Here is a 125,000-nt window from a genome sequence, read left to right on the forward strand (position 1 = left end):
TATACTAACCTTGCTCTCTCCTTGCAGGGTGATTCTGGTGGTCCCTTGGTGTGTGAGGCTGCGGGTCGTATGTTCCTGTTCGGGGTGGTCAGCTGGGGTGAAGGCTGTGCAAGGCAGGACAAACCAGGTGTTTACACACGCGTCACCAACTACAACCACTGGATCGCTGAGAAGACTGGGCTCTCAACCTTCACAGCTGGTGTCATGTACCCCGAAAAATGATCTGCAGAAAAAAATACAAAAAAGGACAATTTGGCAGCTATTTGTTTTTTAAAGATTGCACATCAGTACATTATTACGTACACATACAATCCTGAGTATTCGTTTAACCCACTCAGGAAGGCCTGAGTCCGATTCTTAAAATGTTTTCTAAACAGTTTTTTGAAAAAATAAATATATTTTTAAAAAATCACGCTTTTTCAAAAATAGCAGATCTACAAGCTCATAGAGCGGCACTCGCCGCGCTATGAGCTTGTATATCTGCTATTTTTGAATAGCCAAAGAAATCTCAAATGACACAGATGCGTTCCCGGTCTTAAAGTCTTGAGTGTTCAAATGGAATCACATTTTTGACACACTTAAGCCCTATACAACAATTACTGACAATAGCCGATCTTCAAGCTCACAGTGCAGTGCATTGTGAGCTTGTTGATCTGCTATTTTTCTGTTGATTGTAGTTTATAAAAAAGGAAATTGATTCATTTAGATTTTATTTATTTATTTTTGATTGATTTTCCAGTGTACATAGAGTACTGGCTGTCGCTTTGGCTTCAGTATACAACCAATTTGTAATGTATGGTTTCAAATATTTTTATCAGGCTGTACAGGTACAGTATATATTAAAATGTTTAATTGTGCATCAAATGTGCATAATGCTTTCATGCACCTTTAAATTGTTAATCCCTTTGTTCACGATTGTATTATTAACTTGGAAAACAAGTTATAGCACACAGAATATTTATTCTTTTTTACAGCTAAATTATTTTATTTAATTATTTTATTTATTTTAACCTGCTGTTAAATGTTTTTGATGTAATGATCTCATGCTAATAAATATTAAGCTACCATATTGAGTTAAGTTGTTTCTGTATTTTATTCTGTTTATCTCTCTCTCTCTTTCTATCTCTCTCTCTCACACGCACGCACGCACGCACACACACACACACGCACACGCACACGCACACGCACACACACACACACACACACACACACACACACACACACACACACACACACACACACACACACACACACCTCGCTGTCAGAGGGAGAGTGATGTGAAATCCTTAGTGCTAATCTAACTCAGAGTGTATACAAATCTAACCAATTATGATAACCAATAATACATCTGTACACTTTCTGAGTTAAATGAACAGAGGATTTTAATGTGTACTCAAGAAGACCTTCCTGTCCTTGTTTTATGTCTCATTTGTTCTCTCATATCAGAGATGAAGAGCAACTATACAATGACAATATCCATTCTCGGGAAGGTTGGAGCCATGACAGGTTATATTATATGTACTACATGGCATGTAAAAAAAAACATAGATAGATACATCATTAGATGAAATGACAGATAGCTTCATACAGACAGTAAAGATTCAGACAGATGAGGTTTGCTGTTATTAGACGTGGCAGTGATGAGCATTAGTTTCTCTGCAAAACACTAGAGGGTGCTGTTGAGTATTTGGCAGCAGCCCAGTAGTGCCTCAACATACCGGTGGATTATTTAGAAATCATTTATTTAGGCTGTAAATTATAGATTTTTTAAATTGGTTAGGAGCTCATAGAATAGAATATATTATCTTTTTTAGCATGTCACACAGAAATGTAAAAATGTCACATTTCTGTGTGACATTCTTAGTAGGCCTATATTAATAACAACAAATTCCAGAGTTATATCAACTTGCAGAGTTAAATGAATACTTTGATTTACACAAGCATGCACAGATGTATACATGTACAAATGAGGTCAAATGACCTACTGTCTCCCTTGTTTCATGCATTCATGTAAAATAGCAATTAACACATTTTCATTTTACATGAATTTTATGTAATACATAAAAAACTGTGTTCCAACAGTGAGGATTTTGACTATGTATTCTGAGTCCCTGTGGGTCTGTTTTAAACTGAAACAACTATTTAGATCACCGTTATAAGATGGATGTTATGTTACAATTGTCTGGTTCTAATTATCTTATCTACAAAGGTTTGATTTAATAAAACTTGCTTTGAGTTACTAGTGTTTACTAATAGGTTAACTTACGAATGACCATAAACTTGGAAAAGGCTCATTTGTAGTTTCGGTGGTTGCTTGCTGTCACTTTACATCACAGGTAATGCGTCTGAGAATGTAATGAGTGTGTGTGTGTGTGGGGAGAGTTTTTATGTGTCTGAATCTGCCCGGAACTAATACAATGTGGTGTCAGGCATTTAGGGGGACACTTTGGTGGTTGCACTCCTTCATTTGAAGTAGATTTTGACGAAATAACAGATCATGTGGTAGATGAGGTTTGTTTGTTTGTCATAAATTTGTTTGTGTTAAAGAGAATATTGTATCGTTATGGACATTTGATTTACTAAGTCGTTTCTTTACAGTTTGTAGGTGGTTGTTTTGTACATGAACACATTGGACTCATTCCCTCTTCAGTTGTATGCAGCCAGTGAGGTATGTGTTTGTTTGAAGTGTATTTTATATTTATCATTACAGCCTTGGATCAAGACTATCATAGATTAATTTTTATCGAGTCTTGACTTTTACTTTCGTATCTATGATAGTCTTGGTCTCAACCCCCCTAATAGTCACTGGACATCCGCGCGAAAAGTCCGTACTTCTCCTCACATGTTCAAAACAATCATATTAAGTATCTAACCTGTAGCCACGGATGTTAACTAGACATTCGGAACATTTGTTGTTCACTGTATTTGTCTGTATTTTGCAATAGATCTGTTGTAATCCCGTCTGTGACGGATTCTGTCTGTTCCCTGTATTCCTCAATGGGTGGTGGTGACGGGGCGCATCAGGTGGAAGTCGGTATTACACTCAATGTAAACAGGATGTAAACGAGGGGGAAAATGGCGTTCAGACACAGACGGGATTAAAACACATGTCTATTGAAAAATAGGGATTAATAGAGTGCACAAAGACTCCGAATGCTGAGTTAACATCCGTATCTACAGGGTAAGCACCTTGTATTTTGCATTTGTACAAAGACCAACACTATTATAGATGTGCAAATGTCGAAATATATAAAATACATCTGATACTCTTGATCCAAGGTTAGGTTTACCATGTATTTCTGTTTGAGGTTCATGTTTAGTGTGAGTGTTTGTTTGTTTAATGTTGTATTTGGGCTAAAAGAATGAAAAATCCACTTTTGTCATGTTATGGCTTTCTGACAGTAATGTATGTGAATCTGCAGCATTGCATTTTTATATACAGTGTTCTTGTTTTGTTGTTTTACACAAGGGTGGAATTAATGCTCTGTGTGTGTGTGTGTGTGTGTGTGTGTGTGTGTGTGTGTGTGTGTGTGTGTGTGTGTGTGTGTGTGTGTGTACTTTGTAACAGGTTTGTGGTGGTGTATCAAAGCTCGGCCTTCCTGCCAGGCCCATCTGAGACGATACGATTGACCTCCAGATCAAACCCACAACTTCCAGTGAGGAGAACAGACTGTCTTTCCACAGCTACAGGAGGGAATACTGACCCAGACCACTGGAACCTGCTGTTCGTAGCTTCACTCAGAGACAAAATGGCTTCCAACACGTCTCCTCCAGAAGAGGATTATTCCTGTCCTGTGTGTCGTGACATCTTTAAAGATCCTGTTCTCCTGTCATGTAGCCACAGCTTCTGTAAAGAATGTCTGCAGAATTGGTGGAGAGAGAAGAGAATAAATGAATGTCCAGTTTGTAAGGAAATACATTCAACAGATAATCCACCCCGTAACCTGGCTCTGAAGAACCTGTGTGAGGCCTTCATACAGGAGAGACATCAGAGAGCTTCAAAACGTCAGAGAACTTCATCAGGGTCTGAGGATCTCTGCAGTCTGCATGCTGAGAAACTCAAACTCTTCTGTCAGGAATGTCAACAGCCAGTGTGTGTTGTGTGTCTTCATTCAGAAAAACACACCAACCACAGTTTCAGACCCATCGATGAAGTTGCTCTGGATCACAAGGAGGAAGTCCTGAAATCACTGAAGCCTTTACAGGAGAAACTGAAGGTATTTAATAAAGTTAAAGCAACCTGTGACCAAACAGCAGAACACATTAAGGCTCAGACCCGGTACACAGAGAGGCAGATTAAAGACAAGATTAAAAAGCTTCATCAGTTTCTACAAGAGGAAGAGGAGGCCAGCATCACTGCACTGAGGGAGGAAGAGCAGCAGAAGAGTCAAATGATGAAGGAGAAGACTGAGGGTCTGAACAGAGACATATTAACCCTTTCAAACAACATCAGAGCCACAAAGGAGGAGCTGAGAGCTGGACACATCCCATTCCTGCAGAACTACAAGACCACAATGGAAAGAGTCCAATTCACACTGCAGGATCCACAGCTGGTCTCAGGACCACTGATGAACGTGGCCAAACACCTGAACAACCTGACCTTCAGAGTCTGGAACAAGATGAAGGACATTGTCTCCTACACTCCTATCATTCTGGACCCCAACACTGCCCATCCAAGACTCATCCTGTCTGATGATCTGACCAGTGTGAGACGTGGAGAAAGACAGAAGCTTCCTGACAACGCAGAGAGGTTTGACTATCTGGGCTTTGTCCTGGGTTCTGAGGGCTTTAACTCAGGGACCCACAGCTGGGATGTTGAGGTTGGAGACAATCCATTCTGGGTACTGGGTGTGTTAGCAGAGTCTTTTCAGAGAAAGGGAAAAGATCTGGGTCAAATAGTGTGGTGTATAAGGTTAATTGAAGGTAAATACAAAGCAAGCAAAATGTCATCAAAGTCATTCACACTTCTCTCAGTGGAGCAGAAACCTCAGAGGATCAGAGTGCAGCTGGACTGGAATGAAGGAAAGCTGTCATTCTCTGATCCTGATACTAAAACACACATACACACCTTCACACACACTTTCACTGACACGCTCTATCCATACTTTTGCACCACTCAGTCGCTCCCTCTGAAGATTTCACCAAGGAAGGTCAGTGTAACTCTGGAACAACATAGTTAGACATGATGATGATGATGATGATGAGACATGACTTAATTTTGAGAATCTAAATGATTGTCTTGTGGTCTAATAATAATTGCAGATTATTTTATGCTCATAATGGCATGATAATGTTAATGATAGTTAGCTATGATGGTTATTTGGAGAAAGAGGGGAGTGTTGCACTAGGTTAGGGGTGTAACGGTTAAACTGATCGATTTAATTGATTATAAATTATCATCTTTTTTAATACATTAATTGACTTTAAAAAAATGCAGAAAAGGCAGATATACCAACTCACAATTATATATGACACAAGAACCTCTAGATCGGCTATATGTGTGACACTGTTTTGGGACAAAATACGGCGTAAGTCATTAATCAGCCTTTTTCGATCATACATTTAAAAAAAATGATACTTGTGTTTATTCATTGATATACTGTAATTACAATTAAAGAAATCTGTGCTTTACTATTTTGCTAAATATAAAATGTTATCAATAGAATAATCGCTAAGAAGATAAGTGATAGTTACAGCCCTACACTGGGTGTTAATACTGTTCAATAAACCCATGGGTGATCTTCAAGAATGATACATGTAATCAATTATTAAAAGACATATAATCACATTTATATTTTCTATCACTGTGATACAGTCAGAACTGTGTGGTGTCATGAATGCAGTTTATGTTTCCATCTATATAAACTCTCAATGTGAAATCCACTTGTTATTTATATATATATTATACATTCATAATTTCTTCCACTTTGGTGCTAAAATGTTTTTGCATTGCTGTTGCATTATTTTAGCTACTTCCTTGATGGGTATTCGTGGTGGTTCTCTACTGTTGTTTGGATCACTGTTTCTAAACAAATGGATACATTACACTCTGAGTTAAAATAAACACTAAGGATTTTACAGTGTAGATTGGGTGGCCTGTTGCCTAATGCACATTAAACTGGTGGTGTTTAAAGTGAAAAGGGTTTATTATCATAGATCATTTTAGACATGGAAAAGTTGTTTCCGCTGAACACTACTCTACCTCTACTCACTGCCCGACATTTGAAATGGTCGGTGAGTGAACAGGTCGTTAAGCATTTCACATTGCACGAGTTTCTCTCTTGAAATCGGGCTAAATATATCGTTGTGATTCTCGCACGATTGATAGGTCGGCGACAGGGGTTAACTGATTGCAAGATATTACACCACGATGTGATCCCGACCCAATACATACATTTGTTTTTATTCCAAACGTCTCACGAAAACGTGAAAGGCTCCCGTGATACATGCGCGAGACCGAGACAGGACGCTAATGATTGACATTAAATAATTCTCAATTTCTCTGTATTTCTCTCTCTCTCCCTCTCTGAAACAGACGTTTCAAAAGTCAACCAGGGAGCAATTCAGATCAACAGCAGTGTTGCCGTGTCCGCTTGTTATAAGCGAGTTGCTTGTAAAAAATATTGGCGGTTGCGTTTCTTTTTAGCTTATTTCCAAAGTGTAGTTGCTTATTTGGCTTTATTTCTTAATGTTGTTTTTTTTTTTGAAAATAGCTGCGACGCGTTGTGAGCTTGTAGATCGGCTATTTTATTTGTATATAGGTTTAAAGTGCTCATGCAGCCTATAGTCGCTTTTGTTGGGCTTGTTTTCATAGACCTGGTTGCTTAATTCTGTCGCAAAACCTGGCAATACTGTTCAGAGATACACACACACACACACACACACACACGCACACGCACACGCGCGCACGCGCGCTCTCTCTCTCTCTGTCTGCAAGCCCTCGCTTGCTGGTACTGTGCTTTGATTGGCTGTAGCACGGCTCTCATCGGATCCGACAAGCCCAAATATCCAACAAGCTAGAAAAGTAAAAATTATCGGGGACCGCTCGCCGAGCGCAATTTATCGGGGTGTTTCTTCTCGAAGTACCTTACACACTGCACGATCAACACCTCGCCGAGGAACGCCCGATCTGGACTGAGATCGGTGGTTTTCTCGGCGATCACCAAAAAATATCCCGAGAGCCAAATCGGGTCAAATATCGTACAGTGTGTAGAGGCCATTACTGATGTTGGCCATTTATGTTTAAGTGAATACTCAGATTTATTGTTTTCCTCTGTTACCAGTTCAAGTATGATGTTACATTTACATTTGTTTGTACCTGTGTATTGATTCTACTGTCAGTTTAGAGTTCTATAAGTGGACAGTTGCTAGTATTTCATGTGACCTTAAATAGTTTTAAATACTGCACACGTGCCTTTAGTTTTATACACTCTGACACTCTTTTAGTCAAAATGTGTCAATGTTCCTGACTGTTTAAATAAAGAGTTGATCACAGTGCCTTGGATGTGTTTTTTTTATAACACTCTACTTTGAATTTCCTGAGTGAGTGAGTTGTACATTCACTGCTTTTATAGTTAGTGTTACTATAAAATGTAGCAGATGAATAAACTAATATGGTTTGTTAAATTAAAATCAAGCGTACATGTTTCTGCCTAACATAGAGCTTCTACAGAGCAAGCAGAAAAAACAACACCACAAGTCAGATAACTCAAGAATAGATTGAATCAATATTATAGACCAAATATTTTTAAGCAATATAATAGAATACAAGTGTGGATGTAATATTTTATCTTGGCGCTCAGGCTCTGCTATATTTTTCTCCCTGCTCAGCACAATCATACAGCCGTCATTAACCATTAAGAGCAGGGAGGGAGATAGATATACATAACAACCCCCCATGGGGAACAGACCAATAGCAGAGCCTACTGGTGGCGCTAGGGTGGTGGTGGGAGCAAACGCCGCATGACAACAAGCTAGAACACACAAGCGGATGGAATGCCCGATTCAAGAGAACTTAAATACCCGCCCAATTGGACAGCTGATTGCCACGTCAGTGTATGACGTATGGATCTTGCATGACGCTGTAAACAGCCACATAGAATGAGCAATGCATGTAACCTCTCGAGTGTATGCTGCCAGAACTAACTCGCAGGCTACGTATAATTGTTTTTTGGATTCATGTTAATATATATTTTTCTGACATTTTACCACTTAAACCATCAATACTTCCCTCTACACTACACCTCTTTGCCGAACATAGCCGATCTACCAGCTCATAACGCCTGGTGTTGTGAACTTGTAGATCTGCTATTTTTGGCTAAGGTTGTCAGTTTATTAAACAACACAAAAGTGATAAGCTATTAAAATATGATATCACTTTTACCCCTGAAACCACTGACTAAATAATTGTGTATATCCAGCAGCAGCAAAGAAGCATGAAACTTATTGGACAAGTTAGACCTGACTCATTTTATTTTATTTCTAGATTTGTTTGACTCTTTATATGATTTATTTCTTGGAAAGTGTTTTTGTTTCATTACCACTGTGTGTCAGGGCTGGACTGGGACAAACATTTGGCCCTGGACTTTTTGGCCCAGACCGGCCCACCACAACCGGCAAGCAGATACTCTACCGCCCGCCCTGTCGATGCACATACAAACACACAAGCCCTTAATACCACCACTTTTACTGAAAAACATCCCTCCATGTTCTGCAGCCTTGAGTAAAATAAATGACATGACCCATACACAACTACACATACGAACTAGAAAAAGTGCTCCTCGGGTCTCCGCCAGGTCAGGTACGTTATTCTGGCCTCCTGGTGGCGCTATAATAGGCCAATGTGAAAAGGGTGCCAACCGTGCCATTTATTCTTAGGCCTTTCACGGCAATCAGACACTGCATTCATGATTTGAGGCTTTTTGTTCCAAAAATGTTTTGCTAAATTAGACCTGCTGGTGGCGCTATAACAGGCCAATATGAAAAGGGTGGCATTTCTTCCTTGGCCTAGTGGGAATGTGTGTGTGAAATTTCACGGAAATCGCAAGCTGCGTTCACGATTTGAGGCATTTTGTTCAAAACGGACCAATCCTGCAAATTTTGGAAGCGAACCTTAGACAATGAGGATGGAATATGGGAAATCGGACAGATCCGTGTTGATCACATGACTATAGAGATACTGTGTACCGATTTGCATGATGTTTGGATACAATCTGTAGGAGTAATGTAAAAAAAATGGGTTTTGCACAAATCGCCTCCAGGTGGAGCTATAACAGGCCCATGGCAGAGGTTCTGAATTGGCATCCAGGGAGTGTGTGTGCACATTTTCACAGCGACCGGGCCGGGAGGCATGCGTTAATCCGACAGACCTTTTCTCCGACTATGTGGCATCCGCGTGCGGTTAGGGTTAGGGTGCGGGTTTGGTTCGGGTTTAGTGTTGGAAACGTCGGAGCGCTGCGCTGTCGGAGGAATGCGCTGTCGGACTAACGTACTGCACCCACCGGGCCAACGGTGCCGGAGATTAGCTGCTAACACACGGACGGACGGACACACGGACGGACGGACAGAGGGTAAAACATACTCTCTCGCCATGCCTTTCGGCCTGGCGGAGACAATAAATAAATATGATAGTTAGCCTACAGTACTCACTAACAAAGGGAGTGTGTTGCTCTTATAAGGAGGATGCACGCTAAAGCACATGGCACTGGCAGCAAGAAAGCCTACTTTGGGGAGATCATCTCCACTGGAGATGATGTATTGGACCTATTACAAGCCTGGATATGAGAAATAGAAGACTATCATGAATGTGTGAATTATGGACATGATTACATGCAAAAAATTGTCTGCATGCAATGGGCTCTATGCACAGCAGCCATATTATCACTTCCTTCACAGGTGTTACCAATGATACTAATGAAGGCTCTGTTCCATTTAGTGTAGCACAGTGGTTTCCACGACCCCCATAACTCTGAGTGTACAAATGAAATACGAACGTTTAAGCATGGAGACTGGGTTGCATGAAACCATGGTTCCATTTGTACACTCTCAGAGTACCCATAAGGGTTCATTTGGAAGCCCATGAGGGTCCCTGGACCCCAACTTTAGACCCACTGGTGTAGCAGAGTGTTTCCAGTGAGCCAACATGCACACAATTATCAGCAACCCTGACTCTGTTTGACCAGAATGGAACAGAGCCTTCATTAGTATCATTGGTAACACCTGTGAATGTCTTCATAATATGGCTGCTGTGAATAGAGCCTATTGTCAATCTTCAGGATATTATCGGTTATCAAACTGGCCCCGACAGTCATCTGTACACAGAATATAAATGAGTTATGAGTAATTACAGAACACACCCATGGGGTGAAGCAGTAGATGAATAGAGCTCACCCGACATTCTCACCGTCTTATATTGGAGACGATCCAATCAACAAAACTAGAGTCAACACCAAAGTAGTTTACAGAGTTCATCCACAAACAGGCGGGGTTGAATAGTGTTAAAAGACGATGAAAAATCAACACACAGCTTGGCATAATTGTGAATAATAGATCATGCAAGGTGACAGTAGCGTCCTGTACACCCTGCCAAGACCTACAGCATATGCAAACTACACAAATGTCACGGTACAATACACGATATTGGGCTCACGATATCGATATCTTTTTATTTTATTATCAACCTTGGCCATAATGACCTGTATTGCACATTCTGTGACCCGGGAACCTTGGGTTCTTTTGTCCATATGGTATGGCAATGTCTGGGGATTATGGAGTTCTGTGGAAATGAATAGCACGGCACCGAGTGCCGCGATATGAGCTTGTAGATCTGGTATTTTTGAAAAAATCTTGAAAACAATTTGTTTCGATTTTTTTCAAAAAACTGTTAGGATTGAGAAAACATTTTTAAGAATCGCTACAGGTCTTTATGCTGTTCTCGCACTTCCTGTCTTCGCACAGAAGACAGGAAACTGAATGTGAATGTGCACGGTCATGTGTCGTGTGTAAGTGGGCCTGTGTACAGTAGGTACAGTATGTGCAGGTGAGAATATGTTACTTGGTATAATCAGTAAAAGAGTGATGAAACAACACGTCAAAACAGCTATGAGGCTGGAGGCTATGATATTTTGTTTCATCATAGAATATGATTCATAACATCCTCATTGTTTTCCAGATTGATGTCAACATTTCCAACGAAGCCCCACTGTCTCTACAAGTATGATTTTAATCAGTATAATTAGTTATCTTGAACTTGATGTGTTGGTGTGTGGTGTGTGGTGTGTGGTGTGTGTGGTGTGTGTGTGTGTGTGTGTGTGTGTGTGTGTGTGTGTGTGTGTGTGTGCATACGTACGTGCAAGTATGTGTGTGTGTGTGTGTGTGCATACGTACGTGCAAGTCTGTGTGTGTGCATACGTACGTGCAAGTCTGTGTGTGTGCATACGTACGTGCAAGTGTGTGTGTGTGTGTGTGTGTGTGTGTGTGTGTGTGTGTGTGTGTGTGTGTGTGTGTGTGTGTGTGTGTGTGTGTGTGTGTGTATGTGTGTGTGTGTTTGTGTGTACTGTATGTTACACATACTCTGGAATGTCTTGCAGTGCCCTTCATCATCAACTTTGATGAGATACCAGATAAACAGCGATATATTATGTCATATTCCTCCGTCACAACTACCATAGAAAATGATATTGAAGGTACGTGTCAGGACCATTCAAAAATAGCAGATATACAAGCTCATAGCGCGGCACAGAGTGCCTCTATGAATAAAATATTCATAGAGGCTATATTAACCACTGGAACCCTAGCATTCCTATTCTGGGGCAAACATTTGGCAAAAATTGCAGATCTACAAGCTCACGTTTAGTTTCTACGAAAAGATCTGATGTAGAAGGAAAATGGAGGGGGCCTAGTATGGACCCCTGGTGAACACTGCTCACTGACATATTTAGCAGGGGTCTTCAAAGGTTTTCAGGCCAAGGGACCCCTTAGCTGAGAATGAGACAAAGTAGGGACCCCCACTATGTATACAATAGGCTCTATGCACAGCAGCCATATTGGAAAGAAATTGGGCCCCTTCCTTACTTCCTTCACAGGTGTTGCCAATGATGCTAATGAAGGCTCTGTTCCATTTAGTGTAGCACAGTGGTTCTCAAACTTTTTAATTTCAAGGACCCCCATAACTCTGAGAGGGTACAAATGGAACCAAATGGGCCCGGGAGGGTCCATTTGGTTCCATTTGGTTCTCTCAGAGTTACACCCTCTCAAGGAACCATGAGGGTCCCTGGACCACACTTTGAGACCCACTAGTGTTTCTAGTGAGCCAACATGCACAATATCAGCACCCTGACTCTGTTTGACCAGAATGGAACAGAGCCTTCATTAGTATCATTGGTAACACTTGTGAAGGAAGTAAGAAGAGGCCCAATTTTTCTCCAAAATGGCTGCTCTGCATAGAGCCTATTGTGTTGAATATTGAACTTTTTCATGTTCCTCCCAGAATAGGGGTGATAGCTATAGGGTTCAAGTGCACGGTTAAATGTAATACCATGCACCCCCCCTATTGAAGACCAATGAGTAAATGCGGTTTAAGTGCGTAGTTTCTATCAAACTTTCCAGTGAATAAATGCAACCACCAAATTTTGAATATGGTAATGTAGAGCGTGGGTACGTACGGGTGCTTGTATATCAGAGGATATGACATACTCTGTGGTTTATGATTTGGTATAGAGAATAATCTATCATGACTGATTTCTCGTCATGATAGATTAGATCTATCATTAGATCGGCCCCTCCTCCAACCAACAGTCTTTATAGGAGCGCCAACAGAGGACAGCCAGCCAGACAGAGAGAATCACAGCTACCAAGCCAGAGTTGTTTATTGCTCGTGAGGGACCTACTCCATAGACTGCTTCCGGTGATTATACAGACATATCCTGAAAACAGGCAGATATTCCAGAGACTAATAGAACCATAATAAGAGCTGACTCACAGAGAATCACAGAGAAGAGGTCTGGGTGATAAGGTAAGCAGATTGCAATGCTATATGGGATTCTGTTGCATGCTTAGTGGTTAAACTTTTAAGTTGTATGTCATTTAATGGATAGTAGTGATGATTTAAAAAGTGTGTTTTTTTTATCAGTTTGGTGAATGACGACAGAAGAATGTGAGTGATTGACTGTGAATGTGGAATATATTAAGTGACTATCAAACTCCAGCATCCAGAAAAGTGTGCTGTTAAAGTCTAAACAAATTGCTTTCAATTCTTAATATTCTCCTGATAATGTAGCCTGCAGTGTGTGAAAAACCCAAATACACAGCATTCCAAAACATGCAGTGATGTACAGTATATACATACACTGCATTCAACAACCATAATTGATAGCGCAATCACAGATAATGACTGTAGAATGTTATCAGTACAGTACAGTACAAAATGTGAAAATGACCATGCTCTAATTGTCTGGGAAACACAGCCACAAGCGTATTTTAGTTTAGATGGACATCAACCTCCCATTCTCAGCACAAAACATGCAATGGGGTATGCATACTAAATGGTCATACAACTTAAAATGTGACGTAGCTAGGCAAGTGCACATGTCTGTCTATGTTGAGGAAAATGCCATATAAGGGAAGGGTGTGTTTTCAATGTACTTGCTGAGGATTACAGATTTCATATTTCTACTTTTTGTCTCATATATGTCTCATATAGGAAAAAGGAACCTGAAGTGATGATCATTTTAGTACTTATAGCTAGCAGCCTCTTCTGTACTGATGCGGTAAGCACCAATAAAAGGAAATTAAATACAGATTGCTTGCTCCTTCTTCTTCTGCTTCTCTCAGAGCTTGAGAACACAATGTTGACAAAAATAACACATGTTGTTTGTCTTCCTCAGGTTTCTACAAGGAGGTGGTCATACCGAAACACTGAAAGAGGTAAGGCCCTCTTCAATTATGAATCAATGTCTTCATTTTTGGAGTAATCCATAGCATAAATGATTTGCTTTGCAATGTAGACAGAGTCTGTATGTAATCAATGTTTATGATAAACAGTGATGGAAGCAGTACTAATTATTAATTTGTTTTAAGTAATAGTATCAATACCCTATTGTAGAAATAGACTGTTACAAGTACAAGTTTGGTATTGAACATTTACTTGAGTAAAAGTACAACAGTATTGGCATCAACATATACTTAAGGTACCAAAAGTAAAAGTACTCGTTATGCAGATGGTCCAATTTCACAAGTTTTCAAATGTATAATTGAAAATTGCAGATATACAAGCTCACAATGCGTCGCTTTGCAACGCATTGTGAGCTTGTAGATCGGCTATTTTCAAATTGCCAAAGTATAGGTTATAAATTGTTGAAATTGGGAAATACTCCAGTAAAGTAAAAAAATACCTCAAAATTGTACGCCGTACTTAGTACTTAGTACGGTACTTGTGTACTGTAAATGTGCTTAGTTACTTTCTTCCAATAATAATAAAACAAAATAATAATAAAAACACCATCCCACTCATATGTTTCCTGTGTGATCAACAGAGTGTCTGTCTGACGATGGGACAAGTTACAGGGGTTCTATTGCTAGATCTGCAAAAGGCGGCATGTGTCTCTTTTGGAACAGGTTTGTCCCCTCACTGGGACTTGGTTTTAACAATTACTGCAGGTATGTTGACAGAACCACTCACTTTTACATACCTGGTACTTTGAAATATGCATTTGTGAAAATTCCGATTCTAAATGATTGCTTTTGATTGTTAGAAATCCTGATAAGAGCCTGATGCCATGGTGTCGTGTCATGAGAGGAGAAACCGTGAAAGAGTTCTGTGAAATTCCTAAATGTGGAACTGAGACTGGTGAGAGGAAGGTTAAATTACTTAAGCCCTATATACTTTGTCGTACGATGAATGGCAAAAATAAATTGTAAAATTGTAAATCTGCTATTGTAGCTAATTTTGCCTATAAAGACATGCCTAGAATAGGCATGACATGGGTAAAATAATAGACAAATGGTTGGACATTTTACCCATAAAATTAATATTGTTGTAATTATCTCCTATCACTACAGCTACTACTACAACAGCTGCTACTACAACAGCTACTACTATAACAACAGCTACTACTACAACAGCAGCAACATCTACAGTAACTCCTGTTTCAGTGGACACAGGTTTGTTTAACTATATTCCAAACTATACTACCATGATAATGGTGTTTGTAAGGGGTGTACCCTGGTTCGGCATTTTACCCGTAGTAGGCTATAATTAATAATAATATATATATTTGTATGGGGTGTAGGACAGAGGTGTCATTTCATTAAAAAAGGGGGTTGGCCAAAAAAAGTGGCATAATGAATTAATGTTTGTGCACACACACACACACACACACACACACACACACACACACACACACACACACACACACACACACACACACACACACACACACACACACACACACACACACACACAATAAATACATACATAAATAACATACACACACACACACACACACAATAAATATATACATAAATAACATACATAAAACATAATTACATCATTTTTTAAAAATGTATTCATTACCCCCCCCCCCCCCCCCCCCCCCTTTCTGAATATGTTGTGTCAGGGACCCCAAGAAGAGAAGATTTGTGTAAAAAAAAATCTAAATTATTCAAAAAACTTCAAAACTAGTAGATGTACAAGCTTGCAGCGTGGCACGAAGTGACGGGCTGTGAGCTTGTTTTTGGGCCACATTGTACAGTGCACATTGTGTCAGTGTCCGAAAACACATCCTATAGGGCCTGTAAATGAGACTGAATTTGCTGTCATTGACTTTCTGTTTGTGTAGAGCTGACGTGTGGAGAGAGGACAGAATGGAGGCAGAGAAAGATAGTGGGTGGATCCATCACACCCATAGAGTCCCAGCCATGGACGGCAGCCATCTTTAAGGGTTCACGGTTTGTGGGTGGAGGCACTCTCATCTCGCCTTGTTGGGTCCTCACTGCTGCACATTCCTTTCCTGATGGGTGAGAGTCACACGCACACACGCACACACACACGCGCACACACACACACACACACACACACACACACACACACACACACACACACACACCACTATTGGTCAGATTCTGTAATGTAATATTTGAGTTGGGAGTGTAACGTGATAAATGTGAATGTATTGGGTCTCGCAGAGAAGGCACCTGGACTCGACGTTATTCCGTACATCTGGGCAGGAATTCCATCGCTACTGACGCTACTGATGCTGACAGGGAGCAGAAGTTCACTATTGGACAACTCATCATACACCAGCAATACGATCATATGAGCTACAATAATGACATAGGTGAGCGTGTGTGTCTGTGTCTGTGTCTGTGTCTGTGTCTGTGTCTTTGTGTGTCTGTGTGTGTGTGTGTGTGTGTGTGTGTGTGTGTGTGTGTGTGTGTGTGTGTGTGTGTGTGTGTGTGTGTGTGTGTGTGTGTGTGTGTGTGTGTGTGTGTGTCAGGGGCATAGCCACGGGTGGGCATAGGTAGGCTTGGGCCCACCCACCTGGCTGTTGTGCCGACCCCAATTTTTTATTTTTATTTTTTATTTTTAAATATATTCAGTCATATATTCATATATTCAGGCGCGCGTGCCTCCTCTGGGTCTTGTAGCCTACTAGTCATTATGATTAACTGAACGAGTGGTTTGATTTTATTTTTGTGCTTGTGAACTGTGCCTGTGCACTGGGTTTTGATTAAAAAAAAACAAAAAAAACAATGGGACTCAAAACTGTGTACTTGTGTGTCTTTCAGCATTGGTAAAGATCGAGCGCAAAGACGGTGAATGTGCATCTCAGACACCATCTGCACGCACAGTTTGTCTCCCCCCACCTCTCACTATGCTGCCCCCAGGAGCTGTGTGCAACGTCGCTGGATACGGCAAGGAGAGCGATAGTATGTATAACATTTAACGTTTGAACCTCTATCATGATGGACTCTCTCCGTCTCTCTGTCTCTCTCTGTCTCTCTCTGTCTCTCTCTCTCTCTCTCTCTCTCTCTCTCTCTCTCTCTCTCTCTCTCTCTCTCTCTCTCTCTCTCTCTCTCTCTCTCTCTCTCTCTCTCTCTCTCTCTCACACACACACAAAGTTCACTTTCACGAATATGAAAGGAATCACACTTGATTAGGTAATAGGTAGCAATCATATCTGATCATAAAAAAGTGAGCAAGGGAAGTATATTGTGGGAAAATAATAGACTATCTAATAGTAAATAAAATAAAAGTAAAATGAATAAATCTGATGAAGTTTACATCCATTCCTGTTGTGTAAACCTTTTAATCACCATTTTCACTGCTCTATTAGTGTCATTTGTGTCAAACCTCTAACAAACTGATTATTTGATCTCTACAGGACCACTTGCACACTACTCACAGGTCTTGAAGCAGACAAAGGTGTCTCTGATGTCCCAGGACAACTGTAGAGGCTTTGAAAACTATGAAAATGTCACCCAGAACATGTTCTGTGCTGCTAGTCCTGACTGGAGCACTGACGCATGCAAGGTGAGTGAAGTCTAAAGTGAATGAGTGTGTGTGCGTGCGTGTGTGCGTCAGTGGTGGAAAAAGTACTCAAATGTTTTACTTAAGTAAAAGTATCAATAATGGAATGTAGAAAGTACAAAAGTATTGGTATCAAAATGTACTTAAAGTACCAAAAGTAGAAAGTACTCATTGTGCAGAATGTCCCATTTCACAAAGTTTTCAAATGTATAAAATGCATACAAATCTTTTGAAAATAGCAGACCTACAAGCTCACAATGCATCGCATCGTGACGCATTGTGAGCTTGTAGATCGGCTATTTTCAAATGGCAGAAATGTATATAGGGCTGAAGTGGTTTTGTAATAATAATCTAAATCTACAAATGAACTAGTAACTAAAGTTTTCAAATAATTGCAGTGGAGTAAAAGTACAATATTTGCACCTGAGATGTAGTGGAGTAGAAGTAAAAGTGCTAAAACTTGGAAAGTAAAAAATACCTCAAAATTGTACTTAAAGGAGAATTTTGGACTACGTTTTTCTTACCTTTTCTATGATGTTATGATATCTTAGGATGAATGGTACTGTAGAAAAATGTCATAACTCCATCCTGGGTCCACCACAGCTTAAAACGTGCGCAGATAGGCCTTGCGCTAGATCGCATATTTTAATAGCTTTTTTTGTGAGATCTGACATTCATAGTGACAGAACACTATGCAACCAAAAAAAAAAAAAACTAAGTCTCGCTAGACGAGATTGAAATCTTCTGTTTTTTTTTTGTTTTTTTTTTACAGTGTTCTGTCACTATGAACGTCAGATCTCAAAAAAAATAAAAAATAAAAAAAGCTATTAAAATATGCGATCCAGCGCAAGGCCTATCCGCGCACGTTTAAGCTGTGGCGGACCCAGGATGGAGTTATGACATTTTTCTACTGTAGGCTACCATTCATCCTAAGATATGATAACATCATAGAAAAGGTAAGAAAAACTTAGTCCAAAATTCTCCTTTAAGTACAGTACTTGAGTACTTTGCAACACTGGTGTGTGTGCGCGTCCGTGTGTGTGTGTGTGTGTGTGTGTGTGTGTGTGTGTGTGTGTGTGTGTGTGTGTGTGTGTGTGTGTGTGTGTGTGTGTGTGTGTGTGTGTGTGTGTGTGTGTGTGTGTGTGTGTGTGTGTGTGTGTGTACGTTCATACGTTCATATAATATGCATTTCAGTTAACCAACATTTCTTTTAGTTTTAGTTTACTATACTAACCTTGCTCTCTCCTTGCAGGGTGATTCTGGTGGTCCCTTGGTGTGTGAGGCTGCGGGTCGTATGTTCCTGTTCGGGGTGGTCAGCTGGGGTGAAGGCTGTGCAAGGCAGGACAAACCAGGTGTTTACACACGCGTCACCAACTACAACCACTGGATCGCTGAGAAGACTGGGCTCTCAACCTTCACAGCTGGTGTCATGTACCCCGAAAAATGATCTGCAGAAAAAAATACAAAAAAGGACAATTTGGCAGCTATTTGTTTTTTAAAGATTGCACATACAGTACATCATTACGTACACATACAATCCTGAGTATTCGTTTAACCCACTCAGGAAGGCCTGAGTCCGATTCTTAAAATGCTTTCTAAACAGTTTTTTGAAAAAATATATATATTTAAAAAAAATCATGCTTTTTCAAAAATAGCAGATCTACAAGCTCATAGCGTGGCACTCGCCGCGCTATGAGCTTGTATATCTGCTATTTTTGAATAGCCAAAGAAATCTCAAATGACACAGATGCGTTCCCGGTCTTAAAGTCTTGAGAATGGAATCACATTTTTGACACACTTAAGCCCTATACAACAATTACTGACAATAGCCGATCTTCAAGCTTAGTAGTCCGGTGCATTGTGAGCTTGTTGATCTGCTATTTTGCTGTTGATTGTAGTTTATAAAAAAGGAAATTGATTCATTTAGATTGTATTTATTTATTTTTGATTGATTATCCAGTGTACATAGAGTACTGGCTGTCGCTTTGGCTTCAGTAGACAACCAATTTGTAATGTATGGTTTCAAATATTTTTATCAGGCTGTACAGGTACAGTATATATTAAAATGTTTAATTGTGCATCAAATGTGCATAATGCTTTCATGCACCTTTAAATTGTTAATCCTTTTGTTCACGATTGTATTATTAACTTGGAAAACAAGTTATAGCACACAGAATATTTATTCTTTTTTACAGATAAATTATTTTATTTTATTATTTTATTTATTTTAACCTGCTGTTAAATGTTTTTGATGTAATGATCTCATGCTAATAAATATTAAGCTACCATATTGAGTTAAATTGTTTCTGTATTTTATTCTGTTTATCTCTCTCTCTCACTCTCTCTCTTTCTCTCTCTCTCTCACGCACGCACGCACACACACGCGCACGCACACACACACACACACACACACACACACACACACACACACACACACACACACACACACACACACACACACACACACACACACACACACACACCTCGCTGTCAGAGGGAGAGTGATGTGAAATCCTTAGTGCTAATCTACCTCAGAGTGTATACAAATCTAACCATGATAACCAATAATACATCTGTACACTTTCTGAGTTAAATGAACAGAGGATTTTAATGTGTACTCAAGAAGACCTTCCTGTCCTTGTTTCATGTCTCATTTGTGCTCTCATATCAGAAATGAAGAGCAACTATACAATGACAATATCCATTCTCGGGAAGGTTGGAGCCATGACAGGTTATATTATATGTACTACATGGCATGTAAAAAAAACATAGATAGATACATCATTAGATGAAATGACAGATAGCTTCATACAGACAGTAAATATTCAGACAGATGAGGTTTGCTGTTATTAGACGTGGCAGTGATGAGCATTAGTTTCTCTGCAAAACACTAGAGGGTGCTGTTGAGTATTTGGCAGCAGCCCAGTAGTGCCTCAACATACCGGTGGATTATTTAGAAATCATTTATTTAGGCTGTAAATTATAGATTTTTTAAATTGGTTAGGAGAGATAGAGTAGAATCTATTATCTTTTTTAGCATGTCACACAGAAATGTAAAAATGTCACATTTCTGTGTGACATTCTTAGTAGGCCTATATTAATAACAACAAATTCCAGAGTTATATCAACTTGCAGAGTTAAATGAATACTTTGATTTACACAAGCATGCACAGATCTATACATGTACAAATGAGATCAAATGACCTACTGTCTCCCTTGTTTCATGCATTCATGTAAAATAGCAATTAACACATTTTCATTTTACATGAATTTTATGTAATACATAAAAAACTGTGTTCCAACAGTGAGGATTTTGACTATGTATTCTGAGTCCCTGTGGGTCTGTTTTAAACTGAAACAACTATTTAGATCACCGTTATAAGATGGATGTTATGTTACAATTGTCTGGTTCTAATTATCTTATCTACAAAGGTTTGATTTAATAAAACTTGCTTTGAGTTACTAGTGGTTACTAATAGGTTAACTTACGAATGACCATAAACTTGGAAAAGGCTCATTTGTAGTTTCGGTGGTTGCTTGCTGTCACTTTACATCACAGGTAATGCGTCTGAGAATGTAATGAGTGTGTGTGTGTGTGTGTGTGTGTGTGTGTGTGTGTGTGTGTGTGTGTGTGTGTGTGTGTGTGTGTGTGTGTGTGTGTGTGTGTGTGTGTGTGTGTGTGTGTGTGTGTGTGTGTGTGTGTGGGGGGGGGGGGAGAGTTTTTATGTGTCTGAATCTGCCCGGAACTAATACAATGTGGTGTCAGGCATTTAGGGGGACACTTTGGTGGTTGCACTCCTTCATTTGAAGTAGATTTTGACGAAACAACAGATCATGTGGTAGATGAGGTTTGTTTGTTTGTCATAAGTTTGTTTGTGTTAAAGAGAATATTGTATCGTTATGGACATTTGATTTACTAAGTCGTTTCTTTACAGTTTGTAGGTGGTTGTTTTGTACATGAACACATTGGACTCATTCCCTCTTCAGTTGTATGCAGCCAGTGAGGTATGTGTTTGTTTGAAGTGTATTTTATATTTATCATTACAGCCTTGGATCAAGACTATCATGGATTAATTTTATCAGTCTTGACTCTTGACTTTTACTTTCGTATCTATGATAGTCTTGGTCTCAACCCCCCTAATAGTCACTGGACATCCATGATCCGCGCGAAAAGTCCGTACTTCCAGCGGTGGACTGGCAAATATATTTTTAAAAATGTTTTAGGGTTATTACGGTCATATCCGAGTCGCGCGACCCAATTATTAGTTACGTTAATGTTTGGGCTGTGATGCTTTCCAGCAGGCGCCTCAGTGCGGCCGCAGAGTTCATGTGCAGGGCTGGGCTGGCTCAGTGAAACGCCCCCCCCCCCCCCCCCCCCGTTGACAAAATGGGGGGGTGTGGGCCGGTCCGGACCAAAATGCCAGGGCTGAATTTTGGTCCCAGTCCGGCCCTGCGTACTTCTCCTCACATGTTCAAAACAATCATATTAAGTATCTAACCTGTAGCCACGGATGTTAACTAGACATTCGGAACATTTGTTGTTCACTGTATTAGTCTGTATTTTGCAATAGATATGTTTTAATCCCGTCTGTGACGGATTCTGTCTGTTCCCTGTATTCCTCAATGGGTGGTGGTGACGGGGCGCATCAGGTGGAAGTCGGTATTACACTCAATGTAAACAGGATGTAAACGAGGGGGGCAATGGTGTTCAGACACAGACGGGATTAAAACACATGTCTATTGACAAATAGGGATTAATAGAGTGCACAAAGACTCCGAATGCTGAGTTAACATCCGTATCTACAGGGTAAGCACCTTGTATTTTGCATTTGTACAAAGACCAACACTATTATAGATGTGCAAATGTCGAAATATATAAAATACATCTGATACTCTTGATCCAAGGTTAGGTTTACCATATATTTCTGTTTAAGGTTCATGTTTAGTGTGAGTGTTTGTTTGTTTAATGTTGTATTTGGGCTAAAAGAATGATGTAAATGAGCTATCACAATGTAAACACAATGTTTGTCTGTCAGTAGAAAAATCCACTTTTGTCATGTTATGGCTTTCTGACAGTAATGTATGTGAATCTGCAGCATTGCATTTTTATATACAGTGTTCTTGTTTTGTTGTTTTACACAAGGGTGGAATTAATGCTGTGTGTGTGTGTGTGTGTGTGTGTGTGTGTGTGTGTGTGTGTGTGTGTGTGTGTGTGTGTGTGTGTGTGTGTGTGTGTGTGTGTGTGTGTGTGTACATAGCAAAAAAGACCTGGCAAAGTTATGGCCCGGATCATGCTGTTTGTCATGGCCCACTCGGAGCAATGGTCTATACCCCCTGGTCTGGCGCCAGATCGGTTTGCCAGAAGCTCAGACATACATGAACCGTATATGGGCCAGCTGTAAAGGGCCACACTGTGCTGACCCAGTGATGAGCCAGAACATAGCAAAAAAGACCTGGCAAAGTTATGGCCCGGATCATGCTCTTTGTCATGGCCCACTCGGAGCAATGGTCTATACCCCCTGGTCTGGCGCCAGATCGGTTTGCCAGAAGCTCAGACATACATGAACCGTGCATGGGCCAGCTGTAAAGGGCCACACTGTGCTGACCCAGTGATGAGCCAGAACAGTGTTTCCACTGCTGGCCCAAACATGGGTCGCCAGAACAGGGCCTGAACAGTGTTTCCACAGCTGGCCCAGACATGGGTCACCAGCACAGGGCCTGAATAGTGTTTCCACAGCTGGCCCAGACATGGTTGGCCAGCACAGGGCCAGAGCACTGTGTCCATACTTGGCCTAGGCATGGTTGGCCAGAACTAGCCCAGAACAATGTGTCCATAATTGGCCCAGATATGGGTCACCAGCATAGGGCCAGAACACTGTGCCCACAGCTGGCCCATACATTTGCCAGGACAGGGCCAGCTGTGGACATAATGTTCTGGCCCAAAGCTAGCAAAGTTATGGCCCAGATCATGCAGTTTGTCATGGCTCGCTCGGAGCAATGGTCTATACCCCCTGGTCTGGCGCCAGATCGGTTTGCCAGAAGCTCAGACATACATGAACCGTGCATGGGCCAGCTGTAAAGGGCCACACTGTGCTGACCCAGTGATGAGCCAGAACAGTGTTTCCACTATGGAAACAGGAGCACCTATGAAAAAAGTCAACTGTAGAAGTTAAGATGGGGTGTGACAAAGGTCTTATTTAGGGGGGGTTGTGCTTTAGTCAGGCTCTCTCCTTTAATCAAGCCATACTAAATGCCATACACAGGCTATAATTGACTAAGATAAAATAAAAACAAGCATAAAGTTTTCTGCTTTTTTATTATTAAACTGCAAACCATGTGAGGCAAATGCGTGTATGAACAATGCAGTCAACATTTGGAATATGTGAACAATGCAGTTAACAAGAAACTGTAAACTGAAAAAAAAAGTAGTGCTTTTTTGCTGAAGTGACGGTCCTCCCTCGCCAAAATTTAACTCACAGAATTTGACGTTCCGAGTCAACAAATCTCATCATGTCCATTATACATTTCCGATGTGACAACTGTGAGTCACAAAGAACTGTACCAGGAGACCCTCATCCACGTAGCTCGCACCTCCCTCAGAACCAAGGTTCACGCAGAGATGGCAGACCTCCTCCACGAGGCTGTTGTAGATGCTGTTCTGGCCATTGTCAGAACAGAACTGATGAGATCCGAGTCCTGAAATCAAAGCAAACATAAGAATGTTGTTCTTTAGTCAAGTGGCTTAATTATTGGTAAAATAGTAAATAAATAAAAACCTGTGTAAGAAAAGAGGGGGGAAAACGCAGCATCAAAGTAAATTTATTATTTAGGCTTGTATACCCAAGGGATGCGGTGACCTAGTGGTTAAGAGGGTCAGGCTTGTTACCGAGAGGTTCCCAGTTCGACTCCCCAACACGACACTAGGTATGAAAATCACCGGGTGATTAACAATCCTGCAGGGTCTGGCAAGAAATAAGTTACTGCAACTTAGTCCAAACCCTGGGTAAATAACGATTTCTTCCTCTTCCTCTTCCCAGGAGTATTTATTTTTCTATGTAAAAAGAACTTTGTATGTACTTTATAAATAAAGCACTTAAAAACTTAAGCTAGTGATGGTACACCATATTATCAATATTGGCAGACATCTTAAGTAGTATATTAAAACACAATTCCTACATACTGTAGGCTATATGGGGGGGGGGGGGTAAGTAATTTTTGGTGGTGCTACCTACTGAAAAGTTAAGTGGCACCAGTGAAAAAGTTACGTCTGGAGCCGTGACCCCATCCCAGAACTAACTGTATCTACGTAAACACACCATGTCTTTCTAGACAAGACTCACTCTGCATTGGAGCTCCTTCACATGCGCCTGTCTCTGTCTCTTCTGCCCCCACCTCCACCTGACGCTGAAGCCCTGAAATCAAAGCAATCATGAGAATGTTTCTTCAGTAATGTGTCTTAATTATCAGTGCAACGGTAAATAAAACCGCAGTAAGGAAAAATAAATCCATTTTGTTTAGAACAAGAATTTGGAACTAAAGATGAGATGTGGTCATGACCAAAAGCACAAGGTCACAGGTACAAGCATAGATATAAATACCTAGATGCCTCATCCGGCAATGGCCGATGGACATTCTCAGTAATTAGCATACATGGTCGGCATTTTTGTTTCTTGGAGAAACTGGCCAATCACCGCGGGTCTTTCCCGTCACATGACAGAATCTACGGTGCGCTTGATGTGCTGCAGCACCATGCCCTGAGTGCACTGAAGAAACAACCCCAGAAGTCCCTGGAAAAACAAGGCTTTGATTGGCCTGTAGTGTCGCGGCCCATTGTAAAACAATAATGGATACTTCCGTGTTACTTCCTTGTAGCCGTCAAGGAAAATCTCACAAGGAAGTGTCATACATCACGTGGTTGCGTCCATAGAGATGCGCCATGACACTTTCGGTGGCATAACATCTACCAGAAGTTCAGTGAATACATTGCAGTGGATGAGAGCCTTCTGGACAGCTCGTATCAAACATTATTTTCTGAACGAATGCAACCTTTGTGTTTTGTCATGAGCTCAAAGACTGGAGTCCTCATGCACGCGCAGTCATTATCATACCTTCAGTGTAGAGTAGGCTATTATTTTAGAACACACCCCTCTAATTCCTCTTATTCTGATCAATCTGATTTTCTCATTTTCGTTGCAAGTTCAATATATTTCGCCTTCACATCTGCACAACTTGATGTAAAATTGTTTCTAAAACAGCCTGTTTGAAACAATTTGTCTATAGCGCCGCTGATACTGTACAGTATCAATTAGACTATCTTAGATTTATTCAATCATTTGACATTATATCTTAAAATCTATAGCCTAGTTTGACTATCGACCCAACACTAATACTGATGAGCTCAGCCACTTATCATTATTCTACTGATGCTCTGCGAAGAGATCAAACGTGACATGTTTAGCCTAGATGTTGGTCCGATCGTTAAAGTTGATATTTGAATTAAAACGTTACTTTGTTTAGCTGAACATAAGCTGGCATATATTGCAGCTGTTCTGCAAAAAGGAATGGTCAAAACTACCCAAAAATATGTGAGCCAAACTTGTGGAAACATATTCAAAAATACTTTTTTCAATAGGGCTGTAACATAAGAAAATGTAGGAAAAGTGAAGCATTCTGAATACTTTCCGGACTGACTGTACGTAAACACCCCATCTTTCTAGACAAGACTCACTCTGCATTGGAGCTGTTTGAGAACCCCCTGTCTCGGTCTCTTCTGCCCCCACCTCCACCTGACGCTGGAGACCTGAAATCAAAGCAAACATCAGAATGTTTCTTTAGTCATGGGGCTTGATTCTCGGTGCAACGGTAAAAAAATAAATAAATAAAATAAAATGCAGTAAGGAAAACTGGAGGGAAAAAAAAGAAAAAACAAATCCATATTGTTTAGAAGAAGAACTTGGAATTTAAGATAATTTAAGCTCAGTTATTAATGGCCAGACAAGACCCCTATTCCAGAATGAACTGTATCAATGTAAACACACCATCTTTCTAGACAAGACTCACTCTGCATTGGAGCTGTTTGAGAACCCCCTGTCTCGGCCTCTTCTGCCCCCACCTCCACCTGACGCTGGAGACCTGAAATCAAAGCAATCATGAGAATGTTTCTTTAGTAATGTGTCTTAATTCTCAGTGCAACGGTAAATAAAACAGTAAGGGAAAATAAATCAATTTTGTTTAGAACAAGAATTTGGAACTAAGGATGATGTGCTCTGTGCTGAAGTGTGGGTCATGACCAAAAGCATAAGGTCACAGGTACAAGCAGCCGAAATGAGTTCAGTCACCCGAAAGACTTGGAGTACTGCTACTGCTCACTTCTTTGTGTCATCATTTCCAATTTCACTTGTTTATCCTGTATGAGTCATCTCTGATTGGATAACATTGGTATCTGACCATAACATGCATGTTCTGTTTACTAAACACCTGGAGAGACAGGGAGACCCCTGTTACTGAACACTTCATAGTAATTATCCGAATATAGATATGTTTATCTTTTAATAAACAAAATCACTTACTGCACAATTCTTTAAAAAATAGCAGTAGCTATAGAATAGCAGTGTTCCTTCATGATTGACTAAATTAGCTTCTCAATTCTATATTGTATGTCCCAGCAAAGTTGTTAGAAGCCAATTTAAGATAAGGGTTAGCATTAAACAACAAACAAAAAGGGTTTTGTGTGTGTGTCTTCCCCGAGTAGAACTGAAATTCTTACCAGTTGGATTTTGAGGTCGGGGCTATTTTGTAGCCGCTCCTCCAGGTTTTCTAGGGATTGGGTATCAGCTAATGGCAGCAGATTTGGTTCAACACCTATGAGAATGAGAAAAGCTTTATCACATCACAGGTTTGCAGGTGTAAAACAGTGGGTGTATTTCCATAAAGAAAGGGAAGAAGATGGAGCAAGGGGAAGAGAGAGAAGATACATTTTAAAAAACAACAATGCATCTACATATTTACACAAGAATAAAGTAACTTTATTCTTTTAAGCCTTAGTCAATTTAAGACATTTAATGAATAGAGTAACATCCTCGCCTTTATTCCAACAGTCAATTCATTTGTGGATTATACAGTGAGCTGCACGTTTTAATTTTTTTCCTCCTTTTTAAAAAGGCAGTGAGCTTGTAGATCGGCGGTAGTGACGTGGCGCATCTAGTGAAAGCCGGAATTACACAATTTACATGTAAATAGGAAGTAAACGAGGGGGGGGAATGGCGTTCGGCCACAGATGGGATTAAAGCACTTCTTTATTGAAAAATATGAACTAATACATTGCACAAATACTCTGGACACCTACTTAACATTTGGGGCAAGCACCTTATGTTTTGCATTTCTACATGTTTGGAGACATACAGCTCCAGGTTTTACCGGTGACATTTCAGGGCAAACTGGGGGTGTGGTCACTAAGACTCTCGTAGATACGAAAGTAAAAGTCAGATTTGATAAAATACATATACGATAGTCTTGATCTAAGGCTTTAGTGAAGCCACACTTTAGAGCGTTTGTCACCACGGTCCATATTTCAGTGACAGCATGCCTGTTGCTCACTCGCATCTAAATGCGGTGTGTGTGCGGTGCAGCGTAAATGAGTCACGCAGTCAAGTTAGATAAGTCCTGACAGATAGTCAAATACGTCTTTGATGATATATATGCCTTGTTTGAACGATTATTAGCACTCCAAGGAAAAAGATAGCGCAGAGATGCAACAGAATCAACCAGATTGAACTTACTTGCTGTGAAAATAACAGCTGCTGATCAGACAGTAATGAACTTCTCCCATGCGCTGGAGTCATACAACCAATGACAATCACAGCCCTGCAAGGAAAGAAATGTTTGATTAACTAACAATACAGTATATTCAAACTCTAATTTTGTTTACAGTTGTCATATTACAATTCACCTTAAAATAAGTTATAAGTAGCTATATCATATCAGTGGTTCTCAAAGATTTCCATGTAAATTGTATTTGGCTTCAGATTTGAAAAGGTTGTGCGCCAAGGAACCCCACAAGAGAAGTGTATTTAAACCTGGAGGAACCATCTCTAGAAACCCACTTTAAGAACCAACACATTAAATGTACAGTGGTTCTCAGGTGGGGTTCAGCAGGGACCCTCAAGATTCCAAATGGACCCTTACAGGCCTTTAACTCTGAGAGTACCAATTGAACCAAATGGACCCTTACATATCTGTAACTGTGAGTGTACACATGTAACCAAATGGACCCTTACATATCTGTAACTGTGTACACATGTAACCAAATGGACCCTTACATATCTTTAACTGTGAGTGTACAAATGGAACCAAATGGACCCGTACAGGTCTGTAACTCTTACAGATCTGTAAGGGTCCATTTGGTTCCATGTATACTGTCAGTTACAGACCTGTCAGGGTCCATTTGGTTACATGTGTACACTCACAGTGTACAAATGGAACCAAATGGACCCTTACGTGTCAGTAACTCAAGAGTGTACCAATGGAACCTTACCTTTGACTTGCTTATTAAAAGTCCCCCCTGGCCTACAAAGCCCTGCAATATAAGTAAAATAAATATAGATTATTGAGGCAACTTCATGATAAACAGTAGAAAAGGCCACACACCTATGTATTCTATATACAAAAGGCAAGATACTTTTGTTTTAATAGCATGTTGTCTTTTAAAACGTCCAAACAAACGGTTTGTGTTTACAAGGAAATACCTGTTACACTACAGGCTAACTAACCAACAGAATCTTACATTATGTGCAGCATATGTTGAGTCACAACGTTATTTCTCAACCATTAATGTTCAGACGTGATCTAAATAATTATAAATGCATAAACATACCTCTTTTTGCTGTTCTGTGTTCTGTCGACGTCTCCCAAAGACAATCTCAGTCACAGCTGCTGCTGATTAGACCAGCTGAGCTGGTTATCCCATGCGCTGGAGTCATGCAACCAATGAGAGCACAGGACACGGGGGTGTGTTCTGAGGGACGACCAATGAGCGCAGGTTTTATCGGTTGTCAGGGAAACCATCACGACCAATCACCGCAGGCTCTTGTCTCTCAGGCAATGGGAATAGAGTTGGAGGGTTTTCATTTTTTGGCATCAAAATATACTTCAGTACTCAAAGTAAAAGTACTCATTATGCACAATGTCCCATTTTACAAGTTATCATGTGTATAAAATCCTTTGGAAATAGCAGATCTACAAGCTCACAACGCGTCACAAAGCGATGTGTTGTGAGCTTGTAGATCACAGTGGTGTAAAGTTAATAAGTGTATTTACTCACTGTACTAAAGTAACATTTTTAGGTATTTTTTTTTTACTGGAGTATTTCCCATTCTCAATACTTTTACTTCTACTCCACTACAACTTAGAGACAAATAATGTACTTTTACTCCACTACAATTATTTGAAAACTTTATACTTAGTTACTTTGCAGATATAAATTATAATGAAAATAGCAGATCTACAAGCTCACAACGTGTTGCATTGGCACCGTGTTGTGAGCTTGTAGATCTGCTATTTTCAAACATTTTAGTACTTTTACTATTGATACTTTAAGTATTTTGATGCCAATACTTTTGTACTTTTACTCAAGTAACAATTTGAACACAGGCCTTATAACAGAGTAAAAGGCTCTGTCATGTCATTTAACTGGGTACCCCTGGAACCCCCTCAACCCAGTTTGAAGGGTCCTTGATGATCTGCCTTACTTTTTACTGCATGTAGAGACACATATTGGTGTGGTGGGTGATTTTTTTTTGTGATGTGTTGAATGTGAGAACTGATTCAATACTGTTAAACTGTCCTTGTTATTAAAATCATTCAGACTCCTCAGGAGGAACATGCGCTTTTGGGTCTTATACTGACACTCAGCTTCAGGGAGAACCATGCATGTCCACAAGTGGTCAGAGAGCGCTTGTCACCTGCATATTTAAAGAATGACAGTCCATTGTTATTGCATGTGATTTTGTTTGTGTTTATGGAGAAGAGAATGTGGCAAGACACCCTGTGGGACCCTGGTATTTAAAACAATATTACAGGATGTCAAACCATTACATGCTGGAGTCTGTCTGAGTTACAGACCCATGTGGAAACCCCTCAAAGGAGGGTTTTGAGTTTTGATTTATTCATAGTTGACAGCCAATCAGGAGTCCAGTCCCACATGTGTGGGTTCTCAAAGCCTGTTATGGAACAGGTGTTCAAACTCTGAGTCATGTGTCATTTTTTACAGAGACAGCCGTGTTGCAGTGCCGTTTTGGAGTATAAGAATTACATATTTTCATAAGGACTTTGTTGCTTAGCTCATGTACAGCTGATGTTCAGGATACTGGCAAGTGCATGTGAGTATCAGTTCCACGTACAGTTCCATTGGAGAGTGTCTGCACTACTGTTTCTTCTTCAGGAGTGTTTGTCATCACTGCCATTCACTTTGCTGCATTATCCACGTTACATTCGTGGTGAACGGCTTTGTGCAATGGAGCGAGGTGGGCCACCTCCCACTCAACCCCGGCAAGACTAAGGAGATGCCGGTGGATCCCCGAAGAAGCAGGAAAGGTCCCACCAGTACCCAGCATCATCAAAGGAGAGTCGGTGGAGCTGGTGGACAGCTACAAATTCCTGGGCGTGCACCTAAACAGCTCGCTTGACTGGTCCGATGATGCCAATGCACTGCACAGCAGAAGAAAGAGCAAGCTCTTTTCACTCAGAAGGCTCAGAGGGTTTGGGGGGGCGGGCAGGATCGTGGGTGCCCCCCAGGAGGGGGTGGAAGAGGTTGCCATGGTGCGAAGAGCAAAGACATCCACATCCAAAACACAGCCAAATCTGGCAAACAGATCTGGCCCAGATCTGGCTCACTTATGGCAAGCCGGTTCCGGCATGACAAAAAAACGGACCGTGCGAGGCACCGCGCTACGGGCGCTAAACTGTAGTCAAAATAAACTAAACTACGTCGCTACTCACATAAACAAAGGTTCTTATGCGTCCTTCAATGTCGGAAAGTGTCAGAACTCTTAGCACATCCCCATTGACTTTCAGTGGTAGTGTGCTGAGTTCCGACATGACATGGTAGTTCCGACATGGCATGGTTTGTTTTCTCCTCAAAATAGTCTATTTTACAGTGTGGGTGGGGTGCTGAGAGGTTACCCACCCCGGAGAATACACTTTCAAGGTCCACATGTCGAAGAGTCCTTGAGCAAGACTCTGAACCTTATTGCTCCTGGTACGCAGGTTGCTGCCTTGCAGCCTTTTTAATCCAAGGGACTTGGATAAAAAAGGTGCCATATAAATGCACCATTTACCATTTAGGATTCAACACATCCAAGCCAAAGAGACCCCATATATGGATATAGCTGACCTGTTTTGACATCACAGTGTGACTCAACCAGCTCAGCAGAAGGGTATACATGCCAAAACGCCCATGTGCAAGGGCTCATGTGCATGCACCCATGTGCGCGAGATCGCCCTTTAGGGCTTGTTAATTATAAGGCTAATCTGGGCCAAATAAGCCCATAAACACATGCAGGCCAGATAGAAGTAAGGCTAACCTGTGTGCCAGATACAAAAATGATAAATGAAATGAACCCAAAACACATGTGGTCCAGATACAAAAATGCATAACGTGGGCCAAATGAACCCAAAACACCTGTGGGCCAGATACAAAAATGCCCAATGTGGGCCAAATGAACCCAGAACACATGTGGGCCAGATACAAAAATGTCTAATGTGGGCCAAATTAACCCAAAACACCTGTGGACCAGATACAAAAATGCCCAATGTGGGCCAAATGAACACAAAATACATGTGGGCCAGATACAAAAATGCCTAACGTGGGCCAAATGAACCCAAAACACCTGTGGGCCAGATTGTAAAATGCCTAACGTGGGCCAAATGAACCCAAAACACCTGTGGGCCAGATACAAAAATGCCCAATGTGGGCCAAATGAACCCAGAACACATGTGGGCCAGATACAAAAATGTCTAATGTGGGCCAAATTAACCCAAAACACCTGTGGACCAGATACAAAAATGCCCAATGTGGGCCAAATGAACACAAAATACATGTGGGCCAGATACAAAAATGCCTAACGTGGGCCAAATGAACCCAAAACACCTGTGGGCCAGATTGTAAAATGCCTAACGTGGGCCAAATGAACCCAAAACACCTGTGGGCCAGATACAAAAATGCCCAATGTGGGCCAAATGAACCCAAAACACATGTGTGCCAGATACAAAAATGTCTAACGTGGGCCAAATTAACCCAAAACACCTGTGGGCCAGATACAAAAATGCCCAATGTGGGCCAAATGAACCCAGAACACCTGTGGGCCAGATACAAAAATGTCTAATGTGGGCCAAATGAACCCAAAACACCTGTGGACCAGATACAAAAATGCCCAATGTGGGCCAAATGAACACAAAATACATGTGGGCCAGATACAAAAATGCCTAACGTGGGCCAAATGAACCTAAAACACCTGTGGGCCAGATTGTAAAATGCCTAACGTGGGCCAAATGAACCCAAAACACCTGTGGGCCAGATACAAAAATGTCCAATGTGGGCCAAATGAACCCAAAACACCTGTGGGCCAGATACAAAAATGCCTAATGTGGGCCAAATGAACCCAATCTATACTCGGCCCATATGCGGCTTGCCATCATGTAACCGGTGCCATCATTGCCAGACCTGGCTCACATCCGGTCCACATACCACTTGCCGGAGTGATATTCTGCCGGAGGTCTGCCAGACTGCCGGAACGAAAACGGCATTTGGGCCAGACCAGTCTGCATAGGTTTTGCTATGTGGGTGGTGGTGTATCAAAGCTCGGCCTTCCTGCCAGGCCCATCTGAGACGATACGATTGACCTCCAGATCAAACCCACAACTTCCAGTGAGGAGAACAGACTGTCTTTCCACAGCTACAGGAGGGAATACTGACCCAGACCACTGGAACCTGCTGTTCGTAGCTTCACTCAGAGACAAAATGGCTTCCAACACGTCTCCTCCAGAAGAGGATTATTCCTGTCCTGTGTGTCGTGACATCTTTAAAGATCCTGTTCTCCTGTCATGTAGCCACAGCTTCTGTAAAGAATGTCTGCAGAATTGGTGGAGAGAGAAGAGAATAAGTGAATGTCCAGTTTGTAAGGAAATACATTCAACAGATCATCTACCCCGTAACCTGGCTCTGAAGAACCTGTGTGAGGCCTTCATACAGGAGAGACATCAGAGAGCTTCAAAACGTCAGAGAACTTCATCAGGGTCTGAGGATCTCTGCAGTCTGCATGCTGAGAAACTCAAACTCTTCTGTCAGGAATGTCAACAGCCAGTGTGTGTTGTGTGTCTTCATTCAAAAAAACACACCAACCACAGTTTCAGACCCATCGATGAAGCTGCTCTAGATCACAAGAAGGAAGTCCAGAAATCACTGAAGCCTTTACAGGAGAAACTGGAGGTGTTTAATAAAGTTAAAGCAACCTGTGACCAAACAGCAGAACACATTAAGGCTCAGACCCGACACACAGAGAGGCAGATTAAAGACCAGTTTAAGAAGATTAATCAGTTTCTACAAGAGGAAGAGGAGGCCAGCATCACTGCACTGAGGGAGGAAGAGCAGCAGAAGAGTCAGATGATAAAGGAGAAGACTGAGGGTCTGAACAGAGACATATTAACCCTTTCAAACAACATCAGAGCCATAGAGGAGGAGCTGAGAGCTGAACACGTCTCATTCCTGCAGCACTACAAGAACACAAGGGAAAGAGTCCAGTTCACACTGCAGGACCCACAGCTGGTCTCAGGACCACTGATGAACGTGGCCAAACACCTGGGCAACCTGACCTTCAGAGTCTGGAACAAGATGAAGGACATTGTCTCCTACACTCCTGTCATTCTGGACCCCAACACTTCCCATCCAAGACGCATCCTGTCTGATGATCTGACCAGTGTGAGATTGGGAGGACGACAGCAGCTTCCTGACAACCCAGAGAGGTTTGACTCTATGGCCTTTGTCCTGGGTTCTGAGGGCTTTAACTCAGGGACCCACAGCTGGGATGTTGAGGTTGGAGACAATCCATTGTGGGCACTGGGTGTGTTAGCAGAGTCTTTTCAGAGAAAGGGAAAAGATCTGGGTCAAATAATGTGGTGTATAAGGTTAAGGGAAGGTAAATACAGAGCACGCAAATCGTTATCAGAGCCAGTCACTCTTCTCTCAGTGGAGCAGAAACCTCAGAGGATCAGAGTGCAGCTGGACTGGAATGAAGGAAAGCTGTCATTCTCTGATCCTGATACTAAAACACACATACACACCTTCACACACACTTTCACTGACACGCTCTATCCACACTTTTTCACTGATTCTCTCCCTCTGAAGATTTTACCAAGGAAGGTCAGTGTAACTCTGGAACAACATAGTAAGACATGATGATGATGATGATGAGACATGACTTATGCCCACATCTTTTTACATTGATGATTCATTATTTTTGCTTCTTTCTTGATGGGTATTAATGATGGTTCTCTTGTTGTTTGGATCAATGTTTTTCAACTTCGGGTATGGGGACCACCAAATGGACCCTTATGGATCTTTAACTCATAGTGTACAAATGGTACCAAAAGGACTCGTAAGGGTCGTTTTGGTTCCATTTTTACACTCGGAATTAAATACAGACAGGAGTTTACGGTGCAGATTTTTTTTCTTTAATCAAATGGGGGTCTGTGGCCTAATGCATCAACCCGGGGGTCCTTGAAATGGAAAACGTTGAGAATCTCTGGGTTAGATCATTGTAGGGCTCTGTAGGGCATTGTAGTGTTTCTATTGAACACTTATTGATTTTTTTAAAGTGAATACTCACTATTATTATTGTGTTCCTCTGTAACCAGTTCAAGTATGAGGTTGCAATTTCATTTGTGTATACCTGTGTATTGTTTCTACTTTCTACTACAGTTTAGAGTTATTTTAGTGGACAGTTACTACAGTATATGACATTTGATCTGTGTTCCCTCCCATGACTACTTAATTTATTGTTATACTGTGTAAAGTGTATATAGTATAATAAAGAGTTTGAGATCATCTGAGGCATCAGAGTGCCTCAGATGCTTTTAATTCAGTCTATACTCATTTTCTAGTGAGTTGAACATTCACTGCTTGTATTATTACAATAATGTTGTGGACTAAGGGTGCTTTACTATAAGATGTATTCGGCTAATACGCTAATACACTAATATCGTAGTTTTCATTTCATACATTATAGGGGAATGAAATAACACCAATTTGTGTTCACTTTGACCGTTACTTACGGTTAAATTGAAGTTGTATTTGTTAAACTGTGTGTGTGTGTGTGTGGGGGGGGGGGGTCTTCAAGGAAACAAATCGGAACTCACCAATAATGTTGGAGATTTAATGAGAAACTATTCATCATTAAACAAATTAAAACCAAGCCTACATTTTTCTGCCTAACATAGTCCTTCAAGGCAAGCAGAAAAAACACTGACTGGATGCATGTGTTCTAAACCAGGGGTCTTCAACGTTTTCAGGCCAAGGACCCCTTACCTGAGAGAGAGAGATGAAGTAGGGACCCCCACTACATATTGTATGAAATTGTGTTGCAGTTTAAAATTCTTCATAGATAGCTTCATATACTGTATTTTCAGACATTTAACCACATAAACCGCCAATACTTTGTAAACTTGACCTTTGGCTCTATACTTGGTCTGCTCTTTTCTTCCCTCTACACCAAACCTCTTGGCCGGAAATGGTGAGCTTGTAGATCTGCTATTTTCGGCGAATGTTCCCCTCAGAATAGGGTTCAAGTTCATGTAAAAAAGAAGTTCCTATCACACAAAGATTTGGCGGACCCCCTGTAGTAACTCTGAGGGGTCACGGACCCCTAGTTGAAGACCCCTGTTCTAGATCACAAGCCATTCACCCTTAACCAGGGGTCTTAATGTTTTTAAGCCCAAGGAGTCAAGGACACCCTATTTGAGAGAGAGATGAAGCAGGGGCCCTCACTACATATTATATAGAATTATGTTGCAGATTAAACTTTTTCATAGATTCCAAATAGTTTCATTGTTTGACAGCACGATCATCAATGTATTTTGTATTCATGTTAGTATGAATTTTCAGACGTTTTACCGCTTTAAACCGTCCATACTTCCCTCTACACTACACCTCTTTGCCGAAAATAGCCAATCTACAAGCTGGCGTTGTGAACATGTAGATCTGCTTTTTTTGGCTAAAGTTCTCCCCAGAATAGGGATGCTAGGGTTCAAGTGCATGTGTAAAAAAAAAAGATCTTATTACACAAACAAAGATTTGGTGGCCCACTGGCCCCCCTGTAGTAACTCTGAGAGGAACCCCTAGGGGTCCCGGTTGGACCCCATGATGAAGACCCCTGTCCTAAACTGCAAACCTTCGGAAGCAAGCAACAGAAGAAGGTACCGTACATTCAGTATACAGGCATCACTAATAGACTGATTAATTACGTTATCCTCTATATAGTAAGGCGGAATTTTGATACCATAGTGCACTTGGTGATACAAGCGCGAAATTTGGCACAGATGACCTTCATATGACCCTAATTGATAATCAACCTCTGGCCACGCAGAATTCCTAAGATTCACCACCAGTTTTCAAAATGTCTGCAACTGGGCCAATGTGTTGGACTAAATCGCTTTGCTGGGGCTTATTTTAATATAAGAGAATATGTTCTGGAGGTATTCCTACCAAGTAAGATAAAAAATAACATTAGGTTCCAATATGGCGGCATGTATTCCAATATGGCTGCTGATAAATTGCAGAAATGTGCATCTGCTTATCGTTTATCCACATGAGCTTGTAGTACATGTATTTGTATTAATTACCATACACAGAATCCATTTATGGAACATTTGAAAGTGATTTATTAGCTTGGTAAAGCTTAGTGCTTACTTTTTGTTTTGTTAAGTCATTATAAACACATTTTCATTTACAATGGTGGCTGGGCAAGTGACAGGCCAGTGTACTAGCAACTGCAACCACAGAGGGGTGTGCAGATAAGTCCAAACTTAAAGCATTTGCAGTGTCCAGAACATGCTTTTTTACATCCACATCGTGTCAGCTTCTGGCATAATTTGGCAAACAGGACTGCACAAGAGTGACTGGCCCCATATATGTCCTGCTTGGAATGCACTTCACTTGCATTCACTTCCTTGTATGAACTACTTCTATGAAGTTCTATCGTACATGAGTACTATGAACTCCTCAATGACTTGCATATGTTTATCATTTATTGCAACAGGTGTTGAACCTAATTTGGAGAAGTTGTCTGCCATGCTGACCGTTTTCCCTTTCCATGGAAGGACGAAACTGTGTGGCATCCCCTGAATGCATGAAAGAAGCAAAGACCTGATGACTTTGATTCAATAGCTGATGCAATTTCATGAACGGGATCCATCTGAGATCCTTCCCTCCTTCCAAAGGCAATCCACAGCTAATTCAAGCCAAGTCTTTGAACAAGTGAAACGGTTATGTCAACAATGTCAGTATCTGAGGCAGAGCTGCAGAGGATACTGGATAGCATCTGACACATCATGATTCGCAGCTCAGATACTGATGTTGTTGTCATAGCAGTTGCACTTGTTCAAATTAAATAAGTCTGAGACTTATTGTCAGTATCAGCTGAGAACGCAGGGGTCTTATAGACCCCCTGGTATTGCTGAGGTGGAGCGCCACACTCACCGTACCAGGGTTTCTTTGAAACATTAGCCCAGTGTTATCCAGCCCATGGTCTGTCTCACATACACAAAAAAATGTCTTTCAAAGTGAACAGTGTTTATTTGTTATTCACTTATACAGGTACAAGCAGCAAAATGTTGGTGTGGCATCATGTTCCACAAGACTGTGATAACTACATAAAATAAAGCACTGATTCTCAAACTTTTTAGCTCGTTGCAAGCTTGCAGATCTGCGATTTTCACTACTTCTTAAAGTGTTTTTTAATTTATTTTTAATTTATTGAAATTATTTGATTTGATTTATGAAATACATTTAAAAACTGACAGAAAAAGACTTGCTCGCTGCATACAATATTAAGGAAGACTCCTTAGACAGCAGAGACTAAGAAAATAGTATTTATTCAAATAATATTATATGCTCATAAAGTGCTCTGTGCTCATATTTTTCAATTCAAACATTATTCCAGACACACACGGGGTCCATAGAGTAGGCCTACAAATAGCCTATCACACAACACAACACATGACATTATAAAAAAAAATAAAAAAAAATCAGCATCATAGTGAGGGGTGAAAATTAGCAACCGTTTCGGTCCTGGAACCTGGCCTATGTCATATGACTCATACACACGTAGGCTGATTGCACCATCTTCTATAAACTGAGCCGTGTTATCTGGTTTAGAAAAAAAAACGGGGAAAAAACAATCGTGTTCCGGTGGTGGGTTCCGGTTGGCGTCGCATTGTTTTTGTTCCCCACATAATGCGAATCAATACGTTTAGTCCCGCTAGTTGCGCTACAAGTTTAAAGTAAAAGATGAACATTCCAAACGATTACTATGACAAAAGAAAATAAACCATTATACCAATTTTGAAACGCACGGCGCACGGCACTGGAGGTTCCGGTTACTGGTTCCGGCCACCTGATGATGTAAAGTTATTTCCGGTCTAGACCGGATCAGAAAACCTTGGAATCTGCCCGGAACTAACATAGTGTGTGGTCTCGGGTGTTTACGGGGAGTGGACCCTGTTAGAGGTTGCACTTCCACCATTTGAAGACGAACAACAGATCATGCGGTAGATGAGGTTTGTTTATTTGTCATAAGTTTGTTTGTGTTAAAGAGAATATTGTATTGTTTGTTATGGACATTTGATTTACTAAGTCATTTCTTTACAGTTTGTAGGTGGTTGTTTTGTACATGAACACATTGGACTCATTCCCTCTTCAGTTGTATGCAGCCAGCAAGGTATGTGTTTGTTTGAAGTGTATTTTCTATGTATTACATCTGTTTGTTTGTACACTATATAGGTTTACCTTATGTTTCTATTAGCTTTATGTTTAATGTGAGTGTTTGTTTATACTAGTGTATTACCACAGGTCATATGTTGTATTTGGACTAAAATAAATCTGTAAATGAGTCACAATGAAGCACTTATTAAACCATTAGTGTTTGATCTAAGTGTGAAAACAAGCATTAGCTTTGTCCCAGTTCTGTAGAAATAAACACTATGTTAGTAAAGGGGTCTTCAACGTTTTCAGGGCAAGGACCCCCTAGCTGAGAGAGAGATGAAGCAGGGACCCCCCTCTATATTGTATAAAATTGTGTTTCAGATTCAACTTTTTTTGTGTACTTGGTCTGCTCTTTTTTCCCCTTCACACCAAACACCTCTTTGCCAAAAATAGCCGATCTACAAGCTCACAACGCCTCACAGCGCGAGGCGTTGTGAGCTTGTAGATCTGCTATTTTTGGCTAAAGTTCTCCTCAGAAAAGGGATGCTAGGGTTCAAGAGAAACAAAAAAGAAACATCATATCACAAAAAGATTTGGCGGACCCCCTGTAGTAACTATGAGGACCCCCTAGGGGTCCCGGACCCCCTGTTGAAGACCCCTTTGTTAGTTGATTGATTGATGTACTTTATTTAGTAAGACACAAGAACAACAGTTCAAGTACAAATTCAATACAAGGTCTACTAAACTGGAAGACACGTAAAGCACTAAGCTTGTTTAAAATGAGATCTCCACGCACACAAATCATGATGACATATAAGGGACAGACAGATAAACACACTACTATACAGAACATCATACGATCAGCTTACAGGTTACTGGTATGAAACATAAGAAATATGTCTGTCAGTTTTAGTCATGTTGTTATGACCGTATCTCTGAATCTGCAGCATTGCATTTTTATGCAGTGTTTTTGTTTTGCTGTGTTTAACACAATGGAGTAACTTGGTAACGAACTTAATTCACTCAGTACTGTATTCAAGTACAATTTTGAGGTAACTTGAGTATTTACATTTTCATTTCTCTGTACAGCTTCTTAGCTCTCTCAGAGGAGAATATTGTGCTTTTACTTTCCACTGCAGTTATTTAGAAACGATGTATGACTTACTTTTCAGATTTATTTATTTATATTATTACAAAACATACATTCAAATTGATTGTTTGATTGAATTGTTTTGTAATATTACATATGAATAAATAAATGATTCAATAGCCCTATTTTATACTTGGGATATTGAAAAATAGACGATTTACAAGCTCGCAATGTGTCGCTTTGAGTTGTGAGCTTTGGATCTGCTATTTATTTTATTTTTTTTGTGTGAAATGGGACATTCTGTATAATTAGTACTGCAAGTACATTTTGCAGCCAATATTTTAGTACTTTTAGTCAAGTAAAGGTTTTACTTGTAACACTATTTCTATATTGTGGTACTGCTGCTTTTACTTCAGTGACAAAACATCTGAGTAGTTCTTCCACCACTGTGTGTGTGTGTGTGTGTGTGTGTGTGTGTGTGTGTGTGTGTGTGTGTGTGTGTGTGTGTGTGTGTGTGTGTGTGTGTGTGTGTGTGTGTGTGTGTGTGTGTGTGTGTGTGTGTGTGTGTGTGTGTGTGTGTGTGTGTGTGTGTGCTCATTATAGACAACATGTGAGCAGAATTCCAAAGTTTTGGGGAGCGCTTGTTTTGTATAACTCAATGTCCTGTTAATGTGCAATTTAGAAACGATTTGTACGCTATTCTTCTACCCACCAGCTTGCCGGCTCGGTCGATTTGAAGTGATTTAACCCACAAATGCCTTCTAAATCAGTAGTTCTCACACTTTCAAGATTTTTCTAAAATGTTCGAAAACAGCAGATGTACAAGCTCACAGCGTGGCACGAAGTGACACGCTGTGAGCTTGTACATCTGCTGTTTTTGAATAGCCAATCCAAAAATAAAGAGTGACACGGATAATATCCTGGTTTTTATTGGGTTAAGATTTTCAAAGTTGCACCAAGTTATAGAGTGGGGTTACACACACACACACACACACACACACACACACACACACACACACACACACACACACACACACACACACACACACACACACACACACACAGTGGGTTCTGAAACATGCGTATGATCAGATATGATATTAAAGCGTTCATGCCAGTGTTTCCATGAGCATAGTCTGATTTATAATCCGCCTTAATAACATCTGAGTACAATGCTGATGCAGAACAGTCTATTGAAGAGTTAGGATGGTTAAATAAAAAAGATGCATTTCCCCTAGTGTTCAATAAAGCTTGGATCCATAATCCGTATTGGAGAGCTATTATATCCTGCCATGCTTTATGTACATTTTGGTAGTATTCATATTTTATTCAGTCTCACAAAAAGATCACTTGTCAAATTAACCAGATCTACAAGCTGACAACACGTCGTGATGCAAAGTATTGTCAGCTTGTAGATCTATGCATTTTGGCGAGCAACATCATCTCAAGGGTTCAAGGTTCAAGGTTCAACTTTATTGTCAACAATACCATTTTTTTTTTTTTACCTTTTAAGTAAAAGGCACGTGAAATTCATTGTGCGCTAAAAAAAAAAACACAGCAGCTACAGTCTCAGTAATCCACATTCAGACTCAATGTCAAGTGTTATGTTATGGCTAAGCTGCTTAATAAAAACATGTATGAGATCGAAACTACCTAAGTGCAAAAAAGCTCATGTGCAAACTGCATGTCATATCTAATACATTAGCCACAGACATATGGCCATATAGTCCGGGCCATGTAGTGTTCAGTGTGTGTTCAGGATCTGTCCGGCAGTTAGCGTGGTTTAATGCAAGGGTCACTTTTCCCCTTGGTGATTAATTACAACTAATGCATATCAGACAGCGGCTTTCTAAATGTAAATGGTAAATGGTGCATTTATATAGCGCTTTTATCCAAAGCACTTTACATTGATTGTGCCATTAACCCATTCACACACACATTCATACACCAATGGCGGAGGAAACCATGCAAGGCACCAACCTGCTCATGGGGAGCAATTAGGGGTTCAGTGTCTTGCTCAAGGACACTTCGGCACTAACTCTAGGGGAGCGCCCCAGCCTGGGATCGAACTGGGAACCTTGCGGTTTTCCAGTTCACTCTACCCGGCCACTCTACCTGAGTCACTGCCGCCCCACAGCTTTCTAGTGTCCTTTTGTTCCCTGTCTATGAGGGAACGACTGTCCTGGCTTTGATACATCTCATTCAACCAATACTAATATGTGTGGAGAATATGTTATGTGTATTAGATTCATAGTGAATTTGTGTGTGTGTGTGTGTGTGTGTGTGTACTCGAAACAGGTCTGTGGTGGTGTGTTAAAGCTCCGCTCCATGGCTGCCAGACTCATCTGAGACGATAAGATTGACCTTCAGATCAAACCCACAACTTCCAGTGAGGAGAACAGACTCTTTCCACAGCTACAGGAGGGAATACTGACCCAGACCACTGGAACCTGTTGCTGACTCTGTCAGCTGAATGGACTAACAACAACCAGGATTCACAGTGAAAGTAAACTTCAGGGAACATTCTAGAAGAGGGAGTGTTCCTACGACTGACTGACTTCCTGTATTGAGCAGAGTGTTTGTAGCTTCACTCAGAGTCAAAATGGCTTCCAAGTTCTCTCTTCCAGAAGAGGATTACTCCTGTCCTGTGTGTCGTGACATCTTTAAAGATCCTGTTCTCCTGTCATGTAGACACAGCGTCTGTAAAGAATGTCTTCAGAATTGGTGGAGAGAGAAGAGAATAAAGCAATGTCCAGTTTGTAAGAAAATACATTCACCAGGTAATAATCCACCTTGTAACCTGGCTCTGAAGAATCTGTGTAAGGCCTTAATACAGGAGAGACATCAGAGTGCTTCAAAACGTCAGAGAACATCTTCAGGGTCTGAGGATCTCTGCAGTCTGCATGCTGAGAAACTCAAACTCTTCTGTCAGGAATGTCAACAGCCAGTGTGTGTTGTGTGTCTTCATTCGGAAAAACACACCAACCACAGTTTCAGACCCATCGATGAAGCTGCTCTAGATCACAAGAAGGAAGTCCAGAAATCACTGAAGCCTTTACGGGAGAAACGGAGGTTCTTTATTAAAGTTAAAACAAACTGCGACCAAACAGCAGAAAACATTCAGGCCCAGGCCTGGCACACAGAGAGGCAGATTAAAGACCAGTTTAAGAAGATGTATCATTTTCTACAAGAGGAAGAGGAGGCCAGCATCACTGCTCTGAGGGACGAAGAGCAGCAGAAAAGTCAGATGATGAAAGAGAAGATTGAGGGTCTGAACAGAGACATATTAACCCTTTCAAACAACATCAGAGCCATAGAGGAGGAGCTGAGAGCTGAACACATCTCATTCCTGCAGAACTACACACTACTCACACTGCAGGACCCACAGCTGGTCTCAGGAATAGACAGGGCCAAACACCTGGGCAACCTGACCTTCAGAGTCTGGGACAAGATGAAGGACATTGTCTCCTACACTCCTGTCATTCTGGACCCCAACTCTGCCCATCCAAAATACCTCCTGTCTGATGATCTGACCGGTGTGGGAGATGGAAAAAGCCAGAATATTGCTGACAACCCAGAGAGGTTTGACATCTTTCCCTTTGTCCTGGGTTCTGAGGGCTTTAACTCAGGGACTCACAGCTGGGATGTTGATGTTGGAGACAATAGTAACTGGATGCTGGGTGTGTTAGCGGAGTCTTTTCCGAGGAAGGGAAGGCGTCTGGGTCAATTCTGGAGAATAGGGTTCTATGAAGGTAAATACACAGCATGCTCCGAACCACATTCAGTCACTGATCTCGCCGAACCACGTTCAGTCACTGATCTCTCAGTGAAGCAGAAACCTCAGAGGATCAGAGTCCAGCTGGACTGGAATGAAGGAAAGCTGTCATTCTCTGATCCTGATACTAACACACACATGCACACCTTCACACACACTTTCACTGACACACTCTTTCCATACATTTGCACTCATACCTTCCCTCTGAAAATGTTACCTGGGAAGATCAGTGTAACTCTGGAACAAGTGCAGCCAATTAGTGAAGTTGTTCACTTTGTGATAAAAGCACCACATTTTGCATGAATAATGCTTATGGCCTACCTTTTCAGAACATTCTGGTAAAATGAGTATAATCAGTGTAGAACTTGAATTTCTGAACATACTGTAATGGAATGATCTAGTTGTGCACGTGTGTCTGACAGACACAACACTTTCTCCAGTCAGTTTGAGCAGCACAATTATAAGTGGACATTTTGTGTGACGGTTTAGGCAGAGGAGCTATCCTTTTACCACCTATCCAAACAGAATATCTACTACTGTATTACAGGTATGGGATACAACTAGGTTCAAACAAAGTGCTCTACAACACCTAGCCCGATCGTTCATCCAGTGCCATTAAGTCCAATTAAATTCAAAGGAGCTTTATTGGCTTGAGAAATAAATTGATAAGACAATAAATTGTATTTATTGTCTTATCAATTGTTGATCAATAACAGTATTTGCTTATTATAATGCTGCTAATAATGGATAGTGATGGTTACATTTGGTGAAAGAGGGGAATGTTGCACTGGTTTAGGCGTGTAACAAACTGTATTTGATAATACAAATCTATTTTAATAAATTAATCGACTTTCAAAAATAGCAGAGCTACAAGCGTGCCATGCGTTGCCATGCGACACGAGACCCTTTTAGATCGGCAATTTCTCTGTGACACTGTTGTAGGAAAAATAAAATAGGGCTTAAGTGGTTTATCGGAGTAATCGATTTAGTCGATACAAATACCGTATTTTCCGCACTATAAGGCGCACCGTCAGTGCGCCTTATTGTGCGGATGCGCCTTATAATCCGATGCGCCTTATATATGTATCAATATAGGTTCCCTTGGTTTCCGCACTATAAGGCGCGCCTTATAGTGCGCCTTATAGTGCGGATGCGCCTTATAATGCGGTGCGCCATATGAAAATAATACATTTATTGAAGGTGCGCCTTATACTCAGATGCGCCTTATAGTGCGGAAAATACGGTATGTCACTGTATACTGTCGAGTGTCGACTCATTGTGAAATCCACTCGTTGATATTTTTTCCATACAGTCTTTATTTCTTCCACTTTGGTGCTATAATTAATTTTGCTACTTTCTTGATGGATGTTAATGATGGTTCTCTACTGTTGGTGTTTAGATCACTGTTTCTCAACGTCTGGTCCAGAGACCACCAGTCCATTTGGTTCCATTTGTAAACACTGTTTAGGAGTTTACAGTGTAGATTGGGTGCCCTAAAAGCACAGTATAGAATGCTATTGGAAATAAATAAGGAAGAGAAGAGTCAACGATCAAATAGGGGGACCACTTTTATTTTAAACTCTGTATTGTTTTATTATCAGGTACTTGACCAATGACAGATTTATTTAATGATCTGTTACTCTGTTCTTCTAGTTGGACTTGGCATATGAACTCACTATTGGTTACATTACATGTACCCCAGTTTTTATTCTTTTGATTTCTATAACTTATCTATACCCAAGAATGTAAATTGGCCAATCGATGAACTGATTTTGTGCTGGGATAGGGCAACCGAACAAGTGAGAAAAAGAGCTGTAAAGAATATGAACTTGTATGAAACTTGTTTTTGTACCTCTGTATTTTGGTTTTCCTTTTTTTTTCTACTGTTGTATGTTTTGCCTTGTTTTTCTTAGATTTGTCTTCTCTGTTTCGATGTTGTCTTTGTAGTCAACATGACTGCATCACTGTGGTGTCCACATGAAGAAAACAAGTATTAAAAAAAGAGATTGGGTGCCCAGAAATCTGAGAGAAAAATGTATCAAATGGTGGTCTGTGGCCATTTAGAAAAGTCCTGACATCACTCCGTTATCCCCTCGTTAATTATTTCACCCATAGTGTCAAGCTTTGTGCACTGAAAAAAGCAAACTTACAATGAATTATAAGTAATTCTAATAAACTGATTTTCAAAAATAACATTTATTTCTCCCTTGTCATTGTCTGCACATCAATGTTATTCACTGTAACACTCTACTAGGGCCCTAGTTGCAAGAAGCTCCATTGACAGTCCATTCATGAAACGGAAAAGTCCTATCTGATTGTATTAAACAACGATAAACTCAACAATTTTGCTGCTGTATGGAAAGCTTGGGTTATCCTTTTTTGTCTGTGTAGTCTTCTGTTTTAAAGTCCACCTTTCTTTGAGTTCGAGTTTAGAAGTCTCGGTACACTACCCCGAGACGTCAAACGTGGCCCAGTAGGTTCTGGTGACCAGAAATACCTTCTTGATTTGAATAGGCTACTTAAGGCCTCCTACTTTAGCCTATTATATTTAGATGTTATACCAATACTTGGAATACAGGCCTTTTACTTGGGCCTAGTATTTTACATTGTGGTATTGCTACTAATTTAATAAAGTACAAAAAAAAGAGAGAGTAGCCCACTTCTTCCACGACCACCACTGATGGGAAATACAAAATAATAAATACTGGATCCGTTATACTGGAACAGTAATACTGTTCCCTGTTAAATCCCTGGGGCAATCCCCTGCTCATTCCAACCAGTGTTGCCATATCTTGTGAGAGAAACAAGCAACCACATATAGGAAAAGAAGCCACATGAGCACTTTAATCCTATGCGACGCGTTGTGAGCTTGTAGATCTGCTATTTTCAAACTCTTGCAATAAAATGTGGAATATTTAGAACATGTTATGAAACATTTAACAACACAAAATCCTGGCACAAAACATTTTCATGAAAAATATTTGAGAACCACTGGTTTAAATAAGAAAATGTGGAAGCAAGCCAAAATAAGCGAGTGATCTTCAGAAACAAGCCCAGACCCCAAAATACCGCTCCCCGCAACCCTGCAACTAACAATTTGTACAAGCAACTATACAGAAGAGTAAGCCCAAAGTCGCTTATAATAAGCCGACTTGGCAACACTGGTTCCAACTGCGCCGCCCCCGCATGCTTCTGATTGGCTTCCTAGCTTGTGATTGACGTAATCAACGTCTGCTGCGTGGCGTGAGTGTGTCTGTTGCGTCATCACGTCGTAATGGCGGCGTCCTGCAGCAACAACAACAACACAACACATCCAACATAATGAACATGCTGCAGTTTATGAAACTTATAGGACAACTTAAAGTAAGACTTGACACTTATTACACTAATATGCATTGATAGAATATACTTTGTGTGTGTGCGTGTGTGTGCGTGCACGTGTGTGTGTGTGTGTGTGTGTGTGTGTGTGTGTGTGTGTGTGTGTGTGTGTGTGTGTGTGTGTGTGTGTGTGTGTGTGTGTGTGTGTGTGTGTGTGTGTGAGACACTTGTTTTACATCCAAACTTATGAAATGTCATCCTTTGGTGGAAGGTATTTGGAAGGCATCCTTTGGTGGAAGGTATATGTCCTTGTGTCTGGGAGTCAGCGAAACAGATAAAGGAACTCTTCTGGTTACAAAAGCTTTAATGACATTTTCTGGTTCATCATTGAACAAGTTACAATGTGTTTGTATAGGAAGTCTGATAAAATGAATATCAAATATCTAAATACTGAATCAAGCAAGTACTCAATTATTGGATTATTACAGTTGTTTTGGTTGAAGTGTTCCTTTAATGCACACCTTCCAGCCTATCAGAAACAAGGATTCAACTGAGTTATTTTCTTTTTTTCTGTGTTTGATTTAGAATCCTGTTCAACACAGCTGAACCTTACCTGACCCCCTGAGACTGGAGTTGGATCTGGAACCAGAGGAACAGGACCCAACATTGAGGAATCAGAGTCAGTTCCATCACATTAGGGACGTTTCACACTGTCAGAGCTGGTATGTGGACTTCATGTCTGCTGGTTCTCTCACTTTTTAGTTTCAAGGCCCACTATAACTTTAGAGTTTACACATGGAACCAAAAGGACCCTTCCAGGTCCATTTGTACACTTTCAGAGTTACAGAGTACAGACATGTAAGGGTCCATTTGGAACCCCCTCAAGTAACCCAGAGCCAGAGGGTCCCTGGACCTGACTTTGAGAACCACTATAATATGCAATACTGTATGTATGATTTGAATTTGTTTATAATTTATTTTTTTAATGAAGGCTGATTTATTTTTTATTTTGTTTCCAAATATAGGAATTGTTAAAGGGAACCGTTAAGGAATCAGACGTTGAGAGGGAGTAAACACAGAGGTTGGTATTTACTCTCCTCACTTGACAAATACACCAGATGTACAAGCTGACAACAAGTTACCATGAAAATGAAATATTGTTTTCGAGTGACACCATCTGTGTCCATTCCTGATGCAGGACAGTGGATAGTTAGCATGCTTAATGCAAGGGACGCCTTTCCCCTTGATGATCAATACAACTCTAATGCATATCAGATTTTTCGAGTGTCCTCATTCACTTCATATCAAACCACTTTTTTCCTTTTTTTTTTTTTTACCTCAGCAATGGTGTTCTGTAGAACAATATGATAATATGCCTACAGGCAAAAAACATAGAGAGAAGCTTTTCAGTTATTGCACTGACAGCATTGTTGAATGATACATCTCATTCAACCAATTCAATATGTGTGGTGCATACGTTGTTTGTATTAGATAATTAGTTAATTTGTGTCTGTCTGTCTGTGTGTGTGTGTACTTGACACAGGTCTGCTGTGGTGGTGTGTTAAAGCTCCGCTCCCTGGCTGCGAGACTCAACTGAGACGATAACATTGACCTTCAGATCAAACCCACAACTTCCAGTGAGGAGAACAGACTGTCTTCACATCAGCTACAGGAGGGAATACTGACCCAGACCACTGGAACCTGCTGCTGACTCTGTCAGCTGAATGGACTTTAACAAGAACTAGGATTCACGGTGAAAGTAAACTTCAGGGAACATTCTAGAGGAAGTGTTACCACCACTGACTAACTTCCTGTATTGAGCAGAGTGTTTGTAGCTTCACTCAGACACTAAATGGCTTCCACGTCGTCTCTTCCAGTAGAAGATTTTTCCTGTCCTGTGTGTCGTGACATCTTTAAAGATCCTGTTCTCCTGTCATGTAGCCACAGCTTCTGTAAAGAATGTCTTCAGAATTGGTGGAGAGAGAAGAGAATAAATGAATGTCCAGTTTGTAAGGAAATACATTCAACAGATCATCCACCCCGTAACCTGGCTCTGAAGAACCTGTGTGAGGCCTTCATACAGGAGAGACATCAGAGAGCTTCAAAACGTCAGAGAACTTCATCAGGGTCTGAGGATCTCTGCAGTCTGCATGCTGAGAAACTCACACTCTTCTGTCAGGAATGTCAACAGCCAGTGTGTGTTGCGTGTCTTCATTCAGAAAAACACACCAACCACACTCTCAGACCCATCGATGAAGCTGCTCTGGATCACAAGAAGGAAGTCCAGAAATCACTGAAGCCTTTACAGGAGAAACTGAAGGTCTTTATTAAAGTTAAAACAAACTGTGACCAAAAAGTAGAGCACATGAAGATCCAGGCCCGGCACACAGAGAGGCAGATTAAAGACCAGTTTAAGAAGCTTCATCAGTTTCTACAAGAGGAAGAGGAGGCCAGCATCACTGCACTGAGGGAGGAGGGGCAGCAGAAGAGTCAGATGATGAAGGAGAAGATTGAGGGTCTGAAGAGAGACATATCAACCCTTTTAAACAACATCAGAGCCATAGAGGAGGAGCTGAGAGCTGAACACATCTCTTTCCTGCAGAACTACACACTACTCACACTGCAGGACCCACAGCTGGTCTCAGGACCACTGATAAACATGGCCAAACACCTGGGCAACCTGACCTTCAGAGTCTTGGAGAAGATGAAGGACATTGTCTCCTACACTCCTGTCATTCTGGACCCCAACACTGCCCATCCAAGACTCAAATTGTCTGACGATCTGACCAGTGTGAGTTTGGGAGGACGACAGCAGCTTTCTGACAACCCAGAGAGGTTTGACATCTTTCCCTTTGTCCTGGGTTCTGAGGGCTTTAACTCAGGGACCCACAGCTGGGACGTTGAGGTTGGAAACAATAGTAACTGGATGCTGGGTTTGTTAGCAGAGTCTTTTCAGAGAAAGGGAAAAGCACAGGGTCAAATGTGGGGTATAAGGTTAAAGGAAGGTAAATACAAAGCATGCAAAGAGTTTTCAGGGTCATCCATTCTCCTCTCATTGAAGCAGAAACCTCAGAGGATCAGAGTCCAGCTGGACTGGAAGGAAGGAAAGCTGTCATTCTCTGATCCTGATACTAACACACACATACACACCCTCACACACACTTTCACTGACACACTCTTTCCATACATTTACACTCAAGATGATTCTTTCCCTCTGAAGATGTTACCAGGGAAGATCAGTGTAACAACATGGTTTTACATGATGATAGATAAATACAATAAATTGTTATAAGCGTATTTAGTGTCATCATTAACAGTATTTGCTTATTATAATGCTGCTAATAATGGATAGTGATGGTTACATTTGGTGAAAGAGGGGAATGTTGCACTGGGTTAGACGTGTAACAAACTATATTTGATAATAAAAATCTATTTTAATAAATTAATCGACTTTCAAAAATAGCAGAGCTACAAGCTCGCATTGCGTTGCCCTGCGACACGAGACCCTTTAGATCGGCAATTTGTGTGTGACACTGTTAGTGTGTCACACACATAAAATAGGGCTTAAGTGGTTTATCAGAGTAATTGATTTAGCCGATACAAATATGTCTCTGTATACTGTCGTCTCATTGTGAAATCCACTCGTCGTTGATGATTTGTCCATACAGTCTTTATTTCTTCCACTTTGGTGCTATAATTATTTTGCTACTTTCTTGGATGGATGTTAATGATGGTTCTCTACTGTTGGTGTAATGTTTCTCAACGTCTGGTCCAGGGACCACCAGGGGTCCAAAAAAGCGATCCTTATGGGTCCATTTGGTTCCATTTGTAAACACTGAGGAGTTTACAGTGTAGAGTGGGTGCCCTAAAAGCACAGTATAGAATGCTATTGGAAATAAATAAGGACCACTTTTATTTTACACTCTGTATTGTTTTATTATCAGGTACTTGACCAATGACAGATTTATTTAATGATCTGTTACTCTGTTCTTCTAGTTGGACTTGGCATATGAAGTCGACTATTGGTTACATTACATGTGCCCCAGTTTTTATTCTTTTGATTTCTATAACTTATCTATCCCCAAGAATATATGTAAATTGTCCAATCGATGAACTGATTTTGTGCTGGGATAGATGAGAAGAATATGAAATTGAACATGGGCTAGTTTTTGTACCTCTGCATTTTGGTTTTCCTTTCGTTTTTTTTTCTACTGATGTATATTTTTTTCAATGTTTTGCCTTGTTTTTCTTAGTTTTGTCTTCTCTGTTTCGATGTTGTATTTCGTGTTGTCTTTGTAGTCAACATGACTGCATCACTGTGGTGTCCACATGAAGAAAAAAAGTATTTTTACAAAAAGAGATTGGGTGCCCAGAAATCTGAGAGAAAAATGTATCAAATGGTGGTCTGGTCTGTGGCCATATATAGAGTACGGAAGTCCTGACGTCACTCCGTTATCCCCTGGGTCACGGAAGTATTTTTTTCTATTGAAAATACCATTGGGTCATCTTAGCATCTTGTCATGTAAGAACTGTTCCAAAAATAAACAAATCAGTCTGCCGATTCTGTCAGGTATGAGTATAGTTTATTATGATATTGAGTTACATTTGATAGTGTTTGGAGAAAACTATTATTTGGATAAATAAGTACCTTTTCACTGTCGGTTGATGCTTCATGTCCATATACATAGGAGTAAATTTGCCAAGCGCATTCGTTAATTATTTTGGGAGCACAGTTCTTATATGCCACGATGATATTGAGACCTTATGGTATTTTCAATGGAAGAAAATTACCCAGGGAGATGGTGGCCTCTAGTGGCAGTGATGACAGACGTGGGATCCTCATGGATGTCAAACTGGTGGTCTCTTACTGATGTTGGTCACTTATGTTTCTTAAAGTGAATCCTCTGTTTTATTTTGTTCCTCTGTTACCAGTTGAAATTGAGTCTTTAAAGTGGAATATTACTTATTCTTTCATCTTTACTTTTTTGTTAGAGTTACTTTCACCCTTAAAGTGTCAAGCTTTCAGCACTGAGCAAATATAATGAATTATACGTATTAAATTCCAATAAACTGATTTTCAAAAATAACATTTATTTCTCCCTTGTCATTGTCTGCACATCAATGTCATTCACTTTAACACTCTGCTAGCTGAAGTGGTGGAAAAAGTACTCAAATGTTTTTACTTAAGTAAAAGTATCAATACTGCTATGTAAAAGTACTCCTTTACAAGTAAAAGTCCAGGAATTCAAAATGGACTTGAGTAAAAGTATTGGTATCAAAATGTACTTAAAGTACCAAAAGTAAAAGTACTACAATGTTTGAAAATAGCAGATCTACAAGCTCACAACGCGTTGTGAGCTTGTAGATCTGCTATTTTCAAATAGCCTAGGTATAAAATAGGGCTGAAGTGGTTAATGTATGTTTTATAATGTGATAATTTATATCTGAAAACTAACTAGAGTAAAAGTGCAATATTTGCCTCTGAGATGTGGAGTCGAAGTAAAAGTATAGACAATTGGCAATACTCCAGTAAAGTAAAAGTACCTCAAAATTGTACTTAAGTACAGACTAAATGTACTTAGTTACTCCATTGACAGCCCATTCATGAAACGGGAAAATCCTATCTGATTGTATTAAACAACGATAATTTTAGATTTGATACCAAATTGGTATCAAATCTAGTATTGGTATTACCAATACTTTGTACTTAATACTTGGAATACAGTCCTTTTACTTGGGCCAATGGGCCTAGTATTTTTCATTGTGGTATTGCTAATTTAATAAGTAAAAAAAAGAGAGAGAAGTCCACTTCTTCCACGACCACCAGGAAAGAGGAAATACAAAATAATTACTGGATCAGTTATACTGGAACAGTAAAACTGTCCCCTGTTCCAGTACCATAGAAAATCCCTGCTCGTTCCAACTAGTGTTGCCATATCTTGTGAGAGAAACAAGCAACCAGATATAGGAAAACAAGCCCAAAAGAAGCCACATGTGCACTTTAAACCTATGCGACGCGTTGTGAGCGTGTAGATCTGCTATTTTCAAAGACTCTTGCAATAAAATATGGAATATTTAGAACACGTTTTGGAACATTTTAACAACACAAAATCCTGGCACAAAAACATATCATGAAAAATATTTGAGAACCACTGGTTTAAATAATACTTAAAAAATGTGGAAGCAAGCCAAAATAAGCGAGTACACTTTAGAAACAAGCCCAGACCCAAAAAACCGCACCCCGCAAGCTTGCAACTGCCAATTTGTACAAGCAACTTCACAGAAAAATAAGCCCAAAGTCGCTTATTAAGCTAACTGGGTTAAGCTGACATGGCAACACTGGTCCAACTGCTCCGCCCCCGCATGCTTCTGATTGGCTTCCTAGCTTGTGATTGACGTAATCAACGTCTGTGCGTCTGTTGCGTCATCATCACGTTGTAATGGCGGCGTCCTGCAGCAGCAACAACAACAACAACACAACACATCCAACATTAAGAACATGCTGCAGTTTATTAAACTTATAAGACAACTTAAAGTAAGACTTGACACTTATTACACTAATATGTATTGATAGAATTAGCCCTGAAACATGACAGTCATGGTGCCGAGTCCCCCTGGTCTAAAGTTGTGTTCGATTTTTTCACATTGCCATCTCTCACATAAACATAAACGTTCAGATTTCAAATATAAAGTGCTTACCACCGAGCCACGGATGTTACAAGGCGACGCGGACCGCGATGAGTACCCGTATCTCCCGTATTGTTCAATAAAAAGCATTTTAATCCCCTCGCCGGCCATTTTCTTTTTTTGTAATGTATCAGAGTGCAATACACCTCCCAACCATTAGGTGTCGCATGGTTGAAAGTATCGGAGACAATTTGGAGAACTCTTTTATTTTCTGGTTCATCATTGAACAAAAAAAAAAAGATTTAAAGGTAGGGTAAGTGATTTGCAATTATTCAAATAATTGCAAAATGGGTCTATGTTCTGATAGTGCTCGTTACTATAGAGTGTCCTGTCCATATAAGGAGTCTCCATGTCTCTCCAGCTCTTTATAAAACAGAAAATGCATTTTCGTTTCAGTTTCAGTTTCATTTCCAATTTTATCCAATCAGGATAGAGAACTCAATCGGGATACAGATTAAACAAGTGGAATTGGAAGTGATGACACTAAGAAATGAGCAGGCAAAATTAGAACTGAAACACTATAAAAATTAAGCTTAAAAATGGGTACTTTCTCCTGATTGGCTGAGATTTTGACACCTACCAGAAAATGTATTTTCTGTTTATTAAAGAGCTGGAGAGACGGGGAGACTCCTGTTACTGAACAAACACTCTATAGCAATGATTACTATCACAATATAGTGCTTTAACCTTTAAAAAAAATACTTTTTGTTTTAACCCAAAAATATCACTTACCCTACCTTTAAAAAACACGGCCCCCTCACTTATTAGCACAATATCAGTCACCAGAACCAAGGACGGGTGTTTTAGATGAATCTGTCATGGTTAAAATGGAGTTTAAAATTACAATGTGTTTCTATAGGAAGTCTGATAAAATGAATATCAAATATCTAAATACTGAATCAAGCAAGTACTCAATTATTGGATTATTATATATTTTTTGGTTGAAGTATTCCTTTAATGCACACCTTCCATAATGCACACCTTCCAGCCTATCAGAAACAAGGATTCAACTGAGTTATTTTCTTTTTTTTCTGTGTTTGATTTGATTTAGAAAGCTGAACCTTACCTGACCCCCTGAGACTAGAGTTGGATCTGGAACCAGAGGAACCAGACCCAACATTGAGGAACCAGAGTCAGTTCCATCACATTAGGGACGTTTCACACTGTCAGAGCTGGTATGTGGACTTCATGTCTGCTGGTTCTCTCACTTTTTAGTTTCAAGGCCCCACTATAACTTGAGAGTTTACACATGGAACCAAAAGGACCCTTCCAGATCCATTTGTACACTTTCAGAGTTACAGACTACAGACCTGTAAGGGTCCATTTTGAACCCCCTCAAGTAACCCAGAGAGTCCCTGGACCTCACTTTGAGAACCACTATACTATGTATGCAATACTGTATGTATGATTGAATTTGTTTATAATGTATTTATTTTTAATGAAGGCTGATTTGTTTTTATTTTGTTTCCAAACATAGGAATTGTTAAAGGGAACTGTTAAGGAATCAGACGTTGAGAGAGGGATTAAAACACTGAGGTTGGTATTTACACTGCTTGACAAATACACCAGATGTACAAGCTGACAACACCTTACCATGAAACATCATCTGTGTCCATTCCTGATGCAGAACAGTGGATAGTTAGCATGCTTAATGCAAGGGACACTTTTCCCCTTGATGATCAATAAAACTCTAATGCATATCAGATTTTTCTAGTGTCCTCATTCACTTCATATCAAACCACTTTTTTCCTTTTTTTTTTACATCAGCAATGGTGTTGTGTAGAACAATATGATAATATGCCTACAGGCAAAAAACATAGAGAGAAGCTTTTCAGTTATTGCACTGACAGCATTGTTGAATGATACAGCTCATTCAACCAATTCAATATGTGTGGTGCATACGTTGTTTGTAGTTAGATAATTAGTTAATTTGTGTCTGTCTGTCTGTCTGTCTGTCTGTCTGTCTGTCTGTGTGTGTACTTGACACAGGTCTGCTGTGGTGGTGTGTCAAAGCTCCGCTCCCTGGCTGCCAGACTCAACTGAGATGATAACATTGACCTTCAGATCAAACCCAAAACTTCCAGTGAGGAGAACAGACTGTCTTCACACAGCTACCGGAGGGAATACTGACCCAGACCACTGGAACCTGCTGACTCTGTCAGCTGAATGGACTTTAACAAGAACTACGGTAGGATTCACAGTGAAAGTAAACTTCAGGGAACATTCTAGAGGAAGTGTTACCACCACTGACTGACTTCCTGTATTGAGCAGAGTGTTTGTAGTGTTTGTAGTGTGCAGACACTAAATGGCTTCCACGTCGTCTCCTCCAGTAGAAGCTTTTTCCTGTCCTGTGTGTCGTGACATCTTTAAAGATCCTGTTCTCCTGTCATGTAGACACAGCGTCTGTAAAGAATGTCTTAAGAATTGGTGGAGAGAGAGGAGAATAAATGAATGTCCAGTTTGTAAGAAAATACAGTCAACATATAATCCACCCTGTAACCTGGTTCTGAAGAACCTGTGTGAGGCCTTAATACAGGAGCGCTTCAATACAGCCTTAATACAGAGAGCTTCAAAACGTCAGAGAACTTCATCAGGGTCTGAGGATCTCTGCAGTCTGCATGCTGAGAGACTCAAACTCTTCTGTCAGGAATGTCAACAGCCAGTGTGTGTTGTGTGTTCAGAAAAACACACCAACCACACTCTCAGACCCATCGATGAAGCTGCACTGGATCACAAGAAGGAAGTCAAGAAATCACTGAAGCCTTTACAGGAGAAACTGAAGGTCTTTGTTAAAGTTAGAACAAACTGTGACCAAACAGCAGAACACATTAAGGCCCAGGCCTGGCACACAGAGATGCAGATTAGAGACCAGTTTAAGAAGATTCATCAGTTTCTACAAGAGGAAGAGGAGGCCAGCATCACTGCACTGAGGGAGGAAGAGCAGCAGAAGAGTCAGATGATGAAAGAGAAGATTGAGGGTCTGAACAGAGACATATCAACCCTTTTATACAACATCAGAGCCATAGAGGAGGAGCTGAGAGCTGAACACATCTCATTCCTGCAGAACTACACACTACTCACACTGCAGGACCCACAGCTGGTCTCAGGACCACTGATAGACGTGACCAAACACCTGAGCAACCTGACCTTCAGAGTCTGGGACAAGATGAAGGACATTGTCTCCTACACTCCTGTCATTCTGGACCCCAACACTGCCCATCCAAACCTCATCCTGTCTGATGATCTAACCAGTGTGAGTTTGGGAGGACGACAGCAGCTTCCTGACAACCCAGAGAGGTTTGACCCCTTTCCCTTAGTCCTGGGTTCTGAGGGCTTTAACTCAGGGACCCACAGCTGGGATGTTGAGGTTGGAGACAATACTTACTGGATGCTGGGTGTGTTAACAGAGTTAGCAGAGAGAAAGGGAAAAGCACAGGGTCAAATGTGGGGTATAAGGTTAAAGGAAGGTAAATACAAAGCATGCAAAGGGTTAACAGGGCCATTCATTCTTCTATCATTGAAGCAGAAACCTCAGAGGATCAGAGTCCAGCTGGACTGGAATGAAGGAAAGGTGTCATTCTCTGATCCTGATACTAACACACACATACACACCTTCACACACACTTTCACTGACACACTCTTTCCATACATTTACACTCATGATGATTCTCTCCCTCTGAAGATGTTACCAGGGAAGATCAGTGTAACAACATGGGTAGACATCTCTAGTGTCTCTTATCGATTGTCTATGATCAATAATATTTGCTGATTATAATATGCTTATGGCATGATAATGTTAATGATAGTTGGTGATTTTTACATTTGGGTCATGGGTGTAACAGTTGAGAACTAATTGATCATAAAAAATCTTCTTAAATAAAATTGACCTAAAACAAATAGCAGATTAAAAGCTCACAATGAGTTATGAGACATTATTGTCAGACACTGTTGTGGTATAAAATAGGGCTTAAAGGAGCATTTTGGTAAGGGTTTCTTAGCTTTTCTATGATGTTATGATATCTTAGGATGAATGGTACAGTAGAATTATTATTTTTTGGTGAGATCTGACGTTCATAGTGACAGAACACTGTAAAAAAAAAAACAGAAGTCTCACTAGACGAGATTTCAATCTCGAGATTTCAATCTCATCTAGCGAGACTTAAGTTTTTTTTTTTTTTTTTTTTGCATTCGTTGTTCTGTTCAACGTCAGATCTCACCATTTAAAAAAAAAAAAGCTATTAAAATACACGATCTAGCGCAAGGCCTATTGGCGCACATTTTAAGCTGTGGCGGACCCGGGATGGAGTTATGATTTTTTTCTACTGTAGCATTCATCCTAAGATATAACTTTGTAGAAAAGTTAAGAAAACCTTAGTCCAAAATTCCACTTTAAGTAGTTAAAGGGATATTTCACTTTCAAAAACACTTTTGGTGATTGTATCGTCTACTCAGGCTTTTGTGAGCCCCGCAGACAGTTTTTAAGTTGCTTGATTCAATATTTAGATATTAGATATTCATTTTATCAGACACGCCCCCTTCCTATACAAACCCATTGTAACTTCAAACTCCATTTTAACCATGTTAGATTAATCAAAAACACCCGTCCTTGGTTCACCCCTCTCCTACCGCCCCCCTAATGCGTGAGGGGGCCGTGTTTTTTCAATTAATTTTTTCATTTATTTTTAATATTTTTTGGGGAAAATGAAAAAAATAAAATACAATAAAGAAATAAACACGGCCCCCTCACGCATTAGGAGGGCAGGGTGAGTCACCAGAACCAAGGACGGGTGTTTTTGATGAATCCAACATGTTAAAAATGGAGTTTGAAGTTACAATGGGTTTGTATGGGAAGGGGGCGTGTCTGATAAAATGAAAATCAAATATCTAAATACTGAATCGAGCAACTTAAAAACTGTCTGGGGGGTTCACAAAGGCTTGAGTAGATGATAAAATCACCAAAAGTTTTTCTGAAAGTGAAATATCCCTTTAATCAGACTAATTGATTTGGTCAATTATTAAAAATATATAATTATTAGATTAAAAAGATAATTATTATTTTTGGTGATTGAAAAAGTACAATTATAAACAAATTGCACTTAACCATTATTAGATCAATTTAAAATGTAATGTAATCGATGGAACAATCACTAAGATAAGCGGTAGTTGCAGCCCTACACTGTGTATTAATACTGTTCAATAAACACAGAGGTGATATTTAAGAATGATGGACAAGTAATCAATTAAAATCCACACAAGTATAATCACATACATATACTATTTTCTTTCACTGTGATATTACACTATACTAGAGGTTATTCACATCTAGAGTCCGGGCGGCTACGGGGCCCTCACACCTACGTCGCACCACTTGGTGTTGATAATGTGTCTTATTTCTTCCACTTTGGTGCTCAAATAGTTTTGCATTGATGTGTTATTTTTGCTACTTTCTTGATGATTATCAATGATGGTTCTCTACTAAGTAGGTGCAGAGAGGATTATTGTTGGTTTCAGCCAGAGCGGGGAGTACTGTTGGTGTTTAGATCACTGTTTCTCAATGTCTGGTCCAGGGACCACCATGGGTCCAAATGGACTCGTATGGGTCTGTAACTGAGAGTGTACAAATGGAACCAAATGGACCCTTATGGGGTCAAAGTTCAAATAGAGGATGTTCTAGTGTTGATTGAGTTCAATTTCATTTGTTTGCACCTGTGTTCGTTTATAATATCAGTTTAGAGTTCTATAAGTGGACAGTTAACTAGTATGCCATTTGACCTTATCTTACATTGTTTTAAATACTGTAAACCTTGTTTTAAATACTGTAAACCTGTCTTTAATGTTTTACCCTGATGAAGACTCTTTGAGTCAAAATGTGTCAATGTTCCTGTTGAAATAAAGAGTTTGAACTTGATCACAGTGCCATGGATGCCTTTTTTCAATGCCACTCTATGAGTTTCCTTATTAAGTCTTAACTCTGAGTCCTCAACAATAATGTTAATAAGTAAGTAATAAAAAGAGCAAAACATCTCCAAACAATGAGTCAAGCTGAACTTTCCTGATCGCTGCTTTTTTGTATAGTCATTTAAATGTGTTGGTAGAATGATGTGTAATGGGACTGCATTCAGATTCCACATTAAAGTATAACTATAGATTCATTATCGTAATTTATAGTTGGTTTTATAGTGAGGTTGTGAATTTGGCTGTTTTAAGAATCATTTTAGGGGTGATCAGCCATTTAGAATGGAAGTCAATGGGGCTTAAATCTGAATTCAACCTTGCATAAATGTGTATAGTTTTTTGTCCAATCTGTATGGTAATATTTTCCAATATGTATGGTAGAGTATGTTAATACTCTCCCTGCTCTTCTACATTCAGATCGTGCATTGGACATGCTGGCATTCATGGGTACGGCAGCTCAAAACGTCTGGGGCCAATGTACATGAACGAGCGAAAACGGGCTCGACTCACGAGCTTGCACACTAGCTTGCGTACAGGGCCGTGCACCTCGGTGACGCAAAATGTGTCACAGAGGTGACACAAAACGCGCCGCAAAAGCCCCAAATACATTCACATTCACATTTCCCAACCCGGAAAAAGGGGTGATTTCGGCCCATGCGCTGGGTGAGCAACTCAATGCAAGTGGATGGGACAGGATATCCGATGCCTCTCTATTATTTTTAACTCTATGCTATTAGCTCAATGGCAAACATGTTGGCGCAAGAAACAGGTTTCAAAACGGGGGTAGAAGAGGATAGTTACATAGTGCAGCTATTAAGAAGGTCAAGTCATCACTCCATACTGATGGATATAAGTTGAAGGCAATCAGTTTTGATAGTAGCTACATCAGTGGGCTGGATGAGATCCTATCCGGAGGGGAGAGAACAGGTGGTGGAGGAGAACCCTGTCCTCCCCCCTCCCACTGACTGAGCTGTGGCGTTCCTCAAGGAAGCATACTAGGGCCTTTACTGTTCCTGGTGTACCTAAACGACGTGCCATCAGCATGTGACTGCAATTGTTCTTGTTTGTGGATGACTCGGCACTCCTGGTCTTGAACAAGGACAGATTGCAGGTTGATGAGGCCCTCAGCTCTGAACTCGGTAGAATCTACACCTGGCTCACTGATGATAACAAACTATCACTACTACACCTAGGTAAAACTGAAATATTCTTTTTGGGTCCAGAATAAACCTCTGCAAGGCCAAAGACTTCACGGTCAAAGTGGGTGACAATGTCTGTATGTATGTATGGCCCAACAAGCCTTGGGCTTATTTGGGGCGTTGTGGGCTTGTAGATCTGCTATTTTCAAAAGGTCTTGCAATAAAATGTGGAATATTTGGAATATTATTTGAAACACAAAATCCTGGCACAAAACATTTTCATGAAAAATATTTGAGAACCACTGGTTTAAATAATAATATAAAAATGTGGAAGCAAGCCAAAATAAGCGAGTACACTTTAGAAACGAGCCCAAAAAAAAAACGCACCCCGCAACTACCAATTTTTTACAAGCAACTTTACAGAAAAATGAGCCCAAAGTCGCTTATAATAAGCCGACAGTGCGACACTGGTTCGAGGCCCCGCCCCCGCATGCTTCTGATTGGCTTCCTAGCTTGTGTTGTATGTGACTGACGCAATCAAAGACTGCTGCGTGGCGTGCGTGCGTCTGTTGCGTCATCACGTTGTAATGGTGGCGTCCTGCAACAACAAACTATAACAACAACACATCCAATAAGAAGAACATGCTGTAGTTTATGAAACTTAAGTAAGTAAAGTAAGACTTGACACTTATTACACTAAATATGTATAGAGCACCGAAGTCTGACGTAATTTACGCATCCTACCTGGGTCGCGGTGCCCCCCCATTCTGAATTCTCATAGACGTGTTTAATATCGAGTCAAATAAGATCTGTGTTCCATAAATAAACAAATGACCCTGGCGGTTTAACTCTTATGGATATGAAGCATCAACTGACGGTGAGAAAACTCTAATGTAACTTCAGCCGAATTAGTACGATACAGAGCCACCTCCCTGACAATATCGCCGAGACAGTTTGTTTATTTTTGGACCACAATTCTTATATGAGACGATTCTAAGATGACCCAAAGTTATTCTCCATAGAGAAATCACTTCATACGACCCAGGACGTGTGTGTGTGTGTGGACACTTGTTTTACATCCAAAATTATGAAATGTCATCCTTTATGGCCTTGGGGGACATAACTGGCAACTTATTGTCCATGTGTTTGGGAGACATGGAAAGGAACTCTTGTAACAAAAGTTTAAATGACATTTTCTTGTTTATCATTGAACAAAAAAAAGGTTTTTAAAAACACGTCCCCTCACTGATTAGGACAATATATCAGTCACCAGAACCAAGGACGGGTGTTTTCGATGAATCTATCATGGTTAAAATGAAGTTTGAAGTTAAATGGGTTTGTATAGGAAGTCTGATATAATGAATATCAAATATCTGAATATGGAATCAAGCATCAATAAATTATTTGATTAGCTTTTTGGGGGGGGATGAAGTATCCCTTTAATGCCCACCTTCCAGCCTATCAGAAACAAGGATTCAAGTATTAGAGTTAAGAGAAGAACTGAGTTTATTTTCTTTTTCTGTGTTTGATTTAGAATCCTGTTCAACACAGCTGAACCTTACCTGACCCCCTGAGACTGGAGTTGGATCTGGAACCAGAGGAACCAGACCCAACATTGAGGAATCAGAGTCAGTTCCATCACATTAGGGACGTTTCACACTGTCAGAGCTGGTATGTGGACTTCATGTCTGCTGGTTCTCTCACTTTTTAGTTTCAAGGCCCCACTATAACTTGAGTTTACACATGGAACCAAAAGAACCCTTCCAGGTCCATTTGTACACTTTCAGAGTTACACAACACAGAGTACAGACCTGTAAGGGTCCATTTGGAACCCCCTCAAGTAACCCAGAGGGTCCCTGGACCTCACTTTGAGAACCACTATAATATTATGTATAGCAATACTGTATGTATGATTGAATTTGTTTATAATTTATTTTTAATGAAGGCTGATTCATTTTTATTTTGTTTCCAAACATAGAAATTGTTAAAGGGAACCGTTAAGGAATCAGATGTTGAGAGGGAGTAAACACAGAGGTTGGTATTTACACTCCTCACTTGACAAATACACCAGATGTACAAGCTGACAACAAGTTACCATGAAATGAAATATTGTCTTCTTTTTTTCTTTTCTTCGAGTGACACCATCTGTGTCCATTCCTGATGCAGGACAGTGGATAGTTAGCATGGGTAATGCAAGGGACACTTTTCCCCTTGACGATCAATAAAGCTGTAATGCATATCAGATTTTTCTAGTGTCCTCATTCACTTCATATCAAACCACTGTTTTCCTTTTTTTTTTTTTTTACCTCAGCAATGGTGTTCTGTAGAACAATATGATAATATGCCTACAGGCAAAAAACATTGAGCAAAGCTTTTCAGTTCTTGCACTGACAGCATTGTTGAATGATACATCTCATTCAACCAATTCAATATGTGTGGTGCATACGTTGTTTGTATTAGATCAAAAGTTAGAGTGTGTGTGTGTGTGTGTGTGTGTGTGTGTGTGTGTGTGTGTGTGTGTGTGTGTGTGTGTGTGTGTGTGTGTGTGTGTGTGTGTGTGTGTGTGTGTGTGTGTGTGTGTGTGTGTGTGTGTGTGTGTGTGTGTGTGCATGTATACTTGAAACAGGTCTGTGGTGGTATGTCAACGCTGCCGCACTCATCTGAGACGATACGATTGACGTTCAGATCAAACCCACAACTTCCAGTGAGGACTGTCTTCTTTCCACAGCTACATGAGGGAATACTGACCCAGACCACTGGAACCTGCTGCTCACTCTGAATGAAACAAGAACTAGGATTCACAGTGAAAGTAAACTTCGGGGAGCATTCTAGAGGAGTTACCAACACTGACTGACTTCCTGTATTGAGCTGAGTGTTTGTAGCTTCACTCACACTAAATGGCTTCCTCGTCTTCTCTTCCAGTAGAAGCTTTTTCCTGTCCTGTGTGTCGTGACATCTTTAAAGATCCTGTTCTCCTGTCATGTAGACACAGCTTCTGTAAAGAATGTCTTCAGAATAGGTGGAGAGAGAAGGGAATAAAGCAATGTCCTGTTTGTAAGAAAATACATTTAACAGGTAATCCACCCTGTAACCTGGTTCTGAAGAACCTGTGTGAGGCCTTAATACAGGAGACATCAGAGTGCTTCAAAACGTCAGAGAACTTCATCAGGGTCTGAGGTTCTCTGCAGTCTGCATGCTGAGAAACTCACACACTTCTGTCAGGAATGTCAACAGCCAGTGTGTGTTGTGTGTTCAGAAAAACACACCAACCACACTCTCAGACCCATCGATAAAGCTGCACTGGATCACAAGAAGGAAGTCCAGAAATCACTGAAGGCTTTACAGGAGAAACTGAAGGTCTTTGTTAAAGTTAGAACAAACTGTGACCAAAATGCACAGCACATGAAGGCCCAGGCCTGGCACACAGAGAGGCAGATTAAAGACCAGTTTAAGAAGCTTCATCAGTTTCTATGGGAGGAAGAGGAGGCCAGCATCACTGCACTGAGGGAGGAGGGGCAGCAGAAGAGTCAGATGATGAAAGAGAAGATTGAGGGTCTGACCAGAGACATATCAACCCTTTTATACAACATCAGAGCCATAGAGGAAGAGCTGAGAGCTGAACACATCTCATTCCTGCAGAACTACACACTACTCACACTGCAGGACCCACAGCTGGTCTCAGGAGCGCTGATAGACATGACCAAACACCTGGGCAACCTGACCTTCAGAGTCTGGAACAAGATGAAGGACATTGTCTCCTACACTCCTGTCATTCTGGACCCCAACACTGCCCATCCAATACTCACCCTGTCTGATGATCTGACCAGTGTGAGTTTGGGAGGAAGACAGCAGCTACCTGACAACCCAGAGAGGTTTGACATCTTCCCCTTTGTCCTGGGTTCTGAAGGCTTTAACTCAGGGACTCACAGCTGGGATGTTGAGGTTGGAGACAATAGTAGCTGGATGCTGGGCGTGTTAGCGGAGTTGGCAGAGAGAAAGGGAAAAGAACCGCGTCGAATGTGGGGTATAAGGTTAAAGGAAGGTAAATACAAAGCAGGCAAAGGGTTATCGGGGCCATTCACTCTTCTCTCATTGATGCAGAAACCTCAGAGGGTCAGAGTCCAGCTGGACTGGAATGAAGGAAAGCTGTCATTCTCTGATCCTGATACTAACACACACATACACACCTTCACACACACTTTCACTGACACACTCTTTCCATACATTTACACTCAAGATGATTCTCTCCCTCTGAAGTTAGTGACACCCACAGTCACGAAACTAGAGCCAAAAGAGGAGGTAGTACCATTTACCCGGTAGACAGTCGAACGTATTTTTTCTTTTTGTTTTGTTTTCATGCCTTTTGCTTTTTTTGTACATAGTGTTATTCTTCTCTATATTTTATGTTGATTTTGAACTGTTTGGTTGCTACTATAAATGAATACCAAGGACCCCAACGGAAACAAGTCCGCAAGGACTTTTTTTGGACAGACCTTTTAGACAAAAGTATTATTATTCGTTTTGCCTAATAATCAATCAATCAATCAAGATGTTACCAGGGAAGATCGGTGTAAAAACATGGTTAGACATGAGACATTACTTAATTTGATCATCTAAATTCTAAATTATTGTCTTGTGGTCTAGCAGTCTAGCATAATCAATAAGTAGTTAATCATCAATTGTTATCATCTCTAGTGTCTCTTATCGATTGTCTATGATCAATAATAATAATAATTGCTGATTATAATATGCTTATGTCATGATAATGTTAATGATAGTTGGTGATTTTTACATTTGGGTCATGGGTGTAACAGTTAAACTAATTGATTATAAAAAATATTTTTAAATAAAATTGACCTAAAACAAATGGCATATTTAAAAGCTCACAATGAGTTATGCGACATGTGAGCCTGTAGATCGTCTATTTTTGTGGGACACTGTTGTGGTATAAAATAGGGCTTATAAGTAGTTAATCAGACTAATTGATTTTTTAAAATATATAATTTTTAGATTTAAAAAAAATATATTTTTGACGATTGAAAAAAATAAAAGTATAAACAAATTGCACTTAACTATTATTAGATCAATTTAAAATGTAATCGATGGAACAATCACTAAGATAAGCGGTATTAGCAGCCCTACACTGTGTAAGAAGATAATCAAGAGTTCCAGCCCTACACTGTGTATTAATACTGTTCAATAAACACAGAGGTGATATTCAAGAATGATGGACAAGTAATCAATTAAAATCCACACATGTATAATCACATACATATACTATTGTCTTTCACTGTGATATTGCACTATACTAGAGGTTTCTCACATCTAGAGTCCGGGCCGCTACGGGGCCCTCACACCTACGTCGCACCACTTGGTGTTAATAATGTGTCTTATTTCTTCCACTTTGGTGCTCAAATAGTTTTGCATTGATGTGTTATTTTTGCTACTTTCTTGATGATTATCAATGATGGTTCTCTACTAAGTAGGTGCAGAGAGGATTATTGTTGGTTTCAGCCAGAGCGGGGAGTACTGTTGGTGTTTAGATCACTGTTTCTCAATGTCTGGTCCAGGGACCACCAGGGGTCCAAATGGACTCGTATGGGTCTGTAACTGAGAGTGTACAAATGGACCCTTATGGGGTCAAAGTTCAAATAGAGGATGTTCTAGTGTAGATTGGGTGCCCAGGAATGAAAGAGGAAAAAGGGTATCAAATGGAGGTCTGTGGCCAAATGCTCATCAAACGGGTGGTCTCTGAAGTGGAAAGGGTCCCCCCCCCCCAATTACATGGCATATTACTGTATATTATTGTATATTATTGTTCGTCTTTAAATGTCTCGATGAATTGAATACAGAGGACCTTAATGGAAACAAGCTTTGAGCCATTTGGGGCGTTGTGGGCTTGTAGATCTGCTATTTTCCAAAAGTTTTGCAATAAGGAATATTTGGAATATTATTTGAAACATTTTCACAACACAAAATCCTGGCACAAAACATTTTCATGGAAAATATTTGAGAACCACTGGTTTAAATAATAATGAAAAAATGTGGAAGAAAGACAAAATAAGCAAGTACACTGTACACTTTAGGAACAAGCCCAAAAAACCGCACCTCACAACTACCAATTTTTACAAGCAACTTTACAGAAAAAGGAGCCCAAAGTCGCTTATAATAAGCCGACATGGCAACGCTGGTTCGAGGCCCCGTCCCCGCAGGCTTCTGATTGGCTTCCTAGCTTGCGTCGTTTGTGACTGACGCAATCAAGACTGCTGCCTGACATGCGTACGTCTGTTGCGTCATCACGTTGTAATGGCGGCGTCCTGCAGCAACAAACTATAACAACACATCCAACAAGAAGAACATGCTGTAGTTTATGAAACTTAAGTAAGTAAATTAAGACTTGACAGTTATTACACTAATATGTATAGAGCACCGAAGTCTGACGTAATTTACGTATCCTACCTGGGTCGCGGTGTGGTGCCCCCCCATTCTGAATTCCCATAGACTTGTTTAATATCGCGTAAAAAAGAACTGTGTTCCAAAAATAAACAAATGATCCTGCCGGTTTTACTCATATGGATATGAAGCATCAACTGACGGTGAGAAAACTCTAATGTTACTTTAGCCGAATTAGTTACATTTTCGCCAGAAACAAACTGTATCAAATATAAGTGACTGACTATCATAAACGATACAGAGCCACCTCCCTGACAATATCGCCGAGACAGTTTGTTTATTTTTGGACCAAAATTCCTATATGGGACGATTCTAAGATGACCCACTGTTATTCTACATAGAGAAATTACTTTACGACCGTGTGTGTGTGTGTACACACACTTGTTTTACATCCAAACGTATACAACGTCATCCTTTGGTGGAAGGTATTATGGCCTTGGGGGAAAATAACTGTCAACTACAGATAAAGGAACTCTCCTTGCAGAGACTCATTGACATAGGAGTAAATGGAGGTATTATCCATCTTGTCAGAGACTTCATCTCTGACCGTCAGCAACAAGTCCGTGTTAATGATACTTTGTCCGACATCACTGTGCTTAACACCGGTGCTCCGCAGGGGACTATATCTTATTCCCCTTACTTTTCTCCTTATATACAAATGAATTCCATTTAGACCAGGATATATTTCATTTGTTCAAATATGCGGACTATATGGCCCTGGTTGCCTTACTGAAGAAGGGGGACACAGCGGGGGAGGAAGCATACAGAGTACATGTGTCATCTCTTCAGTACTGGTGCGATAAAAGCTCCTTAGGGATCAATGTGACCAAAACAAAAGAGCTTGTCATTTATGAAAAGGAACCTGTGCAGTCCATTACAATTGGTGGACAAAACGACAAATAGTGGTGGTAGTAGACAATTTTAAATACTTAGGCACATATATTGACAGACTCCTTTAGAGTGAGCAAGCATATCATGGAAACAGTCTATAAAAACCTGATAGAGGGAATCTTGACTTTTAACATGGCAATGTGGTATGGCAATCTTAATGTAAAAGGTAGAGGTAAGCTGCAGCGAATAGTGAACCTAGTCTCAAAAATCATTGGGAAGAGATAGAAACATTTAAGCTGTATCTACAAGGAGGTACTTTGTAAAAAAGCTGTCAAGATAGCAAACGACCCCTCTCATCCACTCTGCAGGGAGTTCGAACTACTTCCCTCTGGTAGACGGTACAAAGTACCAAAAGGTAACCGTAACATCTTTAAAAAATCCTTCATCCCAAATGCCATTATGGCACTAAATGATACAATGTCTCGCTATATTTGTTGTTTTTTCCTTTGTATTTGCCACTGTCGTCCTGCACTTTTTTTTTGCCATGAGAAAATAATTGTGTGTTGTTGCTGTTGTTGTAACTGTTTTTTTTTTTACTGTTGTTGAGACCGAAGACAAAATTCCACATGTGGACAATAAACTAACTAAAGCTTTAATTTTCTGGTTCATCATTGAACAAGGAAAAAAAAAGGATTTTAAAAACACGGCCCCCTCACTTATTAGGACAATATATCAGTCACCAGAACCAAGGACGGGTGTTTTTGATGAATCTGCATGGTTAAAATGGAGTTTAAAGTTACAATGGGTTTGTATAGGAAGTCTGATATAATGAATATCTAAATACGGAATCAAGGAAGTACTCAATTATTGGATTATCAGTTTTTTTTGGTTGAAGTATTCCTTTAATGCACACCTTCCAGGCAAGAAACAAGGATTCAAGTATTTAGAGTTAAGAGAAGAACTGAGTTATTTTCTTTTTTCTGTGTTTGATTTAGAATCCTGTTCAACACAGCTGAACCTTACCTGACCCCCTGAGACTAGAGTTGGATCTGGAACCAGAGGAACCAGACCCTACGTTGAGGAACCGAAGTCAGTTGCATCACATTAGGGAGCGTTTCACACTGTCAAAGCTGGTATGTGGACTTCATGTCTGCTGGTTCTCTCACTTTTTAGTTTCAAGGCCCACTATAACTTGAGAGTTTACACATGGAACCAAAAGGACCCTTCCAGGTCCATTTGTACACTTTCAGAGTTACACAACACAGAGTACAACCTGTAAGGGTCCATTTGGAACCCCCTCAAGTAACCCAGAGGGTCCCTGGACCTCACTTTGAGAACCACTATAATAATATGTATAGCAATACTGTATGTATGATTGAATTTGTTTATAATTATGAAGGCTGATTTATTTTTATTTTTATTTCCAGATCTAGGAATCGTTAAAGGTTACCGTTAAGGAATCAGACCTTTTGAGAGGGAATCGTTAATGAACCGGAATGGTTAAAATCCTACAGGATCCCAACCCTACCTGAGACAACACAGTAAACACAGAGGTTGGTATTTACACTGCTCACTTGACAAATACACCAGATGTACAAGCTGACAACATCTTACCATGAAAATGTTTTTTTTTCCAGTGACACCATCTGTGTCCATTCCTGATGCAGGACAGTGGATAGTTAGCATGCGTAATGCAAGGGACACCTTTCCCCTTGATGATCAATACAACTCCAATGCATATCAGATTATTCTAGTGTCCTCATTCACTTCATATCAAACCACTTTGACTGACAACCCCTTCAGCCAATCAGCAGTTGTTCCCCTTCAGCCAATCAGCAGTCCGTTGTTGCAACTTTCGCTGTCAATCACAGAACGATGGGCTTTACCAGGCTAAGGATGCTGATAGGCTCGTCCGCGACATTACAAAGTCTAAACCAGTTGTGCTATAAACACGCCCCCTTCTGTGGCCAACGCGGAAGTGACTTTTTCAAACAACCGCGGACTATTTCTTTTCGCCGATAAAGTATAGTTTTGGACCATGACGGAGGCGCGCCGACTCAGCAGACCTTGAGGCCGAGGAGACGCGCCCGAGCGCCTCCAGGCGCGAGTGCCCGCGTCGACCGGCCAATGGTCTGCTAGTCGACTCAGCGCCGTTCGAGTTATGTACCGATAGGGACAGAATAGTAAATAATGTTTTGGTGAGAGCGTTTGCCCCAACTGTCACTCAAAGTGGCTACTGGCCAATCACAGCGCGTCCTTGCACAAGCGTATTGGCCAATCATGCACAACTGGTTTAGACTATGGAGTCACGCGGCTCGTCCACTTGGTGGACGACGACAAAAAGCCAAATAAGCCCTCATGCCAGACTCCTTCCTGAAATCAAATGGAAATGAGATTTTCCGGAGGGAGGGGCTTTACCAGGCTAGCTTTCTAGTGTCCTCATTCACTTAATATCAAACCACTTTTTCCCTTTTTTTTTTACCTCAGCAATGGTGTTCTGTAGAACAATATGATAATATGCCTACTGGCAAAAAACATACAGAGAAGCTTTTCAGTTATTGCGTTGACAGCATTGTTGAATGATACATCTCATTCAACCAATTCAATATGTGTGGTGCATACGTTGTTTGTATTAGATTAAAGGTAAATGTGTGTGTGTGTGTGTGTCTGTCTGTCTGTGTACTTGAAACAGGTCTGTGGTGGTGTGTCAAAGCTCCGCTCCCTGGCTGCCAGACTCATCTGAGACAATAACATTGACCTTCAGATCAAACCCACAACTTCCAGTGAGGAGGACAGACTGTCTTCACACAGCTACCGGAGGGAATACTGACCCAGACCACTGGAACCTGCTGCTGACTCTGTCAGCTGAATGGACTTTAACAAGAACTAGGATTCACAGTGAAAGTAAACTTCAGGGAACATTCTAGAGGAAGTGTTACCACCACTGACTGACTTCCTGTATTGAGCAGAGTGTTTGTAGCTTCACTAACACTAAATGGCTTCCACGTCGTCTCTTCCAGAAGAAGCTTTTTCCTGTCCTGTGTGTCATGACATCTTTAAAGATCCTGTTCTCCTGTCATGTAGACACAGCTTCTGTAAAGAATGTCTTCAGAATAGGTGGAGAGAGAAGGGAATAAATGAATGTCCAGTTTGTAAGAAAATACATTCAACAGGTAATCCACCCTGTAACCTGGTTCTGAAGAACCTGTGTGAGGCCTTAATACAGGAGAGACATCAGAGTGCTTCAAAACGTCAGAGAACTTCTTCAGGATCTGAGGATCTCTGCAGTCTGCATTCTGGGAAACTCAAACTCTTATGTCAGGAATGTCAACAGCCAGTGTGTGTTGTGTGTGTTCATTCAGACCACGCATTCAACCACACCAACCACAGTTTCAGACCCATTGATGAAGCTGCTCTGGAGGAAGCCCAGAAGTCACTGAAGGCTTTACAGGAGAAACTGAAGGTCTTTGTTAAAGTTAAAGCAACCTGTGACCAAACGGCAAAGCACATTCAGGCCCAGTTCTGGCACACAGAGGGGCAGATTAAAGACCAGTTTAAGAAGATGCATCAGTTTCTACAAGAGGAAGAGGAGGCCAGCATCACTGCACTGAGGGAGGAGGAGCAGCTGAAGAGTCAGATGATGAAGGAGAAGATAGAGGGTCTGAACAGAGACATATTAACCCTTTCAAACAACATCAAAGCCATAGTCTACTACTCAGACTACTCTATCATAGAGGAGGAGCACAACGACACACTACTCACACTGCAGGACCCACAGCTGGTCTCAGCCTCAGGGATAGACATGGTCAAACACCTGGGCAACCTGACCTTCAGAGTCTGGGACAAGATGAAGGACATTGTCTCCTACACTCCTGTCATTCTGGACCCCAACACTGCCCATCCAAGACTCATCCTGTCTGATGATCTGACCAGTGTGACATGGGGAGGAAGACAGCAGCTACCTGACAACCCAGAGAGGTTTGACATCTTTCCCTTTGTCCTGGGTTCTGAGGGCTTTAACTCAGGGACTCACAGCTGGGATGTTGAGGTTGTAGACAATAGTAACTGGATGCTGGGCGTTTTAGAAGAGTCTTTTCCGAGGAAGGGAAGTGGACTGGGTAAATTCTGGAGAATAGGGTTCTATGAAGGTAAATACACAGCATGCTCCGAGTCCTCACCAATGTCAGTCACTAAAGTCAAAGTGAAGCAGAAACCTCAGAAGATCAGAGTCCAGCTGGACTGGAATAAAGGAAAGCTGTCATTCTCTGATGCTGATACTAACACACACATACACACCTTCACATACACTTTCACTGACACACTCTTTCCATACATTTGCACTCATAATTTCCCTCTGAAAATGTTACCTGGGAAGATCCGTGTAACTCCGGAACACATGCAGCCAATTAGAGAAGTCGTTCATTTTGTGATAAAAGCACCAAACTTGGCATGAATAATGCATAATGCTTATGGCCTACCTTTTCAGAAAAGCTGTTAGCCACCTAAAAATTGTGGCATTTTTCAAGATGGCTGTCGCATCAAATGTTAAACACGTTTTTTTCAGTGTAGAAATTGAATTTCGGAACATATTTTAATGATCTACCGGTAGTTGTGTATGTATGTCTGACAACACTTTCTATATAGTCAATTTGAGCTGCACAATTCAGTGGATTATAAATGGACATTTTGTGTGACGGTTTAGGCCGAGGGGCTGATATCCTTTTACCACCTATCTGTACAGATTAGTATATCTACTGTAAGCACATTCAGGTATGGGATACAACTAGGTCCAAATAAAGTGCTCAACACCTAGCTTGATCGTTCATCCAGTCCAATTCAATTCAAAGGAGCTTTATTGGCATGAGAAAACATACGTTTACATTGCCAAAGCTAGTTTCAAAATATAATAAAAACGGAAAGTACTCGGCAATCGACAAGTTGTCAATAATAAATTGTTATAATCGTATCTATTGTCTTATCAATTGTTGATCAATAACAGTATTTGCTTATTATAATGCTGCTAATAATGGTTAGTGATGGTTACATTTGATGAAAGACGGGAGTGTTGCACTGGGTTAGGGGTGTAACAAACTATTTAATTGATAATAAAAATCGTATTTTAATAAATTAATCGACTTTCAAAAATAGCAGATCTACAAGCTCCTAGGTGAGCCAGTAGGATACAACTCATAGACAACACACACACGTGTGTGTGGGGAGGAATTAATTGGCATAACGATTAAATTGGGGTGAAAAATATTAAAAGGCAGACGTATAATCATACATAAATATTTTCTTTCACTGTGATGTACAGTTCTGTACTGCGTGATTTTTCCATCTCTGTCATTATTTCCTCCACTTTGGTGCTACATGTTTTTGCATTGCCGTTTCATTAATTTTGCTACTTTCTTGATGGATATTAATGATGGTTCTCTACTGTTGGTGTTTAGATGTCTGGTCCAGGGACCACCAGGGGTCTAAATTGTTACTGAGAGTGTACAAATTTGTAAATACGGTGGGTTTGACAGTGTAGAGAGGGTGCCCAGACCCAGAAATGTATCAAATGGTGGTCTGTGGCCATATATAGAGTATGGAAGTCCTGACGTCACTCAGTTATCCCCTGGGTCACGGAAGTATTTTTTCTATTGAAAATACCATTGGGTCATCTTCGCATCGCGTCATATAAGAACTGTTCCAAAAATAAACTAATCAGCCTGGTGATTCTGTCAGGTATGAGTATCGTTTATGATATTGAGTTACATTTGATAACGTCTGTGTTTGGAGAAAATTATTATTTGGATAAATAAGTACTTTTTCACCGACGGTTGATGCTTCATGTCCATATCCATAGGAGAAAAAATTGCCAGGCTCATTCGTAAATTATTTTGGGAACACAGTTCTTATATGCCACGATGATATTGAGACCTTATGGCATTTTAAATGGAAAAAAATTACCCAGGGAGATAGTGGCCTCTAGTGGCAGTGAAGACTTGGGTTCTCTATGGAAAATCAAACTGGTGGTCTCTTACTGATGATGGTCATTTATGTTTCTTTAAGTGAATCCTCTGTTTTACCTTGTTCCTCTGTTACCAGTTGAAATTGAGTCTTTAAAGTGGAACATTACGTATTCTTTCATCTTTACTTTTTTGTTAGAGTTACTTTCAAACTTTAAGTGTCAAGCTTTGTGCTCTGAAAAAAACAAACTTACAATGAAGTATAAGTAATTCTAATAAACTGATTTTCAAAAATAACATTTATTTCTCCCTTGTCATTGTCTGCACATCAATGTTATTCACTGTAACACTCTACTAGGGCCCTAGCTGAAGTGGTGGAAAAATTACTCAAATGTTTTACTTAGTAAAAGTATCAATACTGCAATGTAAAAGTACTCCTTTACAAGTAAAAGTCCAGGAATTCAAAATGTACTTGAGTAAAAGTATTGGTATCAAAATGTACTTAAAGTACCAAAAGTAAAAGCACTAAAATGTTTGAAAATAGCAGATCTACAAGCTCACAACGCGTTGCGATGCGACGCGTTGTGAGCTTGTAGATCGGCTATTTTCAAATAGCCTATGTATAAAACAGGGCTAAAGTGGTTAATGTATGTTTTATAATGGAATAATTTATCATTTATATCTGAAAAGTAACTAGTAACTAAAGTTTTAAAATAATTGTAGTGGAGTAAAAGTAAAACATTTGCCTCTGAGATGTAGTGGAGTAGAAGTCAAAGTATAGACAATTGGAAATACTCCAGTAAAGTCAAAGTACCTCAAAATTGTACTTAAGTACAGACTAAATGTACTAGTTACTCCATTGACAGCCCATTCATGAAACGGAAAAATCCTATCTGATTGTATTAAACAACGGTACATTTAGATTTGATACCAATACTTTTGTACTTAATACTTGGAATACAGGCCTTTTACTTGGTATTTTACATTGTGGTATTGCTACTAATTTAATAAGTAAAAAAAAAAGAAAGAGAGTACCCCACTTCTTCCACGATCACCACTGATGGGAAATACAAAATAAATACTGAAACAGTTATACTGGAACAGTAAAACTGTCCCCTGTTCCAGTTAGTTAGAAAATCCCTGGGGAAATCCCCTGCTCGTTCCAACCAGTGTTGCCATATCTTGTGAGAGAAACAAGCAACCATATATAGGAAAACAAGCCCAAAAGAAGCCACATGAGCACTTTAAACCTATGCAACGCGTCGTGAGCTTGTAGATCTGCTATTTTCAAACTCTTGCAATAAAATGTGGAATATTTAGAACATGTTTTGAAACATTTTAACAACACAAAATCCTGGCACAAAACATTTTCATGAAAAATATTTGAGAACCACTGGTTTAAATAAGAAAATGTGGAAGCAAGCCAGAATAAGCGAGTGATCTTCAGAAACAAGCAACTTTACAGAAAAATAAGCCCAAAGTCACTTATAATAAGTCGACATGGCAACACTGGTTCCAACTGCCCCGCCCCCGCATGCTTCTGATTGGCTTCCTAGCTTGTGATTGACGTAATCAACGTCTGCTGCGTGGCGTGCGTGCCTCTGTTGCGTCATCACGTCGTAAATTGGCGGCGTCCTGCAGCAACAACAACACATCCAACATGAAGAACATGCTGCAGTTTATGAAACTTATAGGACAACTTAAAGTAAGACTTGACACTTATTACACTAATATGTATTGATAGAATATACTTTGTGCGTGCATGCATGCGTGCGTGCGTGCGTGTGTGTGTGTGTGCGTTTGTGTGTGTGTGTGTGTGTGTGTGTGTGTGTGTTTGGACACTTGTTATACATCCAAACTTATGAAATGTCATCCTTTGGTGGAAGGTATTATGGCTTTGGGGGAAATAACAGTCAACTTATTGTCCTTGTGTCTGAGAGTCAGGGAAACAGATAAAGAAACTCTTCTGGTTACAAAGCTTTAATGACATTTTCTGGTTCATCATTGAACAAAAAAAAAAAGGATTAAAAAACACGCCCCCTCACTTATTAGCACAGTATCAGTCACCAGAACCAAGGACAGGTATGTTTGATGAATCTATTATGGTTAAAATGAAGTTTGAAGTTACAATGGGTTTGTATAGGAAGTCTGATGTAATGAATATCAAATATCTAAATACGGAATCAAGCAAGTACTCAATTATTGGATTATTATAGTTTTTTTTTGGTTGAAGTATATTCCTTTAATGCACACCTTCCAGCCTATCAGAAACAAGGATTCAAGTATTAGAGTTCAGAGAAGAACTGAGTTATTTTCTTTTATCTCTGTTTGATTTAGAATCCTGTTCAACACAGCTGAACCTTACCTGACCCCCTGAGACTAGGGTTGGATCTGGAACCAGAGGAACCCAGACCCAACATTGAGGAACCGGAGTCAGTTCCATCACATTTAGAACCGTTTCACACTGTCAGAGCTGGTATGTGGACTTCACGTCCGCTGGTTCTCTCACTTTTTAATTTCAAGGCCCCACTATAACTTTAGAGTTTACACATGGAACCAAAAGGACCCTTCCAGGTCCATTTGTACACTTTCAGAGTTACAGAGTACAGACATGTAAGGGTCCATTTTGGAACACCCTCAAGTAACCCAGAGAGTCCCTGGACCTCACTTTGAGAACCACTATAATATGTATGCAATACTGTATGTACGGTTTCAATTTGTTTATAATTTATTTTTAATGAAGGCTGATTTATTTTTATCTTGTTTCCAAATATAGGAATCGTTAAAGGGAACCGTTAAGGAATCAGACGTTGAGAGGCAGTAAACACAGAGGTTGGTATTTACTCTCCTCACTTGACAAATACAACAGATGTACAAGCAAACACCTTACCATGAAATGAAATATTGTCTTCTTTTTTTTTCTTCGAGTGACACCATCTGTGTCCATTCCTGATGCAGGACAGTGGATAGTTAGTAGAGGTGTAACGATATAGTAACTGCATCGAAAAATCGTTTTTATAACTACTATATCGATATGCAGCTCGATAACAGCTAAATATCGTGTTGTTTGACTTTGTATCGAATCGTTTTGCAATGCAAATAATCGTATCGAATCGTTTTGCAATGCAAATAATACATTTTATTGATACTAAGTTCATGTGTGTTGTATTTAGCAATTTTAAGAAGAACAAAGAGAAAGAGGGGTTTAATTACTTTTCCATTCCATATCGCCACACTTGGTTTATCAATAAATGTGTGTAATCTCTGTGTTCATGTCAAGGTGCGGCTTTGTCCATATGTGTTCAAATACAATGTCCATATATTTGCCAGAGAATCACTGTGTTTACCTATTTATATCCATAATAATTCATTTTCCCCTTAAAGGAGCTACACCATGAATTTAAAAAATAATAATAATATTTGATATCATATTGTTTATGTCCCTCAAACGTTTTTCAAAAGGTTTGAGCCTAAATCAAGCCTCAGATATACTAATTCCAACTAACTTCTCTCTGGCTTATAAAGCACTTTCACCTGCAATGCCACATTGTCCTGTTTGGCACGGGGCGCTATTGAGCCAGTTTGTATGCATGTTATGTCCTGGTTCTGTGTGGAAAAAAAAAAAAAAAAAAAAAAGGAAAAATTAAAAAAAATATATATATATTTTATTTTTTTGTGGTTAGAACTGAAAAACGGGAGGAATTGTTCCCAGACGTGACGTAGGGTGGGGGAACAAATCTGACGGACTGTTTTCAGACCAATTTACATAAAAACCACAGATAGCCTATGAAAGCCTGCATGCTCGAAGTCGGGTATTTGTTGGAACAGAAGAGAGGTGGGGGAGACCAAAAACACACAAAAATTAAGAAAAAGTTAAAATTCATGGTGTAGACCCTTTAAAAAACCTGCACTATCCACATGATTCACACAGATTAAATTTGTTTGCTAAATAGTGACTGTATGGATTTTAAATCATTGAATCGTATCGTATCGCCATGAATGAACCAATATCGTCCATGTATCGCATCGTCAACCATGTATCGTGATTAGGGGTGTGCCGATATATCGTCCCGCGATATGTCGCGATACGTTTTCGGCACACCCCTAATCGTGATGCGTATCGTATCGCTGTTAAAATGTATCGTTACACCCCTAATATTTAGCATGCTAGCATGGTTTTAATGCAAGGGACACTTTTCCCCTTGATGATCAATACAACTCTAATGCATATCAGATAGCAGCTTTCTAGTGTCCTCATTCAATTCATCTCAAACCACTTTTTACCTCTTTTTTTTACCTCAGCAATGGTGTTCTGTAGAACAATATGATAATATGCCTACAGGCAAAAAACATAGAGAGAAGCTTTTCAGTTATTGCACTGACAGCATTGTTGAATGATACATCTCATTCAACCAATTCAATATGTGTGGTGCATACGTTGTTTGTATTAGATTAAAGGTTCATTTGTGTCTGTCTGTCTGTCTGTGTGTGTGTGTGTGTGTGTGTGTGTGTGTGTGCGTGTGCGTGTGCGTGCGTGCGCGTGCGTGCGTGTGTGTACTTGAAACAGGTCTGTGGTGGTGTGTCAAAGCTCCGCTCCCTGCCAGACTCATCTGAGACGATAAGATTGACGTTCAGATCAAACCCACAACTTCCAGTGAGGAGGACAGACTGTCTTTCCATATCTACAGGAGGGAATACTGACCCAGACCACTGGAACCTGCTGCTGACTCTGAATGAAACAAGAACCAGGATTCACAGTGAAAGTAAACTTCAGGGAACATTCTAGAGGAAGTGTTACCACCACTGACTGACTTCCTGTATTGAGCAGAGTGTTTGTAGCTTCACTCACACTAAATGGCTTCCACGTCGTCTCTTCCAGTAGAAGCTTTTTCCTGTCCTGTGTGTGATGACATTTTTAAAGATCCTGTTCTCCTGTCATGTAGACACAGCTTCTGTAAAGAATGTCTGCAGAATTGGTGGAGAGACGAGAGAATAAAGCAATGTCCTGTTTGTAAGAAAATACATTCAACAACAACAGGTAATCCACCCTGTAACCTGGTTCTGAAGAACCTGTGTGAGGCCTTAATACAAGAGAGACATCAGAGCACTTCAAAACGTCAGAGAACTTTCTCAGGGTCTGAGGATCTCTGCAGTGTAAATGCTGAGAAACTCAAACTCTTCTACCGGGTAGAGGCCCTGCCCCTCCCCCCCGGGGGTCTCTGCCTCGTAAGGCTTGACCCGACTGGCGGACAGGCCGGGTCGAGCCTCTGGAGCCAGGGACGCCCGGGGGTCCCCGGTCCACCTCCGTACCCAGGGACGGTGGCTCCCGGGGCGGATGAGGGCGGCTGGCGGGGACCCACACCGGCTGTTGAAAAGTGTCAACAGCCAGTTTGTGTTCATTCAGAAAACCACACCAACCACAATTTCAGACCCATCAAGGAGGAAGTCCAGAAATCCCCGAAGCCTTTACAGGAGAAACTGGAGGTCTTTAATAAAGTTAAAGCAACCTGTGACCAAACAGCAGAACACATTAAGGCTCAGACCCGACACATAGAGAGGCAGATTAAAGACCAGTTTAAGAAGATGCATCAGTTTCTACAAGAGGAAGAGGAGGCCCGCATCACTGCACTGAGGAAGGAGCAGCAGCAGAAGAGTCAGATGATGAAGGAGAAGATTGAGGGTCTGAACAGAGACATATTAACCCTTTTTAACAACGTCAAACAAGAGGAGGAGCACAACGACACCCTTTTTAACAACGTCAAAGAAGAGGAGGAGCACAACGACACACTACTCACACTGCAGGACCCACAGCTGGTCTCAGGGATAGACATGGTCAAACATCTGGGCAACCTGACCTTCAGAGTCTGGGACAAGATGAAGGACATTGTCTCCTACACGCCTGTCATTCTGGACCCCAGCACTGCCCATCCAAGACTCATCCTGTCTGATGATCTGACCAGTGTGAGATGGGGAGGAAGACAGCAGCTTCCTGACAACCCAGAGAGGTTTGACATCTTTCCCTTAGTCCTAGGTTCGGAGGGCTTTAACTCCGGGACTCACAGTCACAGCTGGGATGTTGAGGTTGGAGACAATAGTAACTGGATGCTGGGTGTGTTAGCAGAGTCTTTTCCGAGGAAGGGAAGTGGACTGGGTAAATTCTGGAGAATAGGGTTCAATGAAGGTAAATACACAGCATGCTCCGAGTCCTCACCAGTCACTGATCTCTCAGTGAAGCAGAAACCTCAGAAGATCAGAGTCCAGCTGGACTGGAATAAAGGAAAGCTGTCATTCTCTGATCCTGATACTAACACACACATGCACACCTTCACACACACTTTCACTGACACACTCTTTCCATACATTTGCACTCATTCTTTCCCTCTGAAAATGTTACCCGGGAAGATCCGTGTAACTCGATCCGTGAGGGGTGCTCCTTCCATTCCGACATCTCGCCACTCCGACTAGTGGCTTCCGCGTGCGGTTAGGGTTAGGGTTAGGTATAGGGTTCGTTAACGTCGGAAAGGCGACATGTCGGAAAGGCGAAATGCACCCGATCCGTGAACACGTGCAGCCAATTAGAGAAGTCGTTCACTTTGTGATAAAAGCACCAAACTTGGCATGAATAATGCATAATGCTTATGGCCTACTTTTTCCAGAAAAGCTGTTAGCCAAAATTGGGGCATTTTTCAAGATGGCTGTCACATCAAATGTTAAACACGTTTTTTCAGTATAGAACTTGAATTTCGGAACACATTTTAATGATCTAGTTGTGTATGTATGTCTGACAACACTTTCTATATAGTCAATTTGACATGTACAACTCAGTGGATTGTAAGTGGATATTTTGTGTGACGGTTTAGGCCGAGGGGCTGATATCCTTTTACCACCTATCTGTACACAACATACGTTTTATGACTTTGTACTGTGTTTTATTTTTGTACTTTTATATGTTTTTATGTGTCTTGTTTTTATTGGACCTTGTGTCTGCTAAATAAAGTTGATTGATTGATTGATTGATTGATTGATTGTACAGATTAGAATATCTACTGTAAGCACATTCAGGTATGGGATACAAGTAGGTCCAAACAAAGTGCTCTAAACCACCTAGCCCAATCGTTCATGCAGTGCCATTAAGTCCAATTCAAAGGAGCTTTATTGACATGAGAAAACATACGTTTACATTGCCAAAGCAAGTGTCAAAATCTAATAAAAACAATTTAAGAAAAAAACGAAAAGTATGAATAATCGGCAAGTAGTCAATAATAAATTGTTATAGTCGTATCTAGTGTCTTATCAATTGTTGATCAATAACAGTATTTGCTTATTATAATGCTGCTAATAATGGTTAGTGATGGTTACATTTGGTGAAAGAGGGGAGTGTTGCACTGGGTTAGGGGTGTAACAAACTATTTCATTGACAATAAAAATCTTATTTTAATGAATTCATCGACTTTAAAAAATAGCAGATCTACAAGCTCGCAATGTGTTGCTCTGTGACACGTGAGCCTTTAGATTGGCTATTTTTGTGTGACACTGTTGTAGGGCAAAGTATAAAATAGGGCTTAAAGTAAGGTAGGTCGGTCAGGGAGGTTGATACTAGTCACTGCACATACTCTTACAGGATGGGGCGGTAGCCACGGCACCGGTCGGTGTCAGCAGAGAGTGTTGGGCAGGAGGAGTAAGACAAAGGCTCGTCCTACTCCTGCGTGACGTCATGAATGCAGTTTATTTTTATCTCTGTATACTGTCAACTCAGTGTGAAATCCACTTGGTGTTGATCATTTGTCCATACACCTTTTATTTCTTCCACTTTGGTGCTACATATTTTGCCGTTTCATTATTTTTGCTACTTTCTTGATGGATATTAATGATTGTTCTCTACTGTTGGTGTTTAGATCAATTTCTAACGTTTCTCAACGTCTGGTCCAGGGACCACGGACCACCAGGGGTCTAAATTGACTTATGGCTCTGTTACTGAGAGTGTACAAATGGAACGGGTCCATTTGGTTTCATTGGTAAACACTGTGGATTTTACAGTGTAGAGAGGGTGCCCAGACCCAGAAATGTATCAAATGGTGGTCTGTGACCATATATAGAGTATGGAAGTCCTGACGTCACTCAGTTATCCGCTGGGTTGCTGAAGCATTTTTGGGCGGTGCAACCACCCCTATATGTGAGGTTTGGACCCCCACCCATTGCACCCCCCCAACCCTGTGCTGTGATTGGCCACCATTGTACCCCCCTAACCCTGCACCGTGATTGGCCACCATTGTACACTGGTTGACTCTATTCAGGACCGTGATTGGCTAGTGAAACACATGACACATGGCAGTCCTATAAATAGGACTGTGCACTTACAAAAAAACACATTTATGTTTTTTGGGGCGGTGTAGCCGCCCCCTATAAGTGAGTTTTGGACACAGACCAAAAGATTTGTATACCCCCTAACCCTTCCATTGTTAATGCAAATCGATACTTTTGCAAAGTCAGCCAATCACATTACAGCTAGTGTCATCACCACTAACTGTAATGTGATTGGCTGACTTTGCAAATTCAGGACTGTGATTGGCTAGCGAAACACATGACACATGTGCAGCCCTATGAATAGCAGTATGGACTTTAAAAAAAGTCATTTATCCTTTTTTCTAAGTGAGTCATGTTGTGATGACCACACACCGCCCACTTCACACTGGGTGTGATTTTTTTTAAAGTGAATCGCCCACTGTGATGACCACTGTGACCACACCGCCCACTTCACACTGGGTGTGATTTATAATTTCTATTGAAGATACCATTGCGTCATCGTGTCATATAAGAGCTGTTGTGGTCCAAAAATAAACAAAATCAGCCTGGTGATTCTGTCGGGTATGTGACTGTGTCGTTTATGATATTGAGTTACATTTGATGACGTCTGTGTTTGTAGAAAATTATTCTTTGTATAAATTAGAACATTTTCACTGTCACTGTTGATGCTTCATATCCATATCCATAGGAGCAAAATCGCCGGGCTCATTTGTTTATTATATTAGGAACCCACTAGTTCTTATATGCCCCGATGCTATTGATACCTTATATGGTATTTTCAATGGAATAATTTCAAAGAATAATTCCGTAACCCAGGGAGATTGCGGCCGCTAGCGGCAGTGATAACAGACTTGGGTTCTCTATGGATATCAAACTGGTGGTCTCTTACTGATGATGATCATTTATGTTTCTTTAAGTGAATCCTCAGTTGTATTGTGTTCCTCTGTTACCAGTTCAAGTGAGAAAGACATTGAGACATAAGTAATTCCAATAAACTGATTTTCAAAAATAATATTTATTTTTCCCTTGTCATTGTCTGCACATCAATGTTAGTCACTGTAACACTCTATAGTAGGGTTAGGGTTAGGGCCCTAGATGCAAGCAATTAACTTTGATACTATGTGCAATTAAGTTGCAAGTAGCCCATTGACTTAAATGCATATCCTTTTTTGTCTGTGTAGTCTTTGTATGAAAAAAGTCCACCTCGACATTTCTGTCAAACTGAGCAGCCATGATTTTTCTCGTGTTCGAGTTTAGAAGCACTCATTTTACATCACTCAATGTTCGTCTTATGTGCAATTTCGAAACGGGTGGTACACTGGACGTGTGATTTACGAGCGCTTCCCAACTGGAACGCATAGAAAGATGATGGCTGCACTGAGTTTACTGACAGAAAGTTGCTCATTACATAAAAATAAAAAATAAAAGCTTGGAGATCGAGGCTACTCATAACATAACGGAGGATTTTTGTGAAACAAAGTCTTGACAGAGACTAGGAGGATAACCCAAGCTGTGCGTACAGCTGTAATATTGGTGAGTTGATAATTACAATCAGTAATAGAACTTGTAGATCTGCAATCGACAAATTGCAGATCTACAAGCTCACAATGTGTTGTGACACATTGTGAGCCCAAGTACAGTATGTAACTCAGGTCTGTTTGACTAAGAATAGAAGGTTTAAGTTGTTAAAACAAAAAAAATGCCCTCCAATGAAGGTTCAAGGTATTCTAGTGTTCTATTCTAGTGTACATCAAGAGTCACATTATTTTGTTGTTGTTCAGACATTGTAGCAGCATTAATAATAGTAAACAGGTGCTTGAAAGTGCTGTGTGCATGGTTATTACTAGGCTCCTAGATTATAAACATCTGTGATTCTGTGAATGATTAAAAGAAAAGTGCAAATCAAACATAGATAATAGGTGTGGTTCTCTAAAAACATAAAATTAAAATATAACATACATTTAATCAAATATAATGAATAGTGCACATGTGACATGTTCTAATATAAGTGAAGATCCGTGAAATGTATCTTCTTTTAGCAGCCATTGTTATCCAGTGAGACTTACAATAAAATGAATAATGTACAACATAATTAAAATGGTCAACTAGCACTCTAAATGGAAGCTGTTTGGGGTTACAGTTTCCACCATTACACTATGAGATGAGCAGCAGTTTCTCTCCATCGACTTGTCTCTCAGGCTCACAATAACACCTCTCAAAAGCCCCTTGGAAGAAAGAGAGCACAATGAATAAAGTCGTTTAAACTCAAACAGACATAAAGAAAGAGAGAACACAGGCAGAGTGAGAAGGAGACAGACGAAAACAGACCATATATACTTCCAATTAGAATTCACAAAGTGTATTCTTATTCACCTACCTGTCAACTATCAGGTGTTTGGGTATTCAATAGGCTTATTCTTCGGTGGAGAACACTGTTCAATCTGATCTTGTGGGACTAATGGCTCCTTTTTCCTAGAAGGGGGGTGGGGGGGGGGCATTCAAGTTAAAGTAGTTCAAAACTTAACTATTATTGTATCCAAAAAATACTAAATCATAGACCAATAGACAGACAGAGTGGTTTCTGGTGTTCAACTGTGTCTTACTTATGGAAAGTTGTTTGGATTTCAGGGTCATTGTACGACCTAAAGGAGAAGTAAAAAAACAAAACCCAACAAATCAGTTAGAAAGTCATCCATCTAATTTATGTTCAGAGATCATCTCAGGTTCAGCTGAGCTGCAACTCAACGACGTTTATAACAGATTGTTACCTGATCTTTCCTTGTCGTTGAAGTCTGAAGACAACGAATAATCCAAATGCGAGGATTATCACACCAACACCAATGACAGCAGCAACACAACCAACCACTAGAAGTGTGTGGAAAAGATGACAAATGTGACTGTGTGTCTTACAGTGAAACACTCAGGATTAAAACAGGCACACTGATGAACAAGAACTTACTGAGACCACTCTGCCACGCTTCAGATTTATCACACACATCTGGGAAAAGAACGCATCATAGAGAAGTTAGTAACAAAGATCATATATCCACAAATCCAACAATCCATCACCTATTTTTATTTGTATGTTACTCTCCCTATCTCTGCCCCCCCCCCCCCCCCTTTTTCTCAATTTTCTGAAATAATTTCACCCACTGATTTACACCGGTAAATGCCATGATGTGCCAATGAAACTGATGCTCATTCTGATACTAAACCTTCAGTCAAATAGCCCTTTTCGACTTAAAGAACTAATAGCGACCCATAGTGCCGTGTGACATATTCCACGAGGCCTGGACAGTTACAGGTTGTGGAAGGTTCTTGTTTTACCACCTTGTATCTGAATAGTCTTTTTATTAAAATATTGGAAAATGGAATGAACAATAGAAAAATGATGGAAAATGAAAGTATGAAACGATCTCTCACCGTGCTTATCAGAATAAATGACCGTGGACGCCTCCTTTACAACGCCCGAGTGGAGACGCAGCACACAGCGGACCTGCGTGCCGTTGCTGCACAGCCTCTCCAGTGTGACATTGCTGGTTACCGTGATGGTACCGTTGGAGTTGGCCGTATGGACGGTGCTGTAGTTTGAAGACCCCACGTGTCTGGGGACCTCCAGGGTCACCATGGGAGCGGGGTGGGACATGGCCTGGGCCGTGCAGGACACAACCGTCAGCTCTGTGCCGTTGGGTTTTGTGACGTGTAAAATGGGCTCGGGTTGCTCTGCAAAACCAACCACAAATCATTTTGACAAATTGTAGTATACTTATGAGGACACTCCATAGGCCTCCCTGTATATCGGGCGCAAACCTCCTAATCCTTTATTTTCTTATCAGTGCTATTGAACACCCTTTACGTCTGTGTGTAGGTTTTACAAATATCGAACCAAAGAAAAGTATTAAAAAGCGCTTCTGACTAAACCTCCTAACTCCATTGGATCCTCAAACTGTCGGTCAAACCAACTAACTTTTCCACTTTTTCATCTGACTTCCAGTGGTGGAAAAGGTACTCAAATTCTTTACTTAAGTAAAAGTACCAATACTACAATATAGAAATATTCTGTTACGAGTTAAAGTCCAGAATTCAAAATTTACTTGAGTAAAAGTACAAAAGTATTGGCATCAAAATGTACTTAAAGTACCAAAAGTAAAAGTACTAAAATATTTGAAAATAGCAGATGAAACAGAAACGAAACGGCGGTATTGGCAAGGAAACAAACCATTCCTGGAAGAAGGAAGAAGGAAGACGTCATTGCAAAAACAGTGCTTGATGCTTGTTTAGACTCTAGTCTAAACAGACTGAATGTTGTTTTAATAATTTTCGGCCTATTTGACTTATTGGCCTACTGTATTCAATACGCATGACGCATCTATAGCTGTAACAAAACAAACAATCATGTGTATCATCCACGGGATGAATTTAATGAATTTTAAAAGATGACACACATGCATAGCTTCTACCCAGAAGCTGTGAACTCTTGACCTTGAACTATGATGATCATCGCATTAGTGATCTAGTGATCTGTGAGAATTACCCGTGAACTGCACTAAGAACTGAACTGTGACACATGAATTGTTTTTTAAATGCTGTTTTTAATGCTGCTGCTATTTATACTTTTTTTTCATACATTAGAAAACTTGTAATGGGACATTCTGCACAATGAGTACTTTAACTTTTAGTACTTTAAGTACATTTTGATGCCAATACTTTTATACTTTTACTCAAGTACTAATTGAATACAAAAGAAGCCCTATTGAAACAAGCCAGTGGCTTTCTTGTTTTTTTTCCAATCCTATTTGGTTGACCTTGTACTTGAACTGTACTGCCATGTGCTTTTTATTCTGCAAACTTATACATACAGTATTCAATCAATCAATCAATCAATCAATCAATCAATCAATCAATCATTCAGTCAATCAATCAATCAATCAATCAATCAATTGATGATGGACAAAACAACTATCTCCACATTCAATGGTCAAAAACCTCCTAACTCCACTTGAGCTGGATTTGAGTAAAGTGATGATAATATACCAACTTGGATGGCAGTATTGAATTGTTTTAAAAACATTACAAAAAAAATATATTTTTGGACATTGGGGGTTTCTGGCCGACAGCAGAGATATTCAATCACCAATCCCTAACCCCTTTGTATTCAGGACATCATAAAAGTAGAACACGCACGGTCGCACGCACACGCGCGCGCGCACGCGCGCGCGCACACACACACACACACACACACACACACACACACACACACACACACACACACACACACAGAGGGCCATTTCTTACCGTAAACAGTGAGGCAGGTTTTCCTGTAGATGGCTCCTTCAGGGTAGGCATTAAACAAACATCTGTAACAGCATTCGTCTGCTTTGGTCACATTCCTCACCACTATGGCAGTATTATGCAGTCCTGTGTCTTCAAAATCCACTAAACCCTGAAAGGGAGGGTTGATCTTTGTGCCAAAGCGTTTGTTACAGCTGCCAACATCCTCCGTTCCTCCTGGTATTATTTTCTGCCATGTAACCTGAAGAACGTTCTTGGGTTGCGTGAGTTGGCAGGTGAAATGGGCCTCCTCTCCCACCATGGCCCTTACATCCTCCGTTTGGATCATGTTTGATAGAACTATAGGTGGAAAGTTATACAAAAAGTTATGAATGATCTTTAATTTACTATATCAGTACTTTGTGCGCACTCATTTTCCAATAGAAGAGGCAAATTCCATACAATAAAAAATATATATTTTTATGTTTTTGTTTTTGTTTTTATTCTTTTTTTAATCTTTGGGAGACCAATCTATGAACATGTTTATTGTTAGACATGACCATTTAAAACCAAATATGGTATTATGGTCTGTTATTTGGTCCAGAATTCCTTCGCTGTCTAAACAGTGAAACTCTACTGAAAATAGACATTCTTGTACTTTCTCTAGTTGTATTTAACTTGCACATGTAATAATGGTGAATCAATCAATTAGTGGGGGACCCCCTGGAACCCCCTCAAGCACCTCGGGGGGTCCCTGGTCCCTATGTTGAGAACTATATAGGTATACGAGTAGGCCTACATTATTGGTCGCCTACCATTATCAACATAGTAGCCTTCAAATGAGTTGTCGTTCATTGACAGCCCTTGAAAATAGATGATCTGGCGCCATCGACTGGCGGAACTGTGAAGGGGAGTGAAATTCTGACGGGGAGTTGACACCTGTTGTGGACTGGAGAACTGGGCACTTGGGAGAACTGGGCTCTATTCTTTGATGGTGGGGGTTGGGCTTTCTTTTTACGTGGCCAGGCTTCCAGCATGGACCCGTTTTGTCATTGGCATTATTCCATTTCTTCTTCTTCTGCCACTTTTGGCAGTTCTGGCTGAACTGTGCATACGCTTTTTACGAAACTCGGCCATATGGTAGATGCTCATGAAAAACTACCAAGAAATAATTCTCACACTCATTCGTCAAAGGGTGGCGCTATAGCACTCAATTGAAAGTGCCAACTTTGAACAGGTACAACTCATGCCCTGTTTGACGTACAACCATGAAACTTCGATACACACATGCGTCTCTTCATGCCTGACAACTTTTGTGGTCTGACTTTTGACCTCTGACCTTTAGATCGCCCACCATTTTGAATTATATGAAAAACAGCCATTGGCTCCTAACTTCTGCATTTTTTCACTTATGGAAAATCCGCTCCCATCATTATGCCGGCAGAGGTCCAAAGTTCAAGTGTTAAACGTTTCGTGCAGAGGGTGCATTTCTCCATTCCGACATGTCGCCTTTCCGACGTTGACGAACCCTATACCTAACCCTAACCCTAACCCTAACCGCACGCGGAAGCCACTAGTCGGAGTGGTGAGATGTCGGAATGGAGAGTGAACACCTCGTGCAGATTGCTCCAAAATCCCAGGATTCCATAGATTTTAACTATTGCAGTTTTATGAAAATTATTCATCTGCCCCTAACACATACATGCAAGACTCACATTTCTTTGAAACGTTGCAGTAATGTAGAGAGTCATTCCAAATATCACTGAAACCAATCTCACTCCAATTGGCCAAAGGGGGGCGCTATAGCAATTTTTTGAAAATGCAAACTTTAAACAGGCAAAAGTCATGCCTCGTTTGGCCGAAAGTCGTGAAACTTGCTTACACTTGTGCCTTGACTCATGAGGAACACATGTATCGCTTTGACCAGTAAGCTCCGCCCTTAGATTGTCCGCAATTTTGAGCAGTTTGAAAAACACTTAAACCCAGGATTTTTCAGCTATTTGTGTGAAACTGTATCATCTGTGTGATCTCCTTTTTCACAGTTCCTAGTCTGTTGGTCCAATGGCGTCTCCCTTAAATGAGTGCCTCACAATCTCAAGGCCGCCAGTTCAAGCCTCACTTGATGCAGACTTCATTCAAGTTGAATTGCAAACAACATGACTGTATCAATGAATACATGTGCAAATGGTAAAGATAACCTGAAATGCATATTTGAGAGTACGTTTTTTCAATGTATGACATACTTCATTCTGAAAATAGCCGATCTACAATCTCAAAACTTTTCAGATAGCAACTTGTTTCTGAGCTTGTAGATCGGCTGCTTTCACTGTTTTCGGTTTGCGAGGACACATACAATTTCTCTATTGGTAAATGGTTTGTGAACGAGTGATCTTAGTGTTGGCTTGGTTCATGACAGAAGGCAAGAGTTTATGATCTTCAACAGACAACATCAGCCTGGACAAAGCTATAGCACTATAGGTAGTGTTGCAGCCTATTAGTCCGAAGGTTGAGAGTTCGATTCCTGTTAATGGCAATAGGTTGAGATGTCCAACAAATCCATTGTTTTCATCTCTCTCTCTCTCTCTCTCTCTCTTTCTCTCTCTCTCTCTCTCTCTCTCTCTCTCTCTCTCTCTCTCTCTCTCTCTCTCTCTCTCACTGGCCCCGTATTATCGCTGCTTGCAGCTATATTCTGTCACTTCTTCTTCTTCTTCTTCTGCCACTTTTCGCAGTTCTGGCTGAACCGTGCTGTCGCTTTTTACGAAACTCGGCCATATGGTAGATGCTCATGAAAAACTACCAAGAAATAATTCTCACACTCATTCGTCAAAGGGTGGCGCTATAGCACTCAATTGAAAGTGCCAACTTTGAACAGGTACAACTCATGCCCTGTTTGACCTACAACCATGAAACTTCGATACATACATGCGTCTCTTCATGCCCGACAACTTTTGTGGTCTGACTTTTGACCTCTGACCTTTAGATCGCCCACCATTTTGAATTATATGAAAAACAGCCATTGGCTCCTAACTTCTGCATTTTTTCACTTATGGAAAATCCGCTCCCATCATTATGTCGGCAGAGGTCCAAAGTTCAAGTGTTAAACGTTTCGTGCAGATTGCTCCAAAATCCCAGGATTCCATAGATTTTAACTATTGCAGTTTTATGAAAATTATTCATCTGCCCCTAACACATACATGCAAGACTCACATTTCTTTGAAACGTTGCAGTAATGTAGAGAGTCATTCCAAATATCACTGAAACCAATCTCACTCCAATTGGCCAAAGGGGGGCGCTATAGCAATTTTTTGAAAATGCAAACTTTAAACAGGCAAAAGTCATGCCTCGTTTGGCCGAAAGTTGTGAAACTTGCTTACACTTGTGCCTTGACTCATGAGGAACACATCTATCGCTTTGACCAGTAAGCTCCGCCCTTAGATTGTCCGCAATTTTGAGCAGTTTGAAAAACACTTAAACCCAGGATTTTTCAGCTATTTGCGTGAAACTGTATCATCTGTGTGATCTCCTTTCTCACAGTTCCTTGTCTGTTGGTCCAATGGTGTCTCCCTTAAATGAGTGCCTCATAATCTCAAGGTCGTCAGTTCAAGCCTCACTTGCAGACTTCATTTAAGTTGAATTGCAAACAACATGACTGTATCAATGAATACATGTGCAAATGGTAAAGATAACCTGAAATGCATATTTGAGAGTACGTTTTTCAACGTATGACATACTTCATTCTGAAAATAGCCGATCTACAATCTCAAAACCTTTCAGATAGCAACGTGTTTCTGAGCTTGTAGATCGGCTGCTTTCACTGTTTTCGGTTGCGAGGAGACATACAATTTCTCTATTGGTAAATGGTTTGTGAACGAGTGATCTTAGTGTTGGCTTGGTTCATGACGGCAAGAGTTTATGATCTTCAACAGACAACATCAGCCTGGACAAAACTATAGCACTATAGGTAGTGTTGCAGCCTATTAGTCCGAAGGTTGAGAGTTCGATTCCTGTTAATGGCAATAGGTTGAGATGTCCAATCAATCCATTCTGTTTTCATCTCTCTCTCTCATCAATCTATTCCGTTTCCATGTCTCTCTTCAATCTATTCCGTTTCCATGGCGCTCTCTCTCTCTCTCTCTCTCTCTCATCAATCTATTCTGTTTCCATGTCTCTCTCTCTCTCTCTCTCTCATCTATTCCGTTTCTATCTCTCTCTCTCTCTCTCTCTCTCTCTCTCTCTCTCTCTCTCTCTCCAGTTTCCATCTCTCTCTCTCTCTCTCTCTCTCTCTCTCTCTCTCTCCAGTATCCATGTCTCTCTCTCTCTCCAGTATCCATCTCTCTCTCTCTCTCTCTCTCTCTCTCTCTCTCTCTCTCTGTGTCTCTCTAGTTTCCATGTCTGGCCCTGTATTATCGCTGCTTGCAGCTATATTTATTATTATTATTATGCAGATTATTATATTTTCTTTGCTACTCAAATTATGCTGAATGACCTTTAATTTGGATGAATACACTCATTTAAGAGACGTTATCAATACTAGAGGTTCGGCCCTCACACCTACATGGCGAGCAAGTCTCTGTGCCGAACGTGGCGAAATCTGCTTCAGCCGACTCAGCGCCGTTCCGAGTTACGTCCCGATAGGGACAGAATCATAAATCATCGCCATCACCCTATTCTCAGCACCCCCGAAACGTCAAACATGCCCTAGTAGGTTCTGGTGGCCAAAAATACCTGGTGGGTCCGACCGTTCCGAGGTCGCCGAATTTGATCCGGGACGAGCGCGTTTTGGGGGCGAGCGTTCTTGTATTCTTCTGAACTGTCCACAGCCCTCCTCTCTGAGACACACACATAGTAGAGAAATGGTAACATATTATAATGAGCAGTAGTGTGGACCAAATATATGACGATAGATTGGAAATGGGTGAAGTGGTCCTTTAAATTATCTAGAATTTGAATACTAACCCAAATGTAGGCCTATGACACAAACATTTAGAACAAATTATAGCTCTAGTAGCTAGCCTCCATTCATAGGCCTGTAGAGATGCTTAATAAAAATAAATTACATGAATTCTTAAAACTTCACAAGTTATCTCCAGTCTAGTGCCCACATTTGCTTTGGTGCCGAGTTCCCCCGTGCACTCTTAATTCCAGTGCCCAGTTCTCTCCAGAGCCCATCACAGTACCCAGATCACGTGTACCCCACCCGCCAGGTGAAACTTAAAAGAAAGTATGATGAGATACGTTACCTGCACCAAGCAGATACCCGAAGAAAACAGTTGTCCTCCACATCGTGCCGGAGTCACGAAAGCTTTGGGGTTGTGTCTGTGTACCAGGTATAAATAATGTTTCCAGATGGGAGTGGCCAGAGTATATAGTGTCCCCACACACGTAGGCTCTTCCAACTAAAGCCCCGTGGGAGTGGGCCCCCTCAGGGGGCTGGCACCGGCTCAAGCAGAAACAAAAGTAAAAGTTGGCAAGGCAAAACACCATTCCTGGAAGAAGGAAGACGTTATTGCAAAAACAGTGCTTTAAGCTTGTTTAGACTCTAGTCTAAACAGACTGAATGTTATTCTAATAATAGGCGGCCTATTTGAGTTATTGAATAGGCCTATTGCATTCAATACGCATGACGCATCTAAGTGTAACAAAACAATGAAAATAACTAATATATAAACTAATATAAGAGCTATGTTTCAACACCAGTGAGCACTCTGAAACTGGAGCAGATTCTCAGGGTGTACTTGCCATTGAGGGAAAGCATAAAACAGTGGCTTTTACTCAGGTAGTGGTAGTCTACTGTATTTAAATTAAAATTTGAGATACTTATTATAGCCTACTTTAATTGAGCATTTACATTTTTCGATAGGCCTACTCCATAGGCTACTGCTAATACTCCAGTCCACACTTATTATAGATTGATTCAAGACTTCATCCGACATTTATAACCGTCTTGATCTTAAAGGACGACTTCACCACTTTTCAACATATCTTCATATAATAGGTCCTCACTAATGCTCATGATAAAATGGTACCATTTTTTTTTTGTCTCAGAGGAGGGCTGTAGACAGTTCAGAAACCCGTCTACCAGTGACATCATCGATGGGGAATCCAAGCTAATAGAAAATGCAGGCTTTGTATTCCTGGAAAGTTGAAAAAAATTGTAATCTTTTTGGAAAAAAGAATCCTGCCTAACGATGATGTCACTGGTAGACGGGTTTCTGGACTGTCCACAGCCCTCATATGAGAAAAAATGTGTATCATTTTATCATGAGCATTAGTGAGGACCTATTATATGAAGATATGTTGAAAAGTGGTGAAGTCGTCCTTTAAGGCTGATCCACGCTACACACCTCAAATGCATGCAAAATGCAAATACATATATAGGCATACCTTTTGCTCAACTAAAATTAGGCTATTTGACAGCTTTAGTTATTAGTTATTTTATAGTTAAATTATTATTACAAAACATACATTAACCACTTACTAACTTTGAAAATAGCCGCTATCTTTTATTTTTGTTTTCTTTATTTCAAATGTTGAAAGATTTTAGTTCTTTAGGCCTACTACTTTGGTAGCATACTTTATATTTTGATTTGATACCAATAAGTCTGTCCATTACTTGGAGTGCAGGCCTTTTACTTAGCCTAGTATTTTATATTGTGCTATAAGCAGTGGTGGAAAGTACATGTACTGTACTTAAGTACAATTTTGAGGTATTTGTACTTTACTTGAGTATTTCCAATACTTTTACTTTTACTCCACAACATCTCAGAGGCAAATATTGTAATTTTACTCACTACAATTATTTGAAAACTTTAGTTACTAGTTACTTTGTACATTTTGATTATTATTACAAAACATACATACATTAACCGCTACAGCCCTATATATACACATTTCGGCCATTTGAAAATAGCCGATCTACAAGCTCACAGCGCGTCGCCATGCGATGCGCTGTGAGCTTGTAGATCTGCTATTTTCCAAAAGATTTTCATACCTTTGAAAACTTGTAAAGGGACATTCTGCACAATGAGTACTTAAACTGTTGGTACTTTAAGTACATTTTAATGCCAATACTTTTATACTTTTACTCAAGTACATTTTGAATTCCGGACTTTTACTTGTAAGGGCGCGCTCCCACCGCACTTTTATTTTACCTCTGGGGCAGAATCTGCCAATGCTTTGTCAATGCAAATGCGTGGAATCTTGGAAAAAATCTGCAAGACCAGGAATCCACGCATTTGCATTGACAAAGCATTGGCAGATTCTGCCCCAGAGGTAAAATAAAAGTTTGACCACTGATGGGAAATACAGTACTAAATAATCACTGTTCCTGTTCACTTAGAAAATTCCTGGGAAGGAAAATCCCCACCACTCATTCCAATGTAACTCCCCCGCATGCTTCTGATTGGCTTCCTTGCCGATGACGTAGGAGGCTGACGTAATCAACGTCTGCTGCGTCATCACGTTGTAATGGCGGCCTCCTGCAGCAACAACAACACCGCGTCCAACATGAAGAACATGCTGCAGTTCATGAAACTTATTGGACAACTCAAAGTAAGACTTGACACTTATAATTAGACTAATATTTAATGATAGGGTCCAGAGCGTTACGCTAGAGCTACAGTAGCTGTAGAATACAACCCTCGTAGACGTATTTATGATTCTGACGTTTTCAATCTACGAGAGTTGTAGGGTTCACCCCCCATGGACACAGGGACTTTCTGCCCCGTAGACCCTCCAAACATGTACAAATTGAAAATAAAGGTGCTTACCCCCATTTCCCAAATGTTAACTCTCGCTACGGGGTAGTAGTTTAATGCAATAATCCATATCTTTCAACAAAGAAGTGTTTTAATGCCGTCTGTGGCCGATTCTCTCGGAAGTTCCCAATGGGTGGTAGTGACGGGTAGTGACGGGGCGCATCCGGTGAAACCCGGAATTACACTAAATGTAAACAGGAAGTAAACGAGGGTGAAAAAATGGCGTTCGGCCACAGACGGCATTAAAACAATTCTTTATTGAAAGATATGGATTATTACACTAAACTACTACCCCGTAGCGAGAGTTAACATTTGGTGCGGTGGGGTAAGCACCTTTATTTTCAATTTGTACATGTTTGGAGTGTCTACGGGGCATAGTGCAGAAAGTCCCTGTGTCCATGGGGCGTGAACCCTACAACTCTCGTAGATTGAAAACGTCAGAATCATAAATACGTCTACGAGAGTTGTATTCTACAGCTACAGCTACAAACGTCGGGTGTATCTTTGTCTGCATGTCGCTGCCGGCTTCCATTGAAAATGAACGGTAGCTCCAGTGTTGCCAGACACTGCGCCCACCGCACTTTTATTTTACCTCTGGGGCAGAATCTGCCAATGCTTTGTCAATGCAAATGCGTGGATTCTTGGAAAAAATCTGCAAGACCAGGAATCCACGCATTTGCATTGACAAAGTATTGGCAGATTCTGCCCCAGAGGTAAAATAAAAGTGTGGTGGGAGCGCGCCCTTACAAGTAAAAAGTATAGAATTCAAAATTGACTTGAGTAAAAGTACAGAAGCATTGGCATCAAAATGTACTTAAAGTACCAAAAGTAAAAGTACTAAAATGTTTGAAAATAGCAGATCTACAAGCTCACAACGCGTCGCAACGCGACGCGTTGTGAGCTTGTAGATCGGCTATTTTCAAATAGCCTATGTATAGAATAGGGCTAAAGTGGTTAATGTATGTTTTATAACATCATAATTTACATCTGCAAAGTAACTAGTAACTAAAGTTTTCAAATAATTGTAGTGGAGTAGAAGTAAAAGTATTGGAAATTGGAAATACTCAAGTTAAGTACAAATATCTCAAAATTGTACTTAAGTACAGTACTTAGTAAGTAAATGTACTTTTGTTACTTTACACCACTGGCCCTGGCAAAGAATTCCACTGCCCTGCGAGGGCTCCAACTGTAGTAAAAACAAACAAAGCCACTTACAACAAAACAAAGGCTGTTTTGTGTTGTTGAAAGTCTGTTCTCGGAGGTGGGAAGCCTCTCAGCACCGCAACTTCTCTGTATAATACACTTTTTGGCCTGACAAAAAGCAGGGGATTTTCTAAGGTAACAGGAACAGTGATTACTTTGTATTTAATTTAATTCCATTTACCAGATCTGTAGAGGGCACTGTGGAGCAACCGCATTTTTTTTTCTTTCTGGTGAAATATTTTCTTTTCTGGCTAAAACGTGTATTTTACAGAGAAGGTGGTCAGAGTCAGAGAAGAGGCTCAGGGGTAGAGTGGCCGGGTAGAGTGAACTGGAAAACCGCAAGGTTCCCAGTTCGATCCCGGGCTGGGGCGCTCCCCTAGAGTTAGTGTCGAAGTGTCCTTGAGCAAGACGCTGAACCCCTAATTGCTCCCGATGAGCAGGTTTGTAAAATACGTCCGCCAGATGGAAATGATTTTATTCACTCCACTGCGCCCCCTACAGATCTGGTCAAGGGTCATTTAAATTGATCACGGTCAGTTTGTCTATCTGGAGAAGACAGTGTTTAATATATATACATTTCTGTATATAGTAGTATGTCATTAATGTTTTATCTTTTTTCCTCTGTGTGTTAATAAGCATGTGCAGCAGTTGAATGAATCAGGATTAAAACTGAATCCATCCTCTTTGGGTCCAGTCCTAACCTTAGCAAGGCTGAGAGTTTTTTTTTAACAAAATATTTTTTTATGTTATCATAAATTCATGTTATGTCAGTTAATTTACTTAATTTACCCACTTTTTGCAAAAATGTTTTGATAATAAACAATTATCCAATAACCTATTATAATTAAATAACCTTTGCGCGCTCGAACGGGACCGCGCGCGTGCACGCGGGGGGTCGCGGAAAATAATATCATTATTTTGGGGGTCGCGGCCTGAAAAGGTTGAGAACCCCTGGTCTAGTCAATAAGAATACTCTGAAGATTCTTGCAGGGGCCCTCATACAAGGTCATCATGATTATGCATGCACATCATGGTATCACAACACCTCCAAGGCCTTAAAAACAAGGCTCCAAACATCCCAAAACAAACTTGTAAGGCTACTTCTTGGCCTCAATCACAAAACCCATCTAACCCCTGCTCATTTTGCTAGGATTGGATGGCTTAGGGTTGAGGACAGAGTACAGCAACTTGCTATGGGCCTGGTCTTCAAGATACACCACAACATTGGGATCCCCCTGTATTTGTCTAAATACTTCCAAAATGTTAATGAAGTCCATGATCATAACACCAGAGGCAGCTCCACAAATCATGTTCAACCCAGATTTGGCTCAACAAAGGGAATGAACTCGTTCTCATGCTATTCATCAAAAATGTGGAATGCCCTACCAAAAGGAGTAAAGGAGTGTAAAACCCTACTCACTTTCAAAACTGCCCTAAAGATACACCTTCAGGAGTCTGCAATTCAAAAATGGCCCCTGTCTAAGTCTTAACCTACCCCCGCCCTCTCTCTTTCTTCTTTTGTACATATTTTTCACTCTTCATACCAGTAACCTGTAAACTGATTGTATGACATTCTGTATAGTAGTTGTGTATATCTGTCTGTCTCTTATATGTCATCATGATTTGTGTGCATGGGGATCTCATCTTAAACAAGCTTAGTGCTTAATAACATATATATTCACACACACACACACACACACACACACACACACACACACACACACACACACACACACACACACACACACACACACACACACACACACACACACACACACACACGTACACATATACAACACATGTATATGTTAATGTTTTATAATGAAGCTTACTTTGGGTTTATAATTTATAATAGCGCTTTATACTTATTTATTATAATTCTTTAAACATTTTCTTAAACTTATAAATCAAACTGCACATTTTTTTTTTTCACGTTTTCACAGCTATTCCATAATTATCTTGCCATGACAGATGCACATCTTTTTTTTATATCCGTGTTTGGATCTGTTATGTATTGCGCTTTTTGTGCAGATCCAAATAAAATAGTGTGTGTGTGTGTGTGTGTGTATTAGAGGGTCCCAAGGACAGGCTGGGTGTACAGGAAGGTAAAGGAACCAGAGAGTGTTTCAGACCACATGTACAGGATGGCCCTGATGGCTCTGACCATCACAGACCCTACAGTGGACAAGGACAGGCAAGGATGCTGGCTCACTCACACAGACACCAGTGGTGGAAAAAGTACTCACATGTTTTACTTATTAAAATAAAAGTATCAATATTGCAATGTAGAAGTACTCTGTTACAAGTAAAAGTCTGGAATAAAAAATGTACTTGAGTAAAAGTATTGGTTTCCAAATGTACTAGGTAGAAATTTAAAGCCCTTCAGGGTGATTATCCGTCGGGCTTTAAATTTCAATAATGACTGCCTCCCCATTACATTATCCCTTGCAGATCCATCACGTTGAGTTGCACTGGATTTTGTAGGAGAGTAGTGTTGTCAGTTCTTTGTAGTTTCATCAAAAGTAAATAATAACACACACTGATGACTAATGTCACGAAATAAGGAATATCAGTAATGTTTTTAACGGAGCGTGACGTGTTTCAATGGGGACGGTGAGTCACGTGATTTCCTACTGTAGTTACCAATGCTACTTCCGGCTACCACCGCAGTGACACGCCGGCACCGCACTAACCCTATTCAAATTGACTAAAGGGTGTGTTGGTGGGTAGTGGGTGGGTGGACTGGCAAACACTTGACTTGACTTGACTTGAGTTCCCACTGCAGCTACACCCAAATGTGGCGTACATGCACTGATGTCAGACAAACAGAAACTGCAAACAGAACCGGTTGCCTAACAACGCTGTGACAGGGCCTGCATGAACATATATGGCACATATAGCTATAACACATTTATTCATATAATTTCAAGAAAATGTAAAAATAGCAGTGACGTGTTGTAAGCTTGTAGATCTGCTATTTCTGCTATTTTTGGAAAATGTTTGAAACGATTAAAAGTATCAATACTGCAATGTAGAAGTACTCTGTTACAAGTAAAAAGTCTTGAATTCCAAATGTGTTTGAGTAAAGGTACAGTTTTGGTAAAAGTATTGGTATCAAAATGTACTTCAATTACCAAAAGTAAAAGTACTAAAATGTTTGAAAATAGCAGATCTACAAGCTCACTGTGAGCTTGTATATCGGCTATTTTCAAATAGCTTAGGTATAAAATAAGGCTAAAGTGGTTAATGTATGTTTTATAATGTTATCATTCATATCTGCAAAGTAACTAGTAATTCAAGTTTTCAAATAATTGTAGTGGAGTAAAAGTACAATATTTGCCTGTGAGATGTAGTGGAGTAAAAGTAAAAGTATAGACAATTGGAAATACTCCAGTAAAGTAAAAGTACCTCAACAATTTACTTAAAGGTAGGATAAGTGATATTTTTTGGTTAAAACAAAAAGTATTTTGTTAAAAGGTTAAAATACTATATTCTGATAGTAATCATTGCTATAGAGTGTTTTTTTCAGTAACAGATGTCTCCCTGTCTCTCCAGCTCTTTAATAAACAGAAAATAAATGTTTCGGTAGGTGTCAAAATCTCAGCCAATCAGGAGAAAGTACCAATTTTTAAGCTTAATTTGTATAGTGTTCCAGTTCCAATTTTGTCAGCTCACTTCTTAGTGTCATCACTTCCAATTATGTTTAATCTGTATCCTGATTGAGTTCTCTGTCCTGGTTGGATAAAATTGGAAATGAAACTGAAAAGAAAATGCATTTTCTGTTTAATAAAGAGCTGGAGAGACAAGGAGACTCCTAATACTGAACAAACACTCTATAGCAATGAGTACTATCATAATATAGAGCTATTTAACACTTATTTTAACCAAAGCAAATCACTTACCCTACCTTTAAGTACAGTACTTGAGTAAATGGACTTAGTTACTTATGGACTTAGTTACTTATACACAATAATAGTGTGTTATGATTGTGACAGGCCTAATGACATCAGACACATGACGCAGACATATCGGTTGGATCAGCGGTGTAACATAGGTGTGAGGGCCGCGTAGCGTAGTGGCCCGAACCTCGAGTTAATACAATTTTCTCCAAAACACAAGACATTATCAAATGTAACTAAATATCATAAACGACACAGTCACATGCCTGACAGCATCGCCGGACTAATTTCTTTACGTTTTTGGAACACAGTTCGTAATTGACGTGATGTTAAAAAAGTGAATGGGGGGAAAATCAAGGGGATAATGACTTTGTTACTCTATGACAGGGGTCTTCAACGTTTTCAGGCCAAGGACCCCTTAGCTGAGAGAGAGATGAAGTAGGGACCCTCACTACGTATTGTATAACATTGTGTTGCAGTTTAAACTTCTTCATATAATTCATAGATAGCCTCATATACTGTATTTTCAGACATTTAACCACTTAAACCGTCAATACCTTCGGCTCTATACTTGCTCTGCTCTTTTCCCCCCTCTACACCAAACCTCTTGGCCGAAAATAGCTGCGAGGCGTTGTGAGCTTGTAGATCTGCTATTTTCAGCAAATGTTCCCCTCAGAACAGGGATTCTAGGGTTCAAGTTGTAAAAAAGAAGTTCCTCTCACACAAAGATTTGGCGGACCCCCTTTAGTAACTCTGAGGACCCCCTAGGGGTCCCGGACCCCCTGTTGAAGACCCCTGCTCTATTATATTAATATATTAATATTAATAAATGATAATAATACTACTAATTCTCTTCTAATTCTTCTCTACATGTAAAGTGTCTTGAGACAACTTGTTGTGATTTGACACTTTAATAAAATTGAATTGAATTGAATTGAACTAATAATAATACTAACTTGGTGTTCTCCAGGTGTATGAAGCTGGCTCTGGTTCATGACATGGCAGAGTGTATTGTAGGAGACATCGCTCCATCAGACAATGTCAGCAAAGCAGAGAAACACCGACGGGAGCAGGTAAGAGACTGAACCTCCTCATATCATCCACATAACCTGCATATCGTCACTGTCGGGTGAAAACCTTGTATGTCCAAAACCGTTACTTTTCAGGAAATGGGGGAAAAAGGAACCTGTGTTACAATGGATCCAGTGTAGTTATTGTTAGTCACATGCTCCTGTTAATACCTTTGGTGTCATTTGTATGACATCGACAGACAGACTGAACCACTTTCACTTTGAAGATGTTTTCAAAAGTAGTGAAAATAACAGATTTCCATGGAGATCTGCCAACCGCTTTCACTTTGACTCTCAAAATGTTTCCAAAGTAGTGAAAATAGCAGATCTACAAGCTCACAACATGCCACGATGCGGTGCCTTGTGAGTTTGTAGATTTGCTGCTTTTGTGCGACACCCTTGATGAATTAGGCTGGACATTCATTTACGAAAAACCCAAAGTTAAAGGGGAAATCCACCCATTTTCAATATTTAACTATGTCATTAATATAGCATAAAGGAGTTGTGTGGAAATAAGAAAAAAGTTCCCCCCTTTCTGTGTTGCCTTGAACTGGAGGATTGATTTTGGGTTTAACATTGCAAATTACAACATGATGAGTCATCATGTTGTAATTTGCAATGTTAAACCCACAATCAATCCTCCAGTTCAAGGCAACACAGAAAGGGGGGAACTTTTTTCTTATTTCCACACAACTCCTTTATGCTATATTAATGACATAGTTAAATATTGAAAATGGGTGGATTTCCCCTTTAAGTAGATACAAGCTTTCTGCCCGACAGCAACAAAATACTGATACTCTCTTCTCATCCTCCTCTCCTCAGGAAGCAATGACACATATAACTGGTTTGCTGCAGGATGGGCTTAAGCAGGAGCTTTATGGACTATGGGAGGTACGTGTGTGTGTGTGTGTGTGTGTGTGTGTGTGTGTGTGTGTGTGTGTGTGTGTGTGTGTGTGTGTGTGTGTGTGTGTGTGTGTGTGTGTGTGTGTGTGTGTGTGTGTGTGTGTGTGTGTGTGTGTGTGTGTGTGCGCGCACACATGCGTAGTCATTCATCTCGTTTATTATGCCTCAGAAGCATTATCTATCACTTAACTTGACTAACATTATTTAATAATTACACATTTATAGATACACTAGCATAGCGGGACCATTTGTATTGCTTTATTAGATCTCTCTCAAAAAAAAAAGATAAAAGCCGGCTCTATCTCAAGGTTCTGTTGAGATCCTATGGGAGCCGAAGTATCTAGCTTAGTGATGAGCGGGTCGGGTTTTTTCATGACTCGGCCCGCCCCGCCCCGCCCCGCGACGGAACCCAACCCGCCTCAACCCGCCCCGCGAACCCATATATAAATCTATGGCTCAACCCGCCCCGCGACCCGCGATTTTTTTTTTATTATGTAAAATCATGGTTAGAAAATAATCCCCAAGTGTATTCAAACTGTTTTATTGTTATTATTCTTATTCTTATTAGGAATAAAGACAAAACAAGGGCATGTGATCATTTTTTTTTTTTTTGCGTGTGAGAGCGGCTGACCCGCTGACCCACAGCCCGCATAATTGCCTCTGAAATTCTGACTCGACCCACCCGCGCCGCGGGTTGACCCGTGGGTCCCGCGGGTTACGGGTCGACCCGCTCATCACTAATCTAGCTCTATCTCAAGTATCTAAGTATTTATCAAAGTCGTTAACTAACAGCTGGTCTGCGCCACTCCGCTTCTCAGCTGTACTTCATAGGTAGGATATGATGATGTCATACGATCGTAGGACGACGTAACACTGGCGTTGTGTCCTTAGTCGGGCGTAATGCGAAGTCGTCATCGTCGCCTTGGCAACAACTTGACTCAGACATTAACCATAATACATAAGAGTTCACACTGCAGCTACACCCACATGTGGCGTACATGCACTGACAAACAGAAACGGCAAACAGAACCGGTTGCCTAACAACGCTGTGACGGGGCACGCATGACCATATATGGCGTGTGTCCTGCTGACTGTGACGGCGTGTAAATTTAAGTTGACGATGAATTAACACACAAATAATTGCGATTAGCGATTTAATTATGTTTTTGGCATTGAACATTGGAACATATGAATACAACTTAACATTTGTGTTTGGTTTTTAGGCTTCATAATCACAAATTGCACAGGGCAGATATGACAAGGGACCCCTTGTCATATCTACTTGTCATATGTATTTTCATTTCTTGAATATATAGAAAATGCAAAAATAGCAGTGACGTGTTGTAAGCAGATCTGCTATTTCTGGAAAACGTTTGAAACGATTATGACGATTATGCAAAATCATTGTGATTATCTCAAATAATTGTGTGTAATAATTGTGACAGGCCTAATGACATCAGACGATACCAATCAGCAGATACCAATTCCATCAGGATGCAAGCGTTTCATCATAGGATAAAGCTGATCACTCAGAATAACTTCGTATAAATTTGTGGTGAACCTTCCCTCTAAGGGGACAAGTGGACCCAAACCATGGCAGGAAAATGCTCTTCTGTTTTCCTTTACATAGTGCGCTACTGCACGAGCATCACGGTCATGGAATGTGCACTTTTGACCATAATTTCCAACCCCTGTATACTAATGACTTTCACATGAATGCAGATGTCACTCTAGTCACTGTTCCTACAGTCTTTGTGACTGAAGCTCCTGTCATCCGCACCCCGTAATGACCCCTCTTTAATAGTCCCTTACCGTCCGTCAAGTACTGTACTTAAGTAAATTGTTGAGGTACTTTTACTTTACTGGAGTATTTCCAAATGTCTATACTTATACTTTTACTCCACTACATCTCACAGGCAAATATTGTACTTTTACTCCACTACAATTATTTGAAAACTTTAGTTACTAGTTACTTTGCAGATATAAATTATAACATTATAAAACATACATTAACCACTTTAATATGTGGTGATATAAATAATGGTGATACTGATTTGAAGTCGTATGGATTGAGTAAACTCTTGTCTCTCTATAGGAGTATGAAAACCAGAGCAGTCCAGAGGCCAGGTTGGTGAAAGAGTTTGACCTTCTAGAGATGATCCTCCAAGCCCATGAGTACGAGCAGATAGAAGGAGCACCTGGCAGACTGCAGGAGTTCTTTGATTCCACTAACGGTAAGGTGTCTTCCATCTCTGGTCTGGTCTCTCTGCCATTCTGCCCCTGTCACCGTATCACTCCATCATATTTTCTTTTCTGTTTATCATTTTCTCTCTGTATAAAAACTCACTTTCTGTCTCTCTGGTCTCGCACAGAGGCACTGAGATATAAAGAGTTGTATTTTACAGCAATGGCGGATTATAGAAGCAAACAATATCCATATAATAATCAATATGAAATCATATATAGCCAAAACCAACTTGCAGTTGATTTGGAATTTGTTTAGGTTTGCTCAGAGACGAGAATGCCCGATGGCAAATAACGTTTGGCGAGTTCCAAACATTACTGTATAGTTCCAAACATTACTGTATAGTTCCAAACATTACTGTATAGTTCCAAACATTACTGTATAGTTCCAAACATTACTGTATAGTTCCAAACATTACTGTATAGATCCAAACATTACTGTATAGTTCCAAACATTACTGTATACTTCCAAACACTAATGTATACTTCCAAACATTACTGTATAGTAGAGGGTAGCATGGGTCCGGGTATACCCGAATACCCGAGACCCGAACCGAGAACCGAACATTTTCGGGTCCAAAAATATTGACTTGTCCGTCGGGCAGGTTCGGATCGGTTCCAATTCCCTCGGGGCTTGGTCGGATCCATTTGAGATAGACCCGTATGGACCCGGGAGGACCCGAGTTTTTTTTTCAAAACTATATATATATATATATATATCTCAGGGATTCCGTTAGCCAGTATTTACCGGCCATTGGCCGGTAAAATGTTTAATTGGCCCTTTGGCCGGTAATTATAAACACCACCGGCCAGCCGGTTGGGAAAATGCTGTTATTAGGCTATTTTATCATTTAAGCCTATTATTAATATTATTATTTGGATAAAGTAGTTGGCTACAACCATTAAAATCATAATCATTTAAAGTTTTTATCATGATCTGACTGTGTGGTTTAATTCTGACAGCCTGCTCTGCTGCGCGCTGCAGTTATAGAATAGCCTATTCGTTGTACGATGGTGTCGCGCGTTGAAAATATCAGAGCTAAGCTCACAGCACGTCGCAACGCGCCGCTTTGTGAGCTTGTATGTCTGCTATTTTTGATACGCCACAACACAGGCTCTCCTTCTAATCAGCGCTGAGTAGTAGGGTGTTCGCTCGGTGTTGATAAACAGAACCGAGGTTCCGAGGTGACACTGATAGAATCTGAACCAAGCCGGACCCAATTGTCGATAAAGGGACCCGAACACGTGTGGGTCGTGGATATTATGCAAGCCAAGCACAGTCAGTGACTGTCTGTCTGCAATGGATAAAGTGGTGAAAGTTGGACGACGGTGTCGCGCAGGGAAAGGCTCTGGCACAGCTCGCCCCAAATCACCCTCGCCCCCATTTTTCAGGCGGACCAGCGGTTCTTGTATTCTTGTATTTGTTTTACTGAGGATAAGGGTAGAAATAGGTTTAGGATTATGCATAGTTTTACTGAGGTTAAGATTAGGAATAAGGTTAGGGGTTTAGGCATAGTTTACTGATATGTTTAGGAATACCAGGCGAATACCGACGGATTTTCCCCGGGGGCGGGGCGACTGTGTTTTGGGGCGAGCGCCGAGCGGGTGTTTTCATAGTTTTGGTATTCGTTGCTGCTCACTCATGCCCACTTTATTCATTTCATTTTAACACCTACAACAGGACAGGTCACACAATGGACAATTGATATGCATCTAGGCTAATTCCTATGTTAATTTATAGGTTGAGCTGGGGGGATATGAAAGTCTGTGAAAACGTAGCTGTTCAACTTCTGCATGACGCAACCCTCCGCTGTAGCTCGCCTCGGAGAAGCGCTGACTCACTGAGACTACCAGTCTCGAATGTTATGGAGAAAATAAGCATAATATAGCATCGGACACGGTTCGGGTCTAAAGACCCGGCCGGATCGGCTCCATTTCCCCCGGGTCCATTTAGGATCGGGTCCAATTTTAATCGGCTCCGTTTCGGACCGGGTCTAATTTTAATCGGCTCCGTTTCGGACCGGGTCTAATTTTAATCGGCTCCGTTTCGGACCGGGTCTAATTTGACTGGACCCTACCCGAAACGGGTAGGGTCCAGTAAATTCGATTTATTTCTAGGGTCCGTTCGGTTCGGTTCAAATATCCTCGGATCCGTTTCGGTTCGGGTCCAATTTTTTGGACCCATGCTACCCTCTACTGTATAGTTCCAAACACTGCTGTATAGTTCCAAACATTACTGTATAGTTCCAAACATTACTGTATAGTTCCAAACACTACTGTATAGTTCCAAACACTGCTGTATAGTTCCAAACATTACTGTATAGTTCCAAACATGTACATTGGAATATGTTATTTCTGGAAATATTTTTAAAATGTCACCAGGTTAAAAATGGTTCTTAATAGTAATAAAACTAGTGATGATATTTTCTGTGCTATTATTAGGTCGCTTCCAGCACCCAGACGTGGTCCAGCTGGTCAGCTGTCTGAACGAGGAGAGAAGAGATCACATGAGCAAAGCAGACGGCGCAAAGCATTCTGGGAACGTGGAGCCCGCCAGTAACAACGAAGAGTCTGCAGAACCACACACTGACAGACACAGCTCCTGACTGTAGCACACACACACACACACACACACACACACACACACACACACACACACACACACACACACACACACACACACACACACACACACACACACACACACACACACACTTTATGTACAGTATTTTGTTTGTATCGTTGTTTGTTAAAGGAGAAGAAAAACTGGGTGGGAGCAGGCAGCATGGTGCCTCAGCTGTGTTAAGACAGTGTCTACATGATCCAAAGGTTGTGGGTTCAATTCTTCCTGTTTCTTTAACCCTTTAACTCATTGAGTGCCATTAACGTGTTTCACGTGTTTTAGCGCTATGGTGTTGAGTGCCATTAACGTGTTTCACGTGTTTTTGAAAAAAATAGGAAAAAAACTCATTTTTTTTTTAACCCAAGATATCATCATCTGAAGATTTGCAGCTCGATCCACTACTTGTTTAACTTATAACTTAAAAAGGCTGTATCTCGCAAGCACTTTTTTTTTTACTTTGAAAACATAAAAAAAATAAAAATTGTAATGGCCAGAAATAGATAATAATGATTTTGGCACTCAATGAGTTAAGACCGGGAACGCATCTGTGTCATTTTAAGATTTCTTTGGCTTTATAAAAATAGCAGATATACAAGCTCGTAGCGCGGCACCGAGTGCCGCGCTACGAGCTTGTAGATCTGCTTTTTTTTTTTGAATGGTGAAAATGTGTGCAAATCTTTAGTTTGAATATATATATACTTTTTTAAAGCGAAGGTTTTTAACTCAAACCTTTGCTTCTGGGGATTTTACAAATGTCTTCTAAATCCTAACATTTTTTTTTCCTAAAGTTTTTATTTTGTTTTTTATTTATGTTGCTGTATGGTTTTCAAAGAAACCCCCAAAATAATATGTATTTGTCCGCAGACCCCCTCCCATCTAAAAATATTTTGTTCCAGGGACCCCCAGAAACAAAGATTTGAGTTAAAAATGTATATAAAAGATTTGCACAAATATTCAAGATTTTTCTAAAAATAGCAGATCTACAAGCTCCGAGCGCTGCATTTTTTAAAGACTAGCATCCAGAAACTTCACTTAAAAGCACTAAAGAAACATGTTTAAATCTGTGGAGGTGCCGTAGGGCAGCGGATAGTTTGTGGACACCTCTGTGGTCTTTGGCAAATAGGGCCACACGGCGAACAGGGCCACAGGTTCAAGGCCACATGCAGGTTCAAGTCCAGCCTAGGGAGGCACTCAGGGTGGGGAGCAGTGTTGCTCCCCGCTGTTTCCACACAGTAAAGTTGGGGGGTTATGGCAACAAAAATAACACCCACCTGACCTTTTATGTAACCAAGGTAACAATGTCAATTAGGTGAGGTCACTTCCTGAACCCTCCTCAGTGTTTGGTGTTTCTGTGCGGTGCTGTGTCAGCTGTCCTGGTCTCAAGCTAAACGTGTTTATTCACACTTGTGATTTATAAACCACTGTTCAATATATTTTTTAATAAAGCATTTGTTAAAGCATTTGTTTTTTGGGCATTTCCTTTGTTTTTTTTAAGCGTTGGTTTTTTAGATAATTTCCTATTTTAGTTTTTTTTTTTTTTTTTGTAATTTCTAGTTTTTTTTCTCCTATTGCTGTATATGATTAGTTAACTAATTACTAAATTATGACTGTTCTGTTTTTTTTTATTGAGGCATTTGAGATTTGGATGAGGTTTTTTTTTGTTAGACTTCTGTGGTTTGTTGATTGTTTTGTATTGCCCTCTAGTGGCTACAATCGGGATGGTGTATGTTCATAAATTAACCATCTTTGCTTCAGACCATAGCTTCAGACAGTCAGAGACACACACACACACACACACACACACACACACACACACACAGTTTCCATATCAATGAACCTGCAGTGAATGTATTCCAGTCTGTGATCAATATAATAAACTATAATAAACTATACACATGTGACGTCACAACCACACCGTTCAAAGGTGTGTGTGTGTGTGTGTGACCACCGATCCAACCAATATGGTATAAAAATTTACTTAAAGGGGAAATCCACCCATTTTCAATATTTAACTATGTCATTAATATAGCATAAAGGAGTTGTGTGGAAATAAGAAAAAAGTTCCCCCCTTTCTGTGTTGCCTTGAACTGGAGGATTGATTGTGGGTTTAACATTGCAAATTACAACGTGATGACTCATCATGTTGTAATTTGCAATGTTAAACCCACAATCAATCCTCCAGTTCAAGGCAACACAGAAAGGGGGGAACTTTTTTCTTATTTCCACACAACTCCTTTATGCTATATTAATGACATAGTTAAATATTGAAAATGGGTGGATTTCCCCTTTAAAGTACCAAAAGTAAAAGTACTAAAATGTTTGAAAATAGCAGATCTACAAGATCATGCACTTTACAAGTGGGCATATTGTCAGCAACAGCCAATATCACAGGAGTCTATCCCTATTACAGCACTAGACCCCAGGGAGACAGACACATGCTGATTTGCCATTTCCAGGATTTGATTTCCAGGATTTGAGTCTTGAGTCCCAAGACTCAAGACCCAAAAGAGTCTTGAGTCGAACGCATTAGATCCAAGTAGACATCAAATTTCTCTTTTGGGCCTTAAGTCCCAAGACTCAAGGCCCAAAAGAGAGATTTGATGTCTCCGCGGGAGTAATTGGTTCGACTCAAGACCCAAAAGAGAAATTTGATGTCTCCCCAGAATCATACGAGGAAGTAAAATGTATATTAAGCAAGAAAGGAAACATGGCCGCAATAAATGGATCCAGGGAGAAAGCGTGGCAAAGTATTGCCGACAAATTAAATGCACAAGTTGTCCAAAAATATATACAATTTATATGCAAGTTCATAATTATATAATTCAGGTAGGCCTAAACATGAGGAATGTATAGTGAATATTGGAATTATCGCCTATAATCTACAATGCTATAGCCTATTATATGCGCCATGCATCCAACCAATATGTCTGAGTCTGTGCTCAGGAAAGCCCCATGTAAAAGTTTAAATGTCCATTGCCATTGACAATGCATTGGGCGCTTAAAGTTAGATATTTAAAAAAAATACAAATCATTTCGAAGTAAAACAACTCAAGGATGCATGTCCACAGTAAGGTGGAATGTTTTAACTGTGAATGGAGTTTCAAGGTGAAAGTGTTTTTTTGAGGTCCCAAAATCTTTCATCGGCCTCCATTATAAAATTCTAAAACTATTAAACATTTCAAAGATTCCTTTTCAGGCAAACATGTCCACAGTAAGATGAACATTTTAAAGTATGAATGGGGTTACTAGCAGTAAGTATGTAGGATTCGTAGCCTGTACTCGTTTCCCTTTAAATATCCATTGCCGCATCGACAATGCATGGGACGCTTAAAGTTAAATATCTCCAAAACTACAAATGATTAAAAAAAAAAAAATCTCAAGCATGCATGTCCACAGTAAGGTGGAATTTTGGAACTGTGAATGGAGTTTCTAGGTGAAAGTATTTTTTTGAGGTCCCAAAATCTTCCATCGACCTCCATTATAAATCTCTGAACTTTTAAAGGAGTACTATTCTAAAACAATGAAACATTTCAAAGATCCCTTTTCAGGCAAAAATGTCCATATTAGGATGAACATTTTAAAGTTTGAATGGGGTTTCTATTCTATATATGACATTTTGAATCATTACAGTCAGTTCACCTTCTTTTGGGTCTTGAGTCGAACCAATTACTCCCGCGGAGACATCAAATTTCTCTTTTGGGCCTTGAGTCTCAAGGCCCAAAAGAGAAATTTGATGTCTCCGCGGGAGTAATTGGTTCAACTCAAGACTCTTTTGGGTCTTGAGTCTTGGGACTCAAGACTCAAATCCTGGAAATGGCAAATCAACATGTGTGGGATTTGAAGGTGCAAGAGTCAGGTAAAAGTTGGAAAAATGTCCAAGTTGGATTTGAACCGGGAACCTTCTGGTTGTAAGCCCTGTACCTTAACCACTGCACCACAGAGGTTCTCATTTATTCTGTTAACTTGTGCGGTATTCACTGAAAGATTAGATAAAGGTGAAAGCGTCAGGTAAAAGTTGAAAAGATGTCCTTGCTGGTTTTGAACTCAGGATCTTCTGTGTGCAAAGCCTGTATCTTAACCACAGCTCCACCATGGTTCATGCTTTCTCTGGTCTCTTGCACGCTCTTCACTGAAAGATTAGATACAGACCACAAGAGTCAGATAAAAGTTGGAAAAATGTCATAGCTGGATTAGAACTGGGAACCTTCTGGTTGTAAGCCCTGTATCTAAACCACTGCACCACTGAGGTTCTTACCCATCCTGTTGCGTGGTATTCACTACAATATTAGATAAAGGTAAAAGCAGGGCTGCCAACATTGGACTGCCAGAATCCAGGAGATTGGTTGGGGGCGTGGCTAGTGGGGGGTCTGCCGAAACGAAAGTTTGTCACTACCGAAACGAAAGTTAAATCCGAAAAAATCACTAACTGTGGAGGCCAAAATCGTCCCCCCAAAAACCTGTTAGGAGTACGTTTCAGGCAATTTAGAGTTGATTGGTAGTACTTTGTAGTGACTTTTTTTTTTTGGTCCCTAAAATTCATCGAGCTCTGGACTTAGTACATTTTCTTTTCACCATTGTGTCACTACCGAAACGAAAGTTAAATCCGAAAAAATCACTAAGTGTGGAGGCCAAAATCGTCCCCCCAAAAACCTGTTAGGAGTATGTTTCAGGCAATTTAGAGTTGATTGGTAATTTTCGTTTCGGTAAAATTTATTTTACCGAAACGAAAGTTCAATGCGAAAAAATCACTAAGTGTGGAGGCCAAAATCGTCCCCCCAAAAACCTGTTAGGAGTACGTTTCAGGCAATTTAGAGTTGATTGGTAATTTTCGTTTCGGTAAAATTTATTTTACCGAAACGAAAGTTAAATCCGAAAAAATCACTGAGTGTGGAGGCCAAAATCGTCCCCCCAAAAACCTGTTAGGAGTAGCCTACGTTTCAGGCAATTTAGAGTTGATTGGTAATTTTCGTTTAAGTCAAATCCGAAAAAATCACTAAGTGTGGAGGCCAAAATCGTCCCCCCAAAAACCTGTTAGGAGTACGTTTCAGGCAATTTAGAGTTGATTGGTAGTACTTTGTAGTGACTTTTTTTGGTCCCTAACATTCATCGAGCTCTGGACTTAGTAAATTTATTTTTTCACCATTGTGTCACTACCGAAACGAAAGTTAAATCCGAAAAAATCACTAATTGTGGAGGCCAAAATCGTCCCCCCAAAAACCTGTTACGAGTACGTTTCAGGCAATTTAGAGTTGATTGGTAATTTTCGTTTCGGTAAAATGTATTTAACCGAAACTAAAGTTAAATCCGAAAAAATCACTAAGTGTGGAGGCCAAAACCGTCCCCCCAAAAACCTGTTAGGAGTACGTTTCAGGCAATTTAGAGTTGATTGGTAATTTTTTTCGGATTTAACTTTCGTTTCGGTAGTGACAAACTTTCGTTTCGGTAGTGACACAATGGTGAAAAAATAAATGTATTTGTCTTGTTTGTTGTTCAAGTCAAAGCACCAGGAAGGCTGTATTTCTTGGCCAACAGTTAGCTCAATGGGTTGAGACGAGTATTCATGATCCAGAGGCCATGAGTTCAAATCCCACTGGTGTCTTTACTGTGATGCTTTCCTTTGCAGACTAACTTCTAGAAAAACAAGTTAAAACCACCAGGAAACCTGTAACTCTCAGCCAACAGCTTAGCTCAACTGGTAGAGCGTCTGTCCAATAACATGACTTGACTTGACTTGAGTGGGTTCGATTCCCACTCGAGTCAAGTGTCCCCGGTAACTTGGGGCAACGGATAAATTGACTGATATCCTTAGTGATGCTTCCCTTTGCAGACTAACTTCTAGAAAAACAAGTTAAAACCACCAGGAAACCTGTAACTCTCAGCCAACAGCTTAGCTCAACTGGTAGAGCGTCTGTCCAATAACATGACTTGACTTGATTTGAGTGGGTTTGATTCCCACTCGAGTCAGGTGTCCCCGGTAACTTGGGGCAACGGATAAATTGACTGATATCCTTACAGACTAACTTCTAGAAAAACAAGTTAAAACCACCAGGAAACCTGTAACTCGCAGCCAACAGCTTAGCTCAACTGGTAGAGCGTCTGTCCAATAACTTGACTTGACTTGATTTGAGTGGGTTCAATTCCCACTCGAGTCAAGTGTCCCCGGTAACTTGGGGCAACGGATAAATTGACTGATATCCTTAGTGATGCTTCCCTTTGCAGACTAGAGAAACAAGATAAAAACACCAGGAAACCTGTAACTCTCAACCAACAGCATAGCTCAACTGGTAGAGCGTCTGTCCAATAACATGATTTGATTGACTTGACTTGAGTGGGTTCGATTCCCACTCGAGTCAAGTGTCCCCGGTAACTTGGGGCAACGGATAAATTGACTGATATCCTTAGTGATGCTTCCCTTTGCAGACTAACTTCTAGAAAAACAAGTTAAAACCACCAGGAAACCTGTAAGTGAAAACCACCAGGAAACCTGTAAGTCTCAGCCAACAGCATAGCTCAACTGGTAGAGCGTCTGTCCAATAACATGACTTGACTTGACTTGAGTGGGTTCGATTCCCACTTGAGTCAAGTGTCCCCGGTAACTTGGGGCAACGGATAAATTGACTGATATCCGTAGAATAACTTGTAGGAGTGTGCTGGTTCAAATCCAGTTCAACCGAGCGGTCCTGGGTTCGATTCCCACTAACGTCAAGTCCCCCGGAAAATTGGGGCAGCGGATAAATTGACTGATATCCGTAGAATAACTTGTAGGAGTGTCATGGTTCAAATCCAGTCACCACCTTAGTAACCGAAACCGAATCTGGCCAATTCGGTCTCAGTTACTGAGATAGATAGAGGGTGTGTAGAGTAGGCGGAGTAGAGTAGTGAGTAGAGTAAAGAGGGAATATAGTCGGGGAGTAGGGGGAGGAGTAGGAGTAGGGCCCAGAAGGGCTCAGAGTAGGGGGAGGAGTAGGAGTAGGGGGAGGAGTAAGGTCCAGAGTAGGGGGAGGAGTAGGTTCCAGAGTAGGGGGAGAAGTAGGAATAGGGCCCAGAGTAGGGGGAGGAGTAGGGCCCAGAGTAGGGTAGGAATAGGGCCTAGAGTAGGGGGAGGAGTAGGGCCCAGAGTAGGGGGAGAAGTAGGAATAGGGCCCAGAGTAGGGCCCAGAGTAGGGGGAGGAGTAGGAATAGGGCCCAGAGTAGGGGGAGGAGTAGGAATAGGGCCTATATTCCCTCTTTACTCTACCCCTACTCTACTCACTACTCTACTCCGCCTACTCTACACACCCTCTATCTATCTCAGTAACTGAGACCGAATTGGCCAGATTCGGTTTCGGTTACTAAGGTGGTGACTGGATTTGAACCATGACACTCCTACAAGTTATTCTACGGATATCAGTCAATTTATCCGCTGCCCCAATTTACCGGGGGACTTGACGTTAGTGGGAATCGAACCCAGGACCGCTCGGTCCTGGGTTGAACTGGATTTGAACCAGCACACTCCTACAAGTTATTCTACGGATATCAGTCAATTTATCCGTTGCCCCAAGTTACCGGGGACACTTGACTCAAGTGGGAATCGAACCCACTCAAGTCAAGTCAAGTCATGTTATTGGACAGACGCTCTACCAGTTGAGCTATGCTGTTGGCTGAGACTTACAGGTTTCCTGGTGGTTTTCACTTACAGGTTTCCTGGTGGTTTTAACTTGTTTTTCTAGAAGTTAGTCTGCAAAGGGAAGCATCACTAAGGATATCAGTCAATTTATCCGTTGCCCCAAGTTACCGGGGACACTTGACTTGAGTGGGAATCAAACCCACTCAAGTCAAGTCAAGTAATGTTATTGGACAGACGCTCTACCAGTTGAGCTATGCTGCTGGCTGAGAGTTACAGGTTTCCTGGTGGTTTTAACTTGTTTTTCTAGAATTAGTCTGCAAAGGGAAGCATCACAGTAAAGACACCAGTGGGATTTGAACTCATGGCCTCTGGATCATGAATACTGCGTCTCAACCCATTGAGCTAACTGTTGGCCAAGAAATACAGCCTTCCTGGTGCTTTGACTTGAACAACAAACAAGACAAATACATTTATTTTTTCACCATTGTGTCACTACCGAAACGAAAGTTTGTCACTACCGAAACGAAAGTTAAATCCGAAAAAATCACTAAGTGTGGAGGCCAAAATCGTCCCCCCAAAAACCTGTTAGGAGTACGTTTCAGGCAATTTAGAGTTGATTGGTAGTACTTTGTAGTGACTTTTTTTTTTGGTCCCTAACATTCATCGAGCTCTGGACTTAGTAAATCTTTTTTTTTCACCATTGTGTCACTACCGAAACGAAAGTTTGTCACTACCGAAACGAAAGTTAAATCCGAAAAAACAGTAACAGTAAACCAGCAAAGTCTGGAGGCCAAAATCGTCCCCCCAAAAACCTGTTAGGAGTACGTTTCAGGCAATTTAGAGTTGATTGGTAGTACTTCGTACAGTTTGTAGTGACTTTTTTTTTTGGTCCCTAAAATTCATCGAGCTCTGGATTTAGTACATTTTTTTTCACCATTGTGTCACTACCAAAACGAAAGTTTGTCACTACCGAAACGAAAGTTAAATCCGAAAAAAATCCCTAAGTGTGGAGGCCAAAATCGTCCCCCCAAAAACCTGTTAGGAGTACGTTTCAGGCAATTTAGAGTTGATTGGTAGTACTTTGTAGTGACTTTTTTGGTCCCTAACATTCATCAAGCTCTGGACTTAGCACATTTTTTTTTTCACCATTGTGTCACTATCGAAACGAAAGTTTGTCACTACCGAAACGAAAGTTAAATCCGAAAAAAACATTAAGTGTGGAGGCCAAAATCATCCCCCCAAAAACCTCTTATGTGCTTTACTAGCATTGGAAAATAATGGGTACAATTTCATCCATTAAAAAAGTAGGCCTACAGAAATTGATTTGATGACTAAACCAATGTAAGACCCATCTTTAATAATAACCATTCATTACTTAAAAGTTAATATCTCTGTATGATGGCATGCACTGACCACACCCCCGAACCGGGGGGTCTGGGGGTCCTCCCCCAGGTGAATTTTGGGAGTTTGTCAGTTTGATACCAAATCCAGTAGAAAACCAGAAGAAATGACGATCCAGAAGAGTGTCAGGAGACATGGTCAAAAACCAGGAGACTCATGCGGGATCCAGGAGTGTTGGCAGCCCTGGCTCAGGAATGTGTGAAAAACAAAAAAATCTCCATGAATTCAAGGCTTCATGGAGTGTGTAATTGATAGAAAATAAGTATTTTTAGGGGGAACTATTCTTTTAAGTGTCTTGTTCAGGGACACTTTGACACATTGCTGAGGCCTGGGATCGAATCTGAGATTTATGGCTTGACAGGCAGGCTCTCTAACCATTCAGCTATGGCCATCATCAGCAGTGATTCTGAGGCAGTTGTACTCTGTAACAGTAAAGGGGTTTCAGGGGAAACCAGCAAAATGAGGAATAATATAATATATAATATAGTCTTGCTAATAAAGCGTCATGTGTCTCATTTTCTACAATGTATTTGATATTACCTTTATATTATTTAATAAATTATGCATTTCATCCTCTATATATTGTCCAGCTACCTTTATGATAAAGGCGAAAAAAGATAGTAGACCCGTAGGAGCCAGATTGCTCAGATGCCAAGGATCCTGTGCGATCCCATGACCTTGTGGTCTGAAGTCAAGAGCTCTTCCAACAGACTTATCCAAGCACACTGACCTTTGTACTGTACATTGACATTACATGAACGTGATGGGTCAATCCACCTAATTAATTAAAGGCATTTGGCTCATGCACTTTACAAGTGGGCTTATTGTCAGCAACAGCCAAGAACACAGGAGTCTATCCCTATTACAGCACTAGACCCCAGGGAGACAGACACATGCTGATTTGTCATTTCCAGGATTTGATTTCCAGGATTTGAGTCTTGAGTCCAAAGACTCAAGACCCAAAAGAGTCTTGAGTCGAACCAATTACTCCCGCGGAGACATCAAATTTCTCTTTTGGGCCTTGAGGGACTCAAGGCCCAAAAGAGAAATTTGATGTCTCCCCGGAATCATACGAGGAAGTAAAATGTATAATAAGCAAGAAAGGAAACATGGCCGCAATAAATGGATCCAGGGAGAAAGCGTGGCAAAGTATTGCCGGCAAATTAAATGCACAAGTCGTCCAAAAATATATACAATTTATATGCAAGTAAATAATTATATAATTCAGTTAGGCTTAAACATGAGGAATGTATAGTGAAAATTGGAATTATCGCCTACTAATCTACAATCTACAATCTACTTAAAGTACCAAAAGTAAAAGTACTAAAATGTTTGTAGCAGATCTACAAGCTCACAACGCGTCGCATCGCGACGCGTTGTGAGCTTGTAGATCTGCTATTTTCAAATAGCCTAAGTATAAAATAGGTCTGCAAAGTAACTAGTAACTAAAGTTTTCAATTAATTGTAGTGGAGTAAAAGTACAATATTTGCCTGTGAGATGTAGTGGAGTAGAAGTAAAAGTATTGGAAATTGGAAATACTCAAGTAAAGTACAAATACCTCAAAATTGTACTTAAGTACAGTACTTAAGTAAATGTACTTAATTACTTTCCACCACTGGAGACCGGATAAACAAGCAAAATTGTAAGTGATGGAAAAAAAATGAGCAGACAAAGTTACTATGAAATTGAAGCAAATCAATGACCTTTATGGGGTTCTATCTCCTGACCTGAACATGTATTTTCTGTTTAAAGACCTGGGGAGATGGGGACCATGACAGAAACAAATATATAATTCTAGAGCAATGATACTATCAGAATATGATGTGTAGAGCTTCAACTATTAAACACAACAAAATAAATAAATGAACATACAGTATCACTTACCCTCCCTACACTAGATTGTCAATAATCATTGTTGAATGATTCATGCAACATAAAGTTCTGTTTGAAAGAGTTTTTAATATCGATACCTCAGGCATAAATACAGTATTGGAATATTATGAGAATATGTAAAAAAAAAAAAAAGGAGGAGGAAAGAAAGAAAGAAATACATTTTATTTTAATTCCACAATTCTGTCTTTGGGGATTTTCTTTTTCAGTTGTCATGGTCCTTGACATGGTCCATGGTCCTGAAGTAACAGTTCTCTAAAATGACACAAGTTTAAAAAGTAAATGTAAATACAAACTGATGAAGCATTCATTTTGAGATGTAACAGACCAGATGCCTTCTCATGATTGGTTTTCAATGTTAACACAGAGGAAAAAACCCACTCCAGGAAATAACTGATGGCATTTTGCAAACCACAGCAAATGAAAAGTAACAAATCTTTAACACAAATAACAGAAAAACAATGAAAATAAATATGTCAATGTTAAATCCAGTATATATATATATATATATATATATATATATATATATATATATATATTATATATATATATATATATATATATATATATATACTGTATATGGGCAGATTACATTACAGGTTTATATCCTACATGAACCTGATCTTATTTTTTCAGCTAGACATAGAAAATCATTACAAATGAGTTGCATAGAATTACAATATATATATATCCTGTTTGAATTCAGCCCCGGTGTGCCTCTTTCTGACAAATTAAGGGTGCGTTTGGATATACGCTCTGAGAGTGCTGGAGCGCATCTGGGGTGCTCTCTGGTCTTTAGGAAATGTGAGTCACTGTTGTTAGAAAATTCAGAGCGCTGATCACTGGGAGCACCCGAAGGCTTCAGAGCACGCACTGTCCGCTCCAAGTGAAAAGCCTGATTATTCCGAGCTTCTGAACATTGGCGACAACAATGGCGGAGTAAGTCTTTGCAAAATGCAATGATTGCAGCTTGTTCTGGTCTCGACAGTGTTCAACTACATATGTGCATCTATCATGTAACAAAACAGGTTATAATCATGTTTATACATGGGATGGACGTTGATTTGAATGAATTTTAAAAGATGGCATAGACTATCTATATTAATTGATATAAGAGCGTTCTATGACGTCAAAACCAGAGCGATCTGAAATCTCAAGAGCGTATTTTGGAACGCACCTTAAATCTAGAGGATCTTCAGTCCCCAGTGTGCTTGAGTGAAGAAGACATTATTTAAAATAAGATTTACTGTCTTATTCTCCAGCATTTGACCTAACCACAGTCCCAAATCACAAACCACATATACACAAGGAAGAGAATATCTGATTTTTGAAAAATGCCAGTGGAATAGATTTGATAAATAAGGGAGAACTCAGGTTCATACGATCGTGTTTGGATCAGATCTAGATGTACAGTATGTACTTTGATGCATTGTGAGCTTGTAGATCGGCTACTTTCACTATTCATTGGAATGACTGAAGTGTATGTGGTTTAAGAGTTCAAATAGACATTAACCCCCAAAAAGATAATGTTTGTACAATTATTAATATTATTTTTCAATACTTCCTTAAATGGCAGACTGGATTTTGACACTTGTCCTGTCGTGTAACTGCCAAGTCTTAAATCAGACCTTCTTGACCCGTGTACATGTAGTCCAGTGACTATTATCCAGCATTCAAGTAATCACGTTAACATTTTTTATATCATATCCCATTCGACCTCAAACCCCAAAACTCATCTGCCACAAGTCGAAGTGTCATACAGCACTTGATAATATAGGCCATTATAATTTCTCAAAAACATGAAGAAAAGCTCAGTACTTGCTAGTAGGATGACGGGCCACTGAGTTTCCTGTTCCGGTGTGTTACTGTAGGTCCACTAAGTGACCTAACAAACATGCTTTCAAAGTGGGGGCCCCGGCCCCAAGGGGGCGCCAGGGGGTGGGGGCAATTGGAAAGTTGAGGAAAAAAGAAAAATATCTGTATAACTATTATTATTTTTAATGCAAATTAAATCCATTAGATTTGTGTGCACATTTAACCACTTTCAACCTGGCATACCTGTTTTGGGCATAAATTGCGAAAATAGCAGATTTTCTGGTCACGACGCGTTGCATTGTGCTGCATTGTGCTGGTAGATCACTATAGGTGGTCTACCGCTATAGCGGGTGGCCAGGTAGCTCGGCTATTTTGTATTTGGGAGGGGGGGGGGGGGGGGGGGGCACAACCAGAGGCTATGGCTATTTGAGGTTCCTTGGCATGGAAAGGTGTGTGAAACCTCTGAACTAACATGCCTCCCTGCAAGCCACAATGCGCAACGGTTTGTGTTATCCCATCAATTTCAGGAATATATATACTCCTATTGGAATGGGTGTGGACTGTCCAGTTGCAAACCACCGTTTTAAGATTCTGTCGCAAGTGGTTGCTAGTGGGTTACCTTGCAAATCTTTGGTCTGGGCTGGGCTTAAAAGGTCCACTGGTATTTCATGATGTTTATTGGGTTTTACAGTCTATGTCAGTCAACAAAGCACTAGATGACTACAATGTTCCATTTCCATTACATCACTCTCTGTTTCTTACTTTTACAGACACTCTCTCACTATTAATTTGGTGTGTCTTGGGAAATATCATTGTTTTGACATGGCACCAAGAAAGTTGCGAACCAGTATTTCAGATAAGATAAGATTATAGTCTAAACTATAACAGTGATAAGGGCTCAGTCTAGACAGCCATTCACACATTATTGGTCATTAAAGCTGTAATCCGTAATGTTTATGTCCTATCCAGGATTCAAACCCGGGTCTTCCACACAAGAGGGAGACCACATAAGACGATCCACGCTTAGCTAGGGGGGATAAAATTGAGAGTTTGAGGCAGTACTGCTTGTCCACCAGTAGTTGTCATACCAGACAGCGTGTGTCGTTTTCCTATACCCGGTCGCAGTAGTGACTTGGCAACGCCTCCTCCTTCTGTGACGCACGCGTAAAATGCTTCGCCCCCTAGTCACTGAAAAAGTATCATTCCAAGAGGATAGCACTGGCCGGCTTTGCTTTCCTCGTGCTCGGTGCTGGCACTGCCTGGCGGGGGGTAATTTATGATTCTGTCCCTATCGGTACATAACTCGAACAGCACTGAGTCGGCTCTAGTGGACTTGGCAACATTCGGCGCGGCGACTCGCTCGGCGGTGCCTCTCGTTGCTCAAGTCCACTAGAGACGGCGCGCCTGCGTCGCTGTAACTGATTTTTGCCTTTAACTACTTCATATTCGGGGCTGTAGTCTGTTCTCACCAAGTGGGCCCGCTTCACTAGAGGCGAAAAAAACTATACCTAAACCTAACCTTAATCCTAATAAAACAACGCTACCAAGACACCACCAGGCTCTACAGTAAATGTCTCAATAGAAGAGTAGGGAGACAGACCATCTCCAACCACAGTACCTGTACTAGTTCTATATTGTATTAAAATACGCTACAATACAGATTGGTTAAAATAACCCTTTATGCTTTAAAACAAGTTCAAGGTGGCAGCTTTCGTGGTTATTACATAAAATGAAATGAGACAAGAAGTTAACTTCTAGATCAGTGGTTCTCAAAGTGGGGTCCCTCAGGGTTCGGTGAGGGGGTAACAAATGGACCCTTACACATTTAGTAACTCTGAGAGTGTACAAAGGGAACCAAATGGACCCGTGAGGGTCCACTTGGTTCCCTTTGTACACTCTCAGAGTTATGAGGGGTCCTCGAATTAAGAAAGAAAAAAATAAAAAAGTTTGAGAACCACTGTTGTAGATCAGTGTAAAAAGGGGAAACTTCATCACTTAAAATGTTTTTTTTTGTTGTTGTTTAGTTTAGTTTTTCACCCCTGTTACAGCCAGGGATGGAAGTTAAAGAGGTGGTGCCATGGTTTTGCACTTTTTCTGTCTTTCATATGTCTATGAGGTTGATAGAACTTCATTAAGCCCCCCGGTGGTGTTTTTATGGTGTTTTATGTCTTCTCTGACTATTTGAGTTTCTTCCTGGAGGCTGAAACCTTGAGGGTCAAACGTGCCAATAGAAAAACAGCGCTTTAATGACGCAGTAGAAATATACCCTCCCCCTCATTATCATAACACAACAGGTGTGGGCATGAGGAGGAGGAGGGACTAGGACAGGAGGTGGAGGGACTGGTTCAGGTGGGAGGTGCTAAGGTGAGAACCAGGTATACTTAATGAACTGGAGGCGTGTCCACATAAAAACATAATTTTAACACTTTCTGTACACTTTTTTGAAAAAAAATCTTCCTCCTAGTATAACCATAATACCTGATGATTATGTTTTAGGGGGGGGGGGGTTCACTGAAATCCCGGCACCCCGTCTTTAATGGGACGCCCTGTTCAGGTTTTCGATGAATTCACAACATTGTCAGCCTTCTCTGACTGGTCCCTGACCGACCAACCAGCAGGCTCCTTCTACACAGCGGCGGTTGATTATGATGAGTTTACTAAACACAAGAAAAATGTTGTTTTTTAACAGCGTGGTTATCCAGTCACTAGTACACTGCAGCCGATATGTTCCTTTTTGTACTGAGGCCAAGTTTAAAGGCATAGTATGTAACTTCGCCCTGCAGTGTTTACATAACAAAACAATAAATATTTGTTTTTACCAATCATTTCCCTCTATATAAGCAGTTAAAGTGGTGGTGTTTACCTGCAGAAACACACTGTGTTTTCACTGTTTGTTTTGGTAGACGGTAGGCCTGTCCCCGACTAAGGATTTGTATAGTCGAATCTGATTGGCGACTAATTGCCAATAGTCGACTGGCTGTCGACTAAGGACCCCCCCCCCCCCCCAAAAAAAAAAAACATTTGATTTTTTTTGTATGATTCGACTGAGATTGGCATCGAATCAGTCTGATTCGATGCCAATCTCTCAGTCAAATAATGCAAAAAATATGTTATGCAATAAAGGAACATTCCATTTGGGCTGTAGGGGTGCTTAGTGTCTGATTTAACATATACTATTGGTTTCTCCCAATAAATCATGATATATATCCTATTTTTGGTAAACTATTAGTTAATTAATATAACAAACCAGGCCAATCTCTCAGTCGAATAATTCTTTTTTAAATATTTTTTGTTGCTAACGCGGAAGGAGGCGCCCAAGTGGAGCCTTCTATGAAACTCTGCTCGGCTTGTGCGTCTGTGTGTGTGCAGTATGTGTGCACTGCCTGCACTGCCTGTGTGCAACCGACAGAGTGCGCCAGAGTGCAGCTACAGTCAAAACACACACACACACACACACACACACACACACACACACACACACACACACACACACAGTCCGTAAATACACAATATTTTCTAGCTGCGTTCGCTTCCAGCGTTTGCGCGTCTTACTTGTAATAATTAGACTAAGAGATTGGCAGTCGACTCAGACACCCCTCGACTAATTAGTCGACTATTTGACTACCAGAGGTCAGGCCTAGTAGACGGGGATGTTTTGGGGTCTATCATAAACTGAAAACACCAAAATATATCAAAAAGGCAATGTGTTTCTGCAGGTAAACTCCACCACACTACTCCACTGGCTGATAACGGCTGATGTGGAGAGAAATTATGGGTTTAAAAAGATATATATCATGTTTGGTTGTGTAAACACAGGGCAAAGGTACATACTATGCCTTTAAAAGAACAATTGAACACATTAAATATCAACACGAGGCATTTTTTCGATGGTATGTGGACGGAGAGAGGAGTTTTTTTTGTCCAACCAAGCAACAGCGACCAATGGGTGCGAAGAGGGGCGGGGCCACGGGCGGGACTTGACAAAGGGTGAATTCTCCGGTAGCAGCGAGTTCTAGCAGGGTCTCTCAGAGCTGTCCGTCAAGGTGCTGGTGGGCGTGTCCTGGGCGCTGGCCTGTGCCGCCGAGGAGAGGACTTCCTCAAAACTGCCTCCGCCCCCTGTCCCGCCCACCTTGGTCTGGGACGAACCACACACACACACGCACAGACACAAAAACCTTTTCACAAAAATATATCACTTATACCCCCTTTAACCCATTAAAACTAGGCATCTGTGTCATTTTAGCTACCTGTCGTCGCCTTGCTAAACTAATGGCCTATGTCATTTTTTAAGTTTTTCAGGAAAAATTAAAAACT

At 40.5% G+C, this 125,000-nt stretch overlaps 10 protein-coding genes and 1 pseudogene across 22 annotated transcripts in view; 8 read left to right on the forward strand and 3 right to left on the reverse strand.

Annotated features, from left to right (window-relative positions):
• Positions 1-222, forward strand: part of LOC311062781 (tissue-type plasminogen activator-like) — a gene marked incomplete at its 3' end in the record, with an annotated part of 34,907 nt that extends 34,685 nt beyond the window's left edge. Inside the window, exon 11 of the mRNA XM_084081999.1 lies at positions 28-222. Coding sequence (XP_083938125.1) covers positions 28-222 — 195 coding nt within the window. The remainder of the gene's footprint in view (positions 1-27) is intronic.
• Positions 223-3,619: 3,397 nt separating this feature from the next.
• On the forward strand, positions 3,620-5,180 carry LOC311062782 (nuclear factor 7, ovary-like; the record flags this gene model as incomplete). Its single annotated transcript, XM_084082000.1, has 1 exon — positions 3,620-5,180. The coding sequence occupies exon 1, from the start codon at positions 3,750-3,752 to the stop codon at positions 5,178-5,180; it is 1,431 nt and encodes a 476-aa protein (XP_083938126.1). The 5' UTR covers positions 3,620-3,749.
• Positions 5,181-14,787: 9,607 nt separating this feature from the next.
• LOC311062783 (urokinase-type plasminogen activator-like) lies at positions 14,788-19,017 on the forward strand (the record flags this gene model as incomplete). Its single annotated transcript, XM_084082001.1, has 7 exons — positions 14,788-14,845; positions 15,058-15,159; positions 15,837-16,014; positions 16,183-16,334; positions 16,786-16,926; positions 17,382-17,530; positions 18,780-19,017. The coding sequence occupies 7 exons, from the start codon at positions 14,788-14,790 to the stop codon at positions 18,972-18,974; spliced, it is 975 nt and encodes a 324-aa protein (XP_083938127.1). The 3' UTR covers positions 18,975-19,017.
• A 4,809-nt stretch (positions 19,018-23,826) lies between these two features.
• Positions 23,827-29,495, reverse strand: LOC311062528 (uncharacterized protein). 2 transcript variants are annotated; one of them, XM_084081637.1, is made up of 8 exons: positions 29,400-29,495; positions 29,061-29,102; positions 28,306-28,390; positions 27,294-27,388; positions 26,588-26,659; positions 26,256-26,327; positions 24,868-24,939; positions 23,827-24,223 (listed from the first exon to the last, which is right to left on the reverse strand). In XM_084081637.1, the coding sequence occupies exons 5-8, from the start codon at positions 26,592-26,594 to the stop codon at positions 24,045-24,047; spliced, it is 330 nt and encodes a 109-aa protein (XP_083937763.1). In that variant the 5' UTR covers positions 26,595-26,659; positions 27,294-27,388; positions 28,306-28,390; positions 29,061-29,102; positions 29,400-29,495; the 3' UTR covers positions 23,827-24,044. The 2 variants fall into 2 exon arrangements, with proteins under 2 accessions (XP_083937763.1, XP_083937762.1); XM_084081636.1 differs by having other exon boundaries at positions 26,256-26,659; positions 29,400-29,494.
• Positions 29,496-33,542: 4,047 nt separating this feature from the next.
• Positions 33,543-34,985, forward strand: LOC311062508 (E3 ubiquitin-protein ligase TRIM35-like; the record flags this gene model as incomplete). Its single annotated transcript, XM_084081598.1, has 1 exon — positions 33,543-34,985. The coding sequence occupies one exon, from the start codon at positions 33,543-33,545 to the stop codon at positions 34,974-34,976; it is 1,434 nt and encodes a 477-aa protein (XP_083937724.1). The 3' UTR covers positions 34,977-34,985.
• Positions 34,986-39,292: 4,307 nt separating this feature from the next.
• On the forward strand, positions 39,293-108,540 carry hddc2 (HD domain containing 2; the record flags this gene model as incomplete). Of its 7 annotated transcripts, none has more annotated exons than XM_084081588.1 (6): positions 76,333-76,404; positions 99,307-99,428; positions 102,104-102,206; positions 103,026-103,094; positions 105,202-105,340; positions 107,793-108,540. In XM_084081588.1, 6 exons carry the CDS (start codon positions 76,360-76,362, stop codon positions 107,954-107,956), a joined length of 642 nt encoding a protein of 213 aa, XP_083937714.1. In that variant the 3' UTR covers positions 107,957-108,540. The 7 variants fall into 7 exon arrangements, with proteins under 7 accessions (XP_083937712.1, XP_083937708.1, XP_083937709.1 ...); XM_084081587.1 differs by lacking the exon at positions 76,333-76,404 and adding an exon at positions 95,742-95,825; XM_084081582.1 differs by lacking the exons at positions 99,307-99,428; positions 102,104-102,206; positions 103,026-103,094; positions 105,202-105,340; positions 107,793-108,540 and adding exons at positions 77,037-77,175; positions 77,476-77,531; positions 79,267-81,409 and having other exon boundaries at positions 76,326-76,404.
• LOC311063783 lies at positions 48,390-67,222 on the forward strand (annotated as a pseudogene). The gene is made up of 5 exons (XR_014602923.1): positions 48,390-48,402; positions 48,706-48,761; positions 49,224-50,965; positions 63,628-63,638; positions 64,384-67,222. The product of XR_014602923.1 is annotated as an uncharacterized misc_RNA (transcript).
• Positions 54,115-58,266, forward strand: LOC311062505 (E3 ubiquitin-protein ligase TRIM39-like). Of its 2 annotated transcripts, XM_084081593.1 has the most exons (4): positions 54,144-54,215; positions 55,419-55,542; positions 55,845-55,903; positions 56,357-58,266. In XM_084081593.1, the coding sequence occupies exon 4, from the start codon at positions 56,673-56,675 to the stop codon at positions 58,134-58,136; it is 1,464 nt and encodes a 487-aa protein (XP_083937719.1). In that variant the 5' UTR covers positions 54,144-54,215; positions 55,419-55,542; positions 55,845-55,903; positions 56,357-56,672; the 3' UTR covers positions 58,137-58,266. The 2 variants fall into 2 exon arrangements, with proteins under 2 accessions (XP_083937720.1, XP_083937719.1); XM_084081594.1 differs by lacking the exon at positions 55,419-55,542 and having other exon boundaries at positions 54,115-54,215.
• On the forward strand, positions 71,741-81,580 carry LOC311062506 (E3 ubiquitin-protein ligase TRIM35-like; the record flags this gene model as incomplete). 2 transcript variants are annotated; one of them, XR_014602505.1, is made up of 2 exons in its annotated part: positions 71,741-73,310; positions 81,428-81,580. XR_014602505.1 is itself a non-coding variant. In XM_084081595.1 (1 exon), the coding sequence occupies one exon, from the start codon at positions 71,741-71,743 to the stop codon at positions 73,196-73,198; it is 1,458 nt and encodes a 485-aa protein (XP_083937721.1). In that variant the 3' UTR covers positions 73,199-74,522. The 2 variants fall into 2 exon arrangements, 1 of the variants encoding a protein (XP_083937721.1); XM_084081595.1 differs by lacking the exon at positions 81,428-81,580 and having other exon boundaries at positions 71,741-74,522.
• Positions 85,755-93,023, reverse strand: LOC311063784 (OX-2 membrane glycoprotein-like; the record flags this gene model as incomplete). Its single annotated transcript, XM_084083384.1, has 5 exons — positions 93,000-93,023; positions 88,299-88,634; positions 86,427-86,726; positions 85,963-86,001; positions 85,755-85,795 (listed from the first exon to the last, which is right to left on the reverse strand). Exons 2-5 carry the CDS (start codon positions 88,621-88,623, stop codon positions 85,755-85,757), a joined length of 705 nt encoding a protein of 234 aa, XP_083939510.1. The 5' UTR covers positions 88,624-88,634; positions 93,000-93,023.
• Positions 108,541-123,760: 15,220 nt separating the features above from the next.
• The window catches only part of tpd52l1 (tpd52 like 1), a 36,799-nt gene continuing 35,559 nt past the window's right edge, over positions 123,761-125,000 (reverse strand). For all 3 annotated transcript variants that reach the window (XM_084081624.1, XM_084081623.1, XM_084081622.1), the window contains one exon: positions 123,761-124,821. In XM_084081624.1, coding sequence (XP_083937750.1) covers positions 124,699-124,821 — 123 coding nt within the window. In that variant the 3' untranslated portion in view covers positions 123,761-124,698. The remainder of the gene's footprint in view (positions 124,822-125,000) is intronic.

The sequence above is a fragment of the Gymnoscopelus microlampas genome, assembly GCF_963454915.1.
Source record: "Gymnoscopelus microlampas genome assembly, chromosome: 16".
Lineage (NCBI taxonomy): Eukaryota > Metazoa > Chordata > Actinopteri > Myctophiformes > Myctophidae > Gymnoscopelus > Gymnoscopelus microlampas.

Coding starts and splice junctions, on each gene's coding strand:
- LOC311062528 (XM_084081636.1), bottom strand. CDS start 26,346: ATGTTTGCTTTGATTTCAGGTCTCCAGCGTCAGGTGGAGGTGGGGGCA. Junction 24,940..26,255: donor TCAAACAGCTCCAATGCAGA/GTGAGTCTTGTC, acceptor CTTTGATTTCAG/GGCTTCAGCGTCAGGTGGAG. Junction 24,224..24,867: donor TGAAGGAGCTCCAATGCAGA/GTGAGTCTTGTC, acceptor CTTTGATTTCAG/GACTCGGATCTCATCAGTTC.
- LOC311062505 (XM_084081594.1), top strand. CDS start 56,673: ATGGCTTCCACGTCGTCTCCTCCAGTAGAAGCTTTTTCCTGTCCTGTG.